The sequence below is a fragment of the Physcomitrium patens genome, chromosome 17 (assembly GCF_059467195.1).
Source record: "Physcomitrium patens ecotype Gransden chromosome 17, ASM5946719v1, whole genome shotgun sequence".
NCBI classification, from domain to species: domain Eukaryota; kingdom Viridiplantae; phylum Streptophyta; class Bryopsida; order Funariales; family Funariaceae; genus Physcomitrium; species Physcomitrium patens.
Window position 1 is genome coordinate 9,204,503 of NC_143426.1, and position 133,426 is coordinate 9,337,928.

General features: G+C 34.8%; 8 protein-coding genes and 2 long non-coding RNA genes across 33 annotated transcripts; 4 read left to right on the forward strand and 6 right to left on the reverse strand.

Annotated features, from left to right (window-relative positions):
* Nucleotides 1–4,008: 4,008 nt before the first annotated feature.
* Nucleotides 4,009–12,051, reverse strand: LOC149987541 (vacuolar protein sorting-associated protein 35B-like). The gene is given in 22 exon segments (XM_090243696.1): nucleotides 4,009–4,280; nucleotides 4,282–4,405; nucleotides 4,544–4,657; nucleotides 4,920–5,023; nucleotides 5,413–5,520; nucleotides 5,647–5,727; nucleotides 6,041–6,109; nucleotides 6,383–6,463; nucleotides 6,587–6,676; nucleotides 6,863–6,952; nucleotides 7,069–7,137; nucleotides 7,500–7,739; nucleotides 8,006–8,122; nucleotides 8,556–8,690; nucleotides 8,993–9,115; nucleotides 9,421–9,510; nucleotides 9,878–9,934; nucleotides 10,136–10,223; nucleotides 10,566–10,751; nucleotides 10,998–11,121; nucleotides 11,332–11,428; nucleotides 11,776–12,051. Coding segments are annotated over 22 exon segments (2,388 nt in total). The 5' UTR covers nucleotides 11,884–12,051; the 3' UTR covers nucleotides 4,009–4,187.
* A 7,794-nt stretch (nucleotides 12,052–19,845) lies between these two features.
* On the forward strand, nucleotides 19,846–21,549 carry LOC149987542 (uncharacterized). The gene is made up of 2 exons (XR_016498058.1): nucleotides 19,846–20,736; nucleotides 20,915–21,549. It is a non-coding gene; the product is annotated as an uncharacterized LOC149987542 (long non-coding RNA).
* Nucleotides 21,550–24,104: 2,555 nt separating this feature from the next.
* Nucleotides 24,105–31,379, forward strand: LOC112294566 (uncharacterized). 6 transcript variants are annotated; one of them, XM_073540386.2, is made up of 11 exons: nucleotides 24,106–24,661; nucleotides 25,579–25,821; nucleotides 26,784–27,052; nucleotides 27,495–27,658; nucleotides 27,786–27,909; nucleotides 28,034–28,163; nucleotides 28,330–28,385; nucleotides 28,533–30,267; nucleotides 30,418–30,498; nucleotides 30,616–30,706; nucleotides 30,904–31,379. In XM_073540386.2, the coding sequence occupies exons 3-11, from the start codon at nucleotides 26,898–26,900 to the stop codon at nucleotides 30,960–30,962; spliced, it is 2,595 nt and encodes an 864-aa protein (XP_073396487.1). In that variant the 5' UTR covers nucleotides 24,106–24,661; nucleotides 25,579–25,821; nucleotides 26,784–26,897; the 3' UTR covers nucleotides 30,963–31,379. The 6 variants fall into 6 exon arrangements, with proteins under 6 accessions (XP_073396488.1, XP_073396487.1, XP_073396486.1 ...); XM_073540385.2 differs by having other exon boundaries at nucleotides 26,800–27,052; XM_073540388.2 differs by having other exon boundaries at nucleotides 24,107–24,661; nucleotides 26,800–27,052; nucleotides 30,421–30,498.
* Nucleotides 31,380–53,556: 22,177 nt separating this feature from the next.
* On the forward strand, nucleotides 53,557–61,535 carry LOC112294500 (uncharacterized). Of its 5 annotated transcripts, none has more exons than XM_024545000.3 (14): nucleotides 53,557–53,812; nucleotides 54,378–55,108; nucleotides 55,463–55,828; nucleotides 55,977–56,088; nucleotides 56,275–56,444; nucleotides 56,765–56,827; nucleotides 57,193–57,240; nucleotides 57,460–57,636; nucleotides 57,917–58,059; nucleotides 58,478–58,602; nucleotides 58,811–58,946; nucleotides 59,221–59,844; nucleotides 60,004–60,184; nucleotides 60,366–61,535. In XM_024545000.3, the coding sequence occupies exons 2-14, from the start codon at nucleotides 54,908–54,910 to the stop codon at nucleotides 61,242–61,244; spliced, it is 3,225 nt and encodes a 1,074-aa protein (XP_024400768.1). In that variant the 5' UTR covers nucleotides 53,557–53,812; nucleotides 54,378–54,907; the 3' UTR covers nucleotides 61,245–61,535. The 5 variants fall into 5 exon arrangements, with proteins under 5 accessions (XP_024400768.1, XP_090099827.1, XP_090099828.1 ...); XM_090243701.1 differs by having other exon boundaries at nucleotides 53,558–53,737; XM_090243702.1 differs by having other exon boundaries at nucleotides 53,558–53,737; nucleotides 57,460–57,603.
* A 928-nt stretch (nucleotides 61,536–62,463) lies between these two features.
* Nucleotides 62,464–64,762, reverse strand: LOC112294335 (GDSL esterase/lipase At4g16230). 2 transcript variants are annotated; one of them, XM_024544643.3, is made up of 5 exons: nucleotides 64,666–64,762; nucleotides 63,902–64,304; nucleotides 63,421–63,788; nucleotides 63,063–63,318; nucleotides 62,464–62,974 (listed from the first exon to the last, which is right to left on the reverse strand). In XM_024544643.3, exons 2-5 carry the CDS (start codon nucleotides 64,203–64,205, stop codon nucleotides 62,736–62,738), a joined length of 1,167 nt encoding a protein of 388 aa, XP_024400411.1. In that variant the 5' UTR covers nucleotides 64,206–64,304; nucleotides 64,666–64,762; the 3' UTR covers nucleotides 62,464–62,735. The 2 variants fall into 2 exon arrangements, with proteins under 2 accessions (XP_024400411.1, XP_024400410.1); XM_024544642.3 differs by having other exon boundaries at nucleotides 64,542–64,681.
* Nucleotides 64,763–66,095: 1,333 nt separating this feature from the next.
* LOC141046442 (uncharacterized) lies at nucleotides 66,096–67,179 on the reverse strand. The gene is made up of 2 exons (XM_073540370.2): nucleotides 67,039–67,179; nucleotides 66,096–66,753 (listed from the first exon to the last, which is right to left on the reverse strand). The coding sequence occupies exons 1-2, from the start codon at nucleotides 67,043–67,045 to the stop codon at nucleotides 66,428–66,430; spliced, it is 333 nt and encodes a 110-aa protein (XP_073396471.1). The 5' UTR covers nucleotides 67,046–67,179; the 3' UTR covers nucleotides 66,096–66,427.
* Nucleotides 66,096–69,032, reverse strand: LOC112294787 (uncharacterized). Of its 2 annotated transcripts, none has more exons than XM_024545624.3 (3): nucleotides 68,872–69,032; nucleotides 68,460–68,528; nucleotides 66,096–68,278 (listed from the first exon to the last, which is right to left on the reverse strand). In XM_024545624.3, the coding sequence occupies exons 1-3, from the start codon at nucleotides 68,899–68,901 to the stop codon at nucleotides 67,781–67,783; spliced, it is 597 nt and encodes a 198-aa protein (XP_024401392.1). In that variant the 5' UTR covers nucleotides 68,902–69,032; the 3' UTR covers nucleotides 66,096–67,780. The 2 variants fall into 2 exon arrangements, with proteins under 2 accessions (XP_024401392.1, XP_090099823.1); XM_090243697.1 differs by lacking the exon at nucleotides 68,872–69,032 and adding an exon at nucleotides 68,723–68,827.
* A 22,785-nt stretch (nucleotides 69,033–91,817) lies between these two features.
* On the reverse strand, nucleotides 91,818–99,434 carry LOC112294276 (uncharacterized). Of its 11 annotated transcripts, none has more exons than XR_016497907.1 (17): nucleotides 98,707–99,226; nucleotides 98,493–98,524; nucleotides 98,112–98,182; nucleotides 97,740–97,836; nucleotides 97,536–97,587; nucleotides 97,302–97,360; nucleotides 97,070–97,170; nucleotides 96,717–96,744; nucleotides 96,442–96,534; nucleotides 96,120–96,291; nucleotides 95,919–95,980; nucleotides 95,717–95,790; nucleotides 94,435–95,538; nucleotides 94,271–94,324; nucleotides 93,900–94,081; nucleotides 93,626–93,691; nucleotides 91,818–93,202 (listed from the first exon to the last, which is right to left on the reverse strand). XR_016497907.1 is itself a non-coding variant. In XM_073540000.2 (17 exons), exons 1-17 carry the CDS (start codon nucleotides 98,729–98,731, stop codon nucleotides 93,029–93,031), a joined length of 2,337 nt encoding a protein of 778 aa, XP_073396101.1. In that variant the 5' UTR covers nucleotides 98,732–99,226; the 3' UTR covers nucleotides 91,818–93,028. The 11 variants fall into 11 exon arrangements, 9 of the variants coding, with proteins under 9 accessions (XP_073396101.1, XP_024400338.1, XP_073396103.1 ...); XM_073540000.2 differs by having other exon boundaries at nucleotides 93,900–94,031; nucleotides 94,488–95,538; nucleotides 97,536–97,581; XM_024544570.3 differs by having other exon boundaries at nucleotides 93,900–94,031; nucleotides 94,488–95,538; nucleotides 96,204–96,291.
* Nucleotides 99,435–108,061: 8,627 nt separating this feature from the next.
* LOC112294109 (uncharacterized) lies at nucleotides 108,062–112,810 on the forward strand. Of its 3 annotated transcripts, none has more exons than XM_024544279.3 (5): nucleotides 108,062–108,811; nucleotides 108,976–110,713; nucleotides 110,817–110,943; nucleotides 111,075–111,482; nucleotides 111,658–112,810. In XM_024544279.3, the coding sequence occupies exons 2-5, from the start codon at nucleotides 109,569–109,571 to the stop codon at nucleotides 112,519–112,521; spliced, it is 2,544 nt and encodes an 847-aa protein (XP_024400047.1). In that variant the 5' UTR covers nucleotides 108,062–108,811; nucleotides 108,976–109,568; the 3' UTR covers nucleotides 112,522–112,810. The 3 variants fall into 3 exon arrangements, with proteins under 3 accessions (XP_024400047.1, XP_090099826.1, XP_090099825.1); XM_090243700.1 differs by having other exon boundaries at nucleotides 111,662–112,810; XM_090243699.1 differs by having other exon boundaries at nucleotides 111,682–112,810.
* Nucleotides 112,811–115,986: 3,176 nt separating this feature from the next.
* LOC112294110 (uncharacterized) lies at nucleotides 115,987–116,855 on the reverse strand. Its single transcript, XR_002973227.3, has 2 exons — nucleotides 116,715–116,855; nucleotides 115,987–116,562 (listed from the first exon to the last, which is right to left on the reverse strand). It is a non-coding gene; the product is annotated as an uncharacterized LOC112294110 (long non-coding RNA).
* Between the last annotated feature and the right edge of the window lie 16,571 nt (nucleotides 116,856–133,426).

Here is a 133,426-nt window from a genome sequence, read left to right on the forward strand (position 1 = left end):
TCTAACATCAGCAACAACCATAAGATCTACTCCTCATAACAACAAAACAACTTCAAAGAACTTCAAAACTCACAACTAAAGGTGAATGGGCCCATAACCTATTGAAGAAATAGAACTTTGAAGTCACAACACATAGCATCAGCAAGGTTGTACACAAAGAGAGTATGGAGTAAGTTGTCTCTCACTTCCAACACCGAATACTTATAGGTTGTAGTTGCTGCCCTACAAGACAATTTCTACTCATTGATTTTTACACACATGATCCTTGGTCCTAAGATCCTTTGGTATCTAATATACCTCGAGGATATCCTATGGTCCTTGGATCCTTTGGCATCTTACTAACCACAAAGGTCTCTTATGCCAAACACTAATTACTCTTACATTGTTTATGGATATTTCCTAGTTCATACTTTGTCCTCTTGACTTTGACTCTTGGTCCTTGACCTCATCCTATATCCATAGGATACTCTTTCTATATACCAAGAATCAATCCTTTGACCATTAGCAACTTATCTTAGATAATATCCTCTACAAGGTAATTTATTCTACTTTCACTTTTACTTCAACAAATCTATGCCATTGGAATTCAATAAGCCATCAAATACATATGAAAGGGGACTCTCATATAAAGCTTATTTTTACTTCAATGACAAAACTTCACAAAGCAAAGAGATTAAATAAGAGTTTGGTGCCATTTGGGATGATAAACTCTATTTAGGCCAATTTAAATAAATGGAACCTTCCATTAATGATGGAGGTCTATCATTTGTAGAATGATTAGATGAGTATGCTATCAAGAAGAAAGAAGCTAATATTTGAAATAAGTGCCCTCTTCACCTAATATTTCTATAATCTGATAGAAGATTTTTAAATTAGTGGAATAAAAGATAAAAGATACAAGAGCACATTTAAGTTCTTCATTTTAATATTCCATTTGAAGAATTCCAAGAGAGTGAACAAAACTTAGGCCATGATTTTGGCCAAAGCTCTGATCAAAACTTGAGGCCTCAATTAGGCCAAGTTCTTATTCAATTCAATCATAAAAGCTGCAACCAATATATGTCATTGATGATAGCTTGTACACTTATGCCATCATGCCATTTGGGTTGTAAAACACACTAGTAATCTTCTAGCAATATATAATTATGCCTTCTAGAGTCTTTCAAATAAAAACTTGTAATGATGCTAATTCTATGGATCCACACTAAAAATATAAGTTTCACATGTATGTAGATACGTCAAATACATCATTAGAAGTAGTTTTTTTTATTATTATTATTTGAACATCAACAATTGAAACCATCTAATATACTATGTATTGCAACAACTTAGTCTCATAGAGAAAAACCATTCAACAACTAAGAAAGAATATTTAAGGATGATCTATACAATCTAAAAATTTAGACAATATCTACTAAAAAATATATTTGTATTTTATGTGGACCATGAGGTCTTAAAGTATATGGTGACTTTATCAACTTAATCTCTAAGGTTAATGCTTTAGCTCCTACTAATCCAAAATTCACATTCAAAGTAGAATAACATTTGAGAAAAATCCATGGCAATGTGGATTTACTCTCATGTATTCTTGATAGTCCCTCTAAAATATCCATTAATATAATTACAACAAACTTCTACCTTTTTCTTTTTTCCATAGAGCAAGCCAACTTCTCTAAATTCAAATTGCATTAGATGGACCAAATACAATACTACTTGTTAATATATCAACCAATGAAGAATCTCTTAGCATCTTAAAAGAATACATTCATCTAAAAAGCTTTACCATATACTCTCATTTATAAAGAATTATATTGGCTTAGAATTGATAATATTCTTTGACAATGTATGTATTCCAAAGAGATGGCAATTGTGCTCAAAGCATGTCATTTGGATCTAAAAGGAAGTTACTTTACGGAAGTATAAAAGGCTTATAAGATTTACTTAACAGATTACTTGTAACTGATGGTGATCTAAGATGCACACCATTATGCAAGCCATTGCAATGTATGCCATAAAAAAATAAATACATAATAAAAATAAAAACTTCTTAATTGCTATGAAATATTGCTTCATTTAGTTTTTACATTACAACGATTTTAAAAATGTACTATTAACTTTGTGAATCCAATCCATCCAACAGCCAAGTACACTTGCAATTTATATTTGTTAGTGGAAATGAACTACATTACAAAGTAGTACAAAGCTCTCACAATGAATGATCCTATTGATATGGCAGTGGTGAAATTCATCTATTCTTCTATTGTGACACATTACTAGATTTTTCACTTAATTACATCAAATAAAGGTTCTCATTTTGTCAACAGTAAAGTCATGGCTTATTTCAACTAGCTAAGAATCAAACATCATCACTCATCACCTTACTATTTGTGGACAAATAATTAGGTAGAATAAGTAAATAGAATAATTTTTAGAATCATTAAAAATAATAATTCACGTATATCTATTGGCAAAAGATACAAAATTGGTTTTTGTACTATAGGCTTATGAGACAATGTATAAACCTTCCACTAATTACACATTATTCCAACTCACATATGGGTAAGAATATGTCCTCTTTATTGAATTTTTTGTTCCAAAATTATATGAGCTCGTAAGGACATTGTCTCTTTAGATAGTCAAGTTTAGAATGGAGGAGGCCAAAGAAGAACGTGTCCATGCACTACTCCAATTACCTAAAAAACAACTAACAGCTTTATACAACTAATGAACAAATCAATCTAAAAATAAATAAATTCACAACTTATACATTACTTTGCAAGCTCTAGAGGTGGGTGATTTGGCATTAAAATACAATGACAAATTGTAGAAGTTCTTAAAGAAGTTCTCACTTTAATGGCTAGGACCATTTGTCATCAAAGAGCTATATGACATTAGAACCTCAATCTTCAAAACAATACAAGATGATTCCCTTTGAAAGAAAACTAACACATTAAAACTAAGGGTCTATAATCCACACTTTGTTGTAATTCTACCCGAGCATGATATTGTGACTAAAGACTCCTACATTAAAAAAAATTGTTACTACCAAAATAAAACAAAAAATGAGAATATCTTTTATCTATTTGCCTCAAGACAACAACTATAGACTTGAGGAGCAAAATGCAAAATGCACAATTTAGAGTAGAATTTAAAGCATTGTTGGGATTTAAAACAATTGAGTCAAAAATCTCTGACAATTAAATGAAGAAAGCAAGCAACATCCAATAAGGACTCAAGATAATAAGAATTTGAGACATATCCAAAGACAAAGGGTCTTTGAAAAAACACTAAGACAAATGTCGAGAATTATGCTGAAATACCTAATATGAGATGAAAAAGGCTAATATCTGCATTTCAAATCGATAAAGACTGGAAGTAGAATCAAGTGTCAACTTGTTTGCAACCAACATTGATATCTCGTTTTAAGAATATCTCCCATGATGCAAGAGTCTTGTGGTGCCACCTAACAAATGTCCACACCCACATTGAACAACCAACCATCATTATGGTATATTGTCAATTGAGCAAGAATTCTCTAGGCCACCTCATACTTTCTTAGAAGATGTGAGAAAAATGTAGACCAAGCTTCTCAGACCATTCCTTTGATTGGTTAATAATGGATAAGAAGAATCCCCGGGTGATCATTGGGATGAAAAATGTGATCCCGTGATCACTTGCAAATTCAATTAGGGCAAATCTTACAATATATTAACAGTTGATTAACGTAGTCATTTAATAGGATTGAAAGGGTGAAAAAGAACGAAATTGCTTGGATAAAAAACTGGGACTTAAGACACGGTACATTTGTGCAAAAACAAAGACAGCTCCTTCCGATATACTAAATTGGGAAATTCAGCTTCACCTGGGTCTCTCAAGTGATAGGACTTAACATACACTTGCCCATGTCAGAAGGCGACGACGAGCTGGACATGATGCGGCCATCCGAACACATCGGAGGTCATCAAATTATGAACATAATGTAAAGCATTATTGTACAGTTCCCTACACCCACGAATCCTAAATAACAACTGCAGCGAGGCCAACCACCTCTCCCACAAACTACTTGTACATCAAAAGAGCCTACACAGGCGTCAGAACTTAAATCCTTTACAAAAGCACCCATAGCTTGTAGAACTTATGAGACTGAGTTGACAACAAAACAACCCGATGATGCCACAACCACACCCCTAACTGGGAACTTTGATGTCGCTGTATCGCTCCGCTACTGAGTCACCTTTGTGCTTTTGGAACTGGATGTACCTCAGTGTATTGGCCAGGAAAAGCATCCACCTGCATATCTTGCGTCGTATTCTCACTCTGAATCTCCGTCACGATGAGCTCCAACAATCCTTGAATGATCGTGCTTGTAACTTGGGTGTTGCCTTTCTCAAAGTAATACAGATACCTGCAAACCACACACCCAACCCCACACAGCTGTGAACCTTCCATAACTCAACCCCAAACACAGAAAACATCACCTTCCACGATTCCATGTACACCAGACACCCACACCGTCCTGTCCACTTGAGATGTGCCGACTCACTTGTTCAGAATCTCCACAAAAAGTGTCATGGGCCCATTGCTTCCTCGGGTCGCACTAGACATCTGCTGTGCAGCGTTGGCAATCCTCAAGGCCCGTTTCAAGCATAGCAATACCCTGCACATAGTGCAACCCAAAGCGACTCAGCACTCAACTCCTGTTCACTTGAAGGGTAAGCATTCTTTGACGACCCCATTCACGCCTTCACACCACCTAGAAGCCGTTGTCAATCATCTATTCCAAAAACGACGCTCACGTTCTGAAAATCGTTCGAAGCAACACTGCTGTAAGCTCCGCCAATCTTCCCACGTAACACCGACAGCCAACTAGCAACTGCAACACTCCAAGCACAATCGATGCTTCCACACAAACAACTTACCTTTCTCCATCCTTGACACCACTCCCCTCTTCCACCCAGAATAGATGAGAACAGGCATACACAGCCCTGCACTGATCCGGCTTCTTCAACAACTTCGCCGAGTACTGTGCACAAGCGTACCCCATCCATTGTCAAGCATTTAAAGCGGAGAACAAGAATACCCACAAAACAATTCTAACCCACCAACAAAGATTCATCGTCACACTCCTGCCTCAATTCTCATGTCTGGAAGTGCCACCAACTAACCACACAATCAAACACTGTAAGCACTGCCTACCGCCGGCATGGCGAACAAACCGACGTGCACAGATCGCTGAAAATCTAGTCGGCACCCATACACGTAACTCATCCGACCCACCCTAACATCCGCACATCTCACTCCCATTCATTTCCAGCACGGTTGCAAGCCGTCAACTACCCTCTCAACGACAGCTAGGCGCATGAACCACCCTCTTGCACGGCACCAACAACCAAACGCTATTTAATGCCTTACCCCTGTCGCTTTGTGCGTAAGTGTGTCCCTGTTCTCCACGCCAAAAACCCGTGTTCTTTGTAGAGTGCCAATTATCAGCTGCAGAGCAGTCACCTGGGCCTTCGAATCCTGCACCACACACAAAATTGCATGCCTTACCACCTCACGCCCCGTGTCACCATACGATCATACCCCGAAAGCCTGTATCCTCCAAGTATCAAGTCGACCATAATGCAAGCGGAAACCACCACTTACCGCAATCTCCTCTTCGTAAATCATGAAAGCCTGCGTGAAAAACTCATACGCAACCGGTTCCAGGTTGCACACACCCGCAGCCTAAAAATGCACACCACGCATGGATCACCCACTCAGAAAGACCGCCTCGTTACCCAAGTCACGCAACTCTTGAAACCCGCTCGCAATCAAGTCCACCACAGTACCTTCAAATTTCTACACCTCATGCTGCAAAGAACAACACCTGCAAACTGCTTCGACAAACAACGCTTCACTCCTCCTTCACCCTAACGGTTCTCCTCATCGACGACCCGTACAAAAACTGCCTAGCCATCAAAACTGGAGCGGTAGACTAGGCGCCCCACGTAACTGCAGGATATACGCTTACTAGCTCTACACGACGAGGAATTCTCACCTCTGCACATTGTAAGTACAACCGCAACGCAAGTTCTGGGGCTGGTACCACTGATAACGCCTCCACAGTCTACCTCATCCCCACGACACGACGTGAGTATCTTGCATGCCATGTGACCAAATTCGTGAGACATCCGTTGAAACTGACTACCGGACGGACCTCGGCTCCAGTCAAGTCGTATGCTCATGGACAGATACCCACATCCGCATCGATTCCAATGCAGACACCACTATTCCACCATTCCCGGCGCAATCCAACCTCACGCCAAAACCAAGTGAACTGCAACTAAGATTCAAATCAAAACCCATGCACCGTCTCAAACGTAAAACATGGCGTCCTCACCTGATGCAAAAATTGAAAGACCTTCTTCAAAGATACGGGGCCGTCGTCTGGAAGATCCTCGTTTTGCAAAGAACGCACCAACTGCAGCGCATCAAAACACAACCTCAGCCTTCGTGCAATGCCGGCGATGATTCAAACAAGGTTCACGCCGCACAACATATCTTCAATATACACAAACAAGCCGGCAGAGTGAAAGACTGGCACCTTCAGAGCGGCGAATACAAGAGGTGGAAGAGTGAATGGCAGCCTCTTTGGACCCCCTTGACCAAATTGCTTTCTTGCGGCTATTAAAATCTGCCCCAAACCCAAAACCATCTCGTCAGATCCCCTCATGACGCCCCACACCTCTCCTAGTACTGCACATTATTACCAACTTCCACCCCAACAACAACCCCTACAACTCTAGCACTTCCACCCTTCAGGGTCGCACACGGTTCATTCGCTCCTTCAGAGAAAAGGTGCCACGTTCCGCTTCCTGACCTGGAACATCTGCTCATTATCGTCATTCACCAGCATGTGTACCAGACGCGCCACCAGATTTTGCTCCTCCTTGAAGTCCTCTTCGTCTAACTGTCGCCAACCAGGACAACCAGACACGATTCAGACCCCGATACCATCCAACTATTGCAAATGGGCATGTTGGCTCAGTCACCCAAGCACGAGGAGTGAGTACAAGAATACCATACCTCGTCGATGGATGGTGCTCCCTCACTGTCCTGAATTAGCTCTTTCAACAGATCGAACAGCCCATCCACCTGTCGTGCTAATGCGTTTCATCAGTTTCATCTCGACCAAAACAAAGACAGACGCTCCCCACTCCCAAAAACATAAAAAGTAACACAAAACACACAACAATAAATAAATAAACAAATCACGAAAAACGAAAACAACAAATGTCATGTCCAACTTCCATCCGTTACCTCAAAACATTCAACAAACTAAAGTAGCCCTACTGGAAACTGAAAAAAAAAAAAAAAAAAAAAAAAAAAAGACACGTCGAAAGGAGGAATTGTGACATCTGGGTCCACCGCTATCGTGCAAGTCAAGCTTCTCACAGCCCTGCTCCGTCCTTGCAAATCACTAACCCACAAGAAAAGAACATCGACGGAAAGTTTACCTTCTCCGGGGCTGTGATGAGGGTGTTGTTTGCCAAAATCGATTGCATCAGAACCACTGCCATTACTCTGTTTGTGTCGTAGTCCAAGTGTTCCATCACCTTTCCATAATTACTCAGCTTCAGGATAGTCACCACGTCCTTGTACTTCTCCAGAGGGGCACTTAGCAGGGCCACCAGCTGTTTTGTTGCTTTAACATCCTTCACCTTGCCTTTACCTTCCAGCTTCTTCACACACCCTCCCTGCCATCACAAGCCGACACAACAAAACCACATACCACAGGCTTCACATCGTATCAGCAAAGTTTCTCTCACTTCTGCTCCACACGTCACTCTTTCAACGTTTTGTACATGCAACAACTCCTTCCTTCATCTTCACTTATTTGGTTCCTTCATTCCAGCTAGACTTTCCTATCCAAAATCCACCGATCAACACGCTGTTCTTCGGTCATCGATTATTCCAACCACTCACACGGTCTGCAACAGCCACCAAGATGACCAATGCTTACCAAAACTTGATCGACATAGTCAAGGCGGTCGACATGGACTCGCAACACGAAAGTAAGCAGAGCCACGTACAGGCTCACAGCCCCCACCAATGCCATGTCAGGTTGCGCCTCGATCACCTATCACAAGTCCACATTCAGCAAGTTGTCCGAAAAACGCATGCCCATTCTCGAGCTTTCAACTTGCTCGTAAGAGTCAACCGTTGCAACAACCGCGCAAGAGGGAAGCACAATCAGATCGTCACAAGTGCGGCTTCTCCGCAGAGCACCCCCCCCCCTATGGCAGTGAGAATGGCGCAAAAGTCAAACCAATTCAGTACCCCATGTTTTCTCACTGACTCATTCAAAACACAACAGGCGTCACTACGCCACACACAACCCCCTGGTTGCACCAACCAAAACTAATTCTGCTGCAAGGTCAAGCTTCTGCTTCTGATCCTGCTCAAAACACCACACAACTAAAATTGACGTAATCTCATAGCTTTGTGCCTCGCCCACCACAGTACATCGCTCCCATAGATTGCAGACCAGCAAAAACACGCCCTCTTATTACCTCAACAACAGCGTGACTGAACTTCGTGAAGGCTTCCACTTGTAAAAACTCGGGCAACACCTCAGGCGACGCAGCAGCATATCTGGACAGGCGCTCCATCAGCTGAGACATCACTGTTTTTATGTCCACTGTTGGCTGCGTACGCACACACAAAGTCCATCTTATTCATGTTCTCTCACTTCGCTCAAATCGCCCACTTCATACACCACAACTACGAACTCGGACGCACACCCACATCCACCGGAAACGGGTGCGCACACCATTAGCCTACCATGCTGCACGACTCACTCCTTCATCACCCGCTGCCAGATTACGGGTGACATTCGCCAAAATTCCGCTTCCCCCTCATCAACTAAAACCAGGTTTTCCGTGCTCATATCTTTCCAACAAAACTAATCGCTGCACCTGAAAGCGCCAATCCAACTGGAAACCCATACCTGTAGCTGAGGGCATGCACTTAGAAGAGTCTCCAAAGTTTGAAGATGGAAATCGTCTGGAAACACCTGGATGATGCAGTCCATCAAGTAGTACTGCGCGATCTCGTCCTTGCAATTCACAATCTGTTTCGCATGACGATGCTTTGCTTAGTCCATCCCCTCCACATGTTCACATCCTCACATCCTCACCCCTCACTTCCGAAATATGCTGCTGTATCTCAACACCCATCCAGACCTCGAAAACGTCACAATCATCGCAGGCATCACTGCTGAGTCCGGTTTCAACGTGCGAGCACAAAGACCCGCCTCGAGACACTGCCATCAAGCTCAAAGCCTCAACTTTAGCCAAGTATCATCCAAACGCTCTGCTCTTTGAGGTGAGCGTAAAGCGTCGTGTGGACTCCTCCCGATGTTAACGCACGACATACCTGTTCCAGAACTCGTGGGAGCACAACATCTTTGTACATCTCTAGGTCCACGCCGTCAAGTTGACTCAGCACATGCAAATTCTTGCCCACCTGACAGATCGTTTTGAAAAGATGAAACACAAACCAACCATCATCAACAACATCAACCCCTGTCCCACGACTACTTCCTATCGACCATTCCACGCAGCAAACAAGCAAGCCTGACGGATCCACCACTACAGCCACACGCACTCAAAACAAGACGGATAGCCCCTGTCCCTTTCCATCTCCAACATCCACAAACACCCACGCCAATCTAAACAAAGCTGCTAAATCATGGACATCAACACCAGGCCTCGGTGACTGCATCTCCGTTCTCCGCTCACTTTCCCGAGTTCTCAAGTTGGCTTGCGCACTGCGGATCTCGGCAACCCCTAGCCATAGCCCAACCTCAAGTCAGGATTTACACAACGCTTACCAAGTCACGCAACTCGCTCCGTTCCTTTTCTCGTTTCTCCTTCTCCCGAGCAGGGCCCTGTTTACATCAATATGATCAACCAACGTCAGCTTCGGCATGCGCAAATAATCCACAACGTCTCGATTGACGAACTCTACACCGATGCTGCTTTCCAAACAAGGCGGCAACTCCAGTGCAATGCAGCTGCACTGAACGTCTCGTTCACGTTTTGCACCCAACGCTTTCGTCAGAGAGGCCATGCATGGGAGGTGATCCAACCTGATGTTGCATCCGCACCCACAATTTGTTCATCTCCGTAAAATTCTGGAGCACAAACTCCACCGCGTCCATCACGTTGCCACCCTCCCTGAAATTCAACTTCAAAGTCAAGCACAGCCGACTCGTGCGGGAAACTCGAAACATGAATTTCACAACGAATCAAAATATCAAACAAATCCCCTCCTCCAACGCCAACCGATGCATGATGTGAACCGGTCCTTCCGGGGACAAAACACCGCCCAAACCAGCCACGACACTCTGTACACAGACGCAGCTCCTGGCGACCCTCCGTGGCATCCACAACCATGGAGAACACCCGAGCACCCTCACAGCGAAGTATCATCGCAATGCCCCCTGAAACGAAGTCAATCGAAGATTGCCAACAGGCCATCGTCACACATCATCAATGGTGCTGTGTTCAGAAGAAGACCCTTCGTAGGGCGATCCAACATCTGGCAGTTTGTCCCGGCTGATTTGAGATAGATAACTGCGCAAGAAAAGCCCCCGAATCGGCTGCTGCACACCCCGACTCATCTCCACCAAATCCTTCAATATGTCCTTCGCTGGCGCTTCTTGCGATTTGATGTACACCGATCCCACGGTGATGAGCAGGTATCTACGCATCCAGAACAATCACGTCCACTGAGTTTCACCTCAAAACTCTGAAACTGAGTCAGTACCACCACTGCCCGGCCCGCAACCCCCAACGCCATCATGTCCCCACCGAACCCATCCGACCACCTCACACACAAGACTCAGCCGCGAATGCATGAAAAGCCCTCCACACAACCCTACAGGCAACCCGCCAAACTGATGCTCTCCACACTTAAGAGGGATTGGTTTGTGCGCGTAAGGATCTTACAGGCGCGGGAGTATGTTTCCAGAGTGTTGAACGAGCTCGTACAAGTCAGCGTTGGTGCGGCCTCTCTTTGTCTCCTCCTTGAAGAACGTTTCCAGCTGCCTCAGCTCATCGAAAGTCCTCATGTCTTGTTGCAGGTCAAGGGCATCAAACCTCACCATTCGAGGAGCATAAGCCTCTCTCCAGAAAGAGATCACCAATCGCACACTATGCGAAATATGAACAACCAGATCCGGCGCCTCTCCTGGTCACTCGGATGCGAGTCTCTAGACACGACAAGAGCATTGGCTAGCAAAACATCAAACCATGAAACCAAAGAACAAACCAGTCCGGATACAGAGCTCGTAGTATTTCTGCGGAGACAACTTCGACGTTCGAAGCTCCGAAAGCATCTGTGCGGAGTACTTCAAAGCATCGCGCAGATTGCTCGCGTCCTGCAGCAATGTAACCGGAGGGAGCGTCAAATTAGGTCTGCGACGGTCCTCGCCAAGCCAGCATTTTCTGTCCAGCTGCAAAGTGCACTCCTCCATGCAAATTCGCCAATTCACAAGACGGAAAAGCCGTGGCATTAGATCTAACGCCCAACCTAATTCCATCCGACCACTGCCACGGCTCGCGACTGCCGCAACCTGGGAAATCGTCACTCCACGGATCGCGAATCCTCCCAGGATTCGACATCCACACCGACGATACCGACCAACGTAAACCACAAACAAGCAGGGCCATCAAGGAAGCCGTCAGGAAGCCCGAAAAGCACAAGAGAAAACAAGATTGCACGCACCACAGCGCGATGCATGTAAAATGCATTGTGCTGGACCAGAGCCATGGCATCCGCCAGCCATTTGTCTTGCTCCTCGGCGCTACTCACGGCATCCTCCTGGACCTGCATCGTGCCCGCGCACAGCTAGAACACTGAAATCCAATCCAAGAGCCCGGCGCCGAGCGGAATCCACCCTGCAGCTCGGGAAGCAACAGCGAGAGCGAGCAGGGCGGGGTAGAGAATCTCGTCCGAGCGTAGCAGAAGCTCGCGGGCGATGACGAGACGGGGGTCGGGACGGGGTTTAGTCTAGGGCTTCTTCATGCGCTCCGAAACACACACACACTCGCAGGAAGGGAGAGAGAGAGTATAGCGGAATGCCAACTGGGACTGCTGACTGGACGTGCTCTCCTGCTTCCTGAGGCATGGAGGAAGACTCCCCCTCCCAATCCTCCTTTACCTTTCACGCCACATCATCTTCGCTTCCTATCCTCCCTTGTTGCAACACACATGCATGTATTTATATTGATGTCTATGTGTTTGTCAAACGCTGTGTTTGTTTAGCACATGAACACTTCCTGTGAAATTCAGAATTTTACTCTTCTTTTAGGAATTCTGGATACATTTCCAACTTTTCATCTGATTTTCGTTTACTTTTTTATACTCCATACTCTCACTCACATGCGATGAGAGACACCCCTCGTGAGCTGTAACTATTGCTTCACTTGATGTGGCAAATGTGAATGGGTTATTAATAAAATGACATGTTCATGCCTTTTTTTAATGTTTGTTTCTTCATTGTTGGAGGCTTGCTTGAAATGGATGTGCAAGGAAAACTTATGAATGCAATAGTTTCTTGGATAATGTAGAGAAAAGCTTGAAGGAAGTTGAGGTTATTGTTACAAGAAAGACTTCAAACCACTTTGGTTAATTTTTCACAAATTATTAGAAAAGCAATACAAGTGGTGAAGAATTGTTTGGGAGATTAGATAATAGTGATTTTAATGCAAAGGTGCAACAAAGGAATATGCAAAGAAGTGCTCTTGGAGCTTAAGTGGTTTTGTGATACAATTTATGATATTTTATAAAGAAGATGGTGTAAAGAGATGGGGCTTGAAAAATGCTATTAATTTCATCCATATAATTGGTATGATGTTGCAAAAGATGAAAGATTATTATTTAATAAAATAAATAATTTAACAAAGAATATAGTTATTTTTTAATGCTTTTAAATTGATCAATTACATATTAGAATAGTAATCTTATATTTAAAAGTTTGAATGTAGTGTAAAAAATATTATGTCTTTTTCTAAAGACATTTTTAATCTAGAATATAAACAACCTCTTACACCATTAATGAAAAGCCTATTTTAAAATGTATGGATAATAACACGATTGAATCTCCAAAAAGTTATTAAAATGATATCATTTGAAGAATATATAATTAATTATTCTTAAAAAAAATAGAAAAAATAAATAGATAAAATAAAATAAAATAAAATAAACCTCAATCTTATCTCAATTGAATGTCACAAACATACATCTTCACCTACATTAAAGGAGTTAAGTAGAAATGAGTTGAAAAGATGGATTTTTATAGTATTGAGTGGAAATTGTTTTTTACAAGCTTCATAGATTTAAATATGACTTTATACTTATTTATAGATAATTGATAGTTTGAAAACTTCACCAACCATGTTACATACAATGGTAACTTGTGATATAAGTTGGCCTTATGGTACAAATGTAAGAATTTTATTTAATAAGTTATTTACATGTCCTATAAATAGGACATGTGTCCATGGTCCTATAAGACATTATTACATAACTCCTAATTAAATGGTATATATGGAAGTAAGAATGAAGCCTTTTTTCATTCTTGTCAACGCCTTTATTAGTTTTAGTCTTGTTTCAAGAATCTTTAGTCTTTTGTCTTTGGCAATAATTATTCTAATTTAAATATTATACCATCTTTGAATAATTATCTACTTGTTTTTAGTGATATGAAAGTATAACAAATCTTTCTTTCTTTATGATTCATATTCTTAATAATTTCACATGAATAATAATTCACTATTTTTTTTGTTTTGGAAATAAATAGAGAGTCCCATTTTTTTGTTGTATTTTAAAGATTTTGGACTTCCATCTGTAAATTAATAATTTATATTTTATTTTATTTTTTTTAAAGATTAGATTATTCTTCTTTTTAGAAACTTTTATTTAATGTTAGAATTTGTATATTATCCTCTTCTAATTTGACTTTTGGATTTGATAAAGTCACATGCAATAGGAATAAAAGAAAAGATTATGGATGCTACAAATGGCAAAAGTGAGAAAAAATTTACATCTATTGTAGATCTTCATGAGTTTATTAATACTCTAAAGTTAAAAATTTCATGTATTATCAATATCAACCATAGTGGTACTATTCCTACACCTATGAAAGAAGTCATTAATGGTGTCAATGTCTATGCTAAGAAATTATATATTTGAAAAAAGAAAATAAATTAAATTCATCTTTAAATTCAAAAAGTCTTACTACTACAAATATAGGGAGAGACAAGAATTAATATGCTAAAGAAGTCTGATTGAATTTGATCAAAATTTTGAATATTTGTTTAACAAATCAAGTTCTATCCATAATTGCATCTTTTCAAATATTTTGATGGATTTACTCAAGTTAGATTCATAGACACATTTTTATTTGGAAGTGACTCTCTTAATTTGTAACTTTGATGAAAAATGATTCATAACTCCAACATGATCTAAATTTATTCTTAGAAGTGTTTATAACCATCTTTAGAGAAAGTGATTGAAAATAGGTAATAGAAACCAAATTCATATTTTTACAACAAGAATCATGATTAATTATCGTATATCTTGCTAAATTACAAAAAAATTCTTGTGTTGTGGATTGAAATAACAAAGCCTTTATCAATTAATTTTCATATAAATTAAAAAATAATATCAAAAATTTATTATTAAAAATATTGAAAGCAAATTCATTTTAACAACTTATTTTTCAAGTAATTGCATGCAGCAATCAACTTTTTGAAATAGAAAAAGAACAAAAAATTAATTCTAAAGAAATAAATTGAGTAATGACAACAATCCTTAAGGTTTTAGAAACTTATTCATTAAGGCCAAAACTTATGCAAATTACTATGGTACAATTTATACTTCCCATTGATCAAAGAAAGATTTGATATTGTCAAGAAGGATATGTGATTATGTTGTAGATAATCTAAACACACTATTCAACATTATTTAAAAAAATAGTGTAATTAAAAAATCAAAAGCATGGTTGCTTAAGAAGACAATGTATCAAAAATCAAGTTTGTCTTATTATAATAAAGATTGTGTATGTAGAATCTTGTGCAATACCTACTAAAGATCATATTCTCTCTTTACATGCATATTTGATTTTACAATAGATGTCTCTTTAAGGCCAAAATTTAAAAATTATTTATTTTTTAAAATTCAAGAGCTTTAATTTTTTTTATATAGATTAAAGTTTTTGTTAAAAAATATGAAATGTTTTTTTATAAAAAAAACAAAGTTCATGTATTTAAAAGTCATAGATGACTGTTTGTTATCTTTTAGAGATGTTAGCCATGAAAATATTCTTTTAGATGTAGCAATGTATGGATACAAAATCTTAGTTATATTAAATGATATTAGATCTTCTTCAAATCCAATTATTTTAGGTTTATTGTGGCTAAAGAAGTATAAGCCTTAAATAGATTGAATTTCTTATAATCTTAATTTTTTTCACTATGCAACCTGGACTTCTATTGTCTAAGTAGAATATTATAAGTATGATACATTTGAATCTATTTTAGTAGGTATAAGTACTTTTAACATGTTGCAATTTTATTTTTATATTTTTCTATTTATGCCACATCAATATTTAGTAGTGGAAAGACTTTAAGTAATATTTTAAATCAATATATGGATAAAGATTATCAAGACGTTTTTGAGAAAATAAATGCAAATTTTCTTTTAAAGTATTGTCTTTATGATTATTCAATTAATCCGTAAATTAGAACTCAATTGCTATTTGGAACAATCTATAGCTTATTACAAAATAAATTGGCTATAGTAGAGGGATATATTGATGAAAGCATGGCCAAGAACTTCATATGCTATTTAAAATTTTTAGTAGAAGTTTCTATTTTATTTTATTTAAAAGAAAAACAAAACAAAAAATAAAAAAATCATCACAAATATGTGTGGATTATGAAAGGCAAAACAATATTAACATCAAAAACAAATATTTTCTATCTCTAATATCAAGATTTTTTTTATCAACTAAATCAAGCAAAGATCTATACTAAAGTAGATCTATAATGAACATATAATCTAATTGTATTATAGAAGGTAATAAATAGAAAATTTTATTTTAAACCATATATGGATATTATAAATATAATGCCATGCCTTTATCAAGGATATGAATCAAGTTTTCAAACTATCAATCAACTACAAACACATATAAAGTCAAATCCACATCCATAAAGCTTCTTAGAAGTTTTTTTGTAAAGATATAATTAAATCTACCTTCATTTATCTTCTACTTAATATTTTTTATCTAAGTAATTATGTATATCAATGATATTACTTCTTCTTATAAGGATGAGTTCCACAAAGAGTAGTGATTATATCTCAATTCTTGATTTTGGTTTTGATGGATGTTGTTGATGAAAAGCATCAATATTTCTTGCTACATTTCCAAGATGCATTACTTGCTTTCATTTATATTCATTAATATCATATCTCTACCAATGTTCAAGATATTCTAACCTATTTAGATGCCTCCTTGAGTCCAAGACTTCTTCAACTTCAAATTTTTTATTATTGTCCACTTCTATAGAAAGAGGTGGGATTTATCTATTTTTTGATCTATCAATTGTCTTATATGGTTGAAAAAAAGACATACAAATATGGACTGGATCTTTATAGACTCTAATAGATGTAATAGATATTCAACTAGATTGATATGTTAACAAATAGGAAATGGACCAAGTCTACAATAATCCAACTTGTAAAATTTATTTTATATATTATTTTTTGAATAAATAATACTTATTTAAATAAATATTTTTATTATTTTTGTTCCAATTATATCTTAAAATGTGAATAAAATAAACTATTCAATTATTATTATTGTAAATTAAAATAATTATTACTTTAATGAATTAAATCAAGTAATAAAAATAAAAATAAGGTGTTCTATAGAATTTAATTACGATTAAAATATATTCTCTTAAATTCATAAAAAAATATAAAATATATCATAAAAATAATATTTATTCTATTAAAAATAAAAAAAAATTATAGAATTTTAATTATTATTTAGAATCAAAAAATAAAAGAAATTATAATAGAATAAGAATAAAATTGAATTATTTTTATTTATTAGTAGCAATAGAAAAAAATAAATATAATAAAATCAGATAAATTAAAAATTAAGAAAAAGACAAAATAATATTACTTCAAGTATTTTAATTATGATTTAAAATTATTAATTTTTGTAAATCCTTTTTTAGAAAAATCTTATAAAAAATGAATAAAAATAAATCAAAACATATATTTTCTTACATATATATATATATATATATATATATATATATATATAATTATTTTTAATTTTTAATTTATTCTCAAATAAAAATATTGATATTTTAATATACTATAATTAAATTAAGAATAATTCTTTTTAGGATAGTGAAAAAGGAAATAATCAATTTTCTTATATAAGATAATTGATCCAAAATTGTTACTGTTTTTCAAAACAATTTGTCAATGTTTAAAAGGTCAAATTTAATAATAATTATAATAATTATAATTGTATCAAAATTTGATTTCTTAATGAAAAAAATATATTTTAATAATAAACTAAATATAATGAAAAATTCTTAACATAAAAAAATTATTATAAATACTCTTTAAAACATTTAAAATGTACATTGTAGCAACTATAAATGTAAAACATTACCAATATAAAGAAAATAGGACAAAACACCAATAGAATTTTTAGTTGAATGATGGAAGAGAAATGATTCAGTAGTTACTAATAGTTTATGACAAATTTTTGTTTTAAAATGTATAGATTAATAATAATAATAATAATAATAATGATACAATTTGAGTATTTATAAGAATCCATTCAAATTGCATTTAAACATTTTCAACAATCCTTCAAAGTTACTTTAACTAAAATCATGAAATAACCTGAATTATTTTTATTAAAAAAAATTGGTCAAATATGATACATTTCTTTATTATTTATTTTAAAACTACATGGCCTGTTGCAAGTTTATTCTAAAATTTCACATTAACTAAACTATTATTATTCTTTTATACTTCATTGGTGCCTAGATAAGATATTACTTGAATGAATGGATGGACAAGGTTTGTTTGAAGTTCTCTAATAATGTAAAAATACCAATGGACCAGCAAAAAAACAAACCAACCAACCAACAAATAATGTTTTTGAATCAAGAGCATTGGACTTCAAGAAATTAAGGAAATTTTAATCTAAAGATTTTGTTGGTGTTGTTGTGGTGATAGCATTGCTTGTGTGTATGTTATATTAGTTCACATCTCGCTTGTATTATAAAGGCTTAGTCTAAGTTGTGTGATATTGGATTTAAGTCTCTAAAATTAGATATTTTGTTTTTGTATGTTTGCTTATCTTTAATTATTGTATTGGTAATGTTTTTTGCTTATTGTGTTTTATTTGGTTGAAAGACAATATTGCCAAATATACCACAATATATAACTTTGGCAAATACAAATGATGTCTTTTTTGTTCTTTATTGCCTACATAGAATTTATATCTCTACCTTTACTATGCTAATGCAACACAATTAGGCCTTAGGACTTCACAACCTAAAGAAGAGGGATATTTTAGCTTAATATTTTTTTGAGTATGATTATGAATTTTGCTTATATTACAATAACAAGCAATATGTTTTGAGAAAATATTGCTTAGCAAGACATTAAATCTCCTATATATATTGACTAATAATTTTTGTTGAACTATGTTTTGACACTCGTAAAATTAATGAATTCATATAAGTAATTTGTGCCTAATGTTAGTAATGCAAGGAATTTTAGCTGATGTTTGGTGTTGTATGGTGTGGGATGAGATATAAAATGTAATGTGTAAGAGTGGCAAGTTGTGGATCTTTAATTCTTTTAAATGGTATTATTATATAGTGGTATGGATATTGGATGAAAAAATAAAAAATAAAAAACAAATACATATATTTTTAAAAGATCTAATTCAAGTGTTAGTAAATCAATCTTTTAAACAACATAAATAATGAATAGAAAGAAGTTAGAAAAGTTGTGTGTATATTGCTCTTTTGAATTCAATTATAAAATAAATAAATATTAAAATCTATAAAATTTATACATTTTAAAGAGCCAAATAAAATAATTTAGCATATAATTGTATAAAATTTTATTTTAATGATATATATATATATATATATATATGTGTTTTTTACCATAAAATGTATAATAGATTTATTTCAAGGCTAGATATTTTAATATTAAAGTATACCATATAGTAAAAATCGTCATTTTGCCAATTTTGCACTAACATTTTATATGCTGTGATAAAACATCAATAAATGTCTAAAAATTTATTAAAAATGAGTTGTAAAATTTTAAGATATATATTTTTAAATTATAAAATATAGGAGCCTTTAGGCTTTAGCTGGTATATATATTGAAATACACAAAAATTGAAAGATTTTGTACTATATTTGGATTTTTTGATCTAAAATTGTATGTAATAATTACTTAAATAATAATAATAATAATTAGCCGTTATATATATATATATATATATATATATTGAATGTCACTTCCATAGTGCGTAGATTGATGTTCATCCTTTCTTGTACAAAGACAACAATGTTTGACTTGTATATAAATACTCATCTACTTTTTTTCTCCATACTATATACACGTGGGATGTTGCATTAGGATTATATGGTGTTGCTTTAACAACTCCTTATATTTATTATAAGCTTTTAATTTTTAAATGATATGTAGGATAATTGTATTATTATTAGTATATATTGATGTAAGATTATTTTTATTTGCTACAGAAAATACATAAGTTTTCCCTCAAAATATCAATTAAGGATGAGGACTTTTACTTCAAAGTTTTCAAAAAATATAAATTTACATTATATCTTACTTTTTATGATGGTTATATGTGTGTATATATAAATATATATATATATATATATACATTGAATATTAAATAATCTTAAAAAATCATTCAAAACTTCACAAAAAACTAAGCAGTTCAGAAACACATCAAATTCAAGAAATATAAAAATTATTCTAAAATATTTGAAACAAAAAGACTATTGAACAATACACCTTATAATAGGACATAAGTTGAAGGTGTACAAGAACCTCTATATATGGTATCATCCGAAAGATTAAATGAATAACTATTAACTGAGAAGAAAAAACTAAAATAAATTTATTTTTTTATATTTAATAACATATTAGAATAAATAATTGAATAAGACGTTATTAAACTCATATTTACTCTAAAACAAAACAATAAGAAATATTTTATGTGTTTTGATAATTTAATAATTAACATGCATATACCCAAGTGAAGGATGTAACTAAACAGTTATTTTGGTGTAATTATCTGCTGATGTGACAAGCTTAAAAAGTATCCAAATTAATGTTTTGTAGTTAGAATTTTTCAGTAGAAAAATCTCATGGATCTACAACAATGGTTACATCTCCAACTCAAAGATCAATGGCTGTCTTAACAGTAATGTTTGCACACTTAAACAGAAGTAATCTGAAAGACTGTAAATTTTGTTGTGCCTCACAATTGGTAGGATGGTAACACCATTAAAGCTGATTTAGCCAAATATTATAAAAATTCCTTGCAACAAGCTTTGAATACACTTAACAGTTCATCTTCAAATCTAGTCGGTGGGTTGTACAAAAATTTCAAAAATCTCATAAATAAATAAATATTAATATATATATATATATATATTCTACAACAGTTTGGTCATTGAAGCAATCAAATAAATATGCAAGTAAATAAGATCAAACAAATGTGAAATCTACAAATTGACACATTAGTCCTTTGGGGATCAAACCCCAGTTGGTTTCATTAAATGATGTGCACTGCTGACACAATAAGCAACAAAAAGGACCACAAATGGACAAGTGATGGTCACCATCTCTCCATCTGGATTGAAGTGCATCTGCACCAAACCCTAATATCCTCTCCGTGCACCATATTCCAAAACAATAAAAATTGGATTTTCTTACAACACTTTATACTGAAGTAAGTAAAGCAAAAGAGATATTTGATGGTGTTTCCATTGTTGGGGAAAAAAAGAAGTCATTCCTTTGGGAAAAAAAATAAATTGAGATTTGTGAGATGTTGATTTGATCCTACCATTCATGGATGTCAATCCAAAGGTGACAAGCGTACTAATGTTTGAAGAGAAGTGGCTATATGAAGACCCTTTTTCATTAATATTGGGCCCCATTCAAAATGATATTTGGTTGTGTTACAATGACAAGGACTTAAAATTGAATGCCTTTGAGATGATAGGGATGGATTAAAAAAAATTGCTGATTAAATGCACTCCACAAAAACTCCTCATTATAGGTCATTTAGATTTTATGTAATGATTACTTTAATAACAACACAAAACTACTGAAAAATATTTTGATAGTTTTAAAATGTTGTTTGCTTGTTCAGGAAATTTTATAAACTACAATGATCTATTTAGACTTCTCCATTGTGAGTGAAATGCACAAACTACCAAATGGACCTTTGTTCTGACAAATAAATGTACATATATATATATATATATAGTTACTTCATTTGGTTTGGAGATTGAAGTAAGGACCTAAAGCTGTTTGCTATTTAACCTTTCGTATGAACATGCCTTATTCTCTCAACATGAATGTATGTGTATACAATCTATGATCTGTGATATTAATCCTTCAACTTGTTTTTGTTTATTTTTTATATTATGATACTAACATCAAGTACAGTAACAATAACAATATTCATTATGCTGTGTGTGTGTGTGTGTATTTATTTATTTATTTATTTATTTTTCCTTCAAACTTTTCTTGGATATAAATATAAATATTTATGAAACCAAACACATTAAATGTTACTCTTTTTTATTTTATTTTTAAATTTTAAATGTTGTGATTGGCTGAGAATTATATTATTTCATATGTATAAATATTTCATTTTCATTATATGCACACATATCTCTCTCTCTCTCCTCTCTCTCTCTCTCTCTACATATACATATATATATATATATATATATACATATATATATATTTTTGAAAACTTCTACACCATGATTTAAAATGATTTCTTTTTGAATGACCTGAAAACTTCTGTAAATTGAATTTTGATGCTTTGATTTTATTTTGTGAGTTACATAATAATCTTAGAAGGGCATTTATATTATTCATGCATATGCTGCTTGAAGTTTGATTTTGACGCTCAAGTATTGCACCTAAAAAACTACAAGTTTTGCACAGAAACATTGTAGTGCAAAAAATAAAATTACTATTTTTTTCTTTTATTTATTTGTTTTCTTGTTTATTTATTTAAATTTCTTATCTTCAGAGAGCGTTTAAATATTTTCTTTATTTTTTTTCTATCTATTTATATTTTTATAAATGGTTGTAGATGTGTTTGACACTTGGTGTTGTACTAAAATAAAACAAAACCTTTTGATAAATTGAAATTATGATGTCATTGAATAAACATGTAAGTAGGTGATTAAATCTACAATGAAACAGAGCCATTGAAAATCCTCAAGAATATAAAATAAACCATTTTTAATCTTAAGTAAGATAATTAGCAATATTTATAATGTGGTGTTTGATATGTTGGAACAATATAATTTGAAACAAATTTCATATAAGTATGCTATGTATAAGTTCCAATTTAATTTTAAATGCTAAAATTTGAAGAAAGACAACAATTACCAATCTAACACAATTTATGTTTTTCATTTTATTTTTTTAGTATATTAATTGAATTATAATTTCCTCACTTCTGTATCAGTCACTAGACATTTTACTTAGGATATGTAATAAAATTTATGGAAGATATTTTATTCATTTATTTTATTTTATTATTATTTTAAACTAAAATTAAAACACACTTGTTAAATATTTAATAAATCATAAAACATAGTTTTTCAATAAAATATATACATATATGTCATGCTTAAATTATCTTTAAAAACTACCATAGCTTGTTAAATATATTATTGTGTTCACTGATTACTTTCAATCATAGATAAAATACTTCTTTAATTTTATAGTATTAGACAAATTATTATTAACATATCAAGAATTTGAACTTGTTACTTTTTAAAATGATAATTTTTGTAGTTTCTCCTGCTGTATCTTATGAAATAATATGTATGTATATATATTCACATTATTTATAATAAATACTTATTATTTTGTTATAAATTTAAAATTTAAAATACTAAACCTATTTTAAAAGTACAAAGTATAGTTAGAACAAAAAAAATATAATGAATTATTTTTAAGGATGTCAATATGCTACTAATCAAATCATTTTAAAAAATTGTAATGTTTGAAGTGAGACTTGTTTTATTAAAATGTCACATATTTTTGTAGCAACAAAGAACAACAAAAACAAAACCTGATTCATCCACTATCCTCTTGTTTGAGACTTCTTTCTCCTTTAGTTAAATTTGTTATGTGGCTATATAGTGTTCAACTCACAAAAAAATTACAAGGGATGTCTCCAAACTCTAAAGCAGAACATACCCCCCCCCCCCCCCCCCCCACTAAAATAAGAATAAAATAAAAATTCACAACAACCAAATAATACAAAATTCAGGGAAATAATCTCTAATGAGAAGATTTACGCAAAACTCACAACAACTATTTTCATATTCAACAAGAAAAAGTCCCTCTAGTCCCAAACAATAATAATCACAAATACAGTGAAATTAAAGGGAAAATTAATTTTCGACATGGTCAAGAGGGGAAAAATCATCACTATTACCACATAAAACCGTGGCCGTGGCCCTCGTGTCATTAGTTCTAATTTTTCATTCACTTTATCCAACTTACAACGTACGACCAATAAAAACCAGACACGTGGTAAATAACTCCACGTGGACCTCCGCAGCTGCATCGAAGCTTCGCCGTCAAGATGCATCGAAAACTTCGACGACTCTGGAGTTTGGGGCGGGCGAACGTTCAACGATCGATCCGAACCCAAAAAAATACGAGCACCAGAACGGGGAATTCGAGAGGGCTCTGGTAGCAGGAAGAAAACCCAACAAATACCTCGAATCTCAAGACGCGGAAGGAGCGTATTGCCGTGATTATTCCTACCTGAAGACGAGTCGTAGAGAGCTGCTGGCTATGCATTTACCATCGATTGAATCCAAAGAGGACGGGATCCGTGGCCTCTTGCTCTCTCCGCGTCCGAATTCCGACGCAGAGTGATGAAATTGAGCGTAGCGGGGGCACGCCTTTGCCTAGTCTCGGCTCGCGTTTTTGTGGTCGCCTCGGCAGTAGGGCCAAGGAGTTATTCATGTTGTTATTCTCCCTCTCATGGAGATGCAGCTTGTAGCTTCGTACGATAAAAAAGCGTGTCGATCTTTTTACAGGTTTGGTGGAACGCTGGCGAGAGAGCGAGAGCGAAAGAAAGAGAGGTGACTGGCAAGTGGTTGATGATCATTCATTGCACCTGGGGTTTGTTGGAGGTGGAGGAGACCGGGACTGTGGTGCTGTGACTGTTGGAGTAGGCCGCAGATCGAAGACGAATTTTGCGATGGCGTAGAATATAAATGACCCGCTTTCCGATCTGATGGTGATTCCCTGTGATGCAATTCGTTTGAATCCTCGTCCTCCTCCCCCTCTCCGTCCTCCTCCTCCTCCGCCGCAATCTGTGTTTGTCGGCGTTGCGAAGGACCTTTGGCTTGTGGTGTATGGAATAGTCTCTCGTCCGGATGCGGGTTGCAATTTTCGGCGATCGTGCTCACGAGCTGTCTCGATGGGGATTGTTGCTCTCAATTAAAGGCGCATGCGATCGCCGAAGTTAGCTCGCTGTTGAGCAGTTTGGACATTTAGGGGGAGAGTTTTGATGCTTGCCTGACCTTTCGGAGTCCTTCTCACCTTTCTTGCAATACCAAAGCCTGATTCCTCTCCATTCCTAGCGTAGGCTTTGTGCTGCATTTCATGGTAATGAAATGTTTGTACCCCAATTCAAGTTTCAATTTCCATGGGGACGAAAGCGCTGTGTCTACAACCTTTTGATTCGTATTTTTGTGACCTGCATTTAATATTTCCATTCGATTAGCCTGTCTACTACCAACAATGCTTTCTGTACAAGTAAAATTTTCGTTTTGATTCCATGACCTTCACTTGCATTTTTATTTTATTTTGATAGTTTGTTATTTTTTGAGGAACGAGGAATCGGCTGGAAAAGGGTCTAATGTTGCCGTAGATAGCCAGGCCCAACGTGGTTTCAGTGCGTTTGCACGTTATCCGTAAATATCCATGAATGCCACTGGCGTGATATCTTCAGTTTTCGTATCGGCGCAGCGAAATTACTGTCTATATTTTACTGTCTTCACCTTATTTATCTCCTCAGAGCTGCACGGAGGGCGCTCTTTGTGAAGAAATTTGTGACTTGGAGATCGTAGAATTACATGGTACGAGGTTGTGGATGGGGAGTCTTCCGAAGCTTTTTGCGTCCGCTTGAGACTTTTGACCTTTTTGGCGCAGAGTCTTCCCTACATTCGATGCGCTGCAATGCTGGGAGCTTTCGTGAGAGTTGAAAATCAGTGAAAAAAAGGAGCTCGTCCAATGCACTGGCATGCAAGGATTATCGCTACCAAGTTTGCCCACGACGCAACGACGAGAACGCGAATCGTCAACATTTCAGGGGTTCCCTTTTGCTCCATGGCCTGCGATGTTGGAGTACAAATTGCTATGCGCACACTAGAAGCATGAAGTGCCTGTAAACGAGTATGTAATTCATTTCCTGCTTGCTTGCAGCTCGGTATTTTAGAAGGGAAAAACATGAACGAAGCTGGATTGACGGAATGATCGTGGGAGAATTTTTTTTGTTGAGCTTTTGGTGTCTACGTAGTGCATTCTACGATTTTGCAACAGGGATTAGCATTCCGAGCACCAGTGAGTCCCAAAAATGCTGAAAGAAGTTGTTCGTTCCTCGCTTTCGCATTTTCTTACACCCTTCTGTCAAGAAATTCATATTATAGACTGGCGAGTCTCTTTCCTTGAGTTTGCAGGTTTTACAGTACTTAGATGGAGCGGTAGATGTGGAATTCAACATTAGGTTTATATCCTTCACATGATAGGGCTTGCAGCACGGTCTACGAACCCTCCCAGATTCCAGTCTTGGGGCATATTTTCTACCTTCATGACATGACATATGTCATGCATTTCGGTTTAGTGTGTTTGCTCATGGTGAGTTGTAAGCAAAAGGTGAAAGATCTGAAGAATGCCATCATGCTAGCATGTCAATGCTGTTGGTATATATCCTTCAATCACTCTTGAGGTTCAGCAGAAGTGGGGGTATAGCTAGAATATCTGCATTATTGTTAGATCAGACCGGCGTTGACACACACACACACATACACACAAGTATTTAATACACTTAATAAATATTGAAGTAGTTTAAGTATCTATACGTATGCTTTATTTGTTTATTTATTATTTTCGCCTTCCAAAATTTGAAAGTCAAAGCGTCGTCCATACTTGAATGTCGGAATCCTTCTATTCTAGTCCTTGTTGCAGCTTATTTGAAACATCGTCAAACAGCCGCACGCGAGGAAATCCGAAATCGTGATACCATTTGAAGATGGACCTATTGAACCACAGAATTACTTGACTGTAATGCAAACATGACATGCATCTGGTGCTATCGTGTTACCTAGGGCATACATGATTTTTCTGACTCTGTGCAGTTGGAGGATTGTTCAGACAACTTTGCAACTGAATAGTGGATGAGGCCATCCTTTTTCAGTCTGGAACAGTTTAGAGGAGAGCCAACGTGATTGGAGATTTAAGTGGCAGACGGAATGCCTCTGGTGCGGTACGAAGTGCGCTGCGAGCACAGCTTGGCTAACCCTGACCTCTACCGCACTGTGGATCGATATGATTCCGAGGGGTTGCTCGAGGGGATGGCCATAGGTGGCCTTGTGGGCCTAGTTCGCCAGCTCGGCGACCTTGCTGAGTACGTCTTCTCATTTTCCCTCAATCGCAACTTCATAACCACAGTTACCAGCTTAGTTCCTTGCCAAATTATTTGTGCTGACTGTGGCTAAGTTTAGAGGTTGAGAGCCATAGTCATGCCTCCTTTAGCTCTGATACGTGTGTTTACTAGTGTCCTTAAGGACGAATCTCGGATTCTTACCTCAATATTTTATCTTTAGCTAAGAATGATTCACATGATAAGTGTTTCCTGCGCGGAGTTCAGGCTGTCATGTTGCTATACCTGATCATCTGCAACCTTGATCAGTGGCAAAGTTTTCTTCAATTGGGGTCTTAATTAGATAACGGTAGTGTTTTACGGCATGAACGTCTCTCTTAGCATAAATTCCTATCTGGCACCTGATGTTTTAAACGAATTGTCGCGATGTACCAAATTTCAAAGGCAAGCTTATTAACTGTTGCAGGTTCGCAGCCGAGATATTTCACGGCCTTCACGTCGACGTCATGACAATTGTATCACGAGGAAAAGATTTGAAGGCCCGGGTTGCTCGTCTGGAGGCCGACCTGCCTGCGGTGGAGAAGGCACTGCTTTCGGAAGCTAGTCAATGTCGATTTGCTTACACAGCACGTAGGTTACACCTTTGAGACTTTTTATCTCATATAAATTTTATGCTACATTAGTAGTGGCATTAATGCCCAGCAAGGGTAATTTATTCAATGTCTTATTTGAGCAGGATGGTGATATGGTATGGCAGGATCAAAGTGCCGCTTATCGTTGCCAATGGACCAAAATCTTTGTGCTCAAGGGGAGCTTCCACCTTTTGTTCGAGGTTTCTACGACGACTGTCGAGGTCCACCTCGGCTGTTTCTTCTTGACAAGTACGAGTTTCCTCTTGAGGACGTGTTAGAGTCGCATTGTCTTCCTGCTCTGCGTCAGTAGGTTCCTTTCTCCACACAATATAATTGCTGGGGCTCTGTAACAATCATGCTTTTGGCTTATCAGATTCGATAAAGCTGGACGAGGTGCTTGTGTGAAGAGGTACACAGACCCGACATATTTTAGGATTACCTGGGCCACCGCGCAGCTGGAGAGAGCTGAGCAAGCTGAGCGGGAAAGACTAGCCGAACAAGAAGTGGGCGCTGATTTTTCTTCCTTCCTTAGCATCTTTTTATAAATCTCCATGTTTTTAGACTATGTGCAGGATGCAGCATAGGTGTCCCACTTTAGGTGCTTGGGTTGATATCGTGGTCTTACAAATATCGTTTACTGACCTCTCGTATTTTCAATGTGTATGCCAGAGGAGAAATAGTGAGAACAATCCCTCTAAAAAGGCTGGTCCACTGACTTATCGCAGGTAATGTTTTTGAATGATTTGAGGGCTGTGAGTGCTTTGTTGAAAATGGGGAGAGTTTCCTCCAAGCACGAATTATACATTTTTTATCACAAATTTAGTGGTTGCAATTACTAAGTTCAAAATGTTTCGTAATATGCAAAATTATAGAGAACGGGTACCATCAGTCCAACTCGAGGATCTGGAAGGATTCATACGTGACTCAGACCCCGACCCTCGTTCGGAGCATTTACACCGAGTGGTAAGAATTTCATTCGAGGATGACCTCACCCCGGACAGGCCTCGGCCTCCCGAAGAACCTGAATCTTTGGACGCCACCTTCCGGAACCGGCAAGTGACTGAAATGAACGAAGGTCCTGTATTGGATCCCGTGAAGATAACTGGCAAAGACATCGAGAATGAAAAACTGAGACGTAGGACTCGAGTAGAGTACGATGCTGACGGGGAGCCTTCTGATGAAGAAGAAGAAGAAGAAGAAGAAGAAGAAGCGAAATGCTTCATGGATACGTTGACAACCATGAGCTTCGACGCAGACTCTGAAGCTGACTTTCGAAGTCCGAGGAATGCACGCGGATCGGTAGATTCACGGACATCGGTTGATTCTGAAACTAGCTCACAAACTCGGCTTGCTCTGGTTCCCCAATGGGTGACACCATTAAAAGTACTTGTGTTGAAGGCACATGAGGAAGGTCGTCGTCACACGTCACCGTCTCGAAGATCCGTCGGAGTCAACCAGAAGGGTGATTTTACTCCACTATTAAGACTCGAGAAGCCCGACGTTCCTATTGCAGGCCCTGAACCAGGCCAAGAATCAGAGGCATCTGGTGGAAGTTCTGGTAGCCAGCCTGCAATCGACCATCAGCAAGAGGCCCGTTACGCTGATAAACTTATTGAAAATGAGTTGAATATTACAAGCCATAATGAATTAGAGACCCAGGAAAGCTATGTTAAACTTACTGAGGCCCAGCTCAAGGATTCTTCGAAACTCTCAATGATTACTCAGAGAGCTGCTGAAAAATTCGCCAATGAATCACATGATTCCATATCCCTTCAAGATGTTTTCAGGGCTCTAACAAGAGCGAAAGTCGAAGAGCAAGTTCTTCCCGCAGAGGCTAGAGACCAATCGCCTATGCCGGAAAACGAAGTCTCACATGTCTCAAGACAGGACAACCAATCCATTTTGGAGAATGCCCAGCAAGATGTGTGTGTCCCCAAGAGCCGCCGTCTGTGGGCTAGGAACAATGACTCACAGGTAGCAACGAGTGGCATTTTATTACGGGTCCTGCCCTTGAAGCTCAACGGTGGCGTGTACAATGACGACAAGCTCAGAGCTCGCTTGTTGAATGATGGTGAGCATTCTCAGGAGGAGATTATAAGCCCACGTGCATTAGTTCAGCTTGAAGGAGAGGAGGTCCTTAAACAGGATTCAGAAATTTCCAGCCGAATCGACTGCGAAATGGCATGTAACTCTTCTTCAAATGCCTCGAGTCCCTACACAAATATTTCCTCATCTTCCGTGGTTGAAGATGATGGATGTACGTCGTCAGCAAGTGAATCATCTCCGAAAGGCCCCAATTTTTTTGCTCTCTTGTCACCGCCTGAGTCACCGTCAAGGAATTCTCGAGGCTTGATGGGCTCACATGCCTCCTATAATACGAGCTCCCAATTTGGAAGGGATAGCCCAAAAGCTCCCCCAACTATTCCTTTTCTCTCGCTGTCACCCACAGTGTCAAGGTTCTCGTCATTCAGTTACGAGCCTCCTGTGAGCTTTGTAGACTACTCTCGACCTCCGCCCCAGCTCGTATCACCACCTCTTGAAGATATTAATTTGTCATTACATACGAGTGATGGTCCTGCTGCAAGCTCGTCACAAGCTCCAGATAAGGTGCAGTGGCGCATTTAAGTTTGCGACATGGTTGGCTTTTTTCTGCATTATCATGTCACTCGAATTGTACACGATACTTGGTGTCGAAATCGGACAATTGACCAACATGCTTATCTTGCTGGGTCTGGGATGTGTTTTTTTCCTCTTTAGCAGCTCAAGGATGTCTCTACAAGCAATCCCTCCCTGAATGGTGTTGTTGCGGGTTTGCAAGCTGAAGCGAACAGAAGCCAGGTATACATTTGTGATTTGACCTTCTGTAGTGGACATCTCTTACGTGTCTTATGGGCTGACTTTTGGATGCTAGAGATGCAATCTGTCCCTGACGTTTATTCTGCATGTCATGAGCAGCCTTCTAGGCAGCCAAACTCAGTGGTTAGACCAAGAACGTGGAACGATCGGTCGGAACACAACGTTGCAGCCACTCTGCGTGCAATTCGGCAGGAAAGAATATTTCTCGTAAATTAGTTGCACATTTCAGATGCAGCATAGCAGTGCATTTCTTGCCAAGTATTGTTAAAGCGGAATTTACTTTGGTTAATAGATAAGTTCATTGGCTTGATTTTAGAAGTTCTGAAGTATCGTGAAGTGATTATAACGACTCTAACTGGGATATATTTTCACTGTTGTCTGTTTTATAGGCTGCGGCAGTTCAAAGCGATGATACAGGAAACGAGGACAATAGCAAAGATTCATGACCCAAGTGGGAATTCTCGATTTTCAAAGCCAACAGGGACAGAATGGGGTCTGTCAGCATGAATTATGTGTCTAAATTTAGAATTTACAGCAGGAAGGCGTTGGATTCGGTGTCCTGTTGGGAGGTTGATGTCCCATCCGCAACCTCTCCGCCCATTAGGATAGGGCTGAGGATCCGAAGGTGGGTCCCTTGTGCTTTTGTGTTCGTCTTTGACGTCAACGAAGCTTCATGGCCTTGCTCAACATATTTGTTAAAGCTTCTGTCTTGTTTTGTCGACGTGAGTTGGGCGTCGCTCATGAAAAAAAGAATAGGATGAAAACGAAACTGAAGGTTTTCTGCTCCGAAATGGTGGCGTAATTGTCTTCTTTTTGCTGATAAGTTGTAGATCTTTGAGTTAAAGTGGGAGAATTTTGTTTTACCTCTGAGGTCTTTTTGATTTGATTTGTTTCCATCGTTTGTTTGTAATTTTGATTGTGGTTTAGAATGTGTGAGGTTTGGTAATTGTTTTGATATTCAGGTGTGTAGGATTTGTTATTTGATTTAAATGTTTATTTACTTATGTAGGCATTGAAACTGTTGATATAGTGTTGTTCTTAATAAAAATATGAGTTCAAGAAACTAAAGTTTGTAGGGTCTATAGATTTGGTATTGAGCTTTTTTGTAAGTTTAATTTCATTTCATTTTCAACTTTATGTTGGATCTTTTTCATTCAGACTTTAGAAGAAATACTACATTTTTAGGATTACCTTTTATAAGGTTGAAATTTGTTAATCTTTATGTTATATCAAGATAATTGGAAGTTGAATTTATATTTTATTGTATATATTAACTTAAAACAAGTCAATTTTTTTTTTAAATATGTAAAGTTCAGAATTTTCTAAATTTTTATTGTGTACATGTATATGTGTGATATATAAATATGCATAACATATGAATATATATGTCATAATTGAAAGTTTTATTGGTAAATAATATTTTGGGGATTTTGAAGGATGTGTTTGAATAATAATACAATTCGCTATTTAAATAAACAATGCATCAAAAGACAAGTTTAATCTTTTCGCAATAACTATCTTAGGTAAAATATATACTTTCAAAGCCAAATTTATTGCTACATATGATTGATCATTGGGTATGGCATTGGCATCAATAATAAGGATTAGAAATAAGATAAATATACAATGGCTATGAAATTAGAAGACGATTGTTTATTTTTTGACAAAATGCATGCTTTTTATAATAAGAGGTCAAATTTGACTTTGCTTTGTGAGAAAGACTCCATTGTAGTAATGAATATAATTCCATTGTAAGACTCTACAATAGTATTGGTGAGCAATCTACTAAGGAAATTGCTCAGTTTAAATATGTTGTCCAAAGAATCACTCTCCAAAGATATTTGGAAGGCTTTATTGCAAGACAAATTTTATGAATCAAAAGAGGTGTACAAAGAAGAGTATAATTTTTTGCTCTCTTTTATTCTTCCTATGTCTACATCTATTTCACTAACATTGCTTTTTGTATGAAAACCATAGCTTGACAACATCACCATTATTACTCTAAAAAAGAGTAGTCGCTTATCACAAGTTTTAAGGTCTCAAAGGAAATCTTCAAAGGGTTGCCATACAATGGCCAATGCATTTGCAAAGTCATCATGACAAAAAAATGCGATAATAACAGAGTGCTTTACTCTATTAAAACAAAGAAGTAAAAGAATTGAGATCAAGTTACAAAAAGAACTTGAAATAAAAGAGAGATTTAAAAAAGATAAGATGGATAGATTAAGAAAAGTTAAATGTAAAAGAAGAAAAAATGAAGGTGATTCAAAAATGCAATAGTAAAGACATATCATGGACATACATATTTATTCTAATATTTATCTATATAATTAAATAGAAGTAAGTAAAAGTAGATTTATTTCACAATATTTTCTAGTTATGCTTCCTAGAAGCTTCATAGATACTGGTTTGTTTTTACATGTGTTTGTAGTTGATTGATAAATTAAAAACTTGGTCAACAAATTGACTACATATTGATAGCTTATGGAATAAGTTAACTATATGGTGTACATATAGAAAACTTGCGTTGCAAGTTAAGATATATGTCTTGTAAAGTTAACACATTGTAGAGGACTTTTAGTACATCGCTATGTAGCTCATAGTTAAGAATATATATGGAGATAAGAGTGAAGCCTTCATCATTCTTATTAATGCCTTTTTTAATGTCTCAAGACTTCCTAAGCTTTCTTGTCTTTGGCAATAGCCATTCTAATTTAATATTATATTATCTTTAAATAATTTTTTAGTCTTTTCAAGTGACATTGATATTTTAGTTCTTTGAGGTTCATATTCTTAGTAGTTTGACAAGAGTACTAACTTATTGTTCTTTTTTTGTTTAAGAAATAAATGGATTATCTAACTTCTATTGTTGTATTTTGAAGATTGTAGATTATCCATCTTTAAATAAATTATGTAGTTTTCTAACATTAATTTTTTTTTTCTCCTTAAAAAGAGCACATTATCCTTCTTTGTGGAAATTTTCATTCAATATCAGAGATTGCATATTACCTTCTTTTAATTTGACTTATGGATTTGTTAAGTTATTTGAAATGGAAAGAAAAATCATGGATGCTATACTTAGTGGAAGTAAGAATAGATTTGTAACTATTGCAGATCTTTATAAATGTGTGAATATTCTTAGAGTGGAAATTTTTCATGCATCACCAATGCCAACTATGAAAATACTAATCCTATGCCTATGGAAGAAGTTTAAAATCTATAGTAAGAAGTTGTGCAGTTAAAGGAAGCAAGTAGATTGACTTTACAACCAAATCCAAGAAGTTTTGTTTCTAAAAATACAACAAAGACATGGATTAATAAGCCCAATAAGTTTAATGAAACATGAACAAAATTTTGAGGATTTTTATAAGAAGTAAAGCTCTATCTAAGGTTGCATTGCTTCTAGTACCTAGATAGATTTACTCAAGTTCAATTCATAAGTGCACTTTTAACTAAAAATATTTTTTCTTGATTTATACTATTAATGGAAAAAATCCATGATTCCTTTATGATTTGAATTCATTTCTAAAAGTATTTGCGGTAACATTCAAAGATAATGATTCAAATATAATAGCAAAAATTAAGCTCTTATCTTTATGATTAGGATCATGGTCAACTACCATATATGTTGCTAAATTCCATAACCTTGCTTGCAATGTAGATTGGAATGATAAAGCCTTCATCAATAAATTTGATATGGATTGAAGAATAATATCAAATATTTGTTATTGATAATACAAAAAGCAAAATCTTTGAAACAATTTATTGTTCAAGCCATTGCATACAATAATCAATTATTTAAAAGGTATTAAGAATAAAGACTTTGTTGATGAAGAACTAGTCAAGTGATCATAACAACTTTCAAGTTTTTAAAAACTTATATATCAAGGCCAAAATCAATGCAGATTCATACAATATATTTAAAATCTTTCACTAAGCCTAAAAAAACTTGATGTCATCAAGAGGGTTTATACTTATATTATAGAGAAGCTAAGCACATTGCTTAACATTATCCAAAGAAGCAATGTCAGCACAAAATGGAAAGCACAATTGTCAAAGAAGAGAATGTATCAGAAAATAAGTTTTTCTAGCTACAATAGAGACTATGCAGTAAGAATCATGTGCAATATCTAGTAAAGGTCTTATTTTCTTCCCAAATCCATTATCTTGTTTTACAATAGATGTATGTTTAGGGCCAAAAAATCAAAAAATCTTTATATTATTAGATTTAAGAGCCTCAACTTGTTTTATAGATGAAGCTTTTCTAAAGAAATAAAAATCACTTTTAGTCAAGAAAATTAAATCCGTACATGTAGAAATCATAGATGGTCATTTATTATCTTTTAGAAACATTAATCACGAGATTTTTTCTTTAGATATAGTAATTAAAGATCATAATAGTATAATAATATTTAATGTAATAAGATTACTTCTAATCTAGTTATTCTAAAATTATTGTGGTTAAAAAAATATAACTATCAAATAGATTGGATTTCTTATAATATTATATAAAGAACATAAATTTTAAAAATTCAAATTTCAATATACTCTTTTATCACTCAAAAAGACTAAAAAATTACTCAAAGATGATATAGTATTAAACTAGAATGGTTATTACCAAAGACATTAAGGCTTAGAAAGTCTTAAAACAAGACTAAAGATTAGAAAGACATTGACAATAGTGAAGCAAGCTTCACTCTTGCCTATATATATACTCTTAAATAGAAGCCACATTCCAATATCCTATAAGACCTCCAAAATATGTTAACTTCGCAAGACATATATCTTAACTTGCAAGAAAAGTTTTCTACATATATATCACATAGTTAGCTTATTTTACAAGCTATCAATACATGATTAACTTATTGATCAAGTTTCTAACCTACCAATCAATTAAAAACACATATAAAGTCAAAACAACATTTATAAAGCTTCTAAGAAGCTTTACTAAAAAATATTATGAAATAAATTTACTTTTATCTACTTCTATTTAATCATATACATAAATATCATAGTAAGTATATATGTCCATGACATTATTTCTTCTTTAGGGCATGAATTCTACAAAGAATAATTATCATATATTGAAGAAATTCAAGATGCAACAAATTATATGTCACATATTCTAAACTTTATTCTCTTCATAGATAGTTGATAAGTCCTCCTAGCTATTGAAAGTGTGTCATACCATGGCAAGAAGACCACCTTATTATTTGATTGTAGTTGAAGCCTTCATAACTTCCTTCAAATAAAATATTTATAACACTATTAAGAATTGTTTCAACCTCTAATAAAATCACCAAATATTAGAAGTTTCTTCCAATATTGTGATACCAAATACATAGTATCTTGTCATTTATTTAAGAAAGGACGTGTCATTCTTGAGAATCTTCATCTTAATTGTATTATCTTGAACGTTGTGACAATCGTAATGTCTCATTTGATAAGTTAACAAGTAATAGTTCTTGAGTTGAATCTATTGATTATTGGTTCTCCATTTCCTTTACGTTACAAATATACAAAAGTTATAAATAAGAGTAGAAGATAGAATGGTATGTTTCTTAAATCTTGTTTTCATTTATAGCTAAGATTTGTTATTTTTCATCTTGATTTTGATAGATATTGTTAATAAAAAGCTTTAATCTTCTTTATTGTATTTACAAGATTCTTTATTGGCTCTCATATATTTCTATTAATATCATATCTATACCAATAAATAAGATATTTTAATCTATTTTAGCATCGCCTTGAATCTAAAACTTCTTCCACCTTGAATTCTTGCTTATCATCCACTTCTATAAGAGAAAGTGACATTTTTTTTTTTTTTTTTTTTTTTGAGATATTAATTTTCTTATATAACTCAAGAAGAGATCCATGGAATATAGGATGGATCTTCACAGACTCAAATAGATACAATCAATAAGCAACATAATTGACTTGTTTACTAATAAGAAAAGATCCAAGCCTGTAATAGTCCAATTTGTAATAAAGACAAGTAGTCTTGATATTGCAATGAAGTAGCCATACCTTGTCATTGATGTTGAATTGTGGTTGTTCTTTATGATAGGCATTTGCATTGATCTTTTTTCATTCTTGAGCTTCTTTTAACTATGCCTTCATTGTTACATATAGTTCTAATAAATGATTCATCGAATCTTTTGCTATAAGATTATCAACTTTTGAAAAGTAAAAAATATCAAGTTGTAGATGATAACCATAATTGATAAAAAAATATTTTTGTTGAGTAAAAAAATATATCAAATTATTGTTCATAAACTCTGCTAATAGCAAAAGAGTTGTCCAATTATCTTGATGATAATTAATAATATACTTCAAATACTTCTCTAGAACTTGATTTATCAATTCTATTTGTCTATCCATGTGAGGATGAAAAATCAAAGAGGGCTTTACATCTACTTTTAAAATCTTAAAAAATATTCTTCAATATTTTGATATAAATTGAGTCTTCTTATCTGATATAATATCTTTGGATAATTTATAATAGCAATAGATATTGACAAGAAGAAGCTTAGCCATTTCTTTATTTTTAATAGATATTATACATAGTATAAAATGTTCCATCTTAGTAAAACAATCTACTATCACAAATATAGAATTATAGGAACCTAAGATTAAAAGATCTGTGATAAAATCTATAGAAATAAAAGTCCATAGTTGTTCCAAAATAGGTAATGGTTGAAGAAGTCCATAAGATGAATGATAAGGAGTTTTGGAACTTGAACAAATATCACATGATTGTACAAAGTCTTTATCTGTCTTCTATATTTAATGCCACCAAAACCTTTAGATATTAATTCTAAAATATTCACCTATTGGAAAGTCATGATGAGCTTGAAGAATATGTAATTGTGCTTTGTCTTTTATAATGTATAATTTTTTGTTGAAATAAAGTAGATTATTCTTGAACTGGACTTAGAAGTATCATGAGGCTTGAAAGAATTATTCCTAATATCATAAAAAAGAGGATCAGAAGACATACTTGATTGAATTTTCTTGACAAAGGTTGAATCAATAATCAATGTTGATTTTATTGCTTGAAGATGAAAATTCTTTGATTATCCACTACTATTAAATGGAGCTTATCATCTACTCCCATTTATGATAAAATATCATCCATAGCAAAGTCTAATGCATTTATTTTTATAAGAATGTCTTAAAAAAATACATGTCATAGAAAATTGGTGTAAAAATAAATGATGTCTTTAAGGCTTTAAAAGATATTTCAGCTTCTTTGTTCTACTTTACTTTGTCTTTATATGTCAGATGTATAAAAAAAGTTATAACTTGAGAAAAGTTCTTGATGAAGATTTAAAAATAATTGAAAATTTTTAAAAACCATTGGACATCTCTACTTGTTTTTGAGACCTTCCAATCTATAATAGTATGGATTTTCTTAGGATCCATCATTAATCCTTTGTTAAAAATGATGTACCTTAAAAAATCAAATTGAGTAGTATAGAATACAGACTTTTTCATCTTTGCATACAATCCTATATTTTTAAGTTTTTGTAATATATGATAAATATAAATTTTATATTTTTATGTATTTTTAGAATAAATTAAAATATTACATAAATAATAGATAAAAAAATCATCAAGAAACTTACAAAAGATATCATTCATGAGATGTTGAAAAGTAAGTGGTGCATTTGTGAGTCCAAAAGGCATGACATTATATTCAAAATATCTATACTTAGTTTACAAAGCAATCTTCTACTCATTTCTTTTCTTGATGTAGACTAGGTTGTATGCTCCTTGTAGATTTATTTTTGTATAGATCTTTGCTTGAATAAGTTGATCAAGAAGTCTTGAAATTAAAGGTAGGAGATACCTAATCTTGATAGTGATCTGGTTATGACCTTGATAGTATACATATATTTGTAAAGATCCATCTTTTTTCTTTACAGATAAGATAGGAGCTCTTATTGGAGATTTTGAATGGTATATGAAGTTCTTAGCCAAATTCTTGTCAATGTATTCTTTTAGTAGAGCCAATTTATTTTACAATAAGTTGTAGATTGGTGCAAATGGTGGTTGAGTCCTTTTTTATACAGTAATTGTATAATCATAAGATTGATGCTCTAAAAGAATATCTACATTTTTTTTTTCAAAATGTCTTAGAAATCCTAATAGTGACTAAGAATACTACTTAATAACTTTCTACTATCAAAAATAAGTGTGGCATATATAACAAAAAATGATTCTTCTTTTGTGACATGTATGAAAGCTCATGTACTTACCAATAAGAATTTGGATGTAATAGGTTTATTTTTTTTTACTTCACTATTGATATTTTTGATTAATCTACAAGAAAAGTTAAGGTGTCACAAACATATATATTTACTATGATATTTATCTATATGATTAAGTAGAAGTTGATAATTATAGATTTATTTTATAATATTTTTTAATAAAGATGTTTAAAAGCTTTATAATCATTCTTGACTTAACATGTATTTGTAGTTGATTAATAGGATAGAAACTTGGTCAATAAGTTAACCACATATTAATAGCTTGTGGAAGAAGCTAACTATGTAGCATACATATAGAAAACCAACCTTACAAATTAAGATATGTGTCTTACAAAGTTAATATATTTTAGAGGTTCTATAAGATGTTACCATATATCTCTTAGTTAAGAGTATATATGGAGGCAAGAGTGAAGCCTTCTTTACTTTTATCAATATTTTTTTAGTCCCTAGTCTTGTTTCACAACTTTCTACTCTTCTTGTCTTTAGTGATATCCATTTTAGTTTAATATTATATTATCTTTAAGTATTTTTTAGTCTTTTTAAGTAACATAAGAGTGTATTGATATTTTAGTTCTTTGAAGTTCACATCCTTGAGAATTTGATAAGAGTACTAATTTATTATTTTTGTCTCGTTTTAGAAGTGAGTAAATTAGCCTACTTCTATTGTTGTATTTTGAAGGTTATAAATTACTTAAAATAGGACTGATTTATCTCAAGTATCCAAGATCCTTTTAATCCTCAACAATATAAAATCTCATCAAAAGACAAGACAAATTGGACAAAAATAAATTAAACAAAATTAAATAGAATGGAATATGGAAGACAAAAGTAAGCAATCAAAATTAGAATTGAACAAAATTAAATAAAAAAATTTAAAATCCAATTGTATTAAGAGAAAAGATCTGAAGCCATTCCTAATCAATGTCCCAAAAAGCCCTCGCTAGTCCTATTTATACTTTATTCTATTATCTTCGACTTTCTAAAATATTCCTAGGTAGTGGATCTCACTTAGATAACTACCTTAAACTCCTTCTAAAAGGTTCTATGATAGGCCTCACTTAAGTAACTATCCTAAAGTCTTTTTAGAATATTCTATAATAGATTCGACTTGATCTACTAACCTAACTCCAATTCTAAAAACTTCCATGGATCTAACTATCTATCCCTATATCTTAATAATATCAATATATTATCTATACCTTGTTTTAGCTAATCTTCCTGCATTTATGCAAAACGTCCTTGTTTTGCTCCTGATGGTATCTCCAAATTGTATTTTGGCAATGGATGAGGTTTTGTGTAGATTTATGCATTGCATCATGGATGGAATAACCTTTCCAAAGAACTTTGTACTAAAGTCGTGGACGTCCATTGCCATGACAAAGGTAACGATGTTCCAAAATATTGTTCACTTCATATTCTTATTTGTCATCAACTACAACTTGTGGTGGTAGTAGTTGGTATTGATCCAGAAAGCATTTTGGTTTGATATGAAATTCTTAAATTTGCAAAAGATGGAAGACTAAATAGACCTGAATATGTAGCGGAAGCTCAAGGCAATATATAATATCAAAAATCACTACAAAAATATAAAAAGTTCCAAGCCACCGAGGTGTTAGTTTACAAATTTGAGTTAATATAACTAGTGGCAAGTTAGTATTTGAGAGTAATACTTGATCACTCTCTTGGAAGATCTTATATTGTAAGTGGGTATCTACATACTTGTTATTCTGTCGATTTTATATGATAAGGAGGCAATTTTGTGCTTCTTGTAAGGCCATTATAAGCCATTGTATAAATTCTTCTACTGTTAGATTATTGGTGTCAATGGAACAATGGAGAATTACTAGCATAATCGGATACTCATCGATATTAAGGAAAAATAAAGAATGATCTATACTTGCTTGAATATTATTATTATAAGTAAACTCCAAGAGTATTAAGTATTCATCTCAATCATTATTATGAACCACTACAAATGCCTAAAACATATCCTCTTAGGTCCAATTTATACGCTCTATACAATCCATCTATTTAAAAATAGAAGGCTATAGACATGAGAAGTCGTGTGTTTAGTAGCTTGAATAAGGCTTATTAAAAACTTCCCCTGAAGCATAGATCCCAATTTGAAATAATGACACGAGATAATCCATGGTGATGGAAGATGGTATCAAAAAAGACTCGTGCAAGCATTGCAGTATCAATATCTAAGTGTATTACAACCAAGTAAAATTGCTTCAAGATGTGATCCATAAAGACATCAATTGCGGTATAATTATGAGGCGTTTGTAGCAAACACATATTAACATCTATAGTCACTTATTCCTAACATGTTGTAGGTAGTAGAATTAGGTACAATAGTTGAAGAAATATTATGTTGCATGCTTTATTATATTGATATGACTCACAAGAGCATACAACGGCTCAAATATCTCAATCCAAATTTGTCCAAAACTATATCTTTGAGGTCCGTTTTAGAATCTTCTCTCGTCTCAGATGTCCAAATATTGGAATGTCATGCCTTTCTTTAAGTATGCATGTCTGGAGTATAGTATTTCCAAATATATAAATTCACTTTTTGAAATAAAGTAAGCCTTTTTTAAGACTATAATCTTGATACTATACATTGCCTACTTTCAGCCAATTACTAATTATCTTGAAATAAACATCTTTATTTGTAGCTTCCTTCCATTTTTCCTCTCTGGTTAGATTTAAAATGATACTACTAATGGTTGCAAATTTTGTCTTGTCTTTCGATTTATCCTTCAAGATTGATCTTTGGAATAAGTTGTCTAATATAATATATTGTCACCCTTGCTTGTATTCAAGTTAGATATCAAAAAGCTACAAGTATTCTTCCTAATGATAATGTCGTGATTTTATTTTTTTCAAATATAAATCATATAGCAAGGATCGATGGTCAATCCAAACAACCACTAGCTTTCTCAATAGATAGTGTCATCAAATCTTTGTGGTATGTAAAATTACTAATTACTCTTGATCATATGTAGAGTAATTGTACTTTGCTCTTTTGAACTTGTATGATTCATATGCCATAGGTTGAAGGCTCCTACCAAAGTCTTATTGAAGGATTGCTCCAATAGCAAAGTCGAAGGGATTAATATCAAGTGTACAATGAAGGTTAAGATTATACAATTGCAATATTGGAGCAATAATAAGTACTTCTTTTAATCTATCAAAGACCAAACATCTACTATAATTTTTTGGACTATTGTAATTAATCTTCCATTACTTTTACCTTAAACTTGGTCAATCTTCTACTACTTTCATCTTATCTTGCTCCATATGCATGCCTTTGGAGGATACGACATACTTTAAAAAGATGGCTTTTTACTTTCAAATTTTATATTTTGATTGTTTATAATAGAAATAATTATCTTGTAACTAATACAATACTTTTCGTAGGTGTTAGTCATGCTCTTCAAGGATTTTATTATATACAAGGATATCATCAATGAAGACAACTACATACTTGTCTAAAAGATTTTAGAATAATCTATTCATGTAACTCATGTAAGAGGCTAGAACATTAGTGAGGCCAAAAGATAAAATGAGTCATTTGAAATATCCATAGTGGATACAAAATGCCATCTTTTTTACATCTTCTTTTGCAATAGGTGTTTGCCAATAGTCTCTTCAAAGATCTAATTTACTAAAGATGGTGGTATCTTAAAGTTGGTTAAGAAGATCATCCATATATAAAAGTGGGTATGTATTTTTAATAGTTTGTTTATTGAGGCCTCGATAGTCAATGCAAAGGTAAAGTCCACCATCATTCTTGAATGCAAAGAATACATGTCCTTTCTTATTTCTTGTCCACTTTCAAGAGTTTCAAATTTTCTTGTCTTTTGGCAATAAGCCATTCCAGTTTCTATTTAATATATGTACTTTCTTATTTCTACTTTGTCATTTTTTCTTTGACGCGGATTTCATTGATTTATGCATCATCTTTCAATTCATGTCCTCAACAAATTGACAAGAGTACACTTACAATATCAAAGCTTTGTCTTGTCTTGATTAAGAGTGGATTATCCCTTTCTCATAATAAGACATAATCCTATTAGAAGTTACAAATTATCCTCTTCTAAACTAATATTGTTCTTAGTATTTTTTTTGTCCTCAAGTCCTTTCTTCTACTTATCTTGAGTAATATTAGATATTTTTTCAAGTGTTATTATGGCACAGCTTATTGAAATAAAGAGTGCAATAGCACAAATGCAAAAGCAATTGAGGGAATTGATGCTTGTGATGCATCAACTTAGTTTACGACCACAAAGATCAATAAGAATGATAGGAAGTGAGGATATAGAGATGATTAGAACTGCTTTAATATCTATACCAAATCATGTCCTTCCACCCACAATAGAACATCTTTCAAGTGTTAGAGAACCAAGAATTACCGTGCCCAAGAAGTTTGATGGTACAAGATCCAAATTTCAAGGATTTATCAATCAAGTATAACTTGTGATTGAACTCCAACCTCAAAGCTATTCAACTCCAAGATCATAAGTTAGATTCATAGGTACACTTCTTTCAAGTTCAAAATTATTATGTTTTTTATCTTTTCATGAACAACAAGATTAAATATTGGATAATCTAGAGGCATTTTTGGTGAAATTTTGGTCCATCCATGGAGAACATGATGCAACTCATATTGCAACCAACAAGATCCATATTTTATAATAAGACAATCAATTTGTAATATTATATGCTTCACCATTTAGATAACTTTTAATTGATATTAAGTGAAATGATACTGCACTTATTAGCCAATTTTTCTACGAATCATAATATGAAGTAAAGAAATTGATGCTTAACTTATTTGATCCTCAAACATTGAATCAAGCAATTGATTTTGTTGTAAAGTGTGACAATTGACTGTTTGAATTTTGATTTGTGAGTCGCACAAGTGGGCCTCAATGTTACTACAATTCAATGGCAACACCAATATCTCTTCAACACATACATTCAAAAGTAGAGGTTATGCAAATATATATGGTACGTTTTAAACCTCTTACCAAGCAAGAAAGGACTTGTTACTATCAAAAAATATTATGCTTATATTATGGAAAATCTAAACACACTACTCAATATTATCCAAAGAAGCAATGAAACCACAAAATAAGAAGCACAATTGTCAAAGAAGACAATGTGTCAAAAAATAAATTTATCCAGCTATAATAAGGACCACGTAGTTGGAATCTTATACAATTTCTAACAAAGGTCCTATCTTCTCCTCAAAACCTTCTTCTTATTTTATAATAGATGTGTATTTAGGACCTAATAATTATAAAGCCTCTACCTTAATAGATTCAGGAGCCTCAGCTTATTTTTTAGATATAAAATTTGTTAAAAGTCATAAAATATCGTTAGTACAAAAATCAAAATTTGTTCATGTAGAAGTCAAAGATGGTCATCTGTTGTCTTCTAGAGATGTTACTCATAAAATACTTCTTATAGATATAGCAATAAATAGTCATAGTAGTTGTATAATCTTTAATATAATTAAATCTCCTTCTAATCCAATCATTTTAGATTTATCATAATTAAAAAAATATAATCCTTACATAGATTAGATTTCTCATATGCTTGACTTCTCTAAAAGTAATTAAGAGTGAAATTAATCTAATAAAAAGTCATAAGTCTAGTACAATAAAACTTGTATTTGTAGGTGCAAGATCTTTTTTGCATATTACAAAAGAAAGATCACCTTGTGTCATTTATGCCATACTTATTTCTAATGATGCAAAGATTTTAAGTGGCATTCCAAGCCAATATCAAGAGTTTCAAGATATATTTGAGAAGAAGAATATGGATACTCTTTCAAAACATTGTCCCTATGACTACTCAATTGATCTTTAAGAAGGAGCACAACTGCCATTTGGACCAATCTATATTTTATTACAAAATGAATTGGCTGAACTCAAAGAATATATTGAAGAGAATTTGGCCAAGAATTTCATATGCCATTCTAAATTGCTAACAGGAGCTCCAATCTTATTTGTGAAGAAGAAAGATAGATCATTATGGATATATATTGATTATCAAAGACTCAACAAGATGACCATCAAGAATAGGTACCCTCTACCTTTAATATTTAGATTTTTCAATCAACTGAATCAAGCTAAGATCTACATAAGAATAGATCTACGGAGAGCATATATTCTAGTATGTATTAAAGAAAGAGATGAATAGAAGACTGCATTTTGAACTAGGTAACGACATTTTAAATACAAAATCATGCCTTTTGGACTTATAAATGCATCGATAGCTTTTCAACATCTAATAAATGATATTTTTTGAGAATTTTTAGACGATTTTATTGTCTGGTATTTGGATGACATCTTAATCTATTTTAAGAATATAGATGAATATGAACTTCATGTTCATTGTGTGTTTCAAAAATTAAGAGATGTAGGACTCTATGCCAAGATTGAAAAGTATGTATTCTTTGCTATTAAAATCAACTTTTTAGAATATATTATTTCAAATAATGGACTTGTGATAGATCCTAAGAAAGTTCAAATTATTATGGATTGGAAGATTCTAAAAATAATAAGAAATATTTAATGCTTTTTGGACTTTGTCAAGTATTATCGGATCTTCATCAAAGACTTTTCTTGAGTTGCAGCTCTATTTACATGTTTGACTTGTAAAGACAAACTTGAGTACAATAGAAAAGCTGAAGCATCTTTTGAAGCTTTGAATTCAATTTTTATTTTTGTACCAATCTTGAATTGCATCAACTTTTTTAAGTCATTTCTTTATGGAAACAAATACATCAAACTTTGCTTTGGGTGCCATATTATCACAAATGATAACAGATGATGAACTTCACCTAGTAGCTGTTCATTCCAAAAAACTTTCAGCATATAAGATTAATTATAAAATCCACGACAAATAACTTCTTGCAATCATGGATTCATTTCAAGAATGGCATCATCATCTAAAAGGTGCTTCTAATCCAATCACCATATATATAAATTACAAGAATCTCAAGTACTTCATGTCAATATGAGTTTTGAATCGTCACGAAGTTCGTTGGAGTATGTCTTTATCAAGATTTGATTTTAAGATGATATATCAATCCAAAAAATAAGAAGGTTTGTTAGACATCCTTTTTAGACATTCTTATCTTGCATCAAAAGAAAGAGATGTATCTTTTGATCAACAGAGAATAATTTTTTTAAAATCAGAGCATTTTCATCTTCGAGTAATAAAATCAATATTGACTGTTGATTCCACCTTTGTGAAACAAATCCAATCAAGTATGTCTTTTGATCTTCTTATTCATAATATCAAGAATCTTTCTTTTAATTCTCAAGATACTTCTAAGTTTGGATACAAAAGCAATCTACTCTATTTCAAAGGTCAATTATATGTTCCAAAAAGAAAAGCATGATTACGTATTCTTCAAGCATGTCATGACTTTTGAACAGCATGACATTTTGGATACAACAAGACTTTGGAACTTATATCTAGAGATTTTTGGTAGCTACAAATAAAAAAAGGTGTGAAAGACTTTGTTCAGTCATGCGATATTTGTTCAAGATCAAAAAGTCTCCGTCATCGACCTTACAGACTTCTTCAACCATTATCCATTCCAAAACAACCATGGTCTTCTATTTCTATGGATTTCATCATGGATCTTTTAATTTTAGGTTCTTATGACTCTATATTCATGATAGTAGATCGTTTTACTAAGATATTATATTTTGTACCATGTACAAAATCTATCATAAGTGAAGAAATAGCTAAATTCTTTCTTGACAATATCTATCGCTATCATGGATTATCCAAAGATATCATATCAGATAAGAGAACTCAATTAATATCAAGATTTTGGCTGACTCTTTTTAAGATTCTAAAAGTAGATATAAAATTATCTTCGATATTCCATCCTTAAATTAATGGATAAACGAAGCATGTTAATTAAGTTTTGTAGCAATATTAAGATGTATCATCAACTACCAACAAAATGATTGGATAACTTTTTTGCCATTGGCAGAGTTTGCTTATGATAACACAGTACATACTTCTAGAAAATAAACACCTTTCTTTGCCAATTATGGTTATCATCCATGGCTTGATACTTTTGACTTTTTAAAAGTTGATAATCCTGCAATGAAAGATTTGACAAATCATTTGTTAGAGCTACATGCAGTAATGAAGGCTCAGTTAAAAGAAGCTCAAGAACAACAAAAGATCAATGCTGATGTCTATCAAAAGGAACAACCATCATTCCACGTGGGTGAAAAGGTATGGTTACTTTGTTGCAATATCAAGACTACTTGTCTTTGTGACAAAATGGACTATTGTAGGCTTAGACTATTTTCTATTTTTATACAAATCAATCTAATTGCATATCATTTATAACTATTGGAGTCAATAAAAATCCATCTAGTATTTTACTTGCCTCTTTTTGAACCATACAAGACAATGGACATATCAAAAAGAAGATAAGTGCTACCTCTTCTTATAAAAGTTGACAATAATGAAGAATTTGAAGTGAAAGAAGTCTTAGATTTAAGGTGGTACAAAAATAAGTTTGAATATCTTGCTTATTGGCATGGATACAATATTAGTGAATGCATATGAAGCAAAGAATTTTATAAATGCAACAAAGAAGATGGAGGCTTTTCATCAATGACATCTATCAAAATTAAGATGAAGACCTTCCTTATAAAAGAAACAAGATCTACATAAAATAACATTATACTTTCAATTCTTGTTTGAAGCTTCTTTATATTTGTGACATTGAGAAGATGAAAAATCAACAACTAGTAAATTTGACTGAAGAGTCTTTGTTTGCTGACTTATCGGACAAGACATTATGATTGTCACAACCTTTAAGATGACGCAATCAAGATGAAGATCTTCAAGAACGACTCAAGAGTCTTTGTAAAAAATTGACTAGATCATGGTTCTTGTAAAAAAAATATTTGAATAAAATATTAATTTTTAAGACTATAATTATATTTATTGATTCATATTTTATATTTTATATTTTATTTTGTAAGATTGGACTACTATCAATTCTAAATTTTAATGTATTATCTCAAATTTTAAAATGCAAGCTTAGCATAAAGAGAAATCAAATATATTATTGAAATAGACAAGGATAAGAGGTTTTAGAGTGGCCTCTATTATGATAGTTAAGTACTTTATTTTAAGATAACCTTAGATTTAAGGTTTTAGGGTGGCTTTTGATGTAAGATTTTAGAGTAGCCTCAAATACAATGTTTTGACGTGGCCTTCGATATAATATATTGAAATTAGCTTGGATGCAATTTTTTTTATTTACAAAAAATTATTTCTATAGTTAGAATTAAAATATCTTGATTGGCTCTAGAAATAACACTATTTTAGCTAAAGTTTTGAAAAACTAAAATTTTGCTCTGATATATCTAAATACTTTATAAATATAATACTTTCAATTAAGATATTTTTCTAAAGACAATTCTTTTTGAATTGTGTAAAACTTTGTCAATGCTCCAGGCAATGAAGTTCTTGACATATAATTATTATATCTTAAATTCTCTTGCAATATGGAATTACAGCTATTCAAATCATAATGCAACATAGATGCATTGACCAATAGCAAATGATCTTAGTTGGATGAAGAACCTACTCCAACCAAAGACATAAAAATATCATATTATAACATAAGTACTTCAAATAAATATGTGCAATTACATATATATTTTTTCACATTATTTTTGGTTTTACAATAGTCTATAGAATCTATAAATTAGGAAAAATTACTAAAAGACATTGATTTGCAACTCAATTAAGGTTATATAATTCATTGCACAACATAAAGTTGAGAAAAAATTGAAGCAAGAACCAAAATGGTTTATTTTTTATTAATTTCAAATAAATAATATACAAAAAATTCCATATGTTTAAAATTATGATGGCTAAAGATTTTAAATTCTAAACCACCTCACAATAAATTATTCTAAATCATATATTGATATAATTGTGTGCCATTATTCTATCTTAAATTTGTTTTTTTCAAAAGAATCGTTGTTTTTGACATAGTATCAGAATTCTTCGATGGCTTTTGGCTTGTCTTTGTGAATTTAGTCATCTATATATTATCCAAACCGATCAACATATTATGCAAAATTCAACATATAAAAATCTAGTCCATGATAAATTTATATCTATATTAAAACTGAGTTGAATTTGGATTTTTCTAAGCGAACTTCACTTACCTTTTAGAAACTCAATATAATGTTTATTTGTAACTCCGAATATTACCAAATAATAACTAAACTCTTTATTTATTGGTTTTTTGCTATCTAGAGTCTTATAGCTAAGAATTATTGTTTGACTCACATCATACGCCAAATCTACAAAGAAATACTTTCTATTATCAAAGTATTTTTTAGAATTTTTGAATATTTCTATTTTTTTGAATATTCTTATATCTACACACAATCAAGGCCAACATGTGATTAGCTTAATGATATAGCAATTAAGATTACATATGACTTCAAGATTTATAAATATTTCTTCTTTCTATCAAAAAATATTTCACTGTCATTTTTTGGGCATTAACTCAAGGAAAACTATGTCTTGTTAATAAGTTTAATACAACCTTCAAATTCTAAAAGAATAAATGACTAGTTAATTTGAAGCCTTTATATAGTATTTAGATATTGTAGATACTATTGTTCAAGTGAAAGAATCACTTATATCATTCAATTTATAAATGTACATATTGTGTTGTTGCCAATATCTTAAGCTCTTCTTAGTCTCCCAATGTTGGCTATATTCTCCTATGATGTAAAGTGCTTTAGTGCTATAGCCAATTACCAAGCAATTTTTTTTTGTGGGTAATAACTCTTTTTTTTGAAAATGAGATTGTCTTTGATGATTGAAAGCACAATCCAAAAGCTCTTTTTTGATGTTGTTGTATTACATATATTTTTACTTGACCATACACCGGGCACCTAGCTATAGAAGCAAAATAATAAAGCAACAATAATTCTACCAAGTCTAATAAAGCCTTAAATAAAATTCAAATAATTTCTAATAACTCAATCAAACTTTAATCTATCAAAATATATTTAAAAAAAGTCACAAAAGAAATACAAAAAATCCTAATAAAAATCCCAATGTAATCCTATTTGAAACCTTAATTAAATCTTAATCAAATCTTAGGTCAAATCCAAATGAAATCCTAAATCCTAAACAAGTTTTAAATCAAATCCTAAAAAAATCCTAATTCTATCCAAATCCTAGACCAAATCCTAAACCAAATCCTAATCAAATCTTAAATCTTAAACAAACTCTTAACAAATCTTATGGCAAAATAGAATCTCAACAACTAATGATTAAATCATTGATATCAACTCAATTTTTTCATACTTCTTAATATCTTAGTTAAGAACAAGTATAAGAAAGATGAAATCAATTGCACATATCAATTGAGAAAAATACAAGATAATCCAATTAGGTGTTGGATAGCCTCTTACTCTAACCTGAATGTTGAACTTTCAGTGCCAATATCTCCTTTTTGAACTATTGAATTGCTCTCAAATTTCACTTAAACATTAGAAATCAAGTCTAATATCTATACAAAAGAATTTAATTTCAATTCAATTTACAAGTTGTTGAAGATCTTAGAAACACTCACTAACCCTCAAACTCCAATTTTTGAGACCTCAACCTACAAAAACTTTCATATACTTCAATCTAATCATTCAATAGACCTCAAAATTTGCATACACATTTATAACTAGCACAAAAACATATTTTCCAAATTTCATCCACAAATATACTATAGAAGTCAAGAAACCTTCAAATTTATAAATATATTTTAATTTTTTGAATCCTAATCTCATTAAGAACATTTTTAACTTTGAAAATCTATCAAAATCTCAATATTAATTCAAACGACATGAAACCAATGCCTAAATTTTTTTTCTTAAGTTTTCTCTCAAATTTCTTTTTTTGATCTACCAAAGAACCTTATAGTCACCATAAGTGCATGTTTTTGTACCTCAATATATGATTCTGACCCAGGTTGACAACCAATCCTCTCTAGATATCAATTCTTAGATTCTTAACCTAAAATTTGGTAAAATCTAGTCTTAAATCCTTTCTATACATGCCTATATTATTTAATTTTCCAATCTACTTTTGTTGTGCCTTATTTATGGTCCTACAAATCAAGTAAAAGCTTATTTTGTAAAAAGACAAGATTAGCACTTTTTAGTTTTATTATCATTTTGACTATTATTTATATTTCTAAAATAATTTGCTATTATATTTTAAAATAATATCTTCTATAATATAATATTTTCTTTTCTTTTTTATTCATTAGTTGTATTATATGACAACAATGTTCTTGTAATTTGTCAAAATTGACATCACGCATAAAATAATTCATAATCCAATCAATTGATTTGAATACAATATTTTGAGTGAATATGTATCAAGTGCTATGAATTGTGCCATAAACTATTACAAGTTCTTTTGCATCATCAAACTCAAAGAAGTTGTTTTCAAATATGTTTTCAATCTCTTTGCATTGTTCTTCAAATATTTCAACAAATTCTTCATCAATTAAGAAAATAGACAACATTTCTTAGTTACAAAAGATCTCTTATTTTTTAGAATATTAAGGTATCATGAAGTTGCACTATAGTATGCAATCCAAATGTTTTAGGATTTATTGTTTTTGGAGCATAGAGGAAGGACAAGGTTGTAGTGTGGTATGAAATGAAAGAGATTTAGTATTTCAAATTTTTTGGAGCACATAGACCTAGTAAGTTAGTAGTATAGTATAGAGTCAAAAGAGGTAGAGAGTTGATGCAAGCCACATAGTTTGTGATATTTCATACATCTCTCTTGTGATATTTGATTTCAAAATCACCCACCTTGCAAGGTAGGTGATTTTGAAGTATCACATGCTATTTCAAAATATCATGTGATATTTTGATATATCATCATAGATGAAGTATCATCCAAAAACCTTAAGTCTTAATCTTCTTATTGATATAATATATTGAATTAGTAATTAAAAAAATTCAAATATAAGATCTTTGTAAAAAATAAACATATTTTATTTCATATTCTTTATAAATAAAATTTGATTTTAAAGTATTTTAGAAAGCATTTTTATTTTACTAAAAAAATATTTTATTTTAAAATTATAATGGTTTTATTAATAATTATAATCATATTATTATGTGACATTTTTTATATACTAATTTATAGTTTTATATTGTCGTCAATATTAAAATGTAGTTTTGAGATATATATATATATATATATATATAGATAATGACATTTTATTTCTTATAAACCTTGGATTTGTAATTCATAGAATATTTAAGAAAATATCCATAATCAATTATATAAAAATAGAGTTATTTTGTTTATACTACTAAAGACATAAAATATTTAAAGAAATATCTATAGTCAATCATATATAAAATAGAGTTATTTTGTTTATACTACTAAAGACATAGAATATTTAAAGAAATATCTATAATCAATCATATATAAAATAGAGTTATTTTGTTTATACTACTAAAGACATAGAATATTTAAGGAAATATCTATAGTCAATCATATATAAAATAGAGTTATTTTGTTTGTACTACTAAAGACATATAAAATTATTTTTTAATTTCATTAAATATCTTGGCTTGTAATTTAGTTCTACTCTGAACTTAATGATTAAAACAATAAGTAATAAAATTAAAATTTTATGTGTTTAATAAAGCTAGTATTTATTATAATTTATTCTAATACTTACTTTTCTTTGCAAATTAAAACTTTAAAATTACAATTAAAATACTTTAAGGTATAAATGATAATCTATTCTTTTCTAAGTAGATAGATATAGTCACATAGTTAGACACTCATATTTTAATTAGTACAATCCCTGATGATAACATAATGTATGTTAATCTCTGATTCAAAGTGTAAATATGACCTGTTTATTTGATGACGGAAAGAATGCATTCTCTCCTTGAGAAAGTTACATCATTGTAAAAGAAATCAAAACTCTCTTTTTTTGTTTGACTTTTAATAAACTTTATAATGTACAAAACCTAGTTTTAATTTCTAAATTCTTTTAACAAATAAATGATGATATAATGTAAATCATATTCTAGAAACTCATTTGTCATGCAAAAAACATAACAGTTGTAAGTGTGATAAGCTTCTGTGAAGTATTTGGAAGAAAATCATTACTTCACATGATTTTACAATTAATCTCACCAAAAAAAATTCCAATTACAATTAATCTCACCAAAATAAAGTATTACAAATAGAACATCCAATGCATGAAGTAATTTAAAAAAAGAAAGAGAGTTTCTTCAAAAGAGGCAAAAAATTATAAAGTATATAAAAAAAGTAAAGCGTTCCCAATCGCGTTCCCAACCACGTTCTCAACGCGTTCTCCAAGAACTTTCTATAATCGTTACTTTTGTATGAGAGGGAACGAACGAACGAACGAACGACGAACAGACGAATGAACGATATCGGCAGCAAGGGCTTTGTTTTTTTTTCACATTAGGGCTAAGACGTCGGACCAGGGAGCGGGGGGACGGCTATTGGGTTGACCCCATAGGGGGCTGGGTAGGACCAGTGGGTGAATGACAGCTGGAAGAAGCATGGTGGGACCGTGACTGGCACGGAGGACAGTTCCTGTGCAGAACAATGTCTCCTCTCTGTCGTTCTCTCTCTCCGGCTCTGGCTCTCTGTCTCTCTCTCTCTCTCTCTCTCTCTCTCTCGGAGTGAGCGAGGAAGGAAGGGGAAGGAAGGAAGGAAGGAAGGCTTTGACGATGATGGTGGAGCTGCTGCTGCTGCTTTTGTGAATGAGGGTTAGACAGACAGACCAATACCATTGTGGAGTTTTAATGTAGGACGGAGGGAGCGCTATTGCTGCTGCTTTCGAAGCTTGGGTGAGTGTGGTGATATAGGGATGCTTTCCCTGCAAGCTGGAATCGGTTCGGAAGGGGTATATGAGTTTCGGTGAGGTAGGTGAATGGGAGACGTCGGGAGATTTAGTTTTTGCTCGTGATGACTACTGTGAGGTTTTCGTGATTGCAACGGTGTTGAATTGTGGGGATTAGAATCTGTGGTAGGACCGGAAAATTAATTTCTAGAACGAGCTTGTCTGTCGTGAAGAAGAGATTGATTGTCCCCTGTTTGTCTGATTTTTTATTTTTTATTTTTTGTTTTATTTTTATTTTTTAAATCACTTTGAAAAAGTAGTGGTTTTGTGTTGTAATTGTATGGTGGTGTATTGGATTTGGCGTAGGTTGCGGTTGGTGGATTGTGTTAGAGGTGCCGTTTGATGTGGTGAAGTGCATTAAACTTAAGCGTAGGAGTTTATGTGATTTTCTAGTTTAGGTTGCAGATATTGAGGCTGATGCTTGCAAACAGTTTGTTTGCTTCGCAAATTGAACTCCAAATAGGTGGCAGGTCAAGTATTCTAATTAGAAGTTGTTGTCAATGTTTTTTTTCAAACTCAATTATTCATGCCAGTGGTCAATCTACAGAAAACTGAGTTTGTTGCTGTTTCTTTTTTTCGTTTTCCAGGTTAAGGATTGGTACTCTACAAATGCTTTGGATTCTCGTCGTAGAAAATTCGAGTTCCCTCTGATGATTTGGGTTGATCAGTGGGGCGCTGGAAAGTATTTAGCAAGGCTATGGGAAGTAAGGGGCCGTAGGGTTGTGGTAATTTTCAAGTGAGGGAAGTATGGTTTTTTACGGTGTTACAATAACTCGCCTGACTTTCATGAATAGATAACATGGACAAAATCTGGGACTAGACGTTAGCGTGACCTACAATTCTGCTTATCAAACTGAATCCTGAGATTTTAATAGTTCCTTGCTTGGAACAACTCCCTGAAAAGGTTGCCAAAAGTTTCAACAAGATCCAGCAATATTCAATCAAATTTACATCATCCAGAAGGGGATTGCAGGACGTGCACTTCTTAAGTCTAGGTTATTCTGGTCACAATTCATTTCAGTATCTGCTCACATAAAAGTTCGTGCACATAGGTTCGTTGGTATTGGACACTATCTACAGCAAAGATAAAGCTCAGTACCAGAAGAAACTTAAAGCCATGGCAGCTGTTTGGAGAAACGCAGGAAGTTCAGGAGCTCTTGAATCTGGTAGTAGGTCAGCCCAGGTAGATATAATTCCTGACGACTCGTGTGATATATGTATGGGCGAAGACGGAGCATGTGATATTTGGTTTAGTCCCTGTGCGCACAAAGCATGTGCTTCATGCGTCCAGAAAATGCGTATTGCAAATGTTTATAAGGTAACGAGCAATGCCTATGCAGAACAGTTGTGGTGCTATCAGAACGTTTATGAAAGGAATAGCGTAGTTGAATGAAACGATTTGCTCTTTGACCTAGCAAGTACACAATGTTGTCGTACTTAGCATGACAGACAACAAAATCTACTGCAATTTCTCAGTTTTTGTTTGTTTTGGTATGTTTCATGTTTAAGTATTGTCTGTATAAGGATTCTGGCTAGTCTAATTTAGTTTTCGAACCTTAAGTTCTTGTGAAGGTTTTTAGAAAGTTACCTCCTCATGGATACGAACGTGATTGGTAACAGCACTCAAAATCGGAATATGATTAGGTTTAACTTGTTGTGGTTGTATTTGCAGGCTGATAAAGGTGTGAAATGTCCATTTTGTCGGCAATTAATAGAGTCATATTTAGATTCACCTCCATTACAACATCCAGCTTATTCTCCTTTTCCACCCGAATCAGCATCCTTTAATCTTGTTACGGGAAGGAATCCAGAGCAAGTTTCGAAAGCAGTAGCTGAAACATCGGTTAAGAAACCTTACGGTCGAGGGGGTATAGTATCTATTGGGGGTGGAAATGACTACATACCTCCTAAAGGTGTTACTGGAAGTGATGGGGGAGGTCTGCGGTCAAGTACACGAATGGATGATTTATTACCTGGTTACGTAGTACCCCCATTAAAAGATACAGACGACATAGTGAGCATGGCCATGGATCGAACGGTGATGTTTCGATCCCAGCGTGATGTTTGGCGTGTTTACAGTAATGATCAGTTGGATTCCATCAGACATGCCAGCGTATGAATATTGTGCGAAGAAATATGTTAGGATGAGTTGTTTGTAATGGAGCATTACTCTTTCGTGCATGCAGGGTGCTAGACATTTAGATTTCATGTTACGAGATGGATATCCGAAGCGTCACAAAGTGGCGAAACTTTGTCGAGAAATGCTTACTCCTTTTTCTGCGAAACTAGCCGTTCATGGTAAGCTATTTTGAACGGCTTACGGAGATGCTGTAAGGACTGGAGCAGGTCGCACACTATTGGAGGGAATGAGGCTCTGTAGGACATAGGTTTGGCTAGACGTAAAACCTGCTTAGCTGCACTTCACCTTCTTGATTGTTCTCTGATACTTACCAACAAGTCGTGGTGCGGTTTGTGTGTTGGCAGCTTCTGGGAATTATGTATTACAAAGAATGCTTGAGTATGCTGCGACTCACAGAGGAGAAGGTGGTAACACGGAGAGCTTCTTTACAAGTATTGTTCGTTCTTTCTGTCTAGACAAAGGGTTGGTAATGGCCGCCCAAGATCATCGAGGCACTTTCTCGGTTCAAAAGATGGTGAGCATTCTCTAATCGTTCGATATGATAGAGATATGTCTCGTGTGTCTGGAGTCTGGACGAGATTGGAACAACTTCCCCCGTATCATCATGACGTTAAATGTTCTGTTGTGTTACAGTTTTTAGGTCTGCTGTCTTTCGTCGGGATTTTGTAGCCGTTTCTTTCCTCAGACTATTCTAGGTTGTATTTGTTCTCTACCCTCGCCCTGGGGTATATGTCGACGAGATTACAGTAGTGTTCGCTGGAAATGTAAGTGGCGAGGTCATGTATATAAACATTGATGTGTATGGTTCGCTGATTGCAATGGCATGTAATGCAGCTGGTGTCGGTGAAAGGTACGGAGGAAGCAAATCTAGTAGCGACATGTATTCAAGGGTCTGTGGTAAGTGGTTGCTGTTGGGACGTCCGTTTTGAGCTAAATATTGTTGGGTATGTTTGGAGACGGCAGTTAGACGGAAGATGTCATTGGCTTCTATTGTGGACACTTGTATTCATGGGTAACAGGCAGTTGTATGAAGTTATACATATCTCAATTCAGCTACTGTAGCTACTGTGCTCTATTTGCTGAGAGACCCTAGTTCTGCTTTATTGAGGGGATAGTCTGTTTTTGACTCGTACGATATACAATGATGGTAAGCTTTTTTCTCTAGCCTCATTGATGCAGTCTTTGAGGTTTGTACTTAAATTGATGTTAGGATATGGAGATGCTGAGTTTTCGTCTTGTGCTTGTTGGAAATGCACGTGTAGGTACAGCTCGCGCTAGATCAATATGGAGTCTATGTTTTAGAGCGATTGGTAATCCTCCGTCTCACGTAACTTTGTCATCTATTTTCGTTCATGAATGTTTGGGAAAGCTGAAGCATCTCGATATCGTGTGTATTTAACTGGTTTCTTCTTTACTGGAAAACGGCAACTGGAACTTGCTTCTTTCATAGGATTCGCACGTGGCCTGTTTCTTAAGAGTGCTGTAGGTTCAAGACCTTATCAGGTTGGAACTTGGAGGTTTTGTGACAGGTAGAGGCTATGATAACCTCGTTGAACCCTGCACCGGGCAAGAAGGCACGAGTTCCATCAAAGGTTGCAATGAAGATTTTGGCTCAGATTTGTGAAGAAATGCACACTGATTCAGCGTCCTTAGCCTGCATTGCTAAGCACCAGGTCATCATCGACAATACCGTGTCTCTGTGTGGAGTAAAGCAGCTTGACTTTTATGTTCTGTGGTACATTCTGTGTACTGTTGGAAAGGACCCCCAACCCTTAACCTGCCGGGATTGTCATTTAATTTGGATATCGACATAGTCAGAGCGCAAAAATGCGAGAGACTGTCTTAATTGCCCTTCAGAGGGGTTGAGTATATGCTTGTGTTACTGATTTATATAAATCTTACGCGATTTGGCTGTCGAAAATCCCGCTGGCTATTTAGGAAGGCGCGGTGATGCATGCTTAATCAAGATGCGGTTTCTTTGTGTAGGTGAGTGGATTAATGCTTGTTGAGTGCATTCGGTGGGCGTTGCCACAACCTGAGGCCTTGACTGCAGCTGTAAGCCTAGCAAAATTGTCTAGTGATCTTGTTGGGTTCAAGCTATCTCATCGAACACTGCAGGGTGTGCTTAGGTGAGTTGCACCTTTATCTCTACCTTGTTTGTCTCTCTTTCTCATCCGTTAATTGTTTGACTAATGTTTTAAAGTGGTTCGATACACCCCTCGTTGATGTTGTGAATGTTTTTCGACGGTGCGTGGTCATGAGTTTTCTCATATCTGGTAATAATGGTTGTTTTTCGTCGTTAGGTGTACGTCCGATGACAATTAGTAGGATTTTTTGTGCTCTCAGTTTTCAGTACCTTTCTTAGCACCTGAAATGTTGATCAGTTTCTGTCGAGTCTTGAATTATAATGCAAATCAATTTGAAGGTCATCAACCATATGGGAGGAACCAGTGGTTCGGTGGTATTGTTTGAAGATATTTGAATTTCGACTTGCTCGTTGTTCCATGAGAATTAGAGTTTATTACTTACGTCATGTTCATTTGGCAGTCTGGAGGTGAAGGAAGTTGCGGAGCATGTTATCCAAGGCTTACAAGGGCACTATGTAGAATTGGCATCTGATACAATCGGATTTGGATTTAAGCTAGTTCGGGCATGCCTGGCAACTCCATGTGGTAAGTGCTTTTGAATTATATGAAAATAGTGCCTGTTTTGCATCGAAGTTTTTGCTAAAATCCTAAAATATGGCGCCGATATGGGAGGAAAAATGAGTAGTTTCAGCGAAGTTGTGGTGCCTCATGATTCTTGTCCAAGTTCACTTTTAGAATAGCGGGAGTGATCTTAACGTGGTGACGGAGGCGGGTTGATGGTTTTTTATTTCAGTTGGAGAAGACATGCGACTACTTGTTGTAAATGAACTTCTGGATGGCGTTATTTACCCATCTGCACATCATTCTTTGATCGATAATACAGCTGGTTGTGAAATGTTAGCTTTCGGACTCTGTCTTCTCTCGCGCAGGTGAGTCATTCTTGAAATTCCGCTTATAAAAATAGAAATAATTATTTAATGGATTGAAATATTTGACGCTATTCACCACAGTCGATTTCTGTGCGAGTGGGGTCTTAGCTAAAGGCAACTCATAGGTAGTGAAGTGTAGGGCACTGACGGAATTGGGATCTGAATTTTAAGTGGTTTTTTTCTTGTGTACTTTCAAGTTAATTTTGGTACTACACTCCCTCATGCATGATTCTCAGAGATGATGTATGTTAACATCCTTGGATGGTTTCTGCAGAATTTTAGATGAACGTTTGGACAAAATGATTATGTTTCTTGAACAAGATAAGTGCCTTGTATTTCGAGACCGCGTAGAGACTATGCGTAAACACTTTTTTAATGAAACCCCACCACCCAATATTCAGCTTGTTCCTGCTTCTGCTTCCCCAGCATCATTTGTTCCCTCAGTCACAAGAGTATGTTCACTGGATCTTAGTTCAAGCAACTCTGGAAACGACGTCGGTTGTAATTCTCTCTCTGGATATTCTCGGGTTTTTCAAGGACAACCAATGTCTGACCCATGGTCCGAGGAAGCTCCGCCAGGTGGTGTGTTTTCGTTGGAGCACGTCGAAAAGCCTTTGACCAGAGTAGGTTCGATGCCTCATGTTCGACCAGCTACTTCTAGTTCTCGTCTTGCGTCTCCGGAACACAATTACACAGGAGAATCAAGTGGCGTAGAGAATAGCACTAGCAACACAATGGGATCCCCCAGCGGTGGTACTTTAGGTGGACGAGGCAGTTCGAATCAATCTGGGAGTTCCACGCACACACCTCCGCAATTGAGGGATAGGAATGTTATCACAGTCCCTGGTCACAATGGCGTCGGTAGCTCTCACTCGCAGCTGTCATCTCTGGAAGGAAGGTCGGGATCTTTTGCTCCTTCCCATTTGCTGCGGTCTAACTCAATTAATGCGACTTCGCCACCCGGCTTGTCAGGATTGAGCAATGAGATATTGCTCCCTACTAGCAGTGAGTTTGGGAATGGAAGTCTAACAAGTAGCTCCTCTCGTAATGCACACAGTTTACTGCCTTACGGAAGTTCGGATTTCCTGGACTATAACTCAGATCCCGTGGAGTCTCCAACATACGCTGGTCCGAAGAAAACAAGTGAGCAGGACGTGCTGAGTGAAGCAGCTAAGTCTTCCGGGAGCCAGCGACAGCCTGGCATCTGTGCTGTGTGCTATCGGGATGCAGCAAATACGGTACGCCTTCTTTTAGTAATGTGTTCTGATTTAAAAATACTCTTTGGTTTGTCAGCCGTTGTTTTAGTTGGCGTGATTTGCTCCTAGTGAAGTTTTGCACCTGCTTGGGAACCCGTGGTTTTGCGTTTTCGGTGATTTAAACCTGTGTGTACCAAGTTTTTGACGTGGTCTTGCGCTGTAGGTTTTGTTGAACTGCTCACACATGTGCTGCTGCACCGTGTGCTCACGAGCTGTAAAGCTCTGTCCTATCTGCAACAACAAGGTGACCAACGTAATAGACATTCGACCAGTGGGGATGCCACCTAGTCCGTCATCTTCTCTGCCTGCACAAATTGTGGGGTCGAATGCATGGGACATGTCTAGGATGGCAAACTCCGTTTCATCGATTGTTAACAATTTGGTAGATGTGAGCAACGGGGCAATTCAGTTTAGAGAAGGCCCTTCGCGACCCTCGTCTGCAAGCTCTCAATATCAAGGTAGCGAACCAGGACGATTCGAGGGCAGCACCGTGAATGCAGTAAATCAGCATTATCCATTCCGACATTTTTCACCAGATCAGCCTCCACCTGGAATTCCAGTACCAAAGCAGAGTCCCGTGCAGTCAGGGAGTACCGTTCTTCGCAGCACAAGTCCTCAAACGATCACTCCAATGAACGCTAGTCCCATTACTTCCATTTCTATGGGTGGTGCTAGACCTCTTTTCCTTCCTTCTGATTTCTATCCACAAGCTATTATAGGGAATGGTGCGGCGGGATCTACTTTCTCATCCTACTCAATTGCTGCCCCTAGTTTTAATCAGCATATGGTTCCTTCGAGTTCTGTCAACAGTGCAGCGACTAATCTGAATGGATCTGCTTTGAACCTGCCGGCAGCAGCAGCAGCTGTGACTTCGCCGATCCCTGGGCGTCGCGCTCCTGCTCCTTACCGACCACCTGGATTGTATCGGCCGCCGGACCTGTTTACGCAGCCAGCAGTTTCGGCAGAAACACAATCCAATAACAGCTCAGTGATGTCGGACTTTGCAAACATGGTTCCTTCCCAGTGGAGGACATATCAGTAGTGGTGCAGTGGAATGGTTTGGAAATCATTCCTTCGAGTAGTGAGAGGAAGTATATTGTCCTCTGCGTGAGGATTAGGTGGTATGCTAGTTAATTCATAGTTAGATAATGGTCACGCACATGCTTTTACTTTTAAGAGGTTCGTGAACATCTCCAATCACTTGATTGAGGTAGTAGATTATTGAGAGGAGCATCGGTCAGTGAAAACTAGACACAATTGTGTATCGAGTTCTTTATTTGGCGTTCTGTAAGGGACCCATATATAAGTGTTGTTTCTATTTTCCAATGTTTTACATGCAGAGTGTGGGGTTGCACATTTGCCAGGCAGTAGTGCTGGGGTTTCAATTTTCGTAAGTTCTGTTGAGGAAGTTTTTAATGTTTATGAACGCTTAGGGTGAGACACTGAGTAGAATTAAGTGGCTTGTATTGTTTGTCTCGAAATCGAACATGAAGGTGTTGAAAACATCAGAAGAGAATGTGAAGCCATGCATTTTGGACAGATCAGCTAGAAAAGAGGTATGTTGGATTTGGTATGCAAAATAAGTCTATGTTTGTGTATATAATAATGGATAGGATGCAGTGTGATGTGAAAAATGATCAGTATTTCTCTGCAAATCACCAATAACAGACAAACATTGCTGTGACCGGTATTTTAACCAAACATGTTTTTCTTTAAAAACACGGTGAAAAAAAAAAAAAAAAAAAAAAATCAAATTAGTTCTTTGAGATTGTTCACATATGTATATGTGAATACATATATATATATATATATATATATATATATACATATACACATTTGGAAGGTTTATTTTGATGTATACTTTAGATACTTGTTGGTATTTTCCCACATCCATGTCAAAAACTACAATGTTTCTTAAGAAAATATTTTAATTTTTTTTGACATAACGATATTTGTTTTTTAAATGTGGAATACAATCGAATTTGAAGCTGAATACAAATCAAATAAACAAGAAAACTCTTGCTAGACATCACATTCACTCATTGATTGGTTTGAGTATTTCTTTTTCTTTACTTTGTAATCAAATAGATTTTCAACCTCATTATTCAACTTAAACCATCCCAAACAATAATCATCGTTACCACTCTTAGAAAAAGTTCACCTTTAAGAGATAAACATAGGATTTAGCATTAGGGTTTAGGATTTCGCCTTCTCCCTTCCGTCTCGAAAGATCACGACAATCGAATACATGCAGATGGGTATTATACGGAGGTTTCTGTTTATTAATTTATCGTTGAATGAAAATGAATAGAATCACCCAAAGAATGGCACATAATATCCCCTCTGCTGAATCGAATCCTGATTCAGAGACTGACGATTCGACACCAATGCGGCGTCGGTTGAGCACATGGATCAGCACGCTATGGATCTTCAGCGGCGTCAACAGTTCGAGCAATCCTTGGACATACTTGGAAAACTTGGAGCCTGCTAATGACTACAGCGAACAATCGATCGCATCGCGTTGATAAACCGCTCATCCTGGAAGCTGGAGCGCTGCGAGCTGCTTGATGTTCATGGGATAGGCGTCCGATGGGGAGCCGGAGAAGAAGCGGTTGCCGATGATGACGTTGGCAGCATCTGTGGGATGGTAAGGATCCCAGAAGAAGTAGCTCTTCCTGTTCCTACAGAAGGGGACCCCGGGGAAGCAGGGAGATAATCCACGGTGGAAGCCGATCGGCACACCGCAGCACGCTTGATCCTTCGTTGCGAATCCTGCACAGGAAGTCGATATCATGACAGTGTTTCACATTAAGGGATGGGGGTGGAATTGAAGGTCGAGATGAAGTGATTGTTGTGTTACCGAAGCCCCCGGGGTTGCTGATAATCTGGCTGACTACATTGAAGGAGTTCGCTAGGATGAACTTTGCATTGGGATACTTGCCGTTGAGCTCATCCACCAGTGACTTGAGCGCGGAGTTGAAGCTCATGACGAGGGAGTTGTCTGATTGCACACACTGCCCCTTCGTCGTGGATGACACTGCCATGCGGTAGGGGATGCATCCCAGCGGCCCCACGTTGGAGATGACGAGCTTCCGGGCTCCGAGATTCACGAGAGCCTGGCACATTTATGTGATGTTACTAGCAATCTATCAAGTAACAGAGATCAGATCGATTAGCAACTGAGGAGAAGCTTGAAGAGGATCATTTTTCGGACTGACCGTCAGCTGAGAACGGTACGTATTGATGAGCCGCTCTTGGAATCTCTTCGGGGTGAATAATCTGGGAGACGGGGACCCGACAACCAAGTAGTTGTTGAGAAAATCGTTGGATCCCATGGTGACGGAGTAAATGGAGTTTCTAATGAGAGCGGCCCCAGATTCCGGACCCAGAAGCTGCATAATTTGCTGAGTGGTGTTGCGGAACATACTGATTTGTTGCCACAGTGGAATTCGATTTACGAATGTGTAGCCAGTGAAGTCGAGAATGCCTGCTCCGCCTGAGGCATAGTTTACTCCACGAAGAATCGCCTTGCCCTTCGCCGCGGGGTTAAGGAACACGGGGGCAAAAGGGATGCCCAGAAGCTGCCCTGCCAGTTCCAATATCCAAACCAGGGATTGAAAGTGCAATTAGACTCTAGATTTTTTTGAGGTTAAAATAGGGAGTTTTAAGAGGGGGAAGCGATGACGGTTATTCTCTTACCAATGATGTCAGCGACTGTTCGACCGTTGCAGAATCTTCCGGTAGCTTTGCCCCCAGGGAAATCGACTCCATTACCACCGTAATTGGCTCTTGCCAACGAACCTATGTAGTTGTTGTTGCCGGCGTCGACAAGAGAGTCGCCGAATATGAAAGAGGCTGTTGGGAAACTACTACTCGAAGCTTGTGGACCAGGATTTACGATGACCTGTGCACCGCATGAGAACGATCCACCAAGGTAGCATAAGAGCAGGATCGTAGTCCACTGTTGAAATTGCGTCGACGGGGTGCACCCCTGGAATGCCATGTCGGGGGAATCCAATCGGATGGCAGCCACAAACTAATTCAGTTGATGACGAGTCTCAGCAAGTTGGGGCTAGAGAGGTGAGCTCGATAAACCAATCGTCTGAAACAGATTGGTAAAATGATCAATTGCGAACGAAATTCAATCAGAAACAGCAGCTACACCCCATCACTCTCCCCATTCTCAGAATCAAATGCATGGCATCAATTACCCATACAAAATGAAAATGAAAATGAAAAACAAGCCAATTCTTCCTGCGACACGTCGAGCAACGACTCCAGATAGTTCGAGCGCGCGAAGTGCAGGCGATCAAAGATGCACGCTCAGATCACCACACACCAGACCCACTGTCCACGACGGCGATGCGACCACCACCAGCGCTCCACGTCGACGTTCCACCGAGCGCACAATCAGCGACGAATCGACTAAGTCCACTAGTGCATTTAACAGGAAACAAACGCACCCTAAGTGACCTTCAGACTGGCGGTCGATGCTTCACCCTGGCGGATCCTCTTCACAGAATGCTCCACACCCATGGGCTCCACAGAGATCATCACGGCGCTACGAGCACAGCGAGCAGGTGGGCAGAGTGGGACATGATATAGAGAAAGGGAAAAGACAGCTGTGGGGATGAATCCGCCGTCGCGAACCCACCCACCCACCCACCCCCAGACTGCGCTGCAGGCATTGAGAGCCGCGTTATGGAGGCGGCGAGGGTGGATGAGCGCGACAGCGCTTCAGTGAATGTTGCGTCGCGTCGTCAATGCCCCGCTTGTGGCCATTCCGCGCTCCTTTCCGAGCTTGATGAAGCTGGATACACACACTCACACACATACTGTGGCGCTTCGCTTACTGGTCTTCGAAGTTTGCTCAGCGTTTGCTTTGTTTCGTTTTCCAGCTGCAAGCCCACAAACAGACTTATTCATAAGTACGTGAATGTGAATATATATATATATATATATATGACACAACAGGACACATACGTGCTTGTATATGTTACTCGTTACATTTCTTCACATGTTGGAGATGGAGTTTTTAGTTGTATGTAGCTTGGAATATGTTATTATAATTTTTTTGTTTTTGTTTTTCCTGTTTGGAGTAGTTGGTGGATGTTATGTTTTGATTTGAGATTTTGTTGTGTTGTGAAAGATGTATCAATTCAGTGGATTGGTGTTGTTCCCAATCCTTCAAAATGGCCTTCAGTGATGAGTATTTTTGTTCTTGATTATAGAAGTGAATGTTTTGAGTTTAACTTTTGGATAATAAACCAAGAAATTACAAGCTCTATGTTGATCATAAATCAACATTAAATCTAATTGATATTAATGTGTGATGTAAAGTACATAATTAAGAAAAACTACTAAAAAGATATTATAACTGATCCCAAACCTCAGATTTACTACCTTTTATTAGTGACTTTGTCTATTTTAAGGTGAAGAGATTTAGATGAATGTATAGCATTCTTCGTGGGATGTAATAGGGAATTTGTACGGGAAGAAAAGCAAAAACTTTTCTGAAGACGAAATTAGTACATCACTAACAAAGACAGAGTGTTCTATACCGGCTCTATTAACGAGCTGCAACATCCACGTCAGCAGTAAGTGTCACCTTCTCCCACTTCAGCAATATAAGTCCTTAACAATCGAAGCTGTCATGATTACAGTTAACATGATGTTATTTCAGTTCGGTCTGCCAGGTGCATGTTCCTAAATGGTATTTTTAAAGAATAAATTCGGAATGTTCATTGCACATTCTGTCCATGCGGTTATTACATTAGCTTCAGTGTACGTGGTCTACGTCCAGATGAGCGGGCCTTATCAGTTGGAGGTTCAAATGCAAGTGCAGAATAGTAGGTTCGGATCAAGCTCATCCAGGCAACACGACAAGGCGAAGTGCTGAAAATGTGCAATACTGCATTAAGTTTTGGGAAGAGCGTTACAGCAGCAAATAGTTTCCAGTCGCTGATGGGAATGGGGCAATGTGCCCCCAATGAATTCTATCAAAAAATGGTACACGATTTTTAGGCCGGTTGGGGGCCAGGCTGCTGCAATAGCAGGAGACAGGCCTAGATGTGCGACTAGATAAATCCCCTGACGTGACTGTACAAGCTGCGAAATCGGATGCGCCTGCAGTGTACGCCGAAAAGGAGTTATCAGCCGAAGATGCTGCGGGGGAAGTGGGTGGATCTTGCGTGCGTGGAGTTCATGATATAGCAGGACAGATGATTAGATCGACTGTGCCCAGGCAGAGGCACGGGACACAACGTGGTTCAGAGAAAGGAATTGTTCCACGCTCGCACGCTCGACAGGCTCCGTCCATCCCGCCGGGACCATCCACAAGCATGATCTCGACGCACGCAAGCTCGATGAGCTCGATCCATCCCACCAAGGTTGTCCAGTCCTTGGTTCAGCTAGAATTTCTCGCGCGCTGATCGACAGGCTCGCTCCTTTCCACCAAGCTCCGTTAACTCCTCCAAAAAGGCTGAACTCCACGAATGCTGATCGACAAGGCCGCTCCATTCCGCCATTCCACCGACAGTCCCCCGGTGATCCTGAACTCCACTGCACTGCGTCAGACCGGCTCCGGACGAATAAATTTAGCACCAGGCTCCGATACCGCTAAGAACTGATTCACCTCCGGTACTCCTATCGTTCACACCCTGTCAAGACAACATACACCACATACACACACAAAAAAACACAAGAAGCATACACAAAGCTTCACTCATGAAGCATATATAAAAACAATAACAAGGCGATTAAACAAGGAGCAGACTCATAGTGCTAACACAGCAAGGATGCATCCAATTCCCGAACCCACCAGGGCAGCAACCTACCTTTCATAGCAAGACCGTAAAATCAGCCAAGCGCTGCTGATAGATAAGTTCCAGGACTAAGACGCGTTGTAACGATTAACAAGTCAAATGACATCTCAGATAGGTCCAACGTTTTTCCCCGCGGCTGCATAGACAACCCTAATAGACCGACAGTGCACATGACAACCTCCATCTTGGAAGGTAACTTCTGCGTCAGATTTCGAAACCGCCGTGGTATTACCGACACGCTACAGGACACTACAAGAAGACCCTAGCCACAAATCCGAAATGTCACCATTTCCAGCACCTTGAGCCCTAGCGCATACCCAGATAAGGCGCCGCGCTATTCAGCTCTCAGAGCCAGGAGACGGCGTATTGCTAACAGAAACAATCTTCTAGAACTCAACGATTCGCGATCACCCTAACGAATACAGCATCACTCACTGAATCTGAGCACAGGGTCCTATGACTCCGTGCACACATTCCGCATAATAGACAACGTCAAGACCAATGAACGACTCCCATTAAGAACGCCCACCCACGATGCCCTTCCCGATATATTGAAACGCAACCTGGGTTTTAATTAATCCTGAAATAGAAACGGTGAACTGGGTCCGCGCATTGCACTTGGAAAACAAAACCGCGCCTCCGGCACAACCTCAACCCGGTACCCTCCCAGCAACATCTCCGCCATATCATCACAGGAATTCCAATACACCTCTTGGCAGTCAAATAGGTAATACAAAACTGCAGCACTGAATTCTCACAGAAAGCTCAGGTCACGTGAGTAGGGCAGACGGACGGGCATGGAGATAGAACGAGAAACAGGACGCGACACGGTGGATTTAATCTGAGGTTGCAGGGCACGGGCGCCAGTGACATAGAAACGGAAAACTTGGAAGGCAGAGTTGAAGACATTGAGAGGATTGAGGGCCATGGACGTCAAGGCAGAGAAACGAGGGAGGAAACGAGAGAAAGTCTGCGTCCAACGAGAACTATGCTGGTTTCGCTTGTCGAAGGACTCAGAGTGGAGAAGATAAGCACGAGCCGCCTTCTCCACAAGACGGTTGCGCATTGGTGTGCGGGGCGTGTCGATGCTCTCCACCATGGGAGAGCCTGGTATAGGAATCATCTCCGCCAAACTGGTATACATGGAAGGGGAGGATGCTGCCCTCGAGGCAGGCGATGTCAAGGTCGAAATTGGACGCAACCCGCGCTTCGGGAGCGTCAGGTCTGTCACATTGATCGGCTGCACCTGAGACTGCCATTTACAGTCAATAGTTAGAATCTCGGACACCTGATTGTGCACGAAATTTGCTCAATTCAACGAACTCTAATGCGCATTCGATGAACTCCAGTGTGGGGCATCACTGCGGACAGCAAAGCAAGTTGATAATGCTTCAGGAAAATTCTACGATGACAGTGGAAATAGTTCAAATTACCTTGCAGTTGTCGGCTGCACGCCTCGAAAGCAAGGTGTTCGGGCAGCGCTCTAGAAGAGCACGCTCCATCTGCACACGTCGCGAGAAAGACTAGTTAGCTACATGTGTACGGACACCCGCATTGTAGCAAATATTTCGACCTGCTCGATGCTCAACCCAGGCACATTCCCTTCCCCGTCATGATCCTAGGTTTCCCAGTCCAAAATCATCCGCGAGTGCACCGGGATGCTACACCCTCTTTCCGTAACGAATTGCACCCCTACTTGCTGGGAAAGGTGCTTCATCAGACAATGCTGACTGCTTCTCGGCCTGTGCCGCTCGTTCCCTGATCACCTAGTCCCCCACAGAAAACAAGGCCAAACCCATCTTCTATTCAGTCCCAGACCAATGTAGGTGTGGCCAAAGTACTTACGTGAACCGAAGAAGCTGCACGCCAACTCATCGTCGCTGAGACGGTACAGGGATTTCTGGAGCTGTGTTGGTGAAGCTCTCCAAGACGAGAATGGTATGGAGGCGAGGCCCTTTTGATACCAGAGTGCTGACCGTGGGAATGTCAGAATCTAGTGGACGGAGAGATCGTCGGACCGCACAGGGGGTCTGCTCACTCAGGAGCCAACGGTTCCACGTCCGTCGCGCTCGCGGCCCCAAACGGTCGTTACCTTAACATGTGATTTACTAATTTTCGCATTCACTCCCACGACCCCGCTGCGTGGGAAACAACCATAGATCTCTGATACGTACTCTTTTTGCTGATGGTCTGAATTCCTCGTCTAGTGTATTCTCCGTATTTGACGAATTAGATGCCCGAATATGGTCGACAGATTCTCCGATTTGGCCGGTCACCGATCTCGAGATCTAGTACGCCGAGTGCGCCTCACTCCCCTCTTCCCCACCTGCTGGACTTACAAAAATCTTAAACCACGAATTCCCGCCGCATGGGTGTGTTCGCCACAACCTCCATCTTGGCTGCTGTGCCAAGTGGACCTTATTTACCGCTACAAATGCTGATAACAACGAAAATAACTTAGAATCTTCTGGGAAACCTTGCAACCTTGTAGATCGACAGACGTGTTAGTATCTTTATTCTTGTGAAACCGTATGACATCTATTCGCGAATTTCGGCATGTATATATTTATCATCGATCGCGTAATTAATGGAGGTTGAAGTTCTCAGATGAGCCTCGCCTGCAGCCGTTTTTTCGGTACTTTCCCCTGGCATATGACACCATTCTCTTCATTTGTTGACGATCAATTCATTGCACCACCAGCACTACATTCAAGAAACCAACCATCTTTCGTCTTTTGTCTCCACGATCAGGAAATTCACAGTTACTTTCACTTTTGAGTTAGGGTTAGGAAGAAGATCTGGGTTCCTCCCAATGAAACAGAAAAATAAAATAAAAAAAGATGCTGAAAACTGCACACTTGTACTAATATCGATCTCCTCATTCGCTTTTGCGAGAAGTCGAAGCTCCATGCCAGTGACTGGAAGGTGAGATATTCGTAAGGGGCAGGAAAGTCATTCCATCAATTTGCATTCACCCTCTAGTTGCAACTCATTAAACCGCGGTATCAAGTCTCCCAGTGTGCGATTGTGGCAATCATTGTCAACGATTTATTTAAGGTCGTGGAAGGTCGACTTCAGTGTGCGGCGTCAGAATCGGCCAAATTCAACCACTGTTTAAAAAGAGACAATAAAAACACCTTGCTCTAATTGCAGGCCCTTCCAGCAAAGAATTTGAAGAGGAGAGGTGGAATTAGAACGTCTCGGACACGAGAGAGAGGCCACGTCAGTAAGATTTCTTTGGCGCTTAAATAAACCCACACCGCCCAACCAAATTGGGCAGCAGCAATCGCCGCTCGCTGGCCCCTTCACGCCGCAGTGTAGCTCGGCGACGGCGGCTTCACGCTCTCTTTCAATTCTTCACTGTGGTGGGAAACGCAGCTAGCCTCGTTCCCCCGTCGTTCGAGCTGCGTTCCCTATTTTAGGGTTTGATAATGGGTATACGAACACATTCATCCATGAGGGTGATGAGTTTGATGAATAGTCGTAGAATGTTCCCTCATAAGTTTATGTGGACTTCACCCTATTTGTTCTATTTTGGTATGTGATCTTTTGAGATAGGATTAGTAATTATTCTTACATACTTTTGTGAGGCCATTTTTGGGGCATACTTCAACTTGGTTTTGTAACAAAATGCACAATTTTTGTAAGACTTAAAAATAAACTATGATTTTATTTTTTATATTGTTTGAATATTATTGATTGAAGACTTAAGGTTAGCTTCTAAGATTTTTTGTGGTGACGTAGATTCTATGGGGGTGGAGGGGGCGGGAGGAGACTAAATATAAAATAAAATAATAAAATAAAATAACTCGGAACAAAATTTCTTTGGGACCAAGCTCATTATTTCTAAAAACAATTATGTATGATGAATTTGAATATTTAAATTTGATTCTGTTTTAATGAATACAATCCGTCTTTTCCATGGATTTCCTGAATGTATCCAAGTAAACCTTTACCAGAAGTGAAGGAATATGGAATTTAAATTTATTTGTTAAAATTACCTTTAAAGATAAATCAAGAGTGAAATATCCTCAAAACGGCTATAGTTTGAAACCCACTGCAGGATATATACATGAACGTGATTTTTAATTTTATAGTTTAATTTTATAAACAACAGAAGTAAACAAAAAAATTTTGTTGTAAAGTATCTAGTTAATATACATATAATTTCTCATTTATGAGAATATATTAATATGTGATTGAAACACTTATTAATATATAATTAAGCCCATTTTTTGAATTTTTTTAATAAGATCCAGATCGGTTCAAATAGATGTTGTGTTCTTACTTTTGTTTGTATTTTATTTACTTTTTTTTGTACTGTGGCAAAAACATAACTGCGTGTTGTAGATGCACGTGGAGGTATTCTTTTTAATCATGATAAGTAAATTGTTGATTTTACAAAGAGACGTCTTGAATATCTTGTTCAATTAAATGATTTTGCAAGAGCCACATACATGGACACTGTGACCTTTCTTTTTGTTGTATAAAACAATTGTATTGGCTTTACAAAATGCAAGCTGAATTCAATCTGACAAACGATATTGTTTTACATTGCTCCCAACACTATTATATTGATAAGTTTATTTTTTTCTAAATTTCTAATCACATGTTCTAATATTGAGTTGTTGAAAAAAAATCCATAAAAATTGCTTATCAGTTGATTGTATTAAAGCAACATCAAAATAATCAATTCAGGACAAGGTTCTGTGGTTTAGTTTGATCGGATAATTTTAAAAATATATTGCAATAGAAATTTGAATTTGAACAACTGATAAGCCTAATTTAAGCCACCCATGTTATTCACCAAAACATTTCGTGAGTACATAATATATTTTGAGATAAAAAATAATTATACACCAAAAGAAAATAAAAAATAAATCTATGACAGACACAGTTAATTGTGAGTTTCAATAAAATTTTATTATAATCCATACTACTTTAATGTTCTTATTGTTACATACAAGGGGAGATATATTGAACTTTTGATGGCACTGATGAATTATTTAACAGTTTATTGTAAGTCAAATGTAAATTCAACTTATAAAAATGATAGACTATGATTCAAATATCATAATAATCACAATCATTTCCACGCACACCCACATATATATATATATATATATACACACACACACACACACACAACTGCAAATATACAAATAGAGTGATTTTAAAACTGTTTTGAGATAGTTCTACTCATTCACAGTAACAATCAAATCTCAGTTGCAATGAAAATTTAAAAATAAAACTTAACCATTCACAAAAGAAAGTAACGCCAGGACACAAGCATTGTAACAGAGATTGATGAACTCGTGAGCATTGTAAAATGCCACATTACGGTGTTGTTATTCACATTTCCCTCCAAATGAGTCGCCACAAAAAGCAGCATATTCTTCACCCATTTTGCTTCGTGCAGCCCAAATTGGCAAGTAGCCGTTGCCTCCAAATCTCCTCTGCCACTTCATCCACCTACGAACATTCATCCACCGCCGTTGCTTCCTTGGTTCGATTGCTTGTTTTATCGTTCGTTCGCTTTTGTTTTGCGACTTCATGCTTTTTGTTTCCTTTTCCGAAAGGCGCTTTCGTTGCAGTTTGATCCCAACGAGGCCGCAAGGAGGAGAGCGCTGTTAGAGAGGTCGTAGATCGTATTAAAGTTCCAAGTCAACAAAGCGATTTCATGGCATTTCGCGGATGCGCGTCTTCACTTAAGAATAGACGCTCCGTTGAGAGAGGATGCGTGTATTGAATGCCCGTTAATGGCCCTCTTATTAGAAATTCAGCAACGCATTGGTGGAGGAGTTATAACGCTCGCTCACGAGATACCCAGTTGCAAAACAGACGTGACGATTGTCAGAGATGATAGAGGATGACCGAGGTGACTCAACAATGCCGTTTCCTTATCAATGTCCCATTGTCTCCACGAATCGAGGTTTCATCTCATTAACTGAGTGAGTTTTTATTGGGTTCCAACCCACTTTGCACTTAATGCTGCGAAGTAAGCATTAACATCACATTTGGGTAGTTAATGTGGATTAGAATGTTCAGATTTGGTCTTGTGTGTGGGAGCACGCCCTATTTAAAGTGCTCTGGACGCCTCCAGATGGTGATGAATGAGTTGGTATGATATTTCAGGCTCTTACAGCGTGGAATGATTTGGTTGTGTATAGTTTGTGGGTTTTTGGTCAGCGTTTGTGGAATTTGCAAGGGAAGAGTTCTCTTGTAAATGTGATTTTAGCATTCCGAATGTAATATTCTTGAGGGTGGTATCTGCGTGTGCTTGTTATTCCATGTGCGATGATGAATGAACTATTTGCCCGTTCACAAGATCTGAGATCGGAACATTAAACAACAATCGGATTAACTCAATTTAAACAACTAGTAACGCATTAAAAGACGCCACCTTAATTTGTCCACTACCCATAGTCTGTAACGGAGCTGCCATCCAGTTGGTACTCACGTCACAACTGATCCTGTCTCCAAGAAGCCGTCCACACAGTCCGACCCCCATGACCCTAGTTCGTGACACAATTCTCTCTTACTAGCTGGTTCGGCTGAGTCCTCATACCTCCTCCGAATCACCCGGGACTCAACGGAGACTGCTTATCATCCTCCACACTACATAATGCCCCCGCATTGTGTGGTCCCTTGGTGTGAGGGAGGTGGCCCGCCCAACCACTCCTATGCCACCTCGCCCCTGCACTCCCATGGGCTTGGGGATCGCCAAGGCTCAAATTATCTCTTCCACTCACAAGTGTAAGGGTCTTAACTTTTCAACCCTTACACCCTCTTCCACTTTGGAGAGTCAATGTCATCATTGACATATTGCCTTCAACTTAAGCAAGTTGAACGCAATATGAGTCTTATTCCTATTTTAAAGAATTTTTTATAATGGATGTTTTGCACCACATCCCTCTTGTTCCTAACTAGTTTGAAGGCTTCTTTTCTAATTAACCTCCATTTATTCCTTTTAGTCTTTCAAAAGTTTTTGGAATAGAGGAAGATTTTTTTTTTCCATTGAGATGGAATGCTACCCCCTTCTCGCATTTCTTATGCAATTTTTCTTTTTGCCTTCAACTTCCTTAAGTTTTTTCGATTCCATGAATTTTGAAAGTTCACATTTCCCAATGTGAATGGTGGAAATGTTACTTCCCACTTAGACTTAGCCTTGGCCGAGGAACTCCTTAACTAAGATCCGCCTCACCTTAGTACCCTTCCTTACCCTATAGAAGTGACTTGCTATCACTCAATGAAAAACTCATTTAGGAAAGGCCAACCATTTAGGCTTGGTTACTAAGAGCCTTATATCCGCTTCATACAAGCTTCTTAAGGTTTCCCTCTACGAAGTCTCATCGGATTGGAATCCTTTCAAAATCTTCTATCTTTTGAAAACTTCTGCCACCTTCTTATCGAAGTTTTAATATCTCCCTTTATACTCTTAACTCATGGATACTCTTCTTTCTTTTCTTACAAGTCACATAAGCTTGTGACCCTCCTCCACTTTGGAATGAAGATGTCTTCATCTTCTTGGTCACTCTTATTATTAATCTCTCCTACATTATCAATTAACCAACTTATCTTCAGTGGTTTTTTATCTGCTTCTTTGTAGTCTTAGATCTTTTATAATCACCAATTTTTTTATTGAAAGCTGTGACTAATCCTTGTACATGTCACAAGTTCCTTTCATTTATCCATTGGAACTTATGTGGAGGGTATCCTTTGAAAGTACACAAATATTGAATCTTCTTAACATCCGTCTGTTTTTTGTCAAGTATTACTTTTACTTGATCCATGGTTTGATTTCATAACTCTTCATGAGGTGGAATTCTTGCCTTCTCTTTGTGAAAGCCTTTTTCATCATCTACAAATTTCTTGAGGACACTTATATGGAAAACCAAATGCCACTTCAATCTCTTTGGTATACCTAATACATAGACATTCTTGTATAGCACTCTTTCAACTTCATAAGGACCTACGCATTTCTCGGTCCATTTGGGAGTAAGGTGTGATGGATAAGTGAAGTTGCTGGTATTCAACCACACTTTATTTTCCTTTTCAAATTACACATCTCTTCTATGCTTATCTACTTATTTTTTATATCTTCTTTTGGCCAATTCGAGTCCACCTTTAGCGGTTTGTAATATGGCCTCCCTTTTTGCCACCCACTTTGCTCCTTCAACTGAATAAAAGCTCGAAGTTGTTTCATCACTATGTTTGACTTTTACTAAGTCAAGAGACCAAAGTGCATTGAAACCATGAGCTACTTGGAATGGTGTATTTCCTAAGGACACATTCTAAGTTGTATTATAACTAAACTCAGCTATGGGCAACCATTTGATCCAATCTTTGTGGTCACTTACCATATAGGGCCTTAGATACATTGAGAGAATTCCATTGAATCTCTCAGTTTGGCCATCCTCTTGTGGATGCCAAGTAGTAGTCACTATTATCTTAGAACCTAACTTCCTCATAACATGTTGCCAAAATTGAGTTGTAAATTTTATACCTCTATCACTCACAATTGAGGTTGGTACTCTATACAAAGAAATCCAATTGTCAAAGAATACACTTGTTGTTAACTTTGGGACAATTTTTGTTGCCTCTTTTGAATCCTTTGGAAACATTGTCATTGATATAAATCTAGCAGTTTTGCTGAATCTATCAACAACTACCATTGTGGAATTAGCTTCACTACATTTTGGTAAGCTAGTTATGAAATCCATTGAAATATCTCTATAAGGTAGAGATGGAATAGGCTATGGTTCTAAGAGCCCAATTTTTCCTTAAGTGGAGTGTTTATTCTTTTGACACACCAAATAACTTTTTAGATATTGGTCCACATCTTCCTTTATGGAGGGTCAATACTAAGATCTTGCCACTTCTTTGAGTGTGGATTTCCTACCTCAATGTCCTTCACATGCAGAATCATGTATTTCATATATTAGTTTTCTTCTCTATTTACCTTATGGTATATAGAGTCTGTTTTTCTTAAACCAAATCAATCCATCTCTCATAGAAGAGACTTCTATAAGTCTCCTCTCTTCCCTTGTAGTTTTGGTTTGAGCAAATTCTTTCTTAATTTCAAGCGCATCTTCATCTTGTTCATAGTCTTTCCTAATGCCTTTTATGAGGAGGGAGTCATCACTATACACTATGATCTTTAATGTCATTGTATCATCGAACTTTTCCTCTATAAACTCATTTATCCTACTTACTGCATCCGACACCAAGTTATCTTTGCCCAGTTTGTGAATTAGTTCAATATCCATTGAAACTATCACATCATACCACTTCAACTCTTTAGGCGAGGCTTGGGCTTTGGAAGTAAAATATTTCAAAGAAATGTTGTCAGTGTACACTTTGATTTTTCTACTTCCCAAATAGTATCTCCAAGCTTTCAAACAATGTACCACTGCAAACAATTCTTTTTTCATGTGTTGGCTACCTTAATTGGCTTCCACTTAATTTTCTACTTTCAAAAGCCACTGGTCTTTTTTCTTGCATTAAGACTCCTTCTATTGCAAAGTCACTTGCATCAATATGGATTTCAAATTTCATATCAAACTTAAAGTAGAACAAGACATGACTTGATACTAAAGCATCTTTTATTTCTTAAAAAGATGTATTACAATCATCATTCCATTGGATAACCTTATTATCCTTTTTCAAAAGACTAATAAGAGGGCTAGCAATTTTTGAGAAGTTTCTGATGAACTTCTTATAATAATTTACTAGTCCTAAGAAGGACCTCACTCCCTTTTGAGTTTTTAGTACTTTCCAATCTCTTATTGCTTCAACTTTCTTTGGGTCTGGTTTTATTCCATCTCCATTAATGATATGTCCCAAAAACTCCAACTCTTCCAAAAAGAACACACTCTTTTCTAAATTAGCATACAATTGATTGTTTCTTAGTTTTTGCAAGACTATTCTTAAGTGCACCTTATGTTCTTTCATATATTTTGAAAAAATAAAAATATCATCAATGTAAACTACTACAAATTCATCACTTTCTTTATGAAAGATTGAGTTTATTAAAATGGTAAAGGTAGCACATGCATTATATAACCCAAAAGGTATTACTACAAACTCATAGGAACCGTATCTGATTCTACAAGTAGTTTTCTCAATGTCGTCTTGAGCAATCCTTATTTGATAGTACCCACTCTTAAGATCAATCTTACTAAAACATTTGCTACCACTTAATCTATCCAACAAATCATCAACTCTTGGAAGTGGATAGTTGTTTTTAATAGTGAACTTATTCAAGGCTCTATAATCAATGCACATTCTCATTTTTCTATCCTTTTCACTCACAAAAAAGACTAGAGCTCCAAATAGAGATTTGCTTTGTCTTATATATCCTTTTTTAAGCAACTCATTAAGTTGCTCTTTGAGTTCAATTAACTCCCTTTGACTCAGTCTAAAAGTAGCTTTACTTAAAGGTTGTGATCTTGGTACCAAATCTATCTTATGGTCCACCATCCTATTTGGTGGAAATTTTTTTGGAAGTTCTTTTGTCAAAACATCTCCATATTCACACATAAGATCTATAACTAAGTTTGCATAATGAGAATTTGTTTTCATCAACTCATTTTTATTATAAAAGGAAGCATTTTTTACATCACAAACAAAATCAAAATCACTATTTCTCAAGTGGAAGAGAAATTGTTCTCCTTCTAACTCACTTTCAGACACTATAGAAATTCTAGATTGGTATAATATGGAAAGGTTTGTGAATGGTAAGTCTATTGCTTTTCTATTCTCTCTAACCATGACTACTCTTGTTTTGGCCTTCCATTGAAATCCATAGAAATCTAGAAAAATATTTCCTAAAATTACATCTATTCTACTAAGGTTGTAGATAGTGAAGTCTTCTTGAAACCTTTTGTTTCCACATTTAAACTTCACATCTTTAACAACTAAGTTGGTTACTTCTTTGCCTTGTGCAAAAGAAATTTTCACCCTCATGGTTTCTTCTTAAACCAACTTAAGCCTCTGGGCACAAGTTGGATTCATAAATGAGTTGGTTGGTATTATATCAATCAACATGGAGGTTTCAAGATTTCCAACTTTAGTATTTACATAGATGAATTTCTTATGCATACTATTTAAAATGAGTTGTCCTCGAAAACCTCCTTTTTTAACCACAGTACTTTTACTACGACTCATAACTTGAAGACATTCTATTTGATGAGTCTCATTTAACAAAGAAGTGTTAGGAAGTTCACTTATCTTTCTAGGCACTTCTTCATTTTTGCAATCATTTACATAGTGTCTTTTTTGTTGACACTTAAAACAAGTCACATTGGATGAACTTATCTTTGCTTTTTTGGTACTACTTCCTTAACTCTCTTTAGCCTTAAGTTTTGCAACTTGAGAAGTACATTCTTCAAATCTCTTCTTTAGAATAGGAGGTTTCTTGTTTCCATAGAAGTACCTAATTCCCTCTTGAAAGCTAGTCTTCCTTTCCTAAGTTTTAGTCATAGTGCTTTGTTCACTATGACCCACTCTTTGTTCTTCTAATTTAAGTTGAGAAGCTAAAGCAAAGGCATCATTGATATTGGTAGATATGGTTTTCCTTTCCTAATACTTTTTTCTTGTTGCAAAACTTAATCCATTATAAAAGAAAAGTAACAAGCATTTTTCATAGTCCAGTTGAGTGTACGCTAGTTCGTTTTAGAATTCACCAACATACTTACGAAGTGAAGCCTTCCCTCCTTCTTGTCTGAGTTTGAGGAGTTGCAATCCCTCAGTGAAGTTTTGCCACTTATTCTCAAACCTCCCTATAAGTCCATCACAAACCTCAATCCAAGTCGTTTCTTTAGCATAGTTAAGATTGGTCTTGATTTTTCCATCAAACCAATCTAAAGCACTTCCTTCAAGTAATGCGGACAAGGTCCTTATCTTGTCTACATTACTTTCAATATCATTAGCCAAATGCCAATGTTCAATTTCTTTAAGAAATCTCCTTATGGTCCTTTTGTGCTCCGTGCCTTTCCACTTCTTTGGTTGATCCGTTTTGGCCCTATGGGAACTTAATTTGCCCTTTTGGCTTTCAAGCAAGGCTTCCTTTCTTACATTTTCTCTCATCAAAGAGTCTATAAGAAGTTGGTTCACTTCCATTTTCTTTTCAAACTCCTTGTTCTTCTCCTCCATCAACCTCATAAGTATTTTGTCAACTTTATCAAGGGAAACAACACTTTGTTTCTCCACTCTTGATCCTTCTATTGAGTCTTTAGAGGTTTTTGAAGAGGTTGGTCTTTGTGATTTAAGATTCCTTCCCTCTCTATCATTTTTTTCGTCATCACTATGAAGTTCTTGAGTTTCTTGTAAACTCTCCTTAAATTTCTCTTGCTCTTTTTGGACCTCCTCTTCACTTTCCATCTCATGGATAAGAGGGAGTTCTTCTTCAAGTAAGGGTTTCTTCCTTACCATTCTTCTTTTTGGCTTAGATTCCTCTTGGCACATCTGTGCCTCAATCTTGAGGACCTCATCCTTGTCCAATCGTTGAAAAGCAGCCTCAGTAGTTTTCTTCACCATCTTGGCTAATACTTTCATGCCTTAGTCAAAATTGTTTTCAAAAATTTCCCTCCAAAGTCTACTTCTCAATCCCGATCTTCTTAGGCTCTGATATCACATGTAACGGACCTCGTGGACGTCGCTCTGTTCACCCCTAAAATACAACTACTAGGCCGTCCCGTTAGTACTCATGTCACAAACTGATCATGTCTCCAAGAAGCCGTCCACACAGTCCGACCCCAGTGACCCTGGTTCGTGACACAATTCTCACTTACTAGTTGGTTCGGTTGAGTCCTCAGACCTCTTCTTAACTTTTTGAACCTTACATGGTCCTTGAGGGATCAACTAGCATTTGTCCACTGACTAGGCAAAAGATCTCGAGAAGCAATGCTCTGTGAGCAAAATTCTATCCGATCATGGGTATTTGGGTACATAATCGAAATATTTCAGCCACGGTTATGCTACATTTATTAGAAATGTGTGCTATATCTATCAGAAATCTACCAGTTGTGCTAAATCTTTGAAACCATGTCAGAATGATGGAAATAATGGACCGAACTTCGAGCTTCATGATGTGCATCGCATTGTGCAACATGGTTTCGATAGTAACAGTGACCTGCAACAAAAACCAATAGGAGTGCTTGTTGACATCTAGGCTTTCAATCAACCCCTCGTCAATATTAATAACAGTTATGAGTTTGAGGTACGTTATAAGTTTTCCAATAGAACATAACCCCTGAAAACAATTTCGATGATTGCACAAAAGTTTGTGAGGAAGTGTGTGAACGATTTCTTATTTTCCTTTACCAAAACCTGCAAGGAAAGAGCAGCAAAACTATTAAGGATACATCCAGTATGATAAGCAACATTCAAAAGCGACGAAGGAACAACTAGGATCTGTTGCAATTATAAATTTGACAGCAATAAAGCTTCATAGCCACAATTGAGATATTCAAAGAACATCACTCCTGGCGTAGGAGCATCGGAAAGAGTTCGTAGTGGGAACTTATCAGGGGAAGTTAATTAACAGGAACATATTATTGTATGCAGTGTAATCATAGTGCTCTGGGACTAGAAATCTTGTTCCAGTGAAGAGTGGTCACCTCTGTTCTCACAACTTGCAAGTAATGTTCGTGCAGCACGCACAGGGCAGAGTCGAAAGCTGAAACACAAAACGGAATTACTTGTTAAAACTCACGATAATGCTAAACTGATCACTACAGAATATAGTCAAGCAAGCAAGTAAAGTCAAACAAACAAACACCCCAGTAAAAGTCAATGTAATCACGCCACTACAGGGCCTCAGGCGCAAAATTGGGAGTATCGTCGCAATTCGCCAACAAGTTTGTGATCTGTTTGTTGTTGTGCTATCGATTTTCTCTTCAAAAATAGTTAACTGATGATGCGCTGAAAAAACTTTCTCCAGTGTTGATCTCTTTGTGTCGTTATATGGGCACTTTTGTTATTCATATCAAGTATCTGCGATTGCTTGTTGAAGTGGCTAGAAGGTCGGATGTTTCCCATTTCAAATAAGGCTTCCAGTCAGAGCAGTACTGCGAGGGTGACTCCAGCTTGTTTGGCGGTGGTTGCTAAGGGTGCCCAGGCTCTTGTTTTGCAGACGGGTTCGAAGATTTTTTCTGATAGTGTTTCTAGTTTCAGTGGCGTACCTAGAGAGCAAATTAGATCCCGCCAAAGTAAGTACTATGCTGTCCAGAGTGGTTTTCATCCAGGAGTTTATGAAACTTGGGCAGAATGTGAAGTTGAAGTAAAAGGTTTCAAGGGTGCAAGATTTAGGGCTTTTCGAACTAGATTGGAAGCTGACAAGTATATATCAGTTTAGGAGTAGGTTTTCTATTTCTGTCTACTTGTATTAAGTGTGCTGATTGTTCTAGGTCAGAATGTGAAGTTAATGAGATTGTTAAGATCTAGCCATAAATTGATCAACAACTCCTATAGCAAATTAATTATTAGATTGAGTGTAGGTTAGGTGGAAGCATTTTCTTACAAAGTTGCAATATAGAATTGGATCCACTTCATCCTCTTTCATATTAGCCTTGAGTTTTAATTTTTCATCCATAGGAATTGTTGCAATTTGCACAATTTTTCATTCTAAAGGATGTTAATATATTTTGAGAATAAGCCTTTTGTGTCATAAAAATCATTTTTTTTTTTTTTTTTTTTTTTTTACTTAGATACATTTTGTCTTCAAATAAAGTGTGACTTCTTTTATAGATAGTTATGACATTTCAAAAATTTTATGCAATTTTTTTATAAAGTTATTTATGTTTTTTGTGTAGCTATCTATCATAAGAAGATTATTCATGTATAAAGTAAGGAGAATGATATTACTTTGTGATAATTTAGAGTAAAGGTTGTAGTCACTTGTGCCTTATTGAAAACCAACTTCTTTTAAATGTGAGTTAAACTTTTTATACTAAGCTTGCGATGCTTATTTCAAACCATATAAAACCTTTTTTAAAATTTTTTTAAGCCATATGTTCTTTTCTAGGTATTGCAAAACCTTGTGGTTAAATGATGTAAACTTCTTCTTTCAATTTTCAATGAAAAAGATATTTTTTATATCCATGTAGTATAACTTTCAATTTTTTTATGCTGCAATTAATATCATGGTTCTAATTGTTTCCTATTTAACAACATACATGAATATTTCTTCATAATCCACCTCTTCTTTTTATTTAAAGCGTCTTGTTATTAATTTGACTTTGAACTTTGGGGGTGATTTATTAGTATTTAATTTTGCCTTGTAAATCCATTTTTTAAATATTCCAAACTTACTTAGAAGAAAATTCATAAGTTGTCACTTATCATTTTTATTTTATTGATGACATTTCTTCAATCATGGCTTTCATCCAGCCTTGATGTTGTATTGCTTCATAATAAGTTGTAGGTTTTAAGTGTCAAAAATAAGAATGTGATGAAAGCAATTAATCAAATGAAACTTTTTTCAAAGAAGTATGATAAAATAAAAGTAAAGAAACATGTATATTAAAAAGAAACTGAAATGGCTATTATCAAAAGACAAAAAAGCTAAAGATTCTTGAATCTAGACTAGAACAAAAAAGGAATTGACAAGAGTGAAGAAGGCTTCATTCTTCCTTCTATATATACTATCCACCTAAAACCTACATGGCGACATTGTATAGGACCTCTGACATGTATTGACTTTGCAAACCACATGTCTTAACTTATAAGGTAAGTTTTTTTTATCCGCCACATAGTTAGCTTGTTCCACATGCTATCTACAAGTGTAACATGTGGCTAACTTCTGACCAAGTTTTTAATCTAAAAGTCAACTATAAACATATGTAAAATCAAAATTATATCTATAAAGCTTCTAAGAAGCTACTTTAGAAGATATTATAAAAATAATCTACTTTTATTTATTTTTACTTACTTCTATTTAATCATGTAGATAATTATTAGAATAATTATGTATATTTGTGACATTATATCCTCTTCTAGAGATTAGTTCTATGAAACACGGTTATTATATATTGAAGAGATCTAAAATGTGACAAATTATGTTTGTTATATATTTTAATCTTTGTTCTCTTTGAAGATGGTTGATATGTCCTCTCAACCATTGATAATATCTCATATTAGAGCAAAAAGACCACCCTCTTATTTGATCATTGTTGAGGCCTTCATAACTTCTTTCAAATCAAACATTTGAAATAGTGTCTGGAGTTGTTTCTACTTCTAATAAAATTACTAAATATCAAAAGTCTCTTCTAAGGTTGTGATACCAAACATGTTATATCTTGCCATCTATTTGAGGAATAATATGTTGTTCTTGAGGATCTTCATCTTTATTACGTTATCTTGAAGGTTAAGATAATTATAATGTTTTTTTACAAGTCAACAAACAATAGCTCTTGAATTGAATTTGTTGGTTGTTAGGTCTCTGTCTTCTTAATACCACAATATACATAAAAGCTACAAACAAAGATAGAAGGTAGAATATTATCTTCTCTTGATCTTATTTCTTTTATAGCAAAAATTTATTATTCTTAATCTAGATTTTAATAGATGTCATTGATGAAAGGCCACTATCATCTTTGCTGCATTTGTAAAATTCTTTGTTGGCTCTTATGTACGTTCACTAATATCATACCTACACTAATGTAAAGATATTCTAACCTTTTTTGGTACTGCTTTGAGTCTAAGACTTCTTCCATGTCAAATTCTTCATCATTGTCGACTTCTATAGGAAGAAGTGGTACCTGTTTTTTTTTTAGTATGTTCATTATCTTATATGGTTCAAGAAGTGACATGTGGAATATATGATGGAACTTTATTGACTCTAGTAGGTATAAATGGTAAGTAATTGGATTGATTTGTTCACAAATAGAAAAAGATCTATGCTTACAATAGTTTGACTTATTACAAAGGTGAATAATCTTGATATAATAATAAATTAACCATATACTATCATCCATATTGAATTGTGGTTGTTCCTTGCAATAGGCATTTGTGTTTATTTTTTGTTATTCTTCAGCTTCTTTTAATTATATCTTTATTATTGCATGTAGCTCTGACAAACAATTTGACAAATCTTTTTCCGTAAGATTACCAATTCTTAAAAAATCAAAAGCATCAAGTCATGGATGATAACCATAATTAACAAAAAAAGATGTTTGATCATAAAAAAATATATCATATTATTATAAGCAAACTCTGCCAATGATAAAAGAATCATCCAATCATCTTATTGGTAGTTGATGGTATACCTCAAATATTGCTTCAAAACATGATTAATAAGCTTTGTTTATCCATCAATTTGAGGATGAAAGACCTAAGATAACTTTATATTACAAACTTTATAACTTTAATATTATTTAGATTTACAGCCAAAATTTAAATTAATAAAGATACAATAATTTAATCTTCATGTTAAAGAAAAGTACAAATCCCAGCTTATTATTCTTTTGAAATATTATTTCTTTTTATTCTTGTATATATTTGCACACATTTCCTACTACATAGTTGATGTCTACCTTTATGATCACGGCTATAAACAATAAGCATCTAGTAAGTAATCTATATAATGTAAGAACAACTAACTTTGTATTCATTTGTTGCTTGAGTTTTAAATTATTGCACATGGGAGTCAACATAAGATTGTGATACTGTATTTTCAAGCAATCCAAGATGATCTAAATGAATTTTTTTTTATTCAAATAAATTTTATAAGAATTATATTCTATTTTTACATTTAGATTGACTCAAGCATTTCATAATAGTGTCATTTTAAATTTGATGGTGAATAGAGCTTTAATTCTGCTAATTTTATTTTTATTGTCTTATATTAATAGAAGATTATCTACATATAATATGCATATATATATATATACATATATTTTGTATATATGAATAATACATATTATTATTAGCAATACTTCTAAATTAACCATTTTTTTTAAAGATAGTTGACAATGTGACTATACAAAGCTCAAGGAGTGTAGCGTAGTTCTTACATGGCTTTCAAAAGTTTGCAAACCTGTCCTATTCTTTCTCAATAAAAACTTTCTTGAACTTCCATAAAAATCTCACCTTCTAATATACCATTAAGAAATGTTGTCTTAAAATCTATCTACCTAATGTACCATTGTTTTTGTGTTACCAATGCAAGTATTGTGCATATTCTTGAGTAATGCAAAATTGATGTAAATGTGTCAAAATAATCCAATCCTTCTATTTGTTTATTTTCTCTTGCAAATACTCTTGCTTTAAGCTTAAGTATTTCACTTAATGGACTTGTTTTGGTATTATAAATCCATTTTGCTAAAATTGATAGTTTTCTTTTTGATAAGTCTATCAAATGCTAAGTTTTGTTCTTCTCTATTGACTCAATCTCTTCTTTCATCATATCTTTCCATTTTGTGTCTATGACTACCTATGTGTAAGTTGAAGATTCTTTATGAATTTTGTTAGGAATCTCAAAGAAAAAGTTATCACTTGAATTTGTTTACAACTTGTATACATCATGTTTGTTTACAAAAAAATCTTTTACAAGCATGAGGTAAAATAACCTCTACTAATTGGAAGGTTATTATAATTCATAAAAATTAAATTATTTACATAATTTACGAATTATACCTATTGATTAAATCTTAATTGAATTCACTCTCTTACTTCTTCAAATTAATCTACTCAATCCATCAAAAAACCATCACTACAAATTGTACTTGCAATACAAGTCATATTAAAAATTCTTGCACAAATAATATTTATTTTTTAATTTTATATTATTATTTAATATGCATCATTGATTAACAAATTATCTTCCAAGAATGAGAATTCATCCACAAATAACAATTTATTTGTAAATGACTATGTATCCATGAATAAATTCTCATTCAACACAATTTTTCATCCAAAACCCTAAACTTATTTAAATCCTACCCAACTTCATCTAAATGTTGTCCAATTCAAAGGTTCATCCTGGTTCACTTCATCCGTTCTGAATTCTCTCACCTTGGTAGAAGACTACGGGGTTGAGTTGGAATGAATTAGAAATTCGAGCTGCCTGCTCTCCACTCCATACGACCCCTTGAATCCGCGTACAATTCAGTTGCAGAGTGTGTAGGACGTCCTCGGCTAGCCAAAAAAGCTCATTGTCTAGCCAGCGACCCTCGACTTATCACCTCACTGCTGTTGGTAGCGAAACGTTGACGTCGTTCTCCAAAATCCAGGCCCAGTCCTTCTGAGCTCAACTTCCCTTACATTGCTAGGGGCGCTTGGATGGTTACCTTCTTATATTGATCGTTGGAAATTGCACTGATTTAAAACAACCTACAACAACTATTTGATACTAGCCGGTAGCTGAAAAAACCTAAGCCTAAATTTTGATTGTGTTTTCTCTCGACATTTGGTACTTGTTTCTTAAGTAAGGACGTTGGAATCACTTCGCTCCCATCTCAACAACTACTGCAGAGCATTCTCTCACTGTCATCAACGCTAGATTTAGTTTCCTATCAATACTAAGTCAATATCAGCTGGACCCTCGCCTTGGATGAGCATACAACAACACCGCATGCATCGAATTGTGAGCTGTAGTTGTCGATAGGGAAGACCAACAACTCAAGAATCCAATTCCGCCGCAAGCCACCTATCTGATGAAGGCCAATTTGATTCAACGAGCAAGAAAGATGACGCTCCAACTTACTGTAGTGCAACCCCCTGCTGAACCCAGCTCCACGCTTCCGCCAAAGACACAACCCTTGTTGTAAGAATAACTAAAAGAATAACAAAAAATAGAGCAGCTCGTCACAACACCACATGCACCCACCGCAGCATTCCGTCACCGGAAGCAACTGAATCTAGATGAGTGGGAAAACTACAGCTTCAACACACCGGCGTTGCAAGACAGAATTCTAAAACAAAAACAAGGAGCACCACTGACGAGTAAAGGGATTGAGCAGTCTAGGGACCCGATGCACCATGTCTCTGTCAGAATTTTGAAACAAAAGCACCGCCGTCGATCGTAGCCTTTGAACAAACTGGACCGGCCACCTCCAACAGAACCACCGACCCTTTGTCGCATGCCCACTTGCTAATGATCCGAACCCCCCTTCTAGAATCTATGAAGATGCTTGATCATGGGAATCTTCTAGCCGAGAGCAACCTCACGCTAAGCCTTGATACTTTGCCACCAAAACGCGATTTGAAGCTCGTCCAAGAGACGTTGAAAACCGAATTCGGTTGCTAACAAATAAGAGAAAAAAACCAACTGCAGCGATAGATTTGTCGAAGATGAGTCACTCAATCCGACCGCAGCTCTCCACGTTGAAATGGAAGCCTTGCACTTTGACAGTAGAACCTTTCGCAGCTTCTCCAGGAACAAAGCTCAGCAACCACCGATCACAAGGAAACAAAAACGGAACTCATTGTCGATGAGGACTTCGCCGCCGCACTTGACTACTTCTGGTTGCTAGCTTGCCGCCAATCCAGCCAACACCGAGAACAACGCCACTGCCGCCCAGTGTAAGCGACACCGCCGCCAACACCAACTTTGATGAATGCCAGATAACAGAGCCAAAAAAAACACCATAGAAGCGATCTCCCACAGCGCCGACACCGCATGGGGTGCTACCAGCAGCAACAAAAAGGAGAACAACGAATCTCTCGCAACACAACGCAAAACTGGAACAAAACAACATGAGCCACCGCAAGCCATGAAGCATGTTGGTGGTATTCTCTACCCCGGCCTGAATTTTGGAATTCACATCTGTGGGATCTTGCGATAATATTGCCAAAATATTTTTTCTACTCATGTTTGTTGCGGTGGGCTTAGGCAGAGAAATATTGCCTTCATGTTGATTAATGAACCTTGTTCTGGGCACATAGTCGAGGAGATTGCTTTTGTCAGAAGAGTGGTCATTTATAGAGCCACTGTAGTTCATAGATTTGTTGAGGGGCTGTTCACTATACGTTTGAGAATTTGAGGTCTAGTATTCCAATAAGTCTATAAAAAGAGCCCAATTGTTGCAAAATATTCTACTGAGCTTCTTGAGACGAGGAAGATTTCTTCTGATCATTTATCTTAAATCTAACTGAGCATGAGCTCATGATTCTTTTGCCTCATCGTCTTCTTTTCAATACAAGTTCTCTTAGTGAGTATCGATATTTGTATCTGATTTCTTGTGCATGTTGTTGAGTGGTGTGATTGTTGTCCACGTCTGTGTGGTGACGATCTGGTGCTTGTTCTGATACTTCACCTTCACTTGTGCGATTGTTTAACATATTGTCAAATGGAAAGATCTCATTAATTGTGGTGTAGTCCAAAAAGGGATATTCTATCTTTTCTTTGTCAAAAATTATGTCTTTTGAAATTAGTATTCTTTTCTCTTTTGCATCATATGTCAGTGTCATAGCCTACAAATAGATTTTTTTTATTGTCCATCTTCTTTCTTTGGATATGTGTACATATCCAAACACCCAAACACTTTTAGATTTCTAATATCTTATTTATATTAAAAGAGTTTCTCATGAAAAGTTGTATCGAAATTTGTTTTGGTTGGGTTGAGATTGACTAGGTGATTGGTAATATTTATTGCCTTATTCAATAGAAAGCTTAGAAGTTTGCTTTCAAAGGCCATGCTCTTTGCATGCTCTATAATTGTTCTCTTTTGTCTTTTTGAAACACCATTTTGATGTGGTATTTTGGTCTATGTCAATTGGTAATTCTATACAACTTGTTGAATTTTTAGATTATTTGTGTATCATCACTTCTAAGCAACCTAATGACTTTGTTCATTTTGGATAAGTGACTCAATGTATAATAGTGAAGATATCTCCATTGGTGATACTAGAGATGTAGATTGCATTTTTTTTGTTATGCTACTAAAGTTTGCCTTCCTTTACTTTTAGGCACCATGGAGTTGGAGCAAAGTATGAAGGCCATTGGTGTAGGTATGTAGTAAAGTAAAAAAACAACTACTAGGTTTTTAAATTCATATAGATTACTCATTGAATTTTTATATTTAATTGCTATGATTTTTTATTTTTATTTTTATTGTTGATGTTGTCCAATATCCAATAATAATATTTTGTGAATACTACCATATTTCTTATATCTGTTAGTCTTTGTAGTAATATGAGACTATTGCATACAAAGGGCACATAGAAAACATTATTGAGCTTTATTCCATCTGATCAATGGCTACAATTGCCTTTGCATAGCCCTCAATCTGATGAGATTTCCTTCATGTTCTAATAACAAAGCCTCTCTACACTCCATATATTATTTTTAGTATATTTCTATTATTTATGACATGATTTGAAGCACTGCTATCTATATATCACTTATATTTCAAATAATTAGTAATATCCATTATAGTTGTATCAAAGTTGTTAATAGCATGTTCATTACTTTCATTGTACTTTACATGGTTTAACATGTTCTTGTTGCTATTATAAGAATATACTATGGATTGTCATTTTAGACACTCTCTTGTGATGTGACCTTCTTTTCTACATATATAGCATCCAAATTCTCTTTGATTGTTGAAAAATTATTATTGTGTTCTTTATCTTAGATTATCAAATCTCCATCATATGGATAATTTGTGTTCATCTCACATGAGTATTCTCCTCCATTTCATAGCCAATGTCATTTCTTTGTCACTAAGTTTCTTACTTTTGAGGTCTTATTAGTGTCTCTCTTTAATAAGCTTTACTGTAACTCATTCAAATGTAAGTAGTATTTTGATAGAAATTATACATTCCAAAATTCTTTATTATGAGCATGGCATTTCATTTAATACAATTTATACTAGATTTTTGTCAAATATACTTTTTCTTATGGTTATCAACTTATTCTTTATACCACACATCTTTTTAATATAATCTTCTACTAAATTAACTTCATACATATAGAGTGTATGAAGTTGATTAGTTAGTGGTAATACTCATATGGGATGTCTAGACTGGAAATTGTGTTCCACCATTCTCCAAGCATCAATTGAAACCTCATGTTTTACAACTAGATTAATCAAGTCATTGTTCATGGATAACATATTTGCATTCATAGCCATATTCTTTATCTTTTGGAGCCTAAGTTGGTTGTGATTCTTTCCATTCACCCTTATCAAAAATATTGTTCATTCAACATTTGATTTTTTTATCTCTCAAAGATCATACCTCTTAAGATGTACCTTCATCTTAAGTTTCCAAACAAAATGATTGTATTATCTAATTAATTTGTTCAAGTCACCAATTGACATAGAGCAATTGTCTTTTTCTATGGTTTAGAATCACAATTTATTTGTAATTCCTTCGTCAAGTGTGAGACGATCGGATAGATAGATTGCATCCCATAACTACTGGAAACCAGAAAAGAGAAAAATTTACCATGTATTGCCACGAATTGCCGTTGGTTCACCAAGATAGAGCATTTATCCAACCGAATTCAGCTAATTTAGACCCAATTGTTTGAACGCCATTAATGTAAGCCAAAAAATACGTCAAAAAATTCTTTAAGCCTCCAGCTTTAGGTGCAGGACTTTACATGGTCGAGTTCGATTTGGCATTTGACTTGAAATTTAGCTGAAATATTCCATCCACTACAGCTCGAAGAACACGCTCCACCATAAACTAGAGAAATAATACTAGGCGAACAGTATTGTTTCAACTTCGACAGAGCGTGCAGGGATGAGCACAACCAGCGTGCCTGATAGCTCTCATACGAAAATATGACCAACAAGTGAGACGTTTCAAAAAGCAGAGGAGAGACTGAGTGTACTCACAAGTCAATTGTTCCAAGGACACCATGAGGAGTAAAAGTTAACAACCAGAAGTTTTATCCTGGAGATCACAAACAAACAGATGTTTGTTAGTTTCTCAGATACACGCCGAAACAGGATAAGTAGCACGCAATTACATCCCTTAAACTTGGGCTATTTCAGAGCAAGTACTAAAACAAATAGAATTAAATGATTAAAAACTCAATGCGTGGTCGATAACGACCAGATAACGTTTATTGCCTGCATACCTTACTGCTTGTCGTATGTTTCATATGTGTTTTTTGTTGTGATCCACTATACCCTTCCCCAGAATCCTCCCCGGATTCTTCTTCGACATGATACTTGGAGTTTTTAACTGATCCCGCAAGGAATTCCTGCCCTATTCGTCGAAATTGGATCAAATGGATACTTCCTTACAGTTTTTGTCAGATTAAATGTATGCTGCAACCAATTCCAAACAAAGCAGATTATAGACATTCCTTCCAAGGAAGCCTCAATACATAGAGTCACCGCCAAGTGAACACATCAAAGCCGAAGAACACAACACATTCAAACTTGACATGAAGATAGTTGATCAATCTCAGACGATATAAATCCACCTCGGCAAACAAAGTTCGATTCAGGAAGACACCTTCTGAAGGCTCTTCTCAATCAGGATTTAAACATGCCACAAAGTGACTCTTATTGCTACCCAATTGGACCATGGCGAAGGAGACTCACTGTGTCTAAAACACCACTGACATTCGTTGACGGAAATTCGCAAGATAGAACTGGAAAACCGTTAGCCAAACGCAGTCACCTGACAGCCATCATCAATACATGGCTTGTTGAACAACATCTGCATCGTTAAATTGTTCACTTAACAATTGGTTTAGTAGGTTCGAGAGCTTATTTATGCGCAGATGTGAACTGCTAAATGAGGTGGATTTTCGAACACTATTGTTGGAAAGCATAGAAATAAGCTCAAGAACTTGTCATGAATAAAAAATATGCATTACCAACTGCGCAATGAATGACAGGGGCACAAGTGGTTTCAATCCACTACAACACATCCGCATATTGACACCACAATAACTCTATATGGATGTTCGCTGATTGCAGCTCTCCATTTTAACAGTGCTACTGTGAAGGGCGATGATTTTATGGATACCAACTTGAGCCAATATCATGGACAACAAAACCAATGTAGACCATGCTTCTAATTAATTCAGAACCAAGATTGTCTTCCTCCATTTTCACAGCTAAACTTAAAAAATAAAAAAAATCGCTCATTGAAACCATCACCACAGACATGTAAGCTTCAAACATCTCAAGCACAAATTGGTCCTCATACATCGCACGAATTACAACTCAAAGTGGCTGCCAATTTAAGGCGAGGTAGCATTAGTCTCGTTCTGCTACCATCGCAGCTCGCGAATGCACTCACCACAGTTTCCAGTATGAGCCCAACTGCACAATCACTGTTACTAACCCTCTTCACCATTCTTGATAAACCCGACGACGAGGAAATCCAGCGAAGGTTGCTGAGTACACTAATTCATGATCCATATCCTGGTTTGCTTTTGTATGAATCTTGTCGACTTCGTCGTTTCGAGCTTCGAGTGTGCGGAGCTATGATACACAATCGACCCTTGACAAATCCGATAAACCTCTTCCGAAATTGAACGTTATATTGTTGCACTGATCATTGAGCTACCAAGCACATTTTGATTCGTTGTGAAGCTTCGAAGAGCATTATTAGTAATGGTTGCTGGACCTACTCGGTTGAATGCGATTGCCCTGGTTGACACAACGCTTCCCGTTGAATGGTCTTCTAAAATTTTACGCTCAAATGACCCGTTCAAGCACTGGAATTTGTTAGACTACACAAGTTCAAGGAAAAGACGTAGTTGCTCTTTTCACGAATGTGGAGTTCAGGCTAACAGGGGGTGTGAATGACTTGAACCTGCTGGGATGAGTTTGAAGAGACGCATGTTTGTCCTTCGAATCACTTGCGCAACCTGTTAAAGGGTCAAATTTCAGGAAAGGATCCTGGTCGACCTCAAAAGGTTCAGTTTCTGCGGCATTATGATGACCCATTTGTGGGAACTCTCTGTCATATCCTTTTTGTCATCAATGACTTATTTATTACTGATTAACACGTTTAACTAAATTGCCATTAGGTTACTGAAATAACAGGAATGATGTAACATGGCAACATTCACTCGAAGCTGTTATCAAAGCTGGGGAAATCTGGGTAGAGCAGTGGGATGGGATTTGAAGATCCACTCCTTCACAGGCATATCATGCTTGGTACGGTTTCTTTTAGGCAACACCCGGATGGGGCGTGGTCCAACGATGACCTTCAGCTTGTTGGCCTTCCCCTCCAGCACATCACCGAACACTCTCCTCTGCCATCCAACCACCAAGCTTACTGAGTGACGATCTTTCCAGACGAAATTACACCTTAAAAATAATCTTCACTCGCAGAATAACAATGGATTCCACAGCATGAGAATAAAAATTAAAATAATATGGTTGTGCTGGTGGAGGTTAAATTTTTAAGGAGTTGGGAGGTCCGCCACCTAACCCATAAAAGTTTATATCAGGGAACGATCCTGACCATCCATATCAGATCTCTACCAACAAGATTTCTGTTTTAATCTCCCTTGACTTCGTCAGTCTGACCAACAAGACTCTCCTTTGACACCTAAGTCGAGGATTAGTTGCATTACAATTATTAATCTCTTAAAACATCGAAGCGAATTACTTTACAAGATAATGTGTCGAAAAGAGTAAAAATCTATAAATAGTTTGGGTGTGTTGGGGCTTGCCTTGAGTCGCTCCCATTTGCGATTCCGCTGGTAATTTCTGAAGAGGTGCCGCTGCTTCTGGTACTCCTGCAGTCATGACGCCCACAACTCCAGGTCAGACATCAACAGAAAACTTGTGCAAATTTAACCTTGAGTCAACATCAAGGAGTAACTGTATGAAGATATCTAAGTCAAAACTGAGAAAAATAGTCTCGGAGTTTGAATCCCTGTGCATGATGATGGACTGCAGTGCAGTGTGGTAGACGTCGAGAACGGAGTTTTAGTGACAAGGTACATTGGATTTGAAGACTCGGAGGACGTGGCGGTCGCAGTGACGGTGGAAGTCCCACTTGGAGAGCACAAGCGAGTCCACATGGCTCACTGTCACAATGGTCGCTGCTCGCTTTGTTGCCGTCAAAAGTCCTCTCTGCACATGATTACCAGATCAATCCATCTCGATCGAGCAGATGGATTGATCTGCACAGTAATTAACTACCCCAATTGATCAACCACACTCATGACTGGGATTAGCATCGTGACTGGAATTTAACAAATAGGAGTATATTCGTTTCAAAATAACTGCAACTGGATCTACAATAACTTAATAAAACAGAGCATAAGGTTGACCTGCTAAGAACAGATCCAGGGTCAAAGGAAATCACAAACCTCCCCAAAATAATCTCCTGCTTTAAGGCATCCTATGTCCAGAATCGTTGATGCCTGCAACATAGCCATGCGTCATCAACTGTTACAATTGGCCTCACCATAGAAAACAACTACGAAATGCATTGGGAATCACTGAACCATCCACCCATCGGCACATACTTTACCTTGGCTGAAGTGAGAATGATGAGTCCGACGAAGAGAGGGAGGAGGAACATACTGCAGGACCATCTTTCCCCGGACCCTTGGTCAGCTTCATGGGTGCATTCTGTTGAGTTCCAGGCATGAAGCTCCAATCACCCGTATCTGCCACCTTCGTATGCGACAGCAGTGTCTTCTCCCGGTCAATGATGTGCCTCGCCCATTGCTCGAATTTATCCCGATAGTATTCATTTTCCTCGCCGACAATGCCTGGCATGATCTGTTCACCTCGTATGCCCATCTGCCACAAACGGTGGTCCTTCTCACTGAACTCTGCCATGCGATGCTCCTTCTCCTTGCGATGACAATCCATAAGAAACAACCGCAAAGAATATTTGCTTTTCTTAGCCTGCTTCTCGCCGTACTTGTCCGAGAAGTGGATCTGCATTAAAGAAAATCGTGATGACTTGGTAGACGAATTGGGGGCCGTCCCCATGAACGGCCAGTTCGGTTGATCGTCCTTGACAACCGGAAAGAGCGGAAAGACCTTCTCCTTGCGAACGAGGGTTCCAGAGCGTGAGATGGCCTCCACCGAGCCGCGAGGAGAGCCCCACTGCGACGGCCTTTCCTCGCTGGGAAGGTCGTGCGTCCGAATTTCTCCAATTGTGCCAATTGGGAGCCTGTCCATCAATGTCAGCTTACGCTTCGTGTCCTTAGGGGTTGACCCCAGTGAGCTCCATCGCCAGTCGGGCGCTGATCCGGAGGTGACTCGGCGCCGAAGATCGAATGTTTTCTCGGGTGAGTATGCCAGGGCAATGGGTGTAATCTCACTCTGTCGTTTCTTCAGTGCTGCCGAGATGGACTTGTGCTTGGAGGACATTTCGCGCTGGATCAAGCATGAAATTGCGTCCGGATTCTTCACAATGGCGGAGCTGAGGTGCGGGACAAGTTTGCCACTGTCAACAGAGTGGCATGGCTCACTCCTAGGTGCCGTAGTCTTACCTGGCCTCTGTTTCGGTAGCGCACACGGCGTGGAATTGGGATCGCGAGGCTTTTCGTGTTGGGGGTGCCTCAAGTCCTTATGCTTGTCCTTAGGCTCGTCCATCTTGCAGCGGTGGTATTGTGATGGCCTATATAAATAAACCCTTGTTACATATTCTGATTCCACGTGAAATTTAATTGCGAGTTCATTCCGACAGTGTTCATGTCTAATGATAGTGTCCAGACGTAATACACATATTTTGATAGATGCACGATCGCCTACATAACGGGGATGCAATACTAAATTGCAGCCACATTGATTCTCACCAGTATTGCTTTAGAAAAGAAGAAGCCCGAGGGAGAGGTGTCCACATCTTCTCATTTGGCACCTCAAGAATGACCTGCGCCAAGTAACTATTACCGCCTCAAGTTTAGAGCAGCATTAGCTCAGATCATAATTGCATTTTAATTTTCATGTTGAGGCAACACAATCTTGTATAAAACTCATCCAAGTTGAAAAAATTCTTACTCGGCATTCGCCAGATCTGACGAAGTACATCTCCGTGGAGTCATCTCCTTGGAAGGTAATTACTGGAGTTTATCAACACTACAATCTAGATGAGATTCCAACATAGAGGAAATGTAGACAGCGAGCAGCAGTACGGCAAGTTTGCCGGCATAGACAAATCTCGTACTCTTACAATTATAAATCAAATTGATCCAGCTTAACTGGGTAAAACATCACTCTTCTGACGATGAACTTGATAGCACATCAAGTTACATGTAACTAGGATATTCTGAAGGGTTGATGTACTCCGATTTTTGCTGTAGATGCGATGGGAGAGCACATTAGCCAACCGCAAAAGGCTTTGTCTAGGCAGATTTTTGAATCTTTCAATCCCCTGAATTATTTAAAAACCGAATTCAGCACGCGACTTTCATGAAGTTCACTTCATTTGAATTTTTCGATGAGAGTCCACAACGAACGTACTGAAAAAAATTTCCGAAAAAATTTCCGGCTGAGGCCATAGTAGGAAAGATTTGTTCCTGACCTTGAGAAAGCTGACCCTTTCCTGAAGCTCTGGAGTCTTCTTTATCTTGAGGACTTTTTCGTAGTCTCTCCTGGTGAGCGTGAGCAGTTCTGTCTGAGCAAAACATCGTTCAAGTTCAATGCGTTTTTTCAATCGTATTGAGAAAAGATCTTTTTAAAGAGAAAGAGCATTTAAATTTCTTTTCAGTACTTCCAAGCGCTTCATGCACAAAATCTCAGTCAAAAACAATTTATGGCATTGATTACACTATAAACTCATCCTCAAGGACAGGTTACCTTCTCGTTCGTGTCAACGCTGAATTCCCTGCACCCACCAATATTGTGTGCGGTATATGGTGATAATCCCCTCCAATAGAAATAATTGAAGGGAAACACTTCTACCGGTAAATTCTAAATGTGGAACAACTCAATTCAAAAACTAAAAGCTATGCATCCGTATCTTGCAGGAAGTTCAACATCTGCTGCTGCAGCCAAGGTGTAAGTTTAAGCAAGAATGATAATCAAGTAAATCTAAGGTTTCGGGGCATTTTTCATCAACCATTGACCAATTATGTAGTAGACGGGTACCAATTTCATATTTTGACAATGCCAACTAAATGTTTCACATCCTCAGCCCAGGTCTGTGTTACCATGTATAATTCCAATCTTCAAGCACTTTATCGCCGAACCATTTACCGGCAGGAATGATCCAAGTCTTATCTTCTTGCATGCCCAGTTGGTGATACGTGCACTGCATTGCAGAAGAGTGAGTTTTGATAAATGGTTACAGGTGAAAACCAACAAATGAGCAAACTGGTGCTAGAAGTCAAATGCTGATAACTCTGTGAAAGGCCCTTAAAGGAATAAATGAAGGAAACGCACCTTAACAGATCCGGCGAAAATGATGATGAAGGAGAATGCTTTGCTTCCTTGCTTACAAACTGCAACATGCCACATAGTTTACTGAATAAAATCCTCTTTGCACATATTTCTGATGGCATAGACCTTCAGTGTCAATTTTCTCAACACATAAAAATGTTGTCACGGGACTACCCTACTTAGCGTAGGGGTGATTCTATGCATTATCATAAACATACTCAGAAAGAGGTTTCTTACCACGATGGCCAGGTCCATGTAACTCATATCCAAGAACTTGGCAAATCTGCCACTTGTACCACCATAATACTTGAGTACATGTGCAAAGACTAGCAAATCCTTTGTGAAGTTGACAAAGAGACAGAGTCATTAAACGTCGCGTGCAACATTGACTTCAACTAAAATATGTGATGTAAATTTCCAAATTTTGGTGCAGAAACTCACATCCAAGCGGAGAGCCACGGGAAGATCACAGATGAACCTGACATCGTTGACGATATCTTCCAGCAAATACAAATCGTTCATCGTTCGAGCACCTCGTCTATTCAAAAAAACCACACCGAGGCAGATGACAAAGAGGTTGCAAGGCATTAGAAACGAAAAAACCATCGCCACAGGTATTCGTGTCAACAGAATTGAAAGTTCGGTTTCTGTGAATTCTCAAATTCTGGTCCCCTGCTGAACATCAACTCAAGGTTTCCTACTCTTAATTAACATTATGTACAAGAATTTCAAGAGCTTAAGCATCCCCTAAGAAATATTCAGAGCGTCTTAAATCTCGGACTAGTAATCGAGGTGAAGGATTTGCGAACGCACTCTCGTTGCAGAGCCATGCGCTTCATGCAAGTGCGGTAATGTGCCACACCCCGCCATACCTTAACCTCCTTCTGTTTCACCACAATTGTGAATGGTGACGAGGCTTAGGGTTCTCGCTGAATTTACAAGACATATACATGTGCACGGAGAAAAAGGATTTACAAGTGCCAAGCCTACACTGCCTTGCGCAACCGGCTTTTGATGTGCATATATGAGCAGATTGAAAAACCTAGATCACACTTTGTTTTGAAAACTATCTCGTCGCATCAGTCCACAATATATGAAGATTATGATTCAGTCCTCATTCCAGGATCCCAGTCAATCACTAAAAATTCAACAAGTCTCCGTGTGCAGCATTCGAAATCACACGAGGTGTCATGCCTTCATCCGTCGCTCTCCGTCGCCTTCGTCGTCTAGGGGAAATTAGGCAGGGTGTTAAACAAGCCTTACCCAGACTTGACTAAAATGCAAGAATTGAAGAACTCACGCTGTCCTTATTTTAAATCGTGATACAATCAATTTGCACTGATCTCTACGTAACATACTGAAACATTCTTGTGTATCAAAACCATGAGCGGGGATCGAATACGCTCACAATCCTTGGGGCGTCGTGGCAGCATTTACGTTGCTTCTCAATTCAGCAGACCTCCTTGCAGGAGCAGCTACTTAATCTCAATTCAGAGACAAATGATCTACTGATCCTTGTGTGATATTCACACCAGAATTCTAAATCAAGACGTTAACGAGCACCTCGCATGTGCAGATATGGCTGCCATGCTGGTGCATCCTTCTCTTCTTACATTCAGGTCAAAATCTGACACAACTCAAGCGCATTGAGCCATGTGGACCAGTCACTAGCTGCTAGGAAAACTCTTCGCGACTGAAGCAAGGTTAGACTATGAGGAAGTCCACTTGTAACACCACAATTTGAAGCCCTATTGACCTGGTTTTGGCAAACTCATCGACACGCAGCTATTCATCTCCTGGGGTATTATCCCTCATGTTGACTGAGGAACAATGTTATGCTAACGGTGTTTAAATCGATACTGCGTACGAGCCATAAGAAAGACGAGCTATCTACACGCTTCGCATCGCTGAAAGGGCAGCCGATTGATGCGCACCATTTGGTAAAATTCCATGCAACGTTTCTAAGCTGCGGAGGTGCAGGATGTGTGAAACGACCGTTTCACAACTGTTCTTCCTCTTCATGCCCACCACTTCTGTTCTCCCCCTCCCTCCGCTGCAGTTACCACTACAGCGTGTGCGGATCGCGGACACTGCGCAGTCCATGGACGGCGCTTGAGCTTGAGCTCTAGCTCTCCGGGCACGGGCGGAGGCCTTCAACGAAAGCTTCCGTGTCTGTGCTTCGTCGCCGTGAACTCAGCCTTGGACGACGCTTTTTGTTATTTCGTTACATCACAAAGTAAATCCAAAATAATTGCTACAGTAGTAATAATTTTATCATTTACAAAATAGGTTTTACGATTTCTTGATATGTAGAGCTTTTTTTTTCATCATCATTTCTTCTACAAGTAAACCTGTGCTATATGTTCTTTACTTTTTTAGAGGATAATTTGTTTCTACGTATACATTTGTTGCATCATGTTTAATTCTCTGGTTAAAGGTGACCATACCTTCTGTGAGTAATTAGCTGATTGTATAAAATACTGCCATTTTAAAAACTCATGTTTCACAAAAGCATGTGCTAAGACACCACCCCCTACATATATATATATATATATATATATACACATACACATGTGTCTACATGTGTGTGTGTGTATATATGATGGACAGGGGAACAGACAAACAAACAAGTTAAAAATGTTTGGAATGTGGGTCAAATTGACTATGATGATAGTAGTGTCAGCACATATTTACCCTCTTTGTCTACATCCCATCACTGAATCCACAAGCACATAAATCCAAGTTGGATGTACACATACAAGACTCCACATTTCTGAAATGGCTTGTGGAAATTGATGCTACCAACCATTTTTAAAAAAATCAGAATAAAAATAAATAACATCTGCATTCAGTGATGTTCTCAAGTACACTATGTTCTTACTATAAAGAGAAAAGAAAAAAAACACTATTAAGTGGTTGAAGAATAAGAAGGAGAGGGGTACTTGGGAGTGAGGTGAAGGGAGGGAGGGAATGGACAGTAAGTCTAATGGACAGTAGAACTGCATTGTTAATATTCTTACATTCTGTGTGCCTGAACTGATCTGTTGCACATGTCAACCCTGGTGTTGAACTGCACAGTTTTAAGTACCATTTTAGGGATTGAGAGGATCAATCTCAGGCTTTGGTAATGCTGACATTGTGGGGGGGGATTCTTAGCACTCAATGCCTCTCCCCCCCCCAGGAGGAAATAATTAAGCTGAATAAATTATTATAATATGTTAATGGAAACTAAAATAGTTATGAGAGAGGAGAAGAATTGTTCACATTCTTTTTTTGGGACAATATTTTTGTATTTGCCTATTTGAATGTAAAGCAAAACAAATTGCAACTATTTTGAATTTTCATAATTTTGAATTGATTTTTAACTTCTTTTTTTCCTGTTATCTGTCAAATTCCATCATACATATATATATATATATATATATAGTCTTGACCCATATTTCTCAGTATTAAACCATGAAAAATTATCTAAAACAATGGTGTTAAAGTCTGAAATGACATGTATAGCTGAAAGATTATTTCCTTTCAGAAATTTAATACAAAATCCTTCATACAATTTCACTCCAAAAAATCCAAATTAAAGTTATTAATTAAATATTTATATAACTAATTTCAATAACATTTATAATAAATCATAGTTTAATAAAATAATTTGATTCTTTTAAATGGGTGTATTTATGTGTCAATTGCAAAAATCATTAGTGCAAATTTGTCTTGTAAGGATATGGGATTTTATTATAATAATCCAAAGTTGAGGCTCATTTTAGTTTATTGGTTCTCCTAAATCTTCCTTATTTGGTTATGGTATTATGTATATTTTTCATCTTTAAACTTCTATCCTTCAAAAAAAAAAAAAAAAAAGAGAAAAAAGAAAAAAGAAAAAAATAACTTTCATGTTCAATTACGTAATATTGAAACTTAGTGCTCAAGAATCATCTATTAATAATTTTAAATAAATTCTTCAAACATTTATAAATAATTCTATATAATTATCTTTATCAAAATCACAAGTCATAACTACAACTAATTTGATTAGTAATGAAAAAGCCTAAAAATATCAATAACAGTATTTGGTGGTGACAAAACTAAAATTTAACATGCTAATAGGGGTTGCTATTGTTAGCCCAATCCAAGAAATTAAGTAGACTTTCATTTTGAGTTTTTTAAAAAAAATTGATTTAATTTTTGTTTCAAAGGATCTAAAAATTAGAGATTTTTTGTGATTTTAAAACAAATTTTGAATAGAGAAATTTATCATTTATCCCTAAATATATTGATATATTTTTAATTTTTTAATTTTATCTATATTAAATAAAAATCATTAAAAGGAAATATGAGGGTGTTGATTCTTATTCACGTTTTATTTCTAAACACATATATTTCTTTATTATTATGCTTGGTTATCCCAGTAACTTAATATAAATAGGCGTATTTAATATAAAAGTATTTCAAAAGCACTGCAAAATAAAAACTAAATAGAAAAATTACATTTTTAAAAACAAAAAACACTGTTTATTTATATCTTAAAATAACTGTAGAAGATTTTTTGTGACAATTATAATATATTTATTGGATCACCAAGTGATATTTTTTTATTTATAGAAATATTAAGATATAAATTCAAGAAATGTTTTTCCTAATATTATATGTACATATATATAGAAACTTAGAAACAAAATATAAAGTAAATAATATTCAAAGATATTACTCCTACTTTTTGAGTTTTAAACTGCAAAAAGAAAAAGAAAAAGAAAAAAGTGACAATATTATTACATGTAATGGCATATACAAGAGATATTTGACCAAACTTTTGTTAGACCGAAATTTTGTTATTGAGAACAATTGTTTTGTCACAACACTATTGGAAAGTCTTTTGGAGTTATATCATATCATGGTGTTATTATTGAGAATATAGCCTTTAGTCCAATTGGCTTTGCAAAATTCACAACTTAATTTTTGCAATAAATTATCCAAACAAAAGTGTGGAATCAACCTTCGAGGCACCATTATCTAAATATAATAAATATTATGTTTTTTATTCATATAATAATATTATTTTTATATAGTTATATAATATTACTAAATATAAATATTTTGACAAGAAAGGTCACTAAGTGATAGCATTTTGGACCAAAAAAAACGACACTAAACTTTAAATAAATAAATAAATAAAAAATAAAAACTCTTAAAAGTAATAAATTACTACTACAAACAAGAATGATAAAATAGATAAACATATTTTTGTAGTTTCATTTTTTTTTTCTATGAGTTATAAAAACAAATTGTGTATTAATCTTGGAGTTTCATAGCATTAGAAAAGAAAAAAAAAAAGAAAAAAAAAAAAGAAAAAAAAAAACGGAAGATCAAATCAAATCAAATTGTTATTCAGCTTATAAAAATTCTCTATTTGGCTTTAAGGTTAATTTAAGAATGAAAATGGTATCATCATAAAAAAGAAGTACAAGATGTTTTCTAATTTTTTAGCAATATTTAAAAGAATTTAAATAATATTTTTTATTCTAATTAATAGAATAATAATACACTATTTTATTGCAATATAATTGAATAAAATTATCAATTTAACTCTAGTATAATTGCTTGCCTCTTGAAGTAGGATAATAAACATTATCAAAGGAATAAAATCTAAGAATTTGTATAAATATTTATTTTACATATATATATATACAACTTTAAAATACTATAAAGTTTTTCAGAAAAAAATATTTTGCACAATGTTTTTGGTTGTTTAATCATTTTATGCATTAAAATTTATAAAAAATAAAAATATCTTATTTATCTAAATTCGATTAAGTATATAAATCTAGAATTCTTTAAACTATATGTTTATAATAGAAAACTGTAGAGTTTTTCTTTTAACAAAAGAAAATATTTGTACAACCAAAATCTTATAATTGATATGGAATTTGTCGAAATTTCTATGAATTCAATATTAAATAGATGATAAATATTTTTACTTTTATTTTTTAAATAATTTTTAAATTAAAAAAAATATTTTATAAAACAAAATTTGGAATTTCTGAGAAAGTTTAAGATCAAAGATTTCAAAATTACGTGGTAATATTAGTAGTATGCATATTTTTAATATTTTTAAATAAATTTGTGAAGAACATGGCATTACTTATATGTTATTGAAATCTCATACATCTCTATCTAATAGGGTTTTCAAATACAAAATCATAACAATTTTTAAATATGCAAGGTGTTTATTTAAGCACAAATAATTATCTATTTTATAATAGTCCAAATTCATTAATATAAAAATATGTAAGTTTGATTAAGGCTTAATTTTTGTTTTAGAAGAAATAACATTTAAACATGTACAGACATAGATTGTATAGAATATGAATATAAATATAGATTAATCAAAAGCTATATATGGGATGATAAAGAGTCTTTGGTTTTGAGTATTTTAAAAAATTCTATGCCTTTAAGAAATATCCAAGGAGATTATAAAAGAAGATGGTAGAATATTTGGACTCATAAAGTTTAAAAGGAAAGAATGTAAATCTTAAAGTTCATTTATAAAAGTACATTTGTTAGTTTTATCATTATTTTATTTTATATAAATGATTAAAGAATGATTAATATGAATTAAAAAAAATCTAATGATGGAAAATAATTATTTGCCTAAAATATTTAGGACAAAAAGTATTGTAGAAAACTATTATACTTTGAACATAAAAATTATTAAAAATTAAGGTAATAATAGATTTTTTTAATTTAAAAAAATATTTAAAAGACTTGGCATATAAAATTTAAAATATCTTTCAATTATTAAAAAAATCAATGAAAATGAGTCTAAATGTTTTTAAGGATATTGATATAATAAAAAGAGTTTGAAATCAAAGCAAAATTTGACCTAATATTATGTACACAATAGAACTTATTAGCCAATATAAGGTTTATCCCAGCTAATAATATTGCATAGCTATGTCTAATACATCTTAGTATTTAAAAGACATATAATGCATAAATTAAAATATTATAGTAATATTTATATTTACAAGATATTAGATATTGTGATATTATTGCAAAGCTTGTAAGAAATATCGATACCCAATGTTCTACTATTGTCTATACCTTTATTTTTTTAATTAATATTGCAATAAGTTAGAATTTAGTTTCTTGCAACAATTATTTTTTAATATTTTATTATAATATTATGATTTAAAAATTTAAAAATAAACCTAAATATAAATATTTATCTAAGAAGTACATAGATACATTTTTATTTATGCTACAAAAAATTTAAATCAATGAAAATGAATAAAAATAGACTTGCAAAAATATAAAATTTAATACAAACTCTTCACATAAATGAAAGAAATGAAGTTAAAACCCAATTGTAAATATAAAATAGGAAAAATCAATTACAAAATTAACTACATAAAAACGTATAAAAAATACGTAGAATAAAATCAACAGCAATATAATATATAAAAAAATTGATACATTAACTGGGATTTTTTACCAAGTAGACCGGATTTTGAGCCTGCCTAATTTGAACTTTATTATCCCTCTTGTATGCAATCAATAGAGAAGGGAGTTGAGGCAAGCAACATTGTTTTTGATATTTGACTTGCCCTTCTTTTGATATTTTGATTTCAAAATCATCCACCTTGCAAAGTGGATGATTTAGTGAAATATCAAGTGACACTTCAAAATATCAGAGGATACTTTGAGCTTGCATCACGGGTACAATATTATCCAAAAAAGCCATGTTTGAAATCCCCTAATATCAATATCAATAGATTTTTATTTTTATTTTTATTTTTTTTAATTTTATAACTAAAAAATTTAATAAAATAGAAGTAATATACATATAAAAAATATTTCATAAATATTAAATAGTAAAATAAAAAATAATTGATATTCTTTTTAAATTATCCACATTATAATTTATTTATTAATATTTTATTTTAACGTTAATTAATTTTGATATTGGTATACATATAAATATATATATATATATATATGTATATATGTATATCTATATATTTATGTATTTATTTTATAATTAAAAACATTATTGAAATTTATAAATACCAATTTGCATATGATAGATTATTATTAATGCCAATTTTTTCTTTGAATTGAGGCCACATTTTAAAACTTTGTTATGGTTTTAAGTTGTAATTGTTTAAAAATACTTTAGCTACTATGGATAGTGACATGATTTATTATTTTCATAAAGTTTAAATAAAAAATATGTTTATTTAAAAACTTGTGATAAGATAGGATTTGTTTTAAAAAAATAAATTAAGATTGATTTACATAAGCAATTTGATTTGATTTTTTTTAAAAGCTACATATACATCTTAATTTGTTCTATGAATACCATATTATTATATATATGACATAGCTTATACATACTTTTAAATAATAAGCATCTATTAAATTGATTTTCTTATTATAATATAAAATTTAAAAATAATGATTTAAATATATAAATATATAGATATAATTGAATATTTTTAATTATCTTATTTTAAGATTTTTTTGAATTGAATTCTATAAATAATATCAAGAGTTAATAATTTTCCAAAAAATTATTATGCTAAAATGAACAGTCTAGAAAACATATCATACATAAGAAATGAATAGATTTCTAAATCAAAGTTGATGTAAAAATCTATCTTTATTGGAGGGTGATAAAAAAATATATAGCTAATAACAAGAATAATGGTGACAAAAAAATATTTGGATGATGCTACGATTAATAAGAAAATGAGTCTATGGATCTTTACAGTAGAATATAAATATATTTGAAACTACAAGATGTTTTGATTCTAGTATTGAAATTTATATGATTTTTTAATAGTATATTAAGAAATTAAATCTTTGATATGAAAAGATTGAAAAGACTATTAAACATATTTTTTTATTAATTATAATATGCATTCATATATGGATATATATATATATATATATATATAATTTAATTCCTTCTTAGTTTATTATAAATAATTATATTACTATAAAATAATAAACAAATAATTAAAGAGAGTGTGTAGTAGTTTTTGAGTGGCTTTTGCACAGAAACATCAACAAATACTTTTATGGTTTATTCTAACTCTATCAATAATCTTAGAATAAAGACATGGTTGATGTTTTATTAACTTTTGAAAAAACTTCTAAACTATTCAGTATATATATATATTTAATAAAATAAAAAGCCATATAATAATTTTATTTTATTAATATAATCTTGCATTTCCATAAACATGGAATGAAAATTTAGTAAAAATGTATACCAATTGTTATACTCCAACTTATCAATTGATCATGCTCTAAAGAAATTGTATATATATATATATATATATTTTTTCAAGGGTGAGTTGAAATTGCATGTGCACATACAAGTATTTTAGATTCTTTTTCTAAAAATACTGACAATTAATACCAAAAATTAAAATAAATCAACATCAATTCTGTAATTTAAAAATAAATAAAAATAAATCCAAGGAAAAACTCCACCTATACTTGCAAAAAATTGGAATATCAACAACAACAACAACAACACAACCAAAAAAAAAAAATGATATGCAGAAAGTTTTTTTAAAAAAGAAAACGTAAAAGAAAAAGAACATCCATTCAAATTAGGCATATGTAAAAGAAAAAGAAAAAGAAGAAGAACATATAATTCCAGTCAATCCTAGTAAACATAACCATATGACACTATGCACTACAGTACTCACAGCTCAACGGAGGTTAATTTTAACTTAAATCGCCCGAAAACAAAATCTTATTCCAACAACAAAGAAAGATTCAAAACATTGAGGATCCCAAGAAAAAGCAAACACTGAATGCACTGGAAACACCCCGAAATGCCTGACACACATGTGGTTATATATACTTATACTTCTGTACATATATATAGATATTCCTTGAGGGTACTCAACATCTGATGAGACTGACAATCAGTTCACAGCTTCACGCAAGCTCTCAACAAATGCGACGGCAGGGAATCTAATGCGGTGGATGTGTAGAGAAAGCTGATCTGTGGCACCAGTGACGAAGGCCCCGAGCACTGTAACAAACAAAAAAAACAGAGCACTGTAACAAAAAGAATCAGTAGAAGAAATCTATAGTGTTGTTTTTCTCATCATGCTATGATGAGCAGGGACCGTAAGATGTATGCCCAGCAGCGGCGATGAGGAATCGCCTGCAACGACGTGGAAGCTAGAAGATCCGTGCAGGTGTTGCGTTGTTGTTGCACCTGCAGGTCGATGGGGCGGAATCTGAGCGACGCTGTATGTCATCACTAGGGCTCGATCGCAGTAGCGAAAGGCTGTATGATGGTGTCATAGCTAACAGTCCCCACATACTACGTGCGTACATTTGAATTTCCACCACGTGCAGGGAAGAATCTGGACGACTGGTGCTGGTACACACCCACTTCATTGGTCCAGGGGGTCAGTGATGTCAAACTGCAGTGCTAGAACGCCGAAAATGCTGGTGTGTAATTCTAGAAGCACACGATATGAGGGGGGAAGGGGAGGACCAGTCTGTAAGCCACAAAGAGACACATCATGGAAACAGGACTCGTTTGCTTTCCTCTTTTTGTATATGGTAGCTTGTAGCTGTCGCGTCCCTAGTGCCACTGTGGAGACGATGCTGGTAAATTCAGACAGGGGAGCTAGGCGGAGTGGTGATAGGCTTGTGGGTGCATATGTGGTGGGGCAGATGAGGCACGATCTCTGAAGTGGAGCTTGCTAGTGTCCCCGTTCGGATCGGTTTTGATGGATCGGCGCAGAGGTGCAAGGAGGAGGGAGCAGGAGGAGAGGCAAAAGAGGAGACGCAAGCATGCACTGCCATTGTAGCTCTGCATAGCTCACCTGATGGAGAAGCAGGGCTAGTGACCCCAGTAGCCAGGCCGCTAGTCGCAAATGAATAGCTAGTGGAGGGTTAGAGCAGCTGCGGAGGAAGGATCAGGGTTATGAGGGTCCTTCAAATTGTCACTGGCAGTTGCCCATCTCTAAGGTGCGCCACTGTGGGTGGCTTCTCGCAGAACTGGAGTGTTGATTTGCAGTCCATTCGAAGGTGAAGTTGGGGTCGGCGATGTGGATTGTTTCGCGAGTTGCGCCAACCTAACGTCGCCTTGCTTGCACATTTGTTCCAGTGGCAAGCGAGGAAGGAGCTCCTGGTGGTAATCGGAGAACCCTCTACGAAGTATTTTGTGGGGTGTTTTGGCCGTTGGGGAGTCAGTAGCTCCTCGGGTCGGCCCCCCTGAAGAACCTGTCGATTGCATTGTGACCGTGGGTGCTCATGGGAAAACTAGTTCAGGACGTTTTCTCATGTGAGGGACACGCATGGAATGAAATTGATCAGCCGAAGAGCCGTGACCTTGGAGATCGATTTCTGCTTCACAAGTCCCTTGTGTAGGAAGAGAATCAACTTTTGCGACGGAGTTGAAGACGCTGATTTGACCGGGGCTTGTGAAAGAAGACTTGTCGAAGTTTCTGTAATCGAAGCTACATCACATTCGACAGGTTTTAAAGCAACCACGATAAAAACTAGTTTTTGTTCCAGCTGTTCTAGTTGGTATGTCCGTCTATGGAATTAGCTCCCTCCGCTGTAGAGATCAAAGTTGGACTTGTGCATTAAAAACCATAAAACTTACCTGATCTTTTTTTCTTTATTACATGACCTGCAGTATTCTGTGAGGCATTGGTCGTTAAAATGGCGCTCCTCAGCAACTCGACGTTTTAAAAATTCTCAGATTAATTTCACGTCTCCATGCTCTTGGTAGACTTGAGTTTGGTGAGGTGTATGGTATCGTGTGACTGTCTGGCCCAACCCTACCAATTTCCTCACAAAGTCTGACTTGGCGAAAGTTGCTTTGCAGTCATCTAGTACTTTGTTCAGTACTTAGTATCCAATGTAATTCTTCGTTTTCGTCTACATTACACAAGAAAGTGCCCAAGTCTAGGCTAACCAGCTCTTGAGCAGGACACTACCCAATATCTCTCGGAGTAGAGTGCAGAACCCAAATACAGCAACCTCTCCTGTTAATCCAATCTAGTACACAGAACACTAGAAGCAGTGAGGTGGTGTTATCAGAGAGAAACCTGGTTTTAAAGCCCTGGAATCGAGAAAGATGAGAACTTCTATGGTATCTATGAGCAGAAAGGCGTTCGACAATGTATGAAGATGGACCTTCTCTCTTGATTACTGCAACTATTCACTGTCTATGTGCGATACTCCTTACGAGTGAATGCTTTGAAATCCAATGCACTCTCCAATTTGATGGAGCGACCGGACTTTAGAGGACCAATGGAGACCAAAATACCAGAAACAGTGGATGGTGAAACCAGAATGTTCATCAAGCATCCCGATGTCGTACTCACAACTTTGGGCAACTCAAGCAGACCAATCGGTTCGTGCGTGCTGGATCAGGTCTTGGACTCCCCGATTAATTTTCTAGGAAGCTCTCTTCAGCACCAAATTTTAGGATCTCTCCGCCTTAACGGCGTCCTCAGCTCTAGCTGTCCTACAAGTGCAACCTTCAATTTCAAACAATCGAGCAGATCTATTACAGGTAAATTCGTAACCAGTGAGCAAGAGTATCTCCTCCAGCAACAAGGATCTTCTATTGGGTCTTGCAGGGCCCAGCTCAGTGCAGCGGAAAGCAATTCTGTTGCAGTTGACAACACAAACAAAGCAGCACGACAAGATGAAAGGTGGATAGGAGACAGGCTCCTTGACACTGAAACCTTCAAAAATGAGTTGGAATTTGAGCAACAAAAAGCGAAGAGAGCACACTTGCTTGATAGACAGTGGGAATCTGAGCCCCATTCGGTGTCTACTTCAAGGGTCTGGAGCTCAAAGAGACCTAAGCCGTCGCAACAACAGCATGAACTTAGATCGGTTCCGTGTCCGCCAGTTCCACGGAGCAAGACCACTATCGGCCTTTACCACGAAGGGCCAGTCGTTGGCCATGTCGCGGAGTACATTGATTTTGAGGAATTAGACCTTCAACAATTGAAAGATGTTAATGTTACTGAGAAGTTTCAAGGCTATTTTTGTTCAAACGAAAACCCCCACAAAATCGTCGCTGGAGGAGGATCCATCAGCGACCGCCGGCAAAAGCTTGGCAATACCAGATGTGATGATTTCCCAGAGAAAGTTCACGAAACTGTGGTTTCTATTGATCAGAGTGAGGAGTCTCTTCCCTCTGGATCCGGAAATGGGTTGGGTGAAAGTTGTCACGATGTTGGTGGGACTGCAGAGTGTAATTATTTGATACTCCCAGGAACGGAGCCAGACGAGGTGTTCCAGAGTGATCCACATGATATTGATTTCTCTAGCAAAAGTTTTATGAATAGTTCTTCTCAAAGGGGGCCACACCGTCAAAACACTATAAAAGGCCTTTGGACAATCGAGGAGGACAGGTATACAAGCTTCCACTCTTCGCACACGACCACTTAAATCTTCATAATTTGTGAATAGACTTGTGAATTCTGAATGTGTTTACTATTGTGATCGTGAGGTTAGGCACCTGATAGAATTGGTGAAGAGGTATGGACAACAACGCTGGACACTTATTGCCAATTATTTATCCGGCCGCATTGGCAAGCAGTGCCGAGAGCGGTGGCACAACCACCTGCGTCCAGACATTAAGGTATGAATTCATTAAACCCTGCAATGTACAAGTGCCACAATCGTAGTCTGCACCCAAAGTTCTGCACTGAGTTTTCTCAGCGACCAGAGGATGGAATCAAAGTCGGTGCTGATTTTATACGCTACCTACAGAAAGAAGGCTGGAGTTCTGAAGAGGAGGAATATCTTGTATTCGTTCACAATACTCTGGGAAATCGGTGGGCGGACATAGCGAAGCTAATTCCCGGTCGCACTGAAAATGCAATCAAGAATCATTGGAATGCCACAATGCGACGCAAAGATCTCCGGCGCAAGCACAGAAGGCCAGTTGGTGGCTCCAAATGCGGTCCGGTTGAGCCCGTTTCCCGATGCACAATCCTGCGTGATTACCAGCAGAAAGTTGTAGCCCAGGCGAAGCGGAAAGGAAACACCCATGAAACCACCTCCCCGTCAAATCCTGACCATTTCGAGCTTGATCAACACAAGAGACTTTCGAAGAATACTTGCCCATATAACACACAGATCGCTGGCAATTCTGATACAAATTGGAACACTGAGAAGGTGAATTCTGCACTCCAAGCCCAAAAGTCATTTAATTTACGGGTCAGGACCTCAGGTAAAACGATATCTAAGCTCAAAGTACGGTATGATAATGCCTTCTACAGTGTACAAAACTCTTAATAACTTTCAAATATCTCCGTGATTCTAAATGTTTCCACTGTTACCGCTTTGTCAGTCAGAATATCAACGTCTTGTTCAGATCAAAGAAATGCGGTCAGAGGAGAGGAAACAGCTGTCATATACAATATGTAGAGGTGGAGAAGAAGGCGATCCGGACTTTAGCAACGCACCACAAGGGAGCGTGGTGCTACAGCATGGGAGAAGTGGATCTGTTTTCAATCAAGATTGGAGGAATTGCGGACAATATGAAAATAATGGAATGTATTCGACTCCTCCACTGTGGATACCGAGTTTCAGAGGCACGGAAAAATCTGAAGGAGACTCTTACATTTCAGGTGGCAGATGGCATGTACCTAGAGATGATGTTACCTGGAGTCAGATGGCTGCTGACAATTCGGACGCTGGCCTCAATCAAAGAAAGATAGATCATCACACAGTACATTGTCTTTCTCACTGCAACCCTCTTCAGCAGCGAAGCAGTGAATCACATACCCGATTTGACACTCAAGGGAGTCAACTTGAAAATGAAGTACTTCACTCGAAAATTAGAGGAATTAAAAATGTTTCGGTGACGCTTGATCCAACATCCGGCGTACAGATGGCGCCGCCCGCACAATCAGACTGCGAGTATACGGATTCATCAAGTCCCAACTTGAATATGGCGCACCTCACACTACCACTGAACTCCTTACAAAACTACTTCGGAGATTCTCGAAACATTCTTACCGAAGTGGAACCGCACCAACTTGATCACGGAGTTTGTTGCTTGCCCTGTCAGACGCTTGGCATTGCCGACTTGAGGACAAATTTGGGCTACCTCTCGCAGGAGCACTGGCGTCCCGCTGCAGTTGAGGGTCGCAACAGTGGCAATCTTCCGGCAGCCGGTGAGATTGATTTCATCGAGATTATAGCAAGTTAGGCTCCAGAATATGCTTGAAAATATCTCCACTCTCTGCAAAAACTTGCTCAGTGTTCGCACATCCACCATACAGTGTACAAAGATCAGGCTTGAAATCGGAAGCCACGTATGTATTTAGGCTTTCATGTAGCAAGACGGTTGGGTGATTCCTTTTCAACAGCTCCCATTTCAAACTTACATTTTATCTGACACAACCTCCTGAAACGTTTATTTGCAATAGGTTAAATCGAATGAGAAAATTGGTCCACTTTACTTCTAACAAATTCTGCATATGTTCTAATTCCTGACACACTACAATGAAGGGGAGAATCTTCGACTTCAATATCATTTTGCGTAATGTATTGCTGCCTCATTGTGAAGGGTGGTGTATCAACCTACTCAAAATTATGCAGTGTACTGAAACGATATCATACGCTGCCGCACTGCAAGATTATATTCACCATCTTTCCAGAAACCTCAACCCAAAACTGCTTTATAAAGTTGAGTCAGTCATCATTCAAGGCAAGTATTGCAAACAGTAACTTGACAAAAGTTAATTTGATTTTACAAAGTATTCAAGGCTCTTTTATGGATATTTTTTATTGAAACTTATCATCAACCATGCGGAGATAGTCTTTGACCTCTGATCTGAATTCCGTCCAATCTTGATAAATCGAAACGTAGTTGCTAAGATGACATTGGTGGGGCGAAGGATGGTTGTGCTTGACATGTTCAGAGCTCTAGGGCTTGAACATGCGGATGCCAATCTCCAACTACGGTGCCATGCTGCCATTGTAGTAAACGACTGCAGCAGTTCAATTCGCCTTCTTGTGAGTGTCTGACTGGAATCCCTACCTTAACACGTGCCGAAACTTCGCAAGAAAACTTGTCAGGTTATAAAATGTCACCATCCAAGGTTTTAGAGTCCCTTGTTTCTACAGTCCTATCTTCATTTTGCAAAGGATCATACATTTCAAAGACATTTGAAATCATGTGCGCAACCAGCACAAGAAGAATTCAGAAGCTGTTACGCTTTAGAACCTTCAGAGCAAAATAATGGGATGAAAATAACCCGCACTCTTGCAAGCTGTGCTGTTGAAAATCTGCTCTCCAGCTAGGACGAGCTGATGGCTACTCTACTTTAGGCACACAATCAAATTCAGTTTAAAACAACGAATGATGATTAAACAAACGACACCAGGTTGTTAGAACACAAACCCTTAAAAACTTGTGCACCCTTGTGCACCATTTTATGTATCATTCTGATCCCTACATAATGAATAAAAAGTGCTTTTTTGTGACATTGTGTGTGAGCAAAGGTCGAGGCGTTTCTTGAGTGTTTCTATTTCATTTCTCAACAGGTTATGGGCCCACGTTTTTGCTGTCTCTACCCTCAAGAGAATAGATCCTTTTATTTTATCTAGCCATTCTTCAAAATCTGTTTTTATCTCCCTCTTGATTTACGTACTTACGCGATTGATCGTTCCTCTGTAAGAGACCAACTGGATTCAAGATTTTTTTTTCTCTCCTTCTTTGCCTGACCACTTTATCTCCTCCTCCCCTCTTTGCTGCAATAGAAAGAGAGATTCGCGACACAATGACTGTGCTAGTCCAGGAGGAAACCTCAGGTTGATTTGTTCAAAGTCAGACTTCTGCTGGTTTATCATTCTTCACTTCACAGCCTCCTCCTAGACAAGATTTCGCCAGCGTTGACATCACAAACATTGACAAACTCACAAGAGACAGCTTTTTAGTTTGTAAATTTCAGATGAGCATCCTACTCCGTGCAAGAAAGCTGTTGAGGATAGTAAATGGAACAACCCCAAGAGAGTCTTTCGCCAATGAAGAGGAATGGGCTGACAAAGATGCGGCTTGCTAATCCTTCCTTATTTTTGCTATAGACAAGAAACTCATGCGTAGGTGGATGAATTGTCACACCTCTAACCAAATGTGGCGTCGCTTGTGTACAGTTCATGAACAAAATCCAACAAACAATGTGCAACTACTACAACAACAGTTCTTTGACATGAGAAAGAAGCCTGATGCCGAAGTAGTTGACTATGTGAGCTACAAAGAACAACTTGAACACCAACTGAACGACCTTGGTGAATCCATCTCAGACCATGCTGTGATCTGCAAGATTCTAAGTACCTTGCCGCACCAATTTTGCCATCTCCTTTCAGCTTGAGACAGCGCTCTAAGGCATGAGAAAAGGCATGAAAAAACAATAGAGGCTCTAACATTGCGTTTATTCAAGGAAGAGAGTAGAAACCACATCCAAGAGTGCATGGACGACGAAGAAGAGAAGGTCTTCTTCTTCTTCAGCCAGGGCCAAGTTTCAAATGCAAATGACATGCCTCTCTCCGCCGAAGAGAAAAAGCGACAATCTGCTAATATTGCGGAACTCAAAAAGAAAACAAAATATCGAAAGTGTGGAAATAGGGGACACTGGGAGCACAATTGTTTCAACAATAGCAAGAACAGAACCTTTTGATAAGGTCAAGATTAGCAACGCAAATGTGAATGAGGCCAATATTGTCGTTACCAAAGAATTTGGTGGGAATGACAGCTTGGCATTTATGGCGCACACCGATGAATATGCCAAATGCGCAACCGACAATATGATGGATCAACTTGACTGGTTTGTCTCTCTCAAACCTGTATCCCAAGGACGATGGAACATGATGATTGCCGAAAGTAGGCAACTCTAAGTACGAGGAATCCGCTGCATCAAGTCTAAACTCAACTACGCATGGAAACCGCAGCACATCCACCGCATTTCCTACCTGCCACAACTATGCAAGAACCTTTTTTTGGTAGGCCAAGCAGTTGACAAAGGATTTGTCACCACTTACACCTGCCGCACATGCTACCTCATAAGTCACAAGGGACGTGACGTTAACATGTTTTTGGATCAACAAATAGAATAAGTTGGAGCTCAAGGTTGAATGCCAAGCCGCTCAAGCCCATATTGCCACAGCATGAGGCACAAACAAAAGAATCAAAACCAAAGACGCCTCACAATGTAGCCGCAAGAAAGAAACGTCGATCAAAACATAAGAAGCACCATCACAAAGATTGACCTTATGGCATCAACGGTTTGGGCATGCACACAATGCCATGATTGTGCACATGCACACACATAATACCGTCTATGGACTAGGGCCTCAAAACCACGTGGTGCCGAAAAATCCTTGCAAAGGATGTGCCATAAGAAAGAGTGTCAAGCAGCTATTTCCCAAACAGCGGTCCTCACCGAGGATTGAGAAACCTGGTCTATTCTTCCATAGTGACGTCTGCGAACCGATGAGCAAAGCCTCACTGGGCAAAGCTTGTTATTTTGTTCTTTTTAAAGTTGATTTTTTAAGATACCATATCATCTACTGCATCCGGCACAAGTTAGATGTACTTGAAAGGTTCAAAGAGCTCTGCACACTTGTTCCCCACCAAACTGGAAACCAGATCTAGAAGCTCCGCAACAACCAAGAAGGTGAATTTTTCGGCGCAAAATTCATATAGTTTCTAGCCAATTCAAGTGTTCAATATGAACTTACAAGTTCCGACAACCCAGAGCAAAACGGTAGCACCAAAAGGAAAAATCGCACCTTGGTGGAGTACGTGCGAGCAATGCTGCATGCAAAGAAGCTAAACCTAATTTTCTAGGTGGAAGCAGTACAAACTGCCGCTTACTTGCTAAATTACATTGACTCTTGTACAAGGAGTTACAAAACCCTCATCAAACTCTGGACTAGGCAAGTACCCATAGTGTCGCACTTGCAAATTTTTGGATATGTCACGTACACACATCTCAAAAGCCAACAAAAGCAAATAAGATCCCCAAAGTGTTAAAGCAGTTTTTGTTGACTACTGCATTAACACAAAGGCATACCGTCTTTGGGATGCACAGTGGCACAAGATGATTGTAAGCCGCAATGTTATTTTTGACAAGCTGTCAATTCATAGACAAGCTACCCTGCAACGTTCTTGGGCCTTTTCTCATTCCAGGAGGATCTAGCCACAACCCCTCCAAGCATGAGCATTGATCAGCCCACACTCATGAATCTAGCCCAAACACAAGCCACAAAGTCTTTTAAGAAAACAGCAACATCTGCTCCTGCGGACGCACAATGTTTTGACGATTTAGACATAAACAACCAACGCTGTGAACAATCCACCTACTCATTGATTCAAAGTCCAATTACAAGTCCACCTACATCACACATTGCTCCACCGCCACTCTCATTGGAATCGCATCCTTCCCGCATTTGCAGCGCACCATCGTATCTATGGGACTACATCGTCCCTCGCTTCTTCGCCAGCCTTGCATCAAGCAAGTACATCCCCAATGATCCCAGTACGTACAAGGAAGCCCTTACAAGCCCAAAAGCTGCTAAATGAAAACTTGTAAGGGAAGCAGAGTATGATTCACTTCTCAATAACGGTACTGGGCACCTTATCTCTCTCTCTCTTCAGATTGCAAACCAGTGAAATGTAAATGGGTTTACAAAAACAAGACACACTTTGAGGGATCCGTTGCAAAGATCAAGGCGCTTCTTGTTGCAAAAAACTTTACACAGAAATACGGAGTAGACTATCATCAAACGTTTAGAGCAATTGTAAAATATAATTCCATCCAAATAGTACTTGCCATTGCAACATTGCAGCATATGTCCATCGTCCAAAGACTTTTTTTCATGGTTTTCATGACACAAAAATTTACAATGGTGTGCCTCCACTGACCAATGAGAGTTCTTGCAGATTTAAACACAAAGCTTCACAACAATTGTGTTATATAGTATGAATTTTTGCTTGAAAATACACACGACACCTAGTTGTAGAAGGTAAATAAAACATACAACAATTAACTATGTTTCATAAGCTACCAACATGTGATTAATTTTTTGACTAAGTTTTTAACCTATCAATTAATTACAAATACATAAAAAGTCAAAGCAATATTTATGAAGCTTCTATGAAGCTTTTCTAGAAAATATTATGAAATAAATCTATTTTTATTTACTTCTACTTAATCATATACGTAAATATTAAAGTAAATATGTATGTCCATGACATTATCTTTTTTTTTAGAGATGAATTCTTTGAAGAGCAGTCATTATATGTTGAGGCAATCCAAACCTCAATTATATTTATATTTGCCACATACTTTGATCTTTGTTCTCTTAAAAAATGATTGATATGTCTTGCTAGCTATTGATAGTGTCTTATATCAAAGCAAGAAAATCACCTTGTTATTTGATTGTTATGAAGGCCTTTATAACTCCCTTCAAATAAAACATTTAGAACACTATCAAAAGTCATTCCTACTTCTAATAAAATTACCAAATATTGAAAGTCTCTTCCAAGGTCATGATATCAAATATGTTGTATCTCGCTATTTATTCAAAGAAGGACATGTTGTTCTTAAAGATCTTCATCTTGATTATGTCATCTTGAAGGTTGTGACAATTACAATGTCTCATCTTGTAAATCAATAAGTGATAGTTCTTGAGTTGAATCTGTTGGTTGTTGATTTTCTATCTTCTTAGTATCAAAATATCACGGACATACGCATGTAAGCTAGTAATTACATATATAAATAGGTAGAAGTAAGTAAAAGTAGGTAAAAGTAAGTTAATTCTATAATATTTGTTATAAAAGCTTTCTAAAAGCTTCATAGATGCTGCGTTGACTTTATAGGTGTCTTTAATTGACTTTTTGGATTAGAAACGTCGTCAACAAGTTGGCCATGTGCCACACATGTTGTTAGCTTGAAGACCAAGCTTACTATGTAGCCCACACGTAGAAAAACTTGTTGTGTAAGTCAAGACATGTGTCCTACAAAGTCAATATATATTAGAGGTCCTATAGGACATCGCCATGTAGCCCCTAGAGTGAAGCCGTCTTTATTCTTGTCAACTCCTTTCTTGCTTCTAGTCTAGTTTCAAGGATCTCTAGTTTTCTTGTCTTTTGGCAATAGCCATTCCAATTTCTTTTTTAATATATGTATTGAGTTATTTCTATTTTATCATCTTTCTTTGAGATAAGTCTCACTTATTTATTTGTCTTTATCAAGTTCTTATCCTTCACACAAAAATACATAAAATTCAAAAATAAGAGTAGAATTTGAATATTATCTTTCCTAGATCTTGTTTCTTTTATAGCAAAGATTTTTTATTCTTTATTTTAATTTTGATCGATATCCTCAATGAAAAACCTAAACTCTCTTTATTTTATTTGCAAGATCCTTTGTTGGCTCTTATGTGCATTCACTAATATAATAAGTTGCCTTAAATCTAAAACTTCTTCTATCTTGAATTCTTGATTATTATCCATTTCTATAGGAGGAGGTGGTATTTGTCTTCTTTCTTAGATATTTAATATTTTATATGGCTTAAGAAAAAACACATGGAATACAAGATGGATCTTCATAGATTTCGATGTTGTATTATATGAAGTCTTACTTGAAAATGCACCAGGCACTTTACTGTAGAAGATAGAAGGGAAATTGCAACAACAAAGATCCTAACAACTCTAATAGAATCTTAAATAAATTCTAATTAAATCTTAATAATAATAATTAAGATTTAATTAAATCTAAAATAAATCTTAAAGAAATTAAAAAATAAATATAAAGAAATCCTAAAGAAATCACAAAGAAATAATAAATAGAGCTTAAAAAAATTCAAAAGAAATTCAAAAGAAATCTATAAGAAATCTTAAAGAAATATTAGAGAAATCTTAAATAAATCTTAAATAAATTCTAACCAAATCATATTTTAATATCAATTGAAATCCTAATTGAACTTAATTAAATCCTAGATGAGATCCTAACTAAATCCTAAATTCTAAACCAAATCTTAGACAAACTCTAAATCCTAAATCTTAAACTAAATCCTAGACAACCTTTAAATCCTAAATCTTAAACCAAATCCTAGAAAAATCCTAAGCCCTAAATAAATTTTAAATCCTAAATCAAACCTTAGATAAATTTTAAACCCTAAACCAAATCTTAGATAAATCCTATGTCCTAAAAAAATCCTAAATTCTAAACCAAACTTTAACCAAATTCTAACCAACTCAAATCAATCCTAGGATAGATTAAAATCTCAATGTCTATTGATAAAATTATTGATCTTGCTGAAAAATTTATATACCTCTCAATTTCTTAGTTAAAAAAAAGTACAATAAATTTGAAGATAATTGCACTTATCAAATGGAAGAAAAATCCTAAAATTTGTTCTAGTATTGGCCAGCCTCCTTTTTTAACCTAGATGTTGATCTTTTAGTACTAATATCTCATTTTTATATTATTAAATTGATCTCAAAATTCACACACACATATATATATATATATATATATATATATATATAAGTCTAATATCCATATATATAAATTTTAATTCAATTCAATTCATAGATTGCTAGAAATCTTAGAAATCCTCACTAGACCTAAAATTCTAAGTTCCAAGACTTTGATCCACTCAAACTTCAAGAACCTTCAATTTAATTATTTGATCAAGCTTAAATTCATAATACATATGAAGCAAAAATATATCCACTAATCTACAAAATTATACTTATAGATCTTCTACAAAACTCTCAAAATTGTCTAAAACAACAATCTTATTTTATTTCATAAAAATCTAAGACATCCAAAAAAACCTTGATTTTATAAAGTTCTTACAAAGATATTAAAAGTTTAAATCACATAACATTAATGCTTATAAAAACCTTATCAAGTATACTCTCTAATTTCACTCTTTGATTTGCAAAAGAATTCCGAAGTCACCGTAGGTGGATGGTTTTATATCTCAGGATATGATTTCAACCCAGGTTGATAATTGTTCCTTTTTGGATATTAATTCTTAGCTTCTTAAGAAAAAATTTGCTAAAATCTACTCTTAACTTCTTCCTATACATGCTTATATCATTTTATTTTCTAATCTACTTTGTTTTTCTTTATTTATGGCCCTCCAAAGTAAGTAGAAGCCTATTTCATAAAAATGTAGCAATAGTATCTTTTAGTTTTACTAACTTTTTTATTATTACCTATTTTTTAAGATAATTTTTTATAATATTTTAAAATAATATCTTTTATAATATAATTTTTTCTTCTCTTTTTTATTTATTAGCCATATTACATCATAACACTGGTAGATGTAATCAATAAGCAACAGGATTGACTTGTTCAAAAAAAAAAAGATCCAAGCTCATCATAGTCAAATTTATCATAAGGATGAGTAATCTTGATATTGCAACAAAGTAGTTATATCTTATCACCCACATTGAATTGTGGTTGTTCCTTGTAATAGGCATTTGCATTGATCTTTTGTCATTCTTCAAGTTCTTTTAAGTATGCCTTTATTATTATATATAGCTTTAACAAATGATTTGCCAAATTTTCTACTATAAGATTATCAACTTTTGAAAAGTCAAAAGTATCAAGTCATGGATAATAACCATAATTAATAAAAAAATATATTTATTGAATAGAAGAATGTACTAAATTATTGTATGTAAACTTTGCTGATAGCAAAAGAGTTGTCCAATCATCTTAATGATAATTGATGGTATACCTGAAATACTATTCTAGAATTTGATTCATCCATTCCATTTGTCTATTAATTTGAGGATAAAAAGTCAAAGAGAGCTTTTTATCTACCTTTAAAATCTTAAAAATGATTCTCCAAAATCTAGATATAAATTGATTCCCCTTATCTGATATAATATCCTTCGATAATCCATGATAGCAATAAATGTTGTCAATAAAAAGCTTTGCCATTTCTTCACATGTGATAAATTTTGTACATAATATAAAATGAGCCATCTTAATAAAATGATCTACTATTACAAATATAAAATCATATAGGCTTGAAACATAAAGATCTATGATAAAATCTATAGAAAAAAGAAACTATGGTTATTTTGGAATAGATAATGGCTAAAAACATCCATAAGATCAATGACCAAGAGTTTTAGATCTTGAACAAATATTACATGATTGTATAAAATCTTTGATTGCTTTTTAAATTTGAAACTACAATAAATCTTTAGATATTGGTTCCAAAGTCTTATTCTATCCAAAATATTTAGCTGTTAGAGAGCTTTGATGAGATTGAAGAACATGTAATCATACTTTATCTTGTAGAATATATAATCTTTCCTTAAAATAAAATAGTTTGTATTTAAATTTAAACTTAGAAGTATCATGAAACTTAAAAGAATTATTTTTAATATCATAAACAAGAAAATCAAAGGACATATTTAATTAGATTTATTTGACAAAGGTTGAATCAACAATCAATGTTGATTTTATTACCTGAAAGTGAAAATGCTCTGACTTTAAGAAAATCATTCTTTATTGATTAAAAGATGTATTTTCTTCTTTTGATGCAAGATAAAAACATCTAAAAGGGGTGTCTAATAAATCTTATTTTTTAAATGAATAAGTGATCTTGAAATCAAATCTTAATAAAGTCATATTCTAACAAGTTTGGCAATAATTCAAAACATGTGTCGACATGAAGTACTTAAGATTTTTGTGAATTTTATACACAATAGCCGGACTTCAGGCACCTTTTAAATAATAATACTATTCTTGAAATGAATCCATAGTTACAAGAAGCTCTTTGTCATAGATTTCATAGATAATTTCAACTGTTGAAAATTTCTTAGAATAAAAAGCTACTAAGTGAAACTTATTATCTGCTTCTATTTATGAAAAAATGGCATCTATAACAAAATTTAATATTGTTATTTTTATAAAGAATGCTTTAAAAAAATCAGCATGATAAATGATTGGTACAAAAATAAATCTTATCTTTAAGGCTTCAAAAGATGCTTCAATTTCTTTACTCCACTTAAATTTGTCTTTATAAATCAAATGTATAAGTGGAGTTGTAATTTGAAAAAAACTCTTGATGAAGATTTGATAATAATTAGTAAAGTTTAAAAAGTATTATATATTTCTTATTGTTCTTAAAATCTTCTAATTTATAATAGTCAAGATCTTCTTTGGATCCATTATTAGACCTTTGTTGGAAACGATATACTCTAAGAAGTCAACTTGAGTAATTTAAAATACACACTTTTTTATCTTGGCATATAATCCTACTTCGCTAAGTTTTTGTAATATATGACAAATATGAATTTCATCTTCTTCTGTATTCTTAGAACAAATTAGAATATCATCTAAATAGCAAACTACAAAATCAACAAGAAATTCATGAAAAATATCATTCATAAGATATAGAAAAGCTGTTGGTGCTTTATGAATTCAAAAGATATGACATTATATTTGAAATATCCATATCTAATTCAAAAAACAATCTTCTTTCATCTCCTTCTTTGATGTAGATTATGTCGTATGCTCCTCAGAGATCTATTTTTATATAGATCTTTGCTTGATTGAGTTGGTCAAGAAGTCTTAAAATCAGAGGTAGAAGATACTTATTTTTTATTGTGGTCTTGTTAAGTCTTTGATAATTTATACACATTTAAAAAGATCCATTATTTTTCTTCACAAATAAGATAGGAGCTTCTATTAGAGATTTTAAATAGCGTATAAAGTTTTTGGCTAAGTTTTCATCAATGTATTCTTTTAATGAGCCAACTCATTTTGCGATAAGCTATAGATTGGTCCAAATGGTGGTTGAGCTCTTTCTTGCAAATCAATCAAATAATCATAAGATTAATGCTCTAAAAGAATATTTGAATTATTTTTTTCAAAGACATCTTAAAAAACTCAATACTATCTAAGAACATCACTTAACAACTTTTTATCATCAAAAATAGACATGGCATATATAACAAAAGATATCTCTTTTTTAGTTGCATGCATGAAAGCTCTTATACCTATCAATAAGAATTTGGATGTACAAGACTTATGTATTTCTAATTGACTAATGAGATTTTAAATTAAACTATCAAAATATTTAAGCTTATAAGAAATCTAATCTATCAAACGATTATATTTTTTTATCCACAATAATCTTAAAATAATCAGATCGAAAGAAGATCTTATCGCATGAAATATTATTATGTTATTATGATCTTTAATTGCTACATCTAAAAGAATAGTTTCATAGATAACACCTCCAAAAGACAACAAACAACCATCTATGACTTCTATATGTATAGATTTAGTTTTTTTGACTAAAGATATTTCTTATTTTTGACAAATTCTTTATCTATAAAAAAATGTTGAAGTTCTTGAATCTAATAATGCATAGATTTTATGATTTTTAAATCCTAAATATATATCTATTATAAAATAAGGTGAAAGATCTTAAAAAAGAATAATTTATTATTTTTGGCATTCTCAATAATAAATCTTTAATATTATCCTTCAATTTATATTGAAATTGATTGATAAGAGCTATTTCATTTTAGTCTACATTACAAGTGAAATTTTGAAATTCAATAGTATAAATGGTGGCCAATCTGGATCCTTGTTGTGAAGATAAGAGCTTGATCTCTAATATCTTATTTTGATTATTTTTTCTAAATACGATTGTAACTACTTCTAAGAATAAATTCAAATCATAAAGGAATCATGAATTTTTTTCCATCAAAGGTACAAATCAAGAGAAAGCACTTCTAGATAGAAATATACCTATGAATTCAACTTGAATAAATCCATTATGATATTAGAAAAGATGCAACCTTAAATAGAGCTTAACTTATTACAAAAATCTTCAAAATTTTGATCTTGCTCCATTAAACTTCTTGGGAATACTAATCCTTATCAATGTTGTACTTGTAGAAACAAAACTTCCTAGATTTGATTATAAGGTTGAATTACTTATTCTCTTCAATTGCACAATTTTTTGACTTAAACTCTAGACTTCTTCTATAGGCATAAGATTAGTATTTTTATCATTGGCATTAGTGATGTGTAAAATTTCTACTCTAAAAGTGTTCAATAATTGCAAATCAATTTTTACTTTTGTCAAGTATAGTATCCATGATTTTTTCTTTTATTTTGAATAATTTAATAAATCCATAAGTTAAATTAGAAGAAAAAATCTACAACCTCTAATATTAAATAAAAAATTTCTACAAAGAGGATTAATTTTCTTTCTTTAAAGAAAAAATCAAAGTTAATAAATTAAATTATTTATTTAAAGGTGGATAGTCCACAACCTTCAAAACATATAATAGAAGTGGAATAATCTACTCACTTCTTAAATAAGACAAAAATAATGGATTATCACTCTTATCAAAATTATCAAGGATATGAATTTCAAAGAAAAAAATCCTCAATACACTCTTGTATTACTCAAAAGGACTAAAGAATCACTCAAAAATGATATAATATTAAACAAAAATAGCTATTGCTAAATATAAGAAGACTAGAAAGTCTTGAAATAAGACTAAAAACTAGAAAGGCATTGACAAGAGTGAAGAAGGCTTCATTCTTATCTTATTATATACTATCTAACTAAAAACTATATGACAATGGTCCATAGGACCTCTAAAATGTGTTAACTTTGTAAGATACATATCTTAACTTATAAGGCAAGTTTTTTAATATATATGCTACATAGTTAGTTTATTTTGCAAGCTTTTAATACATAATTAACTTTTTAATCAAGTTTCTAAACTAAAAATCAACTACAAATACATATAAAATCAAAGCAACATCCATGAAGCTTTTAGGAAGCTTTTTAAAAAATAATATAAAATAAATCTACTTTTATCTACTTCTATGTAATCATGTAGATAAATATTAAAGTAAATATGTAAGTCCATGATACATGTATACAAAATTTGTGAAAAATCAAACTTATTAATTGAAAAAAAAAAAAACTCCTTAACCTCTCAAATATTGGCTGCTTTCTTTTTCTAACCTAAATATTAAACTTTTAGCACTGATTTTTCTTTGCTGAACAATTCGATTATTTTAAAAATTGGTTGGTATGTAGATTTTTAAGTTCAAATAGCATTCACCAATTTTTCCTTTAATTTAATAGGAGGATTTTTTAAGATTACAAAAACATTCACTAAGCATAAATTTCAAGTATTTAAGAACTTAATCTAATAAAACTCTTATATCTTTCAATCTAACCATTTGATTGACCTTAAATTTTTCAAATAAATTTACAAGAAATACAATGAAAACATTTTATATTTTTACTTAAAAATATGCTATAAAATATATAAAATCTTTAAATTTAAAAACTTCATTTTATTCTTCATAATCTCAAACTATTAAGTATATCTCTTTCTTTGAAAAGCCGTAAAAACTCAATATGCCTTCAAATCACAAGAAACTAATTCTTAAAAAATATTTTACAAGTATGCTCTCAATTCTTGCTCTTCAGTTAATCAAAGAATCCTAATATTAGTATACAGGCATATTTTATGCCTTAAGATCTAATTTCGACCTTGGCTACAATCAATCTTCTCCAAGTATCAATTCTTAGTATTTTGAAATAATTTTTGCTAAAACTTATTCTTAACTTATTTTTAAAGATGTATAAATTGATTATTTATTTTATTTACTTTTATTTGATTTATTTATGTCTTTATAGTAAGTAGAAGTCACTTCTATAAGAAGGCATTAGTACTTATTAATTTTTAATACTTCTTTATCTATATTTCTAAGATAATTTGCTGAAATATATTTAATCAAACTCTTCAATAATATAATCTTTCTTTTCTTCTTTTACCTAATGGCTGTGTTATTACACAACAACAAAGAATTATTTCAACCAATTTTTCTTTAGTCTATTACTATAGGTTGTATTCTCTACATTCAAACTCTCAACTTCTTTGATATCAACTATATTGTAAGTATTATTGTTTATTTTTCAACAAACTTGTAGTGATAATATAACCAAGAAATTACAAGAATTTTGTATTACCTTATAAGTATCATATACCTTACTTTATATTTTAATAAAATTGCGAAATAAATATTGCTCAAAGGCTACAAAGATGTCAACTACATTGACAATGTCATAACTTGCAAATCTCATATGAATATATTTTTTCTTTTAAATGGCATAATATTTCACTAATGCAATCAAAAGCAAAGATGTGTTGACACCTCCACTACCAAATCAGGATATGTGGTAGCTAAATCAACAACAAAAAATATAATTTGGCATCACTGCTTATTTACAAATTTGTAATATCAATCTATCCAAGCAACTCGGCTTGTCTTCCATAACTAAATTATTATCCATCTTATTTATAATCTAAAATTACATTATTACATTAAATATATTGACATAGTATATTAATTCATCCAAGAACACCAACGCTTTAGAAACATTGATATTTAGTACATCTCTACTATAGTTCAATCTGCCAACTTCTTGACAAAAGCTCTTCTTCTTCATTGCTTTTCTTTGCTTTGCAAATCAATCAATTTTTTCCTAATATCTATAGCCATACATGATGATTAATTTTTATTTTTTTAATTTAATATAATTATTTACTAATATTAAAAATTAGCTATGTGAAAAGATATTAAAAATCTTCTCTATGATGATGTCGTATTATAATTGCTTATAGCATGTAAAAATTAATTAAAATATATAATATATTTATAAGCCTTGATATGTATTAAAATAATTAGTATATTAATTTAAAGAGAGTTGATGTAAGAAAATTTATTTTGAGATTTACTCATTTTTATTATTGTACTTAAATTATATAAGATTTAGATATTTAGTATAAAGTTTTAAGAAAAGATTGGAGCTTAAAGATAAAGATCCAAACAACTAAGAAGCTTATGTCGAGCAATAGAACAAAGGTATGGATGGATAAAGGTAAGGAGTGAAAGTCTTTATTCCTATTAGTCGAAAGTCATGCCCAATATGACTTTGGCAACTTTGAAGCATTTGAAAATCAAAAGCAAGAATTGTAAGGTTTATGATTTGGACTAAAATTTGTACACAAAATTAGAAAATTTGGAGTTAGGATGAAGAAGTTATAGCCATTTGAAATTAAGATATTTTTTTAAGATATGCTATTGCTCTTTTAAGAATACAAGAAGTTATATAATAGCCTTTGGAGATTAAGAGGTGTGGCTACAAGGAAAATTTTAAGACCTACGTCTTTTATGAAAGAATTATTATATTTGGAATTTTTATAAAAGAGTAATAGGGAGTTGAAGATAGTACATATAAATCAAAGGCAGTAAGTAAACCATTTTGTTGGTAGTAATGGTTAGAGCCATATCTTAAATTTTCTGATAAATTTTTAGCTCAAAATTTTTAAAAATGTAAGTTATTAGGTTAAAAAGCTATATAGAAATTTTTGTAGTATTTAAATGCTTAATTTATGAGATATGAAGAAAATTGCACACACATGTATATAAACAAGGATTTGAAGCTAGTATTAGGATTTTAGCAATATCTTAAGATTTGCAATGAATTTTTAGTTGAAATTTATTGAACTAGTTGATAAAGGTGCATCAATACTTTATGTAAATTTTGAGTTTTTATTTTATTTTACAACATCTACTTTAGCTTATAATTTGGACAAGAAATAAATTACCAAATTTTTTCCTTTCTAAAAGATGGTGGTAATATCTCATTGCTTTTAGTTCTTCAAATCTAATGTGTTCATATATACACTCATACATGGCCACATGAAGTGAAGTTGCCTAAAATTTAAATATTTAAAAAACTCAAGTATTAAAAAAATTCTTACAAAATTTTGTTTTAAGTTCCAAAAATTTCAATCCTTTTATTGTTAAGATAAATTTTATATAGGAAAGTGAAGTCTTAATAATTAATAACAATATTTTCTAAAAATATATATATATCCAACTTCAGAAAGATTTCTATTTAATAGAATATTCAACAACAAACAAACACCTAAGATTATTACAATCAATCTTGACGACATCTCTCTCAATGAGACTTAAAATAGGCCTTCATGAACTAGATTTCAAATTGCTTTAACAAAGGGCAATAAAAATACATCCAAGTTTTGTAATTTGAAGATGGCTTGACTAAAAAACTAAGGTTAGAACCTTAATACAATGGCTCAATGAATGAAAGTATGATAACTATGTAGAATACATGCTAATCTGATTTTTGATTCTAGGCATGTATCACATAATTAGAAAAGTCCTCTAAATGATCTCAAACACAAGTAGGTATAGTTGCAAGTTCACCATAAGTTTTTTTTTATGTCAAAAAGTTAATAAGAGATAATTCATTAAGTAAAATTTATACACTACTTAAAATATTGAAATCTTAATATCAATGTGTTCAACATCTCATATTTTCTATACATCCATATTCAAATTATATGCATATTTTAAAAAAAATCTAACAATTTTTGCTACCAACTTTAATAATAAATACTCATAGAAGTACTTAAAAGTAAGATATAAAAAATCTATTTTAGAGAAATAAAATAGCATTCAAAACTAATTAAATAATTTAAAAGAAAAAAATTAGATTAAGTAAAATTCTACCAAAAAATTTCTTTTTAATATTTTCAAGTATTAGAATATAATTTTAAAAATATTAAATAGATCTAATCTTTTATTAAATCAACCCATCTATTACTACAAATTAGCATATAGATTTTTTAGCTCATCTTTATCATTAAAACCATCATCCATGTTTGAATTAAAAGAATCATGGTTTTTCATAAATATAATTTATACAATCATGATAATATGATTGGTACCAACCATTGTCAATGGCCACAATTAACAAGTATTTTTTTTTGCCTTTCCTTGTCATATCTATAAGTTCTTCTATATTCAATCTTTTTCATGTTTATTCTACATTATAGTGTTTTTATTTTTGACATTGTAACTAGTGTACAAAGAAAAAAGAAAAAATTGTATGTTATACAATTATTTGTATTTTTGCATTGGAAATTAAAGCATACATGTATACTCCATTAAAGAAATATTTTGAAAGTATAGAAAAAATGAAAGATAATATAAATACATTTGCATATAGTCAAGGATATATCATTTGTAAATATTGCTCTAACAAAGATTATATTGATTTCAAGTGTAATAGAAAAAGAATTTATTCTCAACAAAATAATTATATTTGTTAGTAAAATACTGCAAGTCAATTGACTAAATGTCTATTTGAATTGTATGCCTATCATTTGTAAGGTAATATACAATGACACTTAAAAATTTGAAATAATCACCATAATTACAGTCCTTTTGCTTCTCTTTTATGTCATTCATTTGTTTGGCTCCTTCAACTAGCAAACGAAAAAAATAACATCATAATTGTTTGCCATAAGGGTGCACCAAAAATATTTGTGATTATTGTATAAAAAAGAGATTCTAGTGACAGAATTATTTCTTATACTATTTACAATGAGCGGCAAAGATTGCATCATACTCATTTATTGGTTGTTTATCTATTGTTTGTCGTCTGAAAATTTTACATGCCACTAATCATAACTTTACTTATTAATGTAATAAAAACAATAAGGTAACTTCTATATTTTTCACACATTCTTATTGTATTGAACTTGCAAAAAGATACACTTCCTCTATTATTGTGGATTGTACATACAAAATAAGTAGGTTTAAAATGCCTATATTGCATGTTGTGGAAATGATAAGTTTTAATACATCTTTTATTTGGGATCTTGCTTGACACAACATAGCTCGAATAAGCACAATGCAACAATTATGTGCTTTGGTTGATATGGTAGATTTTGTTCAACAAGACATAGGTCAAATAAGCACAATGAGATAAAGCTTGAATATACATAGAACAATCACATGGTAGAGACAAAGAGAATGTTGCTTCAAGAATAGAAAATATGAGCAAACTTTAGCGGACCTAAGCAAATATGAGCAAAGAAGTGAGAGCAAGGTAAGGAGACTATTTTGAGTTGTATCTCTTGCTTCTTTTTAAATATATAATTAGCATTTTTTGAAAAAAATAAGAAAAAATAGAAGCAGTTATAATTGTAACCATGATGAAGAATATAATAATTATAATGAATGTATTTGTTTTTTATTAGTTATAGATCTACTTGTAGAAAAATGAATCTGGAAGCCATTTTTTTCCATGATTGTAATGATAGGTAGATTGATTTAGTAATAAATTAAGTCTATTTAAAAGATAAATGATTAATCTTCATGGCAATACGAAAAATTAAGCTATAAAATATCTTTATTAGAGAACTAAAATAGTATTCAAAATTTATTAAGTGATTAAAAAAATAAAAATAAAAATAAAAAATTCTATTAAAAATCTGTTATTAATATTTTAAAAAATTAGAATAAAATTAAATATAATCATATGGCTAATGCTAGTCTTTAAGAATCAAATTACTTCTAAATTATATTTGAAATAACAATCCAATGCTTAAGGTATATAATATATAAATATATTATGTATTGAAATTTTTCTATAAAAATATCTATATAATTTTTACTTTTAATTAAAGTATTTGCAAATTTTGATTGATTTGTAAATAATATTATTTGGTATATTATTAGTATATGACCTTAGAAACTTCAGAATCAATTTCATGAGCACCACGTAGAATGAAATGTAAAAAAATAGACTCTAAACAAAAATCAAAAGTTATTTTCTAACCTTAAACAAGTTATATAGTGTGGTGTAGTATTCTAGTAAATTATAGCATGATAAATGAATTAGAATAAATATAAGTTGGATTTTTATATTTAGATTTTGATTTATCTAATTAAAAATATTATACATATAAAAATAAATACTTTTAATATGACAACAATTATAATATCACTTATATCAATAAAGTTATAATTATTGAATAAAAAGAACTTTGAAGTCACAACATATAGCATCAACAAGTTGCATACAAAATATAGAATAAGATAGTTTCACTTTCAACATCCAATATTTATAAGTAATTTTTATATTCTTTTGGCATCTTTTCTATTATAAAGATATGTCTTTAGTATATCATTTATATTCTTAAGATTCTATATAATCCTTTGATCTAAACATATCCATTAAGATCTTACTAAATCCTTTAAGATCTTAGTATATTCTAACATATATAAACATATCTTAGTATATCTTTAAATTTCTAAGAATATCGTCTATGATCTCTTAAACTTAAGACCCTTTGATCATAAGTAACTTACCTAAAGCAATATCCTCTATTAATACTTATTAATTTTAACACTCTCACTTTGCTATTGGTCAAAGGTTTTCAATCCTAATGCATTTTTCAATATGTAATGTCTATTTTTTATTGATGTTTTTGTCAATAAATCAACAAGCATGTCTTTTATTACATAATATTTCATATCAATCACTCATATTTCAATCTTCTCTCTTACAAAATGATGTTGAATGTCAATGTGCTTGGTCCTTGAATGATACTTTAGATTCTATGCAAATACAAGATATCCTTAATTGTCATGATCATTTTAATGATTGCCCGATAAATTGGTCCAGCTCTTGAAATGTGTTGGCTCATAACACTCATTGCATATGCTAGATCCACTCTTGTGCCAACCATTGCATACATAAGTGAATCTATTACTACCTTATATGGAACATCTTGAATTTAACATTTAATTTCAGCAAACTCTTCATTCGTGAGCTTCATCAACTTCAAATTTGCTTCTAAAGATGTTCTACTAGGCTTACACTTCTCTACATTGAACCATTTCAATACTTCTTCAATATACTTGCTTTGGATCATTGTAATCATTTTTTTAATATGATCTCTTATAAATTCTACTTCTAAATAATTATAGAGTTTTTTCAAATCAATCATCTCATTTTTTTTTTAATTTTACCTTCAATTAATTCATCATCTTTAAAGTATTGATTAAAATTAAAAAAAATCATTAATATAGAAGATAATAATCAATATAAACTCATTTGATTGCATCACATATAAAGAATGATCAGCCTCACTTCTTATAAATCCCTCATTTACAAAAATGTGTCAATACATTGGTACCATGTCTTTGATAATTGCTTGAATTCATACAAGGATTTCTTCAACTTAGAAATATGTTTGTCTTTTTTAAAAAATCCTTGAGATTAATCCATGTAGATGTCTTCTTTCAAATTTCTATTCAAAAATGATGTCTTTACATCTATTTCATGTATTTCAAATTCCATTGATGCCTCAATTGCCACAATAATTCTAATGGTGTTGAATTTGGCCATGGGAGTATATGTCTTATTGAAATCAATATCAATAACTTGTAAGTATCTTTTGGCAAGCAACCTAACCTTATATCTCACAACATTGCCTATTGCATCATTTTTGGTTCTAAATAACAACTTATAACCAATTGAAGATCAATTTTCTAGAAGTTGAGTTAGTTTCCATATTCTATTGTCTATGAATAATTTGTATTTTTTTTCTATAGCATTTTTCTACTTTATAGTATTTATGAACTTTATTGCATCTCACAAACTCAATAGATTAGTAAAAAGTATAACATTGGCATGTTTTTCACTTACCTGAAGAAAGATGTGGTTTTTCTACTATTCATGAAATTATTTTCTATCTCTTAAAGGATATTTTGTTTTATTTGATAAAGATTCACCTTCTTGTATTCCAAGGTTCCTTGCATCTTTCTTCTTTCTTAAAACCCATCTTTTCATATTCAAAGATTGGTATTCTTTAGCATTAGATTTAATATCATGATTTTTTTATTGTTAGTTCTAATAATTATAGACACATTTTGATCTATCTTCTTTGGATCTTCATCTTCATTTGTATTTCCACTATATTATTATCTTCTTTTTATTTCTTTGTTGGAATTAAAGATGTCTCTATAAACATACCATTACTCTCACTTGAATACATCTCTAAGTGTTTATAAGTATTCTTATGCTCCAAGAACTCTACATCACAACTCTTGATAATCTTCGTGGTTTCTAAATACATTAACTTATATACCTTGGTACCTTCACAATATCCAAAAAATACACATTTTGTCTCTTTTACATCA

Coding starts and splice junctions, on each gene's coding strand:
- LOC112294276 (XM_073539999.2), bottom strand. CDS start 98,731: ATGCTGCCACGACGCCCCAAGGATT. Junction 94,032..94,270: donor CAGGAGATTATTTTGGGGAG/GTTTGTGATTTC, acceptor AATCATGTGCAG/AGAGGACTTTTGACGGCAAC. Junction 93,203..93,625: donor GCAAATGGGAGCGACTCAAG/GCAAGCCCCAAC, acceptor GTTGGATGGCAG/AGGAGAGTGTTCGGTGATGT.
- LOC112294335 (XM_024544643.3), bottom strand. CDS start 64,205: ATGGCATTCCAGGGGTGCACCCCGTCGACGCAATTTCAACAGTGGACT. Junction 63,789..63,901: donor AACAGTCGCTGACATCATTG/GTAAGAGAATAA, acceptor TGGAACTGGCAG/GGCAGCTTCTGGGCATCCCT. Junction 63,319..63,420: donor CGTACCGTTCTCAGCTGACG/GTCAGTCCGAAA, acceptor TAAATGTGCCAG/GCTCTCGTGAATCTCGGAGC.
- LOC112294787 (XM_024545624.3), bottom strand. CDS start 68,901: ATGAGTTGGCGTGCAGCTTCTTCGGTTCAC. Junction 68,529..68,871: donor GTGCAGCTTCTTCGGTTCAC/GTAAGTACTTTG, acceptor CGACGTGTGCAG/ATGGAGCGTGCTCTTCTAGA. Junction 68,279..68,459: donor GTGCAGCCGACAACTGCAAG/GTAATTTGAACT, acceptor TGTAAATGGCAG/TCTCAGGTGCAGCCGATCAA.
- LOC112294109 (XM_024544279.3), top strand. CDS start 109,569: ATGGAGCGACCGGACTTTAGAGGACCAATGGAGACCAAAATACCAGAA. Junction 110,714..110,816: donor TGGACAATCGAGGAGGACAG/GTATACAAGCTT, acceptor TCGTGAGGTTAG/GCACCTGATAGAATTGGTGA. Junction 110,944..111,074: donor ACCTGCGTCCAGACATTAAG/GTATGAATTCAT, acceptor CGCTACCTACAG/AAAGAAGGCTGGAGTTCTGA.
- LOC112294500 (XM_024544996.3), top strand. CDS start 54,908: ATGGCAGCTGTTTGGAGAAACGCAGGAAGTTCAGGAGCTCTTGAATCT. Junction 55,829..55,976: donor GCATGGCCATGGATCGAACG/GTGATGTTTCGA, acceptor TCGTGCATGCAG/GGTGCTAGACATTTAGATTT. Junction 57,637..57,916: donor ATACCGTGTCTCTGTGTGGA/GTAAAGCAGCTT, acceptor TTCTTTGTGTAG/GTGAGTGGATTAATGCTTGT.
- LOC112294566 (XM_073540387.2), top strand. CDS start 26,898: ATGCCTCTGGTGCGGTACGAAGTGCGCTGCGAGCACAGCTTGGCTAAC. Junction 27,053..27,494: donor CAGCTCGGCGACCTTGCTGA/GTACGTCTTCTC, acceptor TAACTGTTGCAG/GTTCGCAGCCGAGATATTTC. Junction 30,499..30,615: donor CTGAAGCGAACAGAAGCCAG/GTATACATTTGT, acceptor TGTCATGAGCAG/CCTTCTAGGCAGCCAAACTC.